This window comes from Medicago sativa, chromosome 4, assembly GCF_051527215.1.
Source record: "Medicago sativa cultivar Bolivia chromosome 4, Bolivia_mono, whole genome shotgun sequence".
Taxonomy (NCBI): domain Eukaryota; kingdom Viridiplantae; phylum Streptophyta; class Magnoliopsida; order Fabales; family Fabaceae; genus Medicago; species Medicago sativa.
Window position 1 is genome coordinate 5,292,782 of NC_140752.1, and position 144,179 is coordinate 5,436,960.

General features: G+C 32.4%; 11 protein-coding genes, 4 long non-coding RNA genes, 1 other non-coding gene and 1 pseudogene across 22 annotated transcripts; 9 read left to right on the top strand and 8 right to left on the bottom strand.

Moving 5' to 3' along the window:
* Window positions 1–1,556: 1,556 nt before the first annotated feature.
* On the bottom strand, window positions 1,557–2,839 carry LOC146925703 (zinc finger protein 1-like). Its single transcript, XM_085758106.1, has one exon. The coding sequence runs from the start codon at window positions 2,591–2,593 to the stop codon at window positions 1,916–1,918; it is 678 nt and encodes a 225-aa protein (XP_085614232.1). The 5' UTR covers window positions 2,594–2,839; the 3' UTR covers window positions 1,557–1,915.
* An 18,387-nt stretch (window positions 2,840–21,226) lies between these two features.
* TRNAK-UUU (transfer RNA lysine (anticodon UUU)) lies at window positions 21,227–21,299 on the top strand. The gene has a single exon. It is a non-coding gene; the product is annotated as a tRNA-Lys (tRNA).
* Window positions 21,300–22,421: 1,122 nt separating this feature from the next.
* LOC146925705 (Golgi SNAP receptor complex member 1-1-like) lies at window positions 22,422–26,109 on the bottom strand. Its single transcript, XM_085758107.1, has 6 exons — window positions 26,008–26,109; window positions 25,871–25,914; window positions 24,183–24,422; window positions 23,665–23,832; window positions 23,239–23,352; window positions 22,422–22,760 (listed from the first exon to the last, which is right to left on the bottom strand). The coding sequence occupies exons 2-6, from the start codon at window positions 25,910–25,912 to the stop codon at window positions 22,647–22,649; spliced, it is 678 nt and encodes a 225-aa protein (XP_085614233.1). The 5' UTR covers window positions 25,913–25,914; window positions 26,008–26,109; the 3' UTR covers window positions 22,422–22,646.
* Window positions 26,110–27,504: 1,395 nt separating this feature from the next.
* Window positions 27,505–38,152, bottom strand: LOC146925706 (aquaporin NIP6-1-like). 2 transcript variants are annotated; one of them, XM_085758110.1, is made up of 5 exons: window positions 37,809–38,152; window positions 37,159–37,383; window positions 36,883–37,077; window positions 35,375–35,436; window positions 27,505–27,996 (listed from the first exon to the last, which is right to left on the bottom strand). In XM_085758110.1, exons 1-5 carry the CDS (start codon window positions 38,034–38,036, stop codon window positions 27,789–27,791), a joined length of 918 nt encoding a protein of 305 aa, XP_085614236.1. In that variant the 5' UTR covers window positions 38,037–38,152; the 3' UTR covers window positions 27,505–27,788. The 2 variants fall into 2 exon arrangements, with proteins under 2 accessions (XP_085614236.1, XP_085614235.1); XM_085758109.1 differs by having other exon boundaries at window positions 35,375–35,432; window positions 36,879–37,077.
* A 4,525-nt stretch (window positions 38,153–42,677) lies between these two features.
* On the top strand, window positions 42,678–44,989 carry LOC146925707 (uncharacterized). The gene is made up of 2 exons (XR_015033912.1): window positions 42,678–44,105; window positions 44,491–44,989. It is a non-coding gene; the product is annotated as an uncharacterized LOC146925707 (long non-coding RNA).
* Window positions 44,990–46,201: 1,212 nt separating this feature from the next.
* On the top strand, window positions 46,202–50,395 carry LOC146925708 (uncharacterized). 3 transcript variants are annotated; one of them, XR_015033913.1, is made up of 9 exons: window positions 46,202–46,341; window positions 46,847–47,065; window positions 47,787–47,869; window positions 48,017–48,129; window positions 48,309–48,481; window positions 48,834–48,983; window positions 49,071–49,191; window positions 49,891–49,968; window positions 50,263–50,395. It is a non-coding gene; the product is annotated as an uncharacterized LOC146925708 (long non-coding RNA). The 3 variants fall into 3 exon arrangements; XR_015033914.1 differs by lacking the exon at window positions 49,071–49,191; XR_015033915.1 differs by lacking the exons at window positions 49,071–49,191; window positions 50,263–50,395 and adding an exon at window positions 50,123–50,164.
* A 111-nt stretch (window positions 50,396–50,506) lies between these two features.
* On the top strand, window positions 50,507–53,981 carry LOC146925709 (uncharacterized). The gene is made up of 11 exons (XM_085701377.1): window positions 50,507–50,512; window positions 50,816–50,924; window positions 51,024–51,076; window positions 51,289–51,369; window positions 51,462–51,540; window positions 51,644–51,773; window positions 51,931–52,882; window positions 53,002–53,095; window positions 53,181–53,231; window positions 53,358–53,518; window positions 53,704–53,981. The coding sequence occupies exons 1-7, from the start codon at window positions 50,507–50,509 to the stop codon at window positions 52,376–52,378; spliced, it is 906 nt and encodes a 301-aa protein (XP_085557503.1). The 3' UTR covers window positions 52,379–52,882; window positions 53,002–53,095; window positions 53,181–53,231; window positions 53,358–53,518; window positions 53,704–53,981.
* LOC146925710 (glucan endo-1,3-beta-glucosidase 8 pseudogene) lies at window positions 53,416–54,528 on the bottom strand (annotated as a pseudogene).
* Window positions 54,529–77,766: 23,238 nt separating this feature from the next.
* LOC146925711 (factor of DNA methylation 1-like) lies at window positions 77,767–82,845 on the top strand. The gene is made up of 8 exons (XM_085758111.1): window positions 77,767–77,842; window positions 78,522–79,397; window positions 79,506–79,687; window positions 80,317–80,406; window positions 80,528–80,815; window positions 81,104–81,319; window positions 81,420–81,660; window positions 82,610–82,845. Exons 2-7 carry the CDS (start codon window positions 78,527–78,529, stop codon window positions 81,651–81,653), a joined length of 1,881 nt encoding a protein of 626 aa, XP_085614237.1. The 5' UTR covers window positions 77,767–77,842; window positions 78,522–78,526; the 3' UTR covers window positions 81,654–81,660; window positions 82,610–82,845.
* A 722-nt stretch (window positions 82,846–83,567) lies between these two features.
* Window positions 83,568–87,940, bottom strand: LOC146925712 (uncharacterized). Of its 2 annotated transcripts, XR_015033918.1 has the most exons (5): window positions 86,842–87,940; window positions 86,660–86,717; window positions 85,522–85,577; window positions 85,314–85,396; window positions 83,568–85,219 (listed from the first exon to the last, which is right to left on the bottom strand). It is a non-coding gene; the product is annotated as an uncharacterized LOC146925712 (long non-coding RNA). The 2 variants fall into 2 exon arrangements; XR_015033916.1 differs by having other exon boundaries at window positions 83,568–85,396.
* Window positions 87,941–88,076: 136 nt separating this feature from the next.
* On the bottom strand, window positions 88,077–89,504 carry LOC146925713 (putative CCR4-associated factor 1 homolog 7). The gene is made up of 2 exons (XM_085758112.1): window positions 89,233–89,504; window positions 88,077–89,118 (listed from the first exon to the last, which is right to left on the bottom strand). The coding sequence occupies exon 2, from the start codon at window positions 89,074–89,076 to the stop codon at window positions 88,243–88,245; it is 834 nt and encodes a 277-aa protein (XP_085614238.1). The 5' UTR covers window positions 89,077–89,118; window positions 89,233–89,504; the 3' UTR covers window positions 88,077–88,242.
* Window positions 89,505–98,038: 8,534 nt separating this feature from the next.
* LOC146925714 (small ribosomal subunit protein eS12-like) lies at window positions 98,039–100,730 on the top strand. Of its 2 annotated transcripts, XM_085758115.1 has the most exons (5): window positions 98,039–98,132; window positions 98,225–98,271; window positions 99,688–99,988; window positions 100,376–100,441; window positions 100,530–100,730. In XM_085758115.1, exons 2-5 carry the CDS (start codon window positions 98,264–98,266, stop codon window positions 100,587–100,589), a joined length of 435 nt encoding a protein of 144 aa, XP_085614241.1. In that variant the 5' UTR covers window positions 98,039–98,132; window positions 98,225–98,263; the 3' UTR covers window positions 100,590–100,730. The 2 variants fall into 2 exon arrangements, with proteins under 2 accessions (XP_085614241.1, XP_085614240.1); XM_085758114.1 differs by lacking the exons at window positions 98,039–98,132; window positions 98,225–98,271 and having other exon boundaries at window positions 99,638–99,988.
* A 4,969-nt stretch (window positions 100,731–105,699) lies between these two features.
* On the top strand, window positions 105,700–107,917 carry LOC146925715 (F-box/kelch-repeat protein At3g23880-like). The gene is made up of 2 exons (XM_085758113.1): window positions 105,700–106,793; window positions 107,744–107,917. Exon 1 carries the CDS (start codon window positions 105,700–105,702, stop codon window positions 106,789–106,791), a length of 1,092 nt encoding a protein of 363 aa, XP_085614239.1. The 3' UTR covers window positions 106,792–106,793; window positions 107,744–107,917.
* Window positions 107,918–113,914: 5,997 nt separating this feature from the next.
* On the top strand, window positions 113,915–116,274 carry LOC146925716 (putative F-box protein At1g14315). The gene is made up of 2 exons (XM_085701401.1): window positions 113,915–114,237; window positions 115,623–116,274. Exons 1-2 carry the CDS (start codon window positions 113,915–113,917, stop codon window positions 116,272–116,274), a joined length of 975 nt encoding a protein of 324 aa, XP_085557527.1.
* A 6,012-nt stretch (window positions 116,275–122,286) lies between these two features.
* LOC146925717 (FBD-associated F-box protein At5g60610-like) lies at window positions 122,287–124,310 on the bottom strand. Its single transcript, XM_085758116.1, has 3 exons — window positions 123,096–124,310; window positions 122,824–123,018; window positions 122,287–122,481 (listed from the first exon to the last, which is right to left on the bottom strand). Exons 1-3 carry the CDS (start codon window positions 124,308–124,310, stop codon window positions 122,287–122,289), a joined length of 1,605 nt encoding a protein of 534 aa, XP_085614242.1.
* Window positions 124,311–127,189: 2,879 nt separating this feature from the next.
* On the bottom strand, window positions 127,190–130,480 carry LOC146925718 (uncharacterized). 2 transcript variants are annotated; one of them, XR_015008083.1, is made up of 5 exons: window positions 130,150–130,480; window positions 128,857–129,240; window positions 128,237–128,504; window positions 127,633–127,758; window positions 127,190–127,528 (listed from the first exon to the last, which is right to left on the bottom strand). It is a non-coding gene; the product is annotated as an uncharacterized LOC146925718 (long non-coding RNA). The 2 variants fall into 2 exon arrangements; XR_015008084.1 differs by having other exon boundaries at window positions 128,237–128,512.
* A 2,643-nt stretch (window positions 130,481–133,123) lies between these two features.
* Window positions 133,124–134,417, top strand: LOC146925719 (F-box/kelch-repeat protein At3g23880-like). Its single transcript, XM_085701427.1, has one exon. It carries the CDS (start codon window positions 133,338–133,340, stop codon window positions 134,415–134,417), a length of 1,080 nt encoding a protein of 359 aa, XP_085557553.1. The 5' UTR covers window positions 133,124–133,337.
* The last annotated feature ends 9,762 nt before the right edge of the window (window positions 134,418–144,179 follow it).

Below are 144,179 nucleotides of genomic sequence, written 5' to 3' on the forward strand. Positions count from 1 at the left end.
CACAATAATGTATACCTATTTGCAACAACAACAAAAAAAGTCTTAAAATAACTACCGCTTTCAATTTTCAAGATGATATTAATTATGTTTTCTCATCAGTACCTTCTGCTCAAATTATACGTCGTTTTGAGCATTTCACGCGTATTAAAAAATGTAATTAATTTTGTATGAGAAAGAAATATTATGAGTTGTTTTACAAAATTTATAGGAAAGATAAATTTAAGAATTGAAAGATGAGAGTAATAAATAGTTAATGTTATAATAGAAAAAAGAAACATTAGTGTTTTATTGATATTGTAAAGCGCCAAATAATTTGGGACAATATTTTTTCTAAAAAGACTTATAATTTAAGACGGATGGAGTGCTACCTATGTCACTTCAAATTCAATATTTTCATTTTACATTTATGAAAATGATAAATACATTGATAAGTGATAAGGGTAATGTAGTTAAAGTACTATTCTAATTTTTACACTATGTGAAATGATAGAAACGGTTGATTAATGTGGGACTTAGGGAGTACTGTATGTTGTTTTGAAATGATGTGATATCATAGCTGAGTGTCATTTTGGCTTACTTTCACATGGCTTGCCCACCAACTTATTTGATCCCAATAGAGATGGTCCATTTCTCCAACAACAGGTGGGTCAAAGTGACACAATTGCAACCATTGAAACGTGCATTTTGGTGGACCAATTTTTTCAATAAGAACTCAAAAATGTGACACTCACTAGCTTCCAAATTTCTACAGTGGATCTTTGTCACCCAATATGTGTGACAAATACATCTTCATTCAAATAGTCCCAAGGTTGACATTTAGTTCATTGTCAAATATAATTAATCCTTTTTCTTTATTCCCTTGCTCATACATTTCAGATTTTTCTTATCTATTAAGGATAAAATAAACAATCTCAACCTTTGATGAGGAAAATCAAGATGATGAATAAATTTGATGAATAGATTACTGATTTGTTGAAGCATATTTTTGGATTGGCGACGTGCTTGAGAAAATTATAATGCATCATCGTAATTTTGACAAAAACAATATGTTGGAATTTCAATAAAATTATGTCGTCACTAAGATTTGTCGAACTCGCGGTAATTCTAAACATGCACGAAATAATATCTACTGATATTTTTATTTTTTATTTTTGCTAATAACTATTGATATTTTAATCAACAGTTGAGATTACTTACTATATCTCTAAACTGAGCTCACATTACATGATTAATAAGTAAAGGCATGACTAAAATATATTAATTCTCTCTCCCTCTCCCTCCCTCCCTCTCTCTCTCTCTCTCTCTCTATATATATATATATATATATATATATATATATATATATATATTCTAATTCAATAGATCAAAGACACATGCAGAACCATCAATCTTTATTAGCTTCAAATCAAGTCATTAAACTCCTAAGAGCATTGTGCAGTTAACTAATAAAGTTTGGCAACAAATAAATTTCTAAATTCACGTAACTTCTCTACCAAGTTCATAAGCTCGTCTCATTAAACTAAGTTAGAAGTACATTATTAAATGCAGAAAGCCAATTAAAGCAATATGGAAGTTTTAACTTCAAAATAAATCCATGGAAAGAACATTTATTTTTATGACAAAACATAAAGCATATAGTAGCAAAACATAAAACTCTGGTATGTACCCAAGATGCATTTAGACCTGGTGGAACAAAAGATACATGAGAACAAAATAAAAAAGGAAGAAAAAAACAAGTTCAAAGATCTTTGGCTAATGAGAAAATAAACTGTGTTATTTTTTTGGTATTAATCCTCTGGCTCTTAGGGTACATGCCCTGGTAATTCAGAGCTCAATCGAAAAGTAAGTAAAGTTTGACCAATAATTCTTCCGGTCAAATTCAAACAAATGACATGCTGGTAGAAGGAGGCTACACTTAGAGCTTAAGAGATAAGTCAAGTTTTTGCAACTTCTCTTGTTTAGACTGCAAATGAGAAGTGTTACTATCCAATAAGTAACCTCCAAGTCCTTCATTTGCAAGCCTTTTAGGAAACATGGCTACCCTTGAAATGCTACCACCAAAGGATGATTCAACTTCATCCCTCACATGAAAATTTCCTAATGGAAGCTTTCCAATTGCTGGTTGTGCATCAAAGTTTTGTCTTCTCCATCCATTTTGTCCATTTGAACAAAATCCAAAAACGGGTGTTTGATAAGAAGGTTTGTTAATCATAGAATGCACTTGAATGCCAAGTGATTTGTTACACAAGCCATAAGAAGGTAGTGAAGAAGAAGCCATGCTAGCTGTATAGCCTCTTCTCGCCAAAGTTCTTTCGCGCTTGTGTGCATTCTGGTGTCCTCCAAGTGCTTGAGAACTATAAAACTTTCTTTGGCAGTAGTTGCATGAAAAAACTCTCGGATCAAGTTCATTCTCATGACTAGATTCCGAGGAGCTTTCCGATAAATTTGCATGGAAACAATTGAGGAGGTTAAGTTCTGACTTTGAATCACTACATGGATCCTTGCTAGAGAGACTTAGATCAAGTACAAGTTGAGAAGATGAATCATTTTTGTGTTTTCTATCCATAGAAGGTTTTAGGCATTGAAGATTCATGTGCAAAGAAATATAATGCCAAGTATAAGCTTAGTATTGGTTATCTAAGTTTGGTTTAACTGCAAGAAAGATGGAGTTTGTTGTAAATGTTGTAACAACTATGAAGGCTTTATGCTATGTATAGCAATAGATAGCACTATTTTACAGTTACAAGGTCTTAATATAGAGAGACCTAAAAATTAAGACATCCATTTGTGTGAGTGTGAGAGTGGGAGATAGAGAGAGAAAGAATTGTATTGCATACTTGTTTGATTGGTACTTATGTAGAGCACCAATGCACAACTTCCTAGTGTATGGACCTAGATTCTCTACCGTACTACAACATGGCATTTGGATTTGCTACAGTCAAAAATTCAGGTAGTTAGCATATTAGTGACTATTGAATCAAGATCGAACAATGCAGAAAGTAAGTAGTTTTTTTAACTCTAAAATATTGAGCTTGAAATATGGACCGTCCGAACTCAGGTCTTAATCTAACCGTCGTCGATGTACTAATTACGTGAATGCATGGAATGTGTGATTACAACAAATCCTACTTAACATCATCTAATCTAATATCAGAAGCCAAGAGATTATTCTATTAGTTTAGTTATTAGATTAATCAAACAACTACATTCAATGTTAATGTTTTTTTTGATGACTTTATTATTGTCATCTCACTTGTCACTCTACATTTTTGGTATTTGTATCTACTTTTTATTGGTATATTCATGTCTATAGGTTATGACTTATGTATGCTAGATAAGATCAAAAGCCTACCTTTTCAATTTCAGAATAATGTATTCTTGTAGAATGGACTTGTCTTAAAAAGGTGTGGTATTCTGAATTTCTTAACCCTGTTGGTGGATTTGTATTATCTTTGGGAAAACTCTTCCATCCTTGTCCTGCTGCACTATTTCTGTTTATGTGATAGGGGTATAGACTTGTCCACATTGTCAAATTATTTAATTAGCAAGAGGATGATATTGGAATATTTATATTCTCTACAATCACAAAGTTGTAGATCTCTGCTGTTAGGTGAAGCATCAGCAATGTATTTTAATGCTGATTTGATGATGTCAGAATACGAGTTATCTGATCTTCATTCAACAAACGAGATTCTTTGACTACGTGACTGCGTACTTTTCTTAAGTGCAGAGAATTTGGACCACGACTCGTGGATAATTGCATGCTAGCTTAGTAGCTTTATAATTATTAAATGGTCATGCTAACTGGTATTTCCGGGATACTGATTAAGAAAACTAAAAAATGACGTTCTCAATTGAAAAAGACACCTTTTTTTTACTTTTGATGAATTGATCACACAATTTCTGATGCAATACCTACTATATTTGTTTCATTAACTAATGTCTTTGGAACACTGGTTAGGATTTCTCATTATTAAAACTACATATGCGAGTTGTGTGTGACAATTAATCTCTAGTAAAAAAATAATGCAAGGAAAAAATAATGTAAAAATTAGAATTCTCTATTTTAATGTCTTATATGCGACTATGTGAGAGATTATTATTTTAAAAAAGTTGAAATTATCATAGGTATCTTGATAATTAGCTTTTAATCTAAACTCTTTTGTCTTTTGTGTATTTTATTATTATTGTGATAGACAAACCATTCCACAAAATCAAGTTGGTGAGGGCATAAGCTGCAGTTAAAATCACTTGCATTAATCATGGAGGTTTGATGTCATGTCATATTGTCAATTACTCAAAGAGTTTAAACATAGAATAATTTTGTTTCTCTCACACATGAACACATAATAAACTTTATCTTTACTTTTCTTTTCATCATTCTTGTGATGAAACCTTTACACACACAAACAATATGAAACAAACAACTACAGAAGATTTAAGATTCGAAATGGCTTAAAGTAGTGCAAGAAGAATATGCATCCCTCGTTGCCATTAAGTAGTCATGGAGATATATTGGCCTCACCACTTCCCAATGTCAAACGTGTATAGTAGGAAACTGTGGAAATGCCTAAAGCTCGTTTGGTTACTCAGCATTAAGCTCTTGCAAAGAATTGTTTTTGGATAAACTCATTGGAAGCCTCTCCAAAATGATTTATTATAAGTAAAAGAAGGTTCATATATTTTAGAATGAAATACTCCCTCCGTTTTATTTTAACGGTCACTTTAGCATTTTTTATCAGTCTCAAAATAATTGTCGCTTTAGAGTACAAATGTAACATTTATTATTTTTTTCTCCATTAATATCCTCTTATTTATTGAGTTTCACTTTACTTAACTAATCCACTGACTACCGTTAATAAGGGTGCTTTAATAAATGACATTAATTTTATCATTAAAATCAACTCAACTAATCATTTTTTTAAGAACTGCGCACAAGTCTAAAATGACAATTAAAATGAGACAGTTGGAGTATAAACTAAAGTCAATATTATCGGACTATTTAATGATACTCCCTCCGTCTCAATTGTTTTATGAAAACTATTGCATCATTTAATGATGCTCATTAGTTTAAAAAAAATAATAATAAATATACGGGTTCAATTCCATCATCGACTTGCAAGGGCTTCATTTACATAGGTATTTAATTGTCAATGGTAAAACTCTCATATTTGAATTATGCGTGGTTCTTAAGAAAATGATTTGATTGATATATTTCAATGGTAAAATTAGTATCATTTATAAAATAACAAATGGTACATTGATATTCTAAAATGACAATTTTTTAATAGAGAAAGAAGTACTAATGTGACAATTATTATGAGACGAAGAGAATGATATCTTTAACAAGTCGCTCATTTAATTCAACTTTTGTTTTACTGAGCTAATATTTACTATTTTGAGGGTAATTTAGGTAATGTAAATAACTTTTTCTTGTTGACTAATGTAAATAACTTTTTAGATGTGATTATGTGATTAATTATTATTACGCTTAATATGATCGTGATTTAAATCAAGTGATTGAGTTTAAGTGGTTGATATAATGACTCGTTTGAGTTTGAAGCATGCCTTAAACAATCTTTGACTAGACTTTACTAACCTCTCAACTGAACTTCAAATCATCAAAGCTACATTGCTATGAGAATCAAATGGTTAAAAAAAAATAAGTGATTCACGCAACTGTTACTTTTAAATCACTTGGAGGAATAATCTACAATCAGAGACAAACCTAACAACTATGGGTAAAGCAAATACATAATCAAAGCAAGAACAATAAGATAAAGCGAGTAGAGGAACAATTACACGAGAGATTTATTTATCCATTTATGTTCAAATTCACCAATGTCTAGGGGAGAGAGTGGTTTACCAATTCACTATCAACGAGTCTTTACAAGAGATAAAAAAAATTAGCTTCAAGAGGTCACCAAAACTAACCCTAATTTCTACTATTTTCCAATCTCTTTCCATGAACAAGAGAGTTGCAAATCCTACCCAATTGCTCAAAGAAATCGTACTCAATTGCTCAAGAGCAATCCCTAATTTCTCAATTTTCTCTTAGCTCACTCAAAGATAATCCTTCCCAACATGTTTATAATGTGTTTTCCAACCTTAGATCATCACCACAAAGCTCTCAACTCAAAACCATTTTGAGTTTCATCTTTGATGGTGTTGGCTCTCACCCCAAGAGTCTCACAAGAAGCACTATACACAATATTTATGAATCTCTCTGTGTTTCCTCTCCTTGCCTCTCATTCTTGACACCAAGAATCTCTCAGCAAAATACAACAACTTTTTTCTTAGAGTCATCTCCTTTTGTTCTCCAAGATTAAGTTAAAAATCTACCAAAAAATCGCATCTAGAGTGTTTGGTGCAAAGCTAGAATGCTAAATAAGCTTCTGAGTCTAACATGGGTGCATGGCGTAAATCAACACCCTAGAACTCTCCTCTACAACTTATATGGACGATTGACCTGTTGGAATACTTTAATATTTAATTATATTCCAATGATATTATGTGGGCAAATATCTTTATAATAATTATATTAGCTATTTATCAATTTGGAACCTTAATTGATTAGTGATCAAATTAAGTAATAAGGCTTATTAGATTTCTATTTAGAATATTAATTAATTAATGGATATGGACTCAATATGAGTGGATGTCCGGATAACCCATTAACGGAATAATGGGAAACCCTAATGGTCATCCAATATAAAAGAGGCTATGGTCCTCAATACACCGTACACGTCAAACTCTCTCTTCTCCCTATCTGAAGAGAACTTAAGGCATAAAGGTACCGGTTGAGGAAGAACCAAATCAGTCGTCGCTAACCGTGTTGATGTTGATGTTTGTTTCAGATCACCTCCTCTTTGTTTATCGTTGTTGTTGAGAGGATTGTCATGAAAGCTTCATTCAGGTATTCCTAATACCCTAATTCTAAATATACTTGATAAATCAAACATGTCGTAGATCTGATCATAACCATGTTCAATCTTTTGTTTGCTTCCGCTGTTGATTCATGATTGTTGAACATGTTTTATGAAATCTGTTTTCTATTAAGACCTAAATTTCCAACATGACCCGTATCAAAAAATCCTCTACAATCCTCTAAAATCCTGCGATTTTGAACGGATTTCACGATTTTGGACGATTTTGATAGGATTTTGCCTGTTTTTGGGATTCTACCATGGATTTGAGTCATTGAAGCTAAGTAAAGTCGCAAAATCCTGGATTTTAGGACTTACGTCGTGATTTTGACAACAATGGTTTTAATAGTATATTATTTGTTGGAGAATCAAGTTTGGCCAAGTAGTCCTATATCAAATGAAAAATAATATATTGAAAAACTTATAATAAGATGACCTATATATTCATTGTCCAAAGATTATGCGCGGAGATACAATGCCGAAATCGCTTGTATGTTTGGCTCCCATTGCAACCGAACAGTAGTAACATCTTCAATGTTTATTAAAGGTGACTTCTTATTTTAAAAGTCTTCGTAAAAATATGGTGGTCTGACGTCATTACTCTTTCTATGAACCCTAGCTATACAATATACATATATAGATTGTTGGTTGAAGGTTTTCAAAGTATCTTAACACGCGCTTTGGAGTTCCCAGAATCCCAAGTGTTGTCTTCATCGATTTCTTCATTGTTGAAGTGTTGCGGCATCTTCCTTTCCTCCCAACAATAGTTTTATAACATTCATCGGTAGTGTTTCTACGTGGTTTCTTTCCTATACTCATTTACAATTGTCAAATTCTTCATAAAAGTGATGTAATCATCCGTCGTGATAAGTAGAGGTTGTTTAAGTTATTAGAATTTTGATAAGATTAGACTTTAAAATTACATTAACATTACAAAATTGTACTTATATAGCTTTCACCACGTTTAAAGACGATGATCCATGTGATAAGAGTCTCATATAAGATATGTTTAAAAATGAGTTTATAAATAATTGAGTTAGATCAAATGCAAATTCTAATATCAACCCAGAATTGTCCTTTATAATGTCACTTACTAATAACTATGCCATTCATATATATATATATATATATATATATATATATATATATATATATATATATATATATATATATATATATATATATATATACACCAAAGTGTCACTTAATGTAACTAATGTAATTATGAGTTACAGACTCCCTTTATGATATTCCCACTGAAAATAGATTCAAGTGTACTTGTGAGGATTAAGTGTCCCATATTACAGTGTCTTTTACATACATAAATATCATAGTTGATATGACATCACAAACTAATGTCTATAGTTTTTTTCGAAACAATTCCCTTTTCATAGTTGGCCATGTGTCCTTCCTTTCTTTTGCTTTTTTCCTTTGTATATTTGTTAAGATGATAATGCTACATCTTAACACTTAATAATTGAAGCCTAGTTTAGGAATTTCATTTTTTATATATTTTCTTACACTAGTTAAGCTTGACACAAACAATGGCTATCTAGGGGAATCTAATTTTGGTCGTTTATGTTTCCATTCATCATTTAATTCTCTTTTATCATAATACTAGTACCATTTTGCTTCTTTTCTTCCATACAACATTTGATTGTACCATTGTCAAAAAAAAAAAAAACATTTGATTGTACCACGGTTGGTTCAACCTTTTCCTTCATCTTCTTTTTACATTTTTTTTCATTTTTTCCTTTACTTTTCTTAAATATTTTTTTATTAATTTTTCTTTATCCAGATCAACTGTGGTTGAATCAATGGAAACATGATTCAAATGTGTCGTCGCTTCGATCTAATTTTTAAAATTGAAATTGTCACAAAATGTTTATGTTTGTTCTTAAGCATTAGGTGACATATGAAGTTGTCATGGAAAATGTTAGGTAAGCTTCCAAGACTAAATAATAGCATAAAGCTAGACTACTGTTGATTATATGAAGTCTAAAACCAAGTAAGATTGCAAATTATATGATCGAATATCTTAAATGCTAGGAGTAAAGTAACCATTTCCTTTTCCTTTCATGAGGGTAGCAGCCTTTTTTGCTTGCAAACTCATTTTATTTTGATTGAGACAATGGTGAATTGACACAATCAAAGTGTTGGACACAAGCAACTGAGGCTGCATGTATGATTGTATGTACTGTTGCTTTGCAAAAACACATGTTAGCAAAAAAAAATGACATTTGATGTATAAGTAAAAGCTTTTTGAGATTATTCATTTAACTCCTCTGCATCTTCTTATGCTCACGTTGGGTTGGAATCAAATCCTTGACAAGAAAGGATAGGATAACTTGCATGTCTGCCTACAAATGGTAAAAAAAAAAAAAAAACCTAGCTTGGAAGTGGTACGGAACCATTAACATCATAGTGGTGCATTCATGTAGAGATTAAGGGTGTGTTTGGGAAGAGAGTTTAGGAGGGGAAGGGAGGGGAGGGCTCACTTTTATTTTTTAAAGGGTTAATTAAGTTTTTGGTCCCTATAAATATATGCAGTTTTGTTTTTAGTCCCTATAAAAATAAATCACACTTTTTAGTCCCTATAAAATTTTCTGTTATAGCTTTTAGTCCCTGCTGTTAAGTGAGCTTTAACGGTGCTGACGTGGCACTGACATGTCATTATTATATATTTTTTTATTTAAAAAAAAAACTTCAGAATTTTTGTTTAATGGATTTTTCCAAAAAATTAATGGGAAGTTATGAAATTACTAAAGTACCCTTATTTAATTAAAAGACAATCATTTCTCTCTTCTCTTCTTCACCTGCGATGCCTTCTTCTTCCATTCCAGATTTCTTCTTCATCGTCAACTTCTTCTCCCCCCACCTTCTTCTTCTTTCCATCAAAACAAAACCTCAAATTCCATTTATCATGTTCTTCTTCTTCTTCTTCTCTAGAATTAATTACTCTTGGTTCCATTGGTAAACAGAATTACACGACAAAATTAATTACTCTTGGTGATGTTGAAATGATATCAACATGTTTTGTTGTTAATGAAAATAGCCATGAATACGAACTCAGCCGCAAAGTACTACTTCGTCCTCTTCGATTTGTTCTTTCTGATTCTGCTTCGTCGTCTTCGTTCGTGTTCATATTGATTCGTTCCTCTTCGTTTTCGATTTCCCACCATAACCGTTTCAGATTTCGATTTCATCTTCTACTTCGATTTCAGATTCAGACTTTGTTTGATTTCAGATTCAGACTTCGTTCGATTTCGGCGTTCCTGCGTTTTGACTTGTTCGATTCCCCCAAATCTGGATTTTTAGTGTTTCTGTTTTAAGTTTTAATTTTATGTTATTTTATTTCTTATAATTTAACTTTATCTCTTAATTTAATTACTGTAATTTAAATGTTTAATAATCAAACAATTCCAACGTTTTTTAAACAGAAATGCAGAATTTTTTTTCCCTAAAAAAATAAAAAAATCCTGATTTTTTTTTTAAAAAAATTAAAAAAATATAATAATAATGACATGTCAGTGCCACGTCAGCACCGTTAAAACTCACTTAACAGCAGGGACTAAAAGCTATAACAGAAAATTTTATAGGGACTAAAAAGTGTGATTTATTTTTATAGGGACTAAAAACAAAACTGCAGATATTTATAGGGACCAAAAACTTAATTAACCCTTTTTTAAATTACAAACAATGTAAAATGTCTTTTTAAGATAAATTAAGTGTTTTTGAAGTATTATATGATCATTTATCATGTTGTTAATTCAATTTTTTAAAAATCATTTTATAATGTCTTTAAATTAAAAAAGGAATGTAAGCCCTCCCCTCCCTTCCCCTCCTAAACCCTCTTCCCAAACACACCCTAAGACAATAATTTTTTCTTGAGCTATAGTTAGAAAAGAGATGTTTGATCTCTTACAATAACAACTAAATTATCTCTTTTTAATTATTGTAAATAATTAAATTTACAATTTTTAACGATTGTTATAGATCTAAATATCCATTTTCTAGTGGTTGTTCATGTAGAGATTAAGTTATTCCGGTTTTTTCTTCTCAAGGACTAAAAACTAGTTTTATTTTTGTTAGAGAAATATTAAGATTCATAGTTTATCTCAAAACTAATATGGGTCTTCATTATTAACATTGTTGATTAGGGGTGTTCAATCAAAATATCTATAAATTATGGAGAGTCAACTACAAATTTGCTTTATTATTATTTTGATGACATGAATTTGTTTACACCTATGAGCTTAATTCTTGAATTAAATGTCCTTTAACAGGAGCCCTAAATAAGTTCTTCTGAATGATGAATATAATATATATTATTGTAGTGGACTTAGAAACAAAAAAATATTTCTATAATTAAAATATAGGTATTTTCTTAATAATGGTAGTAAAGTTTTCTTAATAATGGTAGTAAAGTTTTTTTTATTTTAAGGGAATGATTTTTTTTTTACAAGAATTAAGGGAATGATGGTAAAGCTTTTAGTAACTAAGATAATATAGTGTCATTACTATACTTTTGTGTTTAAATGTCTAATTAATGTTGCTAATTTTTTTTAAATGTGTTCGTATCTTTAATTCACTCTTAAACTATAATACTTGTGATGTCCATTTATTTTAAGAAATAAAGAGGACTCTGATTTCAGCAACAACAACCCTTCTCTAATTACCCATCCAAAAGATCTAATAATCTTGTAGATCCACTAGAAAACCAAATATCACAATGATGGGTGAGTTCCTACTAAAAAAAGAGTATATGATTTATGTGAAAAAATAATGTAGTCGATAGAGTTGAAGGAAACATCAAAATATACAATATTGATATGGTTGGCAAAAAAGTGTAATAGGTTATAGGATAGTACTGAGTTGCTTTTGAGGTTCATTGCTTTTGTACTATTTTGTTTGCTGGGCAGAATTTGAATCAAAATCCCTTTTATGATAACCTTGCTTGTACAAAAGTAAAATAGGTAGGGATTCAAGAATTGGACCATTACAAATTCATCGTACCAACATGAGAACATCAAAGGATAACTCAAACATGGACCATTTATTTCCACTTACACTCCAATGCAAGTCACATCACCATGTGCCCTAAGTCTCCAAGGAAGTGTTCATATGAATATGACAATTGGGAGACAGATATACACGTGTCTATGGTTCATTAGTTGTTGTGTTACTATATATCTATGAAGCTCGGATATATAGTTGGCGTGTTACTATATTTTTCTTTTTGAAGAAAGATTTTTCTTTTTTAATTATAAAAGAAAAATACTAACATTCATTCTTTCTAATTTTCTTAGTTGATTAAAATGGATATATAACTTACTAAATCTATATGGAACACACATTTTAGTGAGATCTATTTAAGTTTCAACAAATAAAAATAAATGTAAGAATATTGAATGTATTGTTAGCTCTCGTAATAAAAAAAAAATGATAGAAAACTAGTTTGAATGAGTTTTTAACTCTTCAACAAGGTATATTAAAATAAATGCAATATTTATGAACTTTTTAAACGATATATTCTCGTATATAAGATGAAAGTGATAGATAAAAATAAAAAGATAAAAGTGCTTACATGTCTCATTGTCTCAATGCTTTCTAAACTTTTCCCATTTAACTTCTTAAAAACATTGTTGAAAACATAAGCGAAAATATTGAAGGGAAAATATTGAAGGAAATTGCAAATTCAATTCTTCTATTATATAACATACTTTTTGTTAACCTTCAGTTTTTAAGAAAAATATAGTTCTGATAATTCGAAGTTTCATCGAGAGATAAATAAAGTCTTGTCAAAAATTATTTTACCTAACGATCGAATTCAGGTCTATAACAAACCTAAACATTGCTAATGAATTTGTCAACCAAGTCTTTAGGAACCAAGTCTTTAGGAGGTACTTAGTTCTGGTTTCTTATATTTGATACTAGCATCATTATACATACAGCGAATATGCTTGTAATTATAAGTAAATAAGTAAAATTGGGCCAAAAAATATACTATATTTGATCTAGAATGTGAACCAAATATATCAACTTTAACTCATTCTTGTTTATGAGCTCAGTATAATGATATTATAATGAACCAAATGTATTGGACATCGATGCTTTTGGAATTGTGAGTTTCACAAATATAAAAAAGGGTTAAATATGTTTTTGGTCCCTATAAATATGTCAACTTTTTGTTTTAGTCCCTCTAAAATTTTCCTTCAACTTTTAGTCCCTATAAAATTTTCAATCTTCACTTTTGGTCCCTCTTTTAAAGTAAACTCATATGTAGAATTCATATTTTTTAATAAAATTTTCCAGAAAAATTCAAAATATTATAAGAATCACTCCAAAAAAAATTTATAATTTTTTAACAAAACATGAATTTAATATGAATTTTTTATATTTTTTACGGTTAAAAATTCATATTTAATTTGTGTTTTGTTAAAAAATTCTAATTTTTTTCAGGAAATTGTTTTAGAATATTTTACACATTTCTGCACAATTTCATTAAAAAATACATAAATTAATTTGAAAATAGGGACCAAAAGTAGTGATTGAAAATTTTATAGGGACCAAAAGTTGAAGGAAAATTTTAGAGGGACTAAAACAAAAAGTTGACATATTTATAGGGACCAAAAACATATTTAACCCTATAAAAAATAATTATACAATATTAATTAAGGATATGTCATTGGATCTACCATAAATACCTTGTAAAAGTGAGGTATATTGGAACACACTGAGAGCATTCTATTTTTTAAACTTATTTTAAAGATCTTTTTGACACATTTTTTATTGATTAAAAAACTTTTTACATTTTCGACAGAAAATAAATTTTATCCCTCCATAAACAAAGAGAAGCTCAAATCATGTGTAATGTTCTAATTAGAAATGTAGGATTGATAAAAACCGGTGTCTTCATATAGACTTTGGATCTTTCGAAAGATAATTGTTAAGGTTTTCTATGCCACCAAAACAACTTACCATGTCTCAAATAAAAATCACAATGAAAGAAATACTAGAAGAAAATTACTTTTCTGACATTGAATACTTCCTATTGACACATGTAAATTACCTAATAGCCCCAGCGGCAGGTAACTGCCGTTCACACCAGTAAACAGAACCAGTGCAGTCTGCAATGCTTTTTCCAACCATTTTGGCATGTTTGTACCTGTAATTTTTCCGCATGAAATCAAACCGAAACAACAACATCCAGCAATCAAAAACATCAACATTTCATAGTTTATCAATTATTCGGTAACATTACACAAAACCGATAATGCGTTAACGTTTCACAATTGTTTGAAATTCGTCAAGTTTTCCACATTATGCAACACATTACACATAAAGTACATTAATTTATAATAAATGCGAAACTCAAATATATTGATATATATATATATATATATATATATATATATATATATATATATATATATGGGGTTGTTAAGTTGCACCCACCTAAAAACACTAACGGTGTGTTTGTTTCAAGTTTACCAAATTTATTCCTAGGAATAATATTCCTTGGAACATAAAGATGTGAATATTATTCCAAGGTATTTAGAAAAAAGATGTTTGCTTAACATTATAATATTCCTGGGAACCATAAAAATAGGAGTTATAATAGGAAATTACTCATGAATTTATTCCCATCTCCATGGGAACTTTATTCCCACCCTTTTCTTTGGGAAAATTTTTCTATTCCCAGGAATGTTTTATTCCCGGGAATAAAATTTAGTAAACTTGTAACAAACATAGGCATGTGTATTCCTATCGTTTTATTCCCGGGAATCTACGAAGATAACTTGAAACAAACGCTCCCTAAGGTGCAAGTTAACAAGTTACACCCACTTATGTTTTACTAAAACACCCTTTCGTTTCTATTCAAATTAATTATATATAAAAGGGCAGTTTTGTAACTATCTTAAAACATGTAAATGTTTTCCTACTTATTCGGCAGAATTTCCGTGACATTTGCAACAATTGCAAGCATTTTATTATTTTCGATTACCTAGCTTGAAACATTAATGTTTTCCTACTTTTTCGGATGAATAATGGATTACTTCCGATTACCCATTTTATTATTTCGGTGGACATTTGCAACAATTGCAAGCATAAACAGACCTCCAGAACATTAACTAGTGACAAAAAAAAATAGTTGATAGTTAATGGCTTTGTCATTTGTCAAGAAAAAAAAAGTGTGTAGTGTATGGCTTTGTCAAGAAAAAAAAGAAAAATAGGAATCCAAAAAAAGCATGGAAAGTAATTTAGTTTCCGTCAAACACGGAACTGATTGTAGAATAAGTTTTTTTTTATTTTTAAATCAAGTGAAATTGACAAAATTATCCTTTAATTTTAAGTAACTTAAAATTGTGATGAGTGGGACATTTTGGTAAATAACTAGTAGGTGTAGCTTGTTAACTTGCACCTTAGTGTTTTTAGGTGGGTGCAAGTTAACAGCCCCCTATATATAATCTTTCTTGTTAGGAATAGGATACCTAATCCATTTTAAAACCTTATTAAGAGGTTTATAATTAATAACAAGCCAAACCTTATTAAGAGGTTTATAATTAATAACAAGCCTAGGAACACCACGTTCCTTTTCAGCTGCATTATCAACGTAAAACGCAGTACAACTCCAAGGAGATTTAGATTTTCTAATTAATCCTTTGTCAAGAAGAGATTGAATCTCTTTTCTACATAAATCTTGATAGGCATTATTCATTTGAGCCGGTCTAGCCTTAGTAGGAATTTGACTTTCATTAAAGTCATCAATATAGGGTAAAGAAACAATATGTTTCTTTCTATTCCAAAAAGCATTAGGAAAATCGTTACAGACTTCATTATTGAATTGAAGCTCTAAAGACTTAATCTGTCTTTGTATCTCAACTTTCTTAAGTTGATTATCAATATTGCGAAGACTAATTTCTTCTTTAAGAAAACATATTTGTTTTTCTTTTTTGTTAAGAATATCCTTAACTTCATTAAGCATCCTAGAATGAGGATTAGTGATAAATTCAAAAGTAATTTCTTGATTATCAATTAAAGTAGTAATTCCTCTTTGATCAATATTTTTGATGGGCATAATATTATGCAAAAAAGGGGTTCCTAATATAACTCTATGAGTTAAATTTTTTACCAAAATAAAATTAGTTGGTAAACAAATATTTTGATTGCAAATATAAGTATTAGAAAGTTTATAGTTAACTTGAAGTTTATCTCCTCCCGCTTGGGTTAGAGATTGAGTAGTTTTAGAAAAATATTTTGTAGGAATAATTCCTTCCTGAATGCAGTTCAAATCTGCACCACTATCAACTAAAGCAATTTCATTTTTTAGAACATACTCTTTGTTAATAACTAAAGTAATTTTTATAAACCACTTTTGAGAAGTAACTCTTTGAAGAGTAGTTAAAAAGGTATTTTCAGATTTTTCTTCGGAAGTATTAGGATTTTCAATTTTGGGAATGTCCTGAATAATTTCCTCAATTTTTAAAGTTTCTAATTTAGAAACTCGCTGAGATAATATATTATTATCTCTTTTTATCTGAGATATTTCTCCTTTTAGAAGATTAATTTCTCTTCTCAAATCATTAGTAGAGATAGGTGTTTCCTTAATATTAGTTTCGCGAAATCTAGATAAGACTTCACTAATATTATAGGGTGCCTCAATAATTTGAGGTCCTTTATCCTTATTAGAACCATCTTTGATAAGAAATTCTAGCATTTTTCTCTTCAGATTATTATCTGAAATATTATCAATGGCCTTTAAAGCTTCATCATGTTCTTCAGTTAGAACATTTAAACCATTCATTTCGACTATATTTTTCCAATAGTCTATCTCCTCATTGCAGGGACAATCTGATTCTGAACTATTATCAGAATCGTTATCAGTGGTGGAATCATTAATTTGATTTATAACTTCATTGTTATCTTCTGATTCATTATCAGAATATTTAAATAGGACTTTCTCTAATTGAGAACGAAGGTTATCATCTTCAATATCATTAAGTTGTTTCTTAGTCCAGCATTGAGTGGCATAATGACCATTTTTGCCACATTTATGGCAAGTAATATTTTTTGAAAACTTATCAGCTTTCCTTTTATTTTTAGTGCTGGGAAAACTTTCCCTAGTCTTTCCTTTAGAGAAATTTTCTCTATGTTTTTTCTTATTAGAAAACTTATGGGATTTCCTTCTCTTAATTTGAGAAGTATTATTAGGAGAACTAATTTTCTTCTTATTCTTATTATCCACAGTAGGTTTTCCTAGATCAAAGGCAAATTGTTCACAAAATTCCCCTAGTTGGTGTTTTTCGGTTAATTTTTGTTTTTTAAGTTGATTTTTTAATTTTATGTCATTACACAAAGAAAGACCTTCTTGAATACAAGTATTAGAAATTTGACCATAAGTAAGATTTGGGTAATTTATATTTATCCCATCATTTTTATTTCTCAAAGATTGCCTAACTTTTTCGGCAAAAAGATGAGGTAAACCATCAACAAATTTGGCTTTCCAATGATTACTATTGGGGTCTTCAATCATGAAAACTCTGGATAAAAAGGTATCTTTATACCATCTAAAATGTGTTAAAGAAGGACAACGCAAATTTTGTAAAAGAGTGCAAATACGCTCTCCAACAGGTATTCTGGTACCAACAAAATTATTTATTATAGAAAGACTTAAAGTATAAACTGCGTCTTCTTCGTTAGTATTAGTCACAGATCCTGTGGCTTCATCTTTAACAATTTTTTTATGAGAAAGAATTTCTTCTCTTTGGGCAGCTGTGAGATACGCATCCCACCATCCTCTAAGTTGACCGACAAATCCCACGGTTATAAAACTAGCAATATTTCTATCGGTATTACCTTGTTGCTTACAAATAGTAGAATACATGAGCATTTTTTGAATGACAGTAACAATTTGTCTATCATTAAGACCGTCAATATTCCATTCGTAAATGGATCTACCCGAATAAGAGGTTTGAATAATATCATCATTTTCTTCAAAAAGCAAGTCATGTGGCGAGGGTCTATCGTAATAGATTTTATCAACTCCTCTTTTAGTATAAACAGTATTAATTTCAGTTTTTTCATTAAGACTAGAGTCATTGAACATATTAGCAAGTTCATCAACATCTTTACTCTCTGATTCGCTATCAGAATCTTCATTTTTGGAAATAACATTAAGATTTAATTTCTTAAGTTTTTCTTGCAACGTATTCAAAAATTCATTCGAATTATCATCAATTTTGAAATCCTCAATTTTAGTGGGAGGCTGAACAATGGGAGATTCACTAATTTGGTCATAAAAACCTTTTGACTCCGATGTTGAAGTTGAAGGAATATCCTTCTTTTTTAAATGGTTAATAATAACTTCTTGATTGTGTATATTTTTCTCAACCAAAAATTTCAAAAAAGCGATATCTCTATCTAAAGATAAAAGCTGGTCTCCTATCCGAGTTAGATAAGCATTAGAAAAATTTTGAGCTTTGATTATGGAGTTTAACTCATTAAGGCTGTTAAGGGTATTCCCAACCTTAGATCCTATGTTAGTGTGCGAATACGCAACAGCTTCAACGTTAGTTCCCAACGTTAAACTTTCTTCCGGAGGAAAAGGGGATTGAATGGGATCGTTACGTCCAATAATATTCCAAGATCTGGATTTTAGAGTACAAATTTCTTTTTCAGTTTGACTGAGAAAATATGTTATAAACCATTCAACAAATCTGATGAACTCTTGAGTTATGCCAAGATGTTTATAGTAATCATTTTTAATTTTTTCTCTCTCCCAATCTGGGATTTCTCTGAAAAACCATTTTCGAAAATCAGAGTATTTTTCCATCATAAATTCATCATTTATGAAATTTCTCCAAAGACTATTAGGCGTAAGGTCCATTAAAAGTCTGACGGAGTTGGGGAAGTTTTACCTTCTTTTTGACTATTATTAGCCTCATAAACTCCAAAAGGAATTTTGTTGTCGCTCATAATTATGTGTTCGACAGTTTCAGATTCATCTTTAGTTTTAGATGTTGAAGCTTCTGAGAAAGATTTCCTAGAAATATTACTGGGAACAGAATAAAAGTTGTTGGAAGAATATCTAGAAGATATACTTCTTGGTATTTTACAAATTCTCTGAGGATTAAAACGAATTTCAACATCTCCATCAGTAGTTTGAACAATTTGTTCAACATTTCTATTCATGATAGGTTCCGGGTCAACGATATGAGGAAGATTCCAATTATCAGGGAAATCTAATTCGTCCCATCTTATAAGTCTGTTGGTGGCTACTTTAGAGGTCAATAAATTAGTATTAACCAAAGTAGTGGTTCCAGGATGACTTATTTGTCTAGCCTTAGGATTAAGGGTATTTAACACCTTAAAATATATCCTATAACAAACAGTCATAATTTGACTTCCAGTTTTAAAGTCATAACCGTTAGTATGAATATTCATTTGTAAAGCTTTGAATAAATGTTTATCAGACAAGGATAAACTTAAATTAGGTGCTATATCAAAATAGACTGGTCCATGACATAAACTGGACTCAATAACAGCGGCTAAAGATTCTTTAAAATTATTGCATCTGCCATCTCTAACATATGCCATTATACTGGTATTTAAGCCAAGCAGAGTTAAAGGTCTAATAGCAATTTGTATTAACCCAACATGTATATATTTATACTCTTTAAAGGATTCTAAATCCTTTTTACATAACATAAATATATCTTGGGAATCTTTTGAGATTCTAACATTTTGTTCAATGGTCTTAACAGCCATTCTAGACTTAAAGTCAAACATCCCAAAATTATAAATTTCTTTTTTAGGAACAGAGGGTATTACCCATTTGTTTAAGTTTTCCAAATTGTTTGGGAATTCGACCAATTCTTGATTGGTGGTAAGATCATTTTGATCTGGTTCTTCCATAACGAAAACAAAGGGCGAACAGTGTTATGACATAGTTAAATAACAAAGTAAAGCAAAGTATCCTAACTTTCTCATGATCATAGTACCAGATAGTTTGAACTTAAAAAACTTTTATAAAAGTCTCTAAACCTATCAACCCGCAGGGATAGAAGAGCAAAGCTCTCAACGAGACATCGAACGTAGTAATCTGGCAACAATTCTCATCAAAACAGACATCAAATATCTCTCACTCCCTCCCCGGGAAAAAAAACGAGATTTTTGTCTGAAACAAGAATCACCAGATCCGTCCCAAAATTCTTTTATGTTTAAAATAAAAGTTATTATGATCATGACAATGTTTTAATACTTATAAATACTAAGTAAAAAACTAAGTCATAACAACAGTTTAGCCTCTAATTGTCATTCAATTAGAGTTAGGTAGAAGAGGTACCTGGATCCAAAACGGAAAGGCGATGATACCAAAAGTTGTCAATTAGATGCTCAAAAGTATTAACAAGAAATATTAACAAAGATTTTATATAAACTGAGAAAAGATTCGGCGCGTATCGAAAAAAAAACGGATTAACACCGACCAAAAAATGTCATATTTCATCTAATAAAAGTAAATCATCTAAATGTTCTAGAACATCTTCAAATTCGGTGTTTGCTTTGACTGAAGTGTCATCAAACATAATGCAACGATGTGTCCCATATCCAGCAATGTCAACCATTTGTCGGGTGGTGCAAAACTACTAGGATTTTTGGGAGGATGCAATCCATCAAAGATGTAGTTTTAGGTATGGTAATGGTGAGGTAAGGTCATGAGTGAATAGGAGAGGTAGGAGTTTTCTGGTTTTGGGGGGAAAAAAGCAACAGTAGTTAACTACCGCTGGCTCCAGCGGCAGTTAACTGCCGGCGCTTTACCCAATGGTAGTTAACTACCGCGGGGGGTTATCATTTACTTGTGTCAATAGGAAGTATTCAATGTCAAAAAAGCAATTTTCATACTAGAGAGGCAGAAACAAAGCATGTAAACTTGTGAGCAAACCATCTCCATGGCTTGTAGGTAAAACAAGTAAATATTGAAGTCTTGTTAAGCCAAAATAAGCATGAGAAAAAAAAAAATACTCCATAAATTTTACATGGAAGATTGTAAAAGTAACGACACAACAATTAATCTAGTTGGGAAAGATAATACATGAATCTTTCCTAAAAAGGAAAAAAGGGATAATACATGAATCCAATTGGTTTGCTCAAAACAAAAACAAAAATACATGAATCTAATTGGTTCATTGATGTATCTTGTTACACTAGTTGACCATGCATAACAATTGTTGTAAGTTGGTCTTAAGATGCATTCATTAAACATAGTCTAATTTGTGAATCTTAAAATATCATTGTATGCCGTCTTAGCTCAGCTGGTAGAGCGCATAGCTTTTAACCATGTGGTCATGGGTTTGATTCCCACAGACGGCGTTTCACTTGTTAATTTTTTTGTATTTCACTTGTTAATTTTTTTTTATCAAATTTGCTACAATAAAAACTCTCTCCGGCACTAGAAATTTCAACCGTGCACAATAAAACTTTCATGCGTAGCTATCACGTGTCATCAAATGATCGGAGTGTTCAAATTTCAAATTCAATTTTGTGCAGTAAGACAATCTCAACCATTGTTGATATAGGATCGGACGGTCCCGATCTATTACAACATCTTGGGACATGAAATCCAAGTCGGTCTTTTGAGCCATGAAAATAGGTGGTTATTTTCTCCACCTCGCATCAGTTCCAAGCATGCATTTGAGAGGAGAAAAAACCACCAAAATTTGCCTGTCTAGATGTGTAATTTCGGACAATTTATGCAGTAAAAATGTGCACTTTGAAAACATGGATATTTTAAGTAGCAGTCATAGTGAAAAGACCCTTCAAACTACACAAATTCTGACTAGTGAAAAGACCCTTCAAACTACACAAATTCTGACCCTGACATCGTATAGACTATGTATGGTTCGCATACACTTTCGAATTTTTTTCAAAACAGACTAGCTTGGGAGTGTCTTGTGTACGACGTTGACATACGGTGTCACGATTCTATGTCGAAATAACAGCACTCTTCAAAATATTATGTTTTTTTTTTCTAGGTTTTATAGAGAGCAACAAATAGTTTGATTTGCTTTCCTCATAAAAGAACCCTTAAGCCAAATGCAACATGTTGGTTGGAGTAATGAATTTACTAAAGGCATAGGAATATGAAGAAACCAATTCTAAACCAACAATATAGACAGAGTTCGATAACCCATTCCATTTTACACCTACATCTAATCAAAATTGTATTACATCATAGCATCACTTCTTAACATGCATTGCCTTTTTTTATCGGTAAGAATCGAACTCGATACTTTAGAATTTACAACACACGCACACTCTACACAACAATCACTTGCACTAGACCCTAGCAGTCTTAATATGTGTATATCCTAAGACACGATAATAAAATACTATTTATATCGTTGGTACATAATTATTAAACTGATATTTAAAAGTTTTTTCTGTCTAATATATGCCACTTGCTCTAAAAGATATGATATCGGAGCGAAGAAATAGAACCCCAAATTCACAAAATCGTTTCATATTTTTTGGGGGAGTGTTAATATATGGATCTTTAATCAGTGTTGCTTTTGTTACAAGGATAAACAATCAAATGAACAAATACAATACACTACCATGAAAATAATTCGTTTCAACATGGCTCAAGTTATTTAGCCCAATAGACAAGGAACACAAAAAGGGTTTACACAAGTTAAGCACCAACCAAAATATACAGCCTCATTTGGTTATCCAGTAGATCAAAATGAGAAATGTGCATACAGATGCCACAAGGGAAAGTATTAAGGTATCCATTGACTTTTTTCGCTTTATTGCTGAGAGTATGTTATTTACCTGAAATTTTATTCAAAGCAGAACATTAAACAAACTAGAGGACCTGAATTACCTATGCTCAAGCAATCCTACAATCGGTGCATTGGAGGTTGTTTGATAGAAAACAAACTGTCCAAATTTGAAGCGCGTACATAAATAAATAAAAACTTTTATAAATTACTGATCAAAATTGAATGGATGAAATCTGTGACTGCAGGAAATCCTTTTCCTGAATTCCAAACATCAAGATCTGGATTCCCTGCAGTCGGAAAATGCAGGAAATTCGTGCAGTCGGTCTGAAGTCTGAACCATTTAATCAAGACCACACAGCTCATATTTCGAGTTTATTTTTTTTAAATCCAATTTACTGTGCTTAAAATTTATTTCGAGTTTATTCAATGCCTTTTTTTTAGTAGTAGTCATCATTCAGTCTCGCATATGTGAATGGCGAAAAGGGAAATGATTAAAATGCCAAAATCGACGATGATAAGAGACATACCGTAGGGAGGCGACTGCTAACGTTGCTTAGCTTTGAATTGATGCCACCAAATGTTGAACGCTGGAAGACAAGTGCCCCTAGTGTTGCTTGTGCTTGTGATATTACACCGTCCATCTGCAGCACAGGAATAACCAGAATAAGACCACCCAAATTGAAGATTGTATCGAATTTCAAAGAAAAACAAAGGAATTCTTCGAAAAGCAGGATATAGAAGTTACCAAGAACAATGATAGTTTTAAAAATATAATTTAATTGCCATTCCGAAAGTTCTAACATAACAAGTAGACAATATACAAGAGTTTGAAAAAAAGTTCCTAGCTAACATAACAATGTGGCTAAAGCATTCCACTGGGAATATATGGATTAAAAAGGAATAATACAACATATTATATTAGAAGAGCGAAATAAATGTTTTGCATCACTGACATGTCCGGTATTCCGGCTGATAGATGCATTCTCTTTCAGGAGTGTATGCTGTTCAGATTCTCCACCCTCTTCCAAGTCGAATCTTGTCCGGTCAAATTCTTTAAAATCGTCTAAAAGTGAAGCGTGTTCTTGCTTTGCTCGAAGACTTGAGCGAAGACGATAAAACTCCTGCAATTTAATTACATTTAAGCTTAGTGCAAAGTAATAATTAGAAAAACATATAAGACATTAGAAAGCAAAAAGAGAAGTGCATTTGATCTCAAAGATCTAAGAGCAACTTGAAAGAATAAATAATAAGACGTAGACAATGAACAAAATTAGGTGTATTTCCTTATGTTCTTTCTGTGTTGTTCTTCACTTAAAATACACTTTCTCCACTAGCTTACAATATCACTAAGTTTTGAAAAAAAAAATTGGGATTACAAATTTCAGGAAGATCATAGAATTGAACAATATAGTTTAATCACAAGGTAATGTCAAGAAAAAATAAAAGCATCTGAACCATTAACATTGAATACCTGAGTGATATCTTGAAGAATCTCTTGGTGTCTAGTCAAAGTATGAGAAACCATATCTGAGCCGCCAGATGATACCCAAGCTTGCATCTGTGAGTTTACTTGTTGGAGTTGTTTTATTAACCGCTCAATCCAAGACTCTACATCACTCTGTGCAGCATCACCTTTTGTTGAAAGATTGGTAGAAACTAATTTACGATAAGCATTCATCTGCTCATCCAATTGAGCTTCAAGTTTTCTTGCCTGCAAAAGATTGTGGGAAAAACAACTCTGCTATCAATCATTTGCTCGCCTTGTCTAAGAAACGGAAAGTTTTCTTGCCAGAAAGGAAGATAAAAACAACTTGCATGAGTGCACCTTCTTCAAGCCAATAAAAAATATCCAATTCCACCTAGTCTTTTATGATCATTATTATTGCGATGATCATGCTATTATCATTAGGGAACATAAATCAAGATATATAAATATGGCCAAAGAAAAAAACAACGCCTAATTAGAAATCAAGATTGTTTAATATATCACCGGTATTCCATTACACCGGGACTCGGCATCCAAAAAAACTATATTAAAAAATGTTACATGAATTGCATGCTTGAAGAATGTAAAAGTCTATTGAGAGTCAAAAACCAGAATTGCATGCTTTCCATTGCAACTCTAGTAACTACTCATGCTTAAACAATCCTATAAAGTTTCTATCTAATGCATGAAAGTTGTCTACAGACTATATTATTTTGAGTGACAATTTACAACTTATAATTATAGGCACTTAAAATCACGTCTTAGTTTCTAAAGAGATTCTACTCATCATTTTATGTTTACATCTTGTATACCAAAAAACCAAATTCCTACACCATCCATGATAACTAGATTATCGTACATCTAATTACAATAACCCTGATCATGTACTTTTAAACAATATTAGTCTGACTCAAATTAACTCTCTGTAGGTACACAATGCAAAGAACCTTATTTATTTCGCAGACAAAAATTAGGTATACTTCTAACCTGGCATTTCTACATCAAATCAAATGAACCTAAACCTAGCAACAGATTCTCATCCAAAACATTTCAAATATTTAAAATTCAACGCCTTAAGAAATGAGTGTAAGTTTAATTTCACTCTAGGAGGAGGTAAAATTGATTCTAAAAGCATACAATTGATTTCAACATGTCTGAGTTTTCTTGAGAATAATTGATTTTGCATCCATGATGAATTCTAACTTAAACTAGAATTTTAAGATTTTGCCGTGAAATTAAGTCTGAAATGTTTGGTGCCACTCACTATTACGTAAGAGAAAGTATGTATCCACCATAAAATCACTTTACAAGTTACATTTTGTTCAATTTCAATTCATTCAAAACCAATTTTTGCAAGACCTCATCAAACTTTCCTAATATTCATATAATTGATTTTAACTTGAATATAGGATTTGTAATCAATGAGTCTAAACTTGATTTTTATCACCCCGAAACCAAACATGCACTAAGTTATGATAGGATCACAGAAAGCAAAAAAGAGGAAGCTCATCCAATGATGAATTCATCATTCTCCATCCATCAAAGATAAATTGAGAAAATCCCAGAAAGAAAAATCGAAACTTTAACACACGGGTCATTCAAATTATGCATATTGATATGAATTAGTACAATTTACAACATAAAAACATGAGAAAGGGGATAATAATTGGAACCTGTTTGCGAAGGGAATCCCATGAAGTAGTTGGTACCTCCATGGCTGAAAAACAAAAAAAACAAAGATCAAAGATTGAAACTTTGAATCTGATGATGATTGTTGGTTGGGTTGGGTTGTTTGACGATGAAGACAGACCGTCTGCTCCCGCGGGGACAATTTTGCTTCTTCCCTCCTCCTTTTTCACTTTTCTTATGTTTTTCTTTTGTTATCAACAAAAATATTCAATTCAATAGGTAGAGTTTGCTTACTTTCTAATGCACAAATTTAGATCTAATCAATTTTTTTATTTTTTACTTTTAAGAAAGTTTAGATGAATTGATGGTCGGATATTTACGGAGAAAACGCTAAAAATGATATAGTTTACAAAGTTTTGCAAATGAATCAACTTTTTATCAACTTGATATATTGTTATCTAACTTACTTCTATTTCTTTGAAAAAGACGTGCGTACTTACTTTTATCAACTTGATGTATATTAAAAAAACAACCTACCTAAATTGAATTATATCAACTAATACACCTCATTAATTCAAGTTAGGGACATTTATTATCCTGATTCTCCTCTAAGCTTTACAAGGTACTCCCTCCGGTCACATTTAAAAGCAAAAACCCATGTTTTAAGTTCATTGAATACTTAATATATTTGGTATATATTATAGACCAAATACATTAGGTGTTGAATGAACCTAAAAAGTGGTTTTTTGCTTATAAATGTGACCGGATGGAATATTATTTTTAAAGGTCTTGTTAACAAGTGTCTCAATAAGTACTTATTTTTAAGGGTTTTGTTAACCAGTGTCTCAATAGCATTGTTTAAGATATCAATAAAAAGAAATTTTATTTTGAAAACATAAGTCAAACACATGTGAATGTGAAAGTCATAACTACACGATTTTCAATATAAAAGTGACTAATTTTGGATGTAAACAATGGTGTAAAGGCACTTGTTAGTATTTTCCTATTTTTAATGTCTTCATTAACAAATCAACCACTCGCATTTCAGCTCTGTAATACTGAAAATCAAGCTTTTCTTTCTTCTCTTGATCTTTAAGAAAGTGAAATCTTGTCTCAATGTATTTGCAGTTATTGGATGCTTAGCTAAATCAATTGTTGTTTTGCTATCAACTAGAAGTCTCATCCATCTTTCCTTAGATTTAGTTCCTCCTTTAGCATACTGATATCAGTGCAAATGCACGGTTTTACCGTCGTAATAAAATATCGATCTCACAGACTTGTGATCATCAAGGTAAGTCTTTTTCTCCCTAGTATGCAAAATAAAGCTTTTTTATTTTTAAATATAAATAAATAAATAAATGCAAGATGGTTAAAAGACAAGATAATATTTGTTTTTGAATTATGCAAAAATAAAAAGAAGCCTCGGAATTATTGGATTTCATTGTTATGACAAACACATCAACTCATATTCCTTCCCTTTTGTCTCGGAAATACATGACTAAATATGATGTATTCTTCTTATTTGTATTGTTTACTTACGCTATCTCTAGTAATAAACAATGGCCTCACTAACACAAAATTATATTCTCATGGCAATTCATGTTAACTTGACCTATTAAACCCAAATACACAGAGGCCACATGCTAGAGAACTAATGTCACGAGTGTAGTGATGCATGTACAAAAAACAGCACTGATTTTTTTTGGAATAATGTTACACAACTAATTAAACAAGAACGTATATGTACAAAAAACAGCACCGACTTATGTTTATCAAAGTGGTGTATTTATTACAATGTTTGCATATGTAGCTAGCTAGGGATCGATGCATCAATGCAGTACTCACTCATTCTTTCTTAATTACAAACTATAATGTAATTATATATTATCATACAAAGATTCTAATTAAGAGGTATATATCTTAGATCTTATATTTGCATTTGCAACCTTGTGGATGAGTCATTCATCTTCTGAAACTTCCAGGGGCAGAAGAGGCTTTTACCTCAGAGTTAAACTCTTCATCAGGAAGCTTGACAGCAGTGTAGGCACCTGCCCCACCAAGAGCACCAAGAATAGGGGCTATGAGATATAGCCATATGCCTTTGTAGTTGTTTGCTGCAATTGCTGGACCTAGTGTTCTTACTGGATTCATTGAAGCTCCAGTTGCAGGCCTGTGGTATATTTAGTGTCAAAACAATAAGATTGCTTATTTTCCAACCCGACGCTTCTCGGAGGTTTTTGGTTTGTTCGGATTTTAAAATGCATGCGTGTAAAAAACAGGTCTTTGTACCTTTTTTACACGTCTGAATTTCAAAATCTGGACAAACCAAAACATCCGAGAAGTGTGAGATAGGAAAAGAAATTCGCAAACAATAAGGTCATGTTAGGAAACAAGGCCTAAATGAAATATTGGATCTTTCTCGCTCTTTGTCAAGTTTATATCATTTGCTTTGTCGGGTATGCACACGTTTTTTTCCTCTAAATATTTTAGTGGTTAGAAATTTTGCTGTGTTATGACTCAAAAATTGAAGATTTGGAAAAGTGAAGAAACGTGACACGATTTGGCAACCGTGTCACGATTTCTGAGGGCCGAATGCATGTTTGTCTTGGAGGGAAAACGTGACACGATTTTGGGAAAACGTGACACGATTTTCGGCTTGCTGGCACGTTTTCAGGATAAGGTTGGTCGTACCTTGGGTCGTACGTATCAATCGTGGCACGATTTGGACAAACGTGACACAATTTTGACAGATCTGAAACACGTTATAAGCATTCTTTGACCCATTTTGTTGTGGAAGCTTGGTGAATCTCATGGAAACCAAAGGAGGGAACTTTTAGGGTTTTAGATACTAAAGGTTGAGGGTCTTTGGGTGAGGTTCAAAGCTTCAAGATGTGAATCTTGGAGAACCAAAAGAAGGGACTCTTGGGAAAAGGGTTGGTGCCTTTTGGGGAAGATTCATGGGGTTGGGAAACACATGAGTGAAGAGTCTTTTGTAAGCAACATGGGTGAGTCTTGTGAAACCAAAAGAGAAGATCCTTAGTGAAATCAAAGGCTAAAGGTTGGTTCTCTTTTGGGGGTTAGATTCTAGTGTTGGGAAACAATTGTAAACACCTTGGGTGAGTGAAAATTCATGAGTGTCTTGTTCATTGGTGAGATTGGGAAAATGGGTAGAAATTAGGGTTGTTCTTTGTGAGCTTGTTGAAGCTAATTTCTTGTAACCCATTTGTATCTCTTTGTAAGAACTCATTGATAGTGGATTGGAGAGATCAATCTCTCCCCCAGAGTAGGTTAAGTTGGACCGAACTGGGTGAACATTTCTTGGTGTTGTTATCTTTTTCTTTACTCTCTTTATCTTGTTTATTCCTTGGTTGGATTGTGGTTTTGCTATGCACTTGGTTTATAGACTAGGTTTATATTGTTGTTGTTGCTTGTGGTTAATTTTGGTTGTTGGTTGCCATTGATACTTGCTCCACACATCATAGTTTGTATTGGTGTGAAATTTGAGTACGGAATTCACAACAATTGGCGCCCACCGTGGGGCAAGGGGAGAAGTTTGTCAAGTGTGCACCATGGGTACCAAAGGTTACATCTTGGAGATGGAAGCAAGCATGGTTCAATGAAAGTGTATGAAAGCATTGAAGGTTGAGGTTTCGAAGCCGGTCATCCTAGCACAATCGAAGAAGGAAAAGTATGAAGAGAGGAGGTCATGATGGTGATGTCGTGGCGGTGATATGTGTGTTCCCAATTATCAAGTTCGGCTTGGAGAGGCGGTGTGAAGAATACTCGCGATCAACCTTTGAGGTGGAGTGGCAAGGTGGAAGCATAGTGTGAGTACGCATTTGGAAGTTGAGGTAGAGAAAGCTCAACTTGAGGTGGAGTTGATGACACCGGGAATGGTACGACTATGGAGGCCTTGGGTGCTATGCTCTAGTTGGGAGCATGTGAATTCTTCAAGAGGACGGAAGGCATTCCGGGGTTTGAAGAATGTTTGGCATGGCTTGTGGAATTACCGGAAAAGGCCAATGGTAATTGGAGGCAAGTGAATCTTCGGGAGGACGGATTTGATCACTCCGGGGGCCGAAGAGGTTATGGTGTAGGCTTGTGGAACTACCTAAAAATCCTAGTGTAGTTGGATGCAAGGAACTTCAAGAGGGCGGAAGGCATTCCGAGGTTTGAAGAGGTAAAGGTGAAATCTTGTGGAACTACAAAGTGTAGTTGGATGCAAGGTGAAGAATCAGACTTGGAAGCTTGTGGAACTATCAAGGATGGTTGGATGCAAGTGGAGGTCGGTGTGTGGATCAAGGTTCAAGCGGGGATTTGGACTTGATTGGTGTTGTGTCTTGAGGAATAGTTCAAGGCATGGTTAAGGAGAATGGTGGTCGATGGTTAAAGTGGCATCATCATCATTTTAGAGTCAAGGTGGAGAATGCTGTGTTATGACTCAAAAATTGAAGATTTGGAAAAGTGAAGAAACGTGACACGATTTGGCAACCGTGTCACGATTTCTGAGGGCCGAATGCATGTTTGTCTTGGAGGGAAAACGTGACACGATTTTGGGAAAACGTGACACGATTTTCGGCTTGCTGGCACGTTTTCAGGATAAGGTTGGTCGTACCTTGGGTCGTACGTATCAATCGTGGCACGATTTGGACAAACGTGACACGATTTTGACAGATCTGAAACACGTTATAAGCATTCTTTGACCCATTTTGTTGTGGAAGCTTGGTGAATCTCATGGAAACCAAAGGAGGGAACTTTTAGGGTTTTAGATACTAAAGGTTGAGGGTCTTTGGGTGAGGTTCAAAGCTTCAAGATGTGAATCTTGGAGAACCAAAAGAAGGGACTCTTGGGAAAAGGGTTGGTGCCTTTTGGGGAAGATTCATGGGGTTGGGAAACACATGAGTGAAGAGTCTTTTGTAAGCAACATGGGTGAGTCTTGTGAAACCAAAAGAGAAGATCCTTAGTGAAATCAAAGGCTAAAGGTTGGTTCTCTTTTGGGGGTTAGATTCTAGTGTTGGGAAACAATTGTAAACACCTTGGGTGAGTGAAAATTCATGAGTGTCTTGTTCATTGGTGAGATTGGGAAAATGGGTAGAAATTAGGGTTGTTCTTTGTGAGCTTGTTGAAGCTAATTTCTTGTAACCCATTTGTATCTCTTTGTAAGAACTCATTGATAGTGGATTGGAGAGATCAATCTCTCCCCCAGAGTAGGTTAAGTTGGACCGAACTGGGTGAACATTTCTTGGTGTTGTTATCTTTTTCTTTACTCTCTTTATCTTGTTTATTCCTTGGTTGGATTGTGGTTTTGCTATGCACTTGGTTTATAGACTAGGTTTATATTGTTGTTGTTGCTTGTGGTTAATTTTGGTTGTTGGTTGCCATTGATACTTGCTCCACACATCATAGTTTGTATTGGTGTGAAATTTGAGTACGGAATTCACAACAATTGGCGCCCACCGTGGGGCAAGGGGAGAAGTTTGTCAAGTGTGCACCATGGGTACCAAAGGTTACATCTTGGAGATGGAAGCAAGCATGGTTCAATGAAAGTGTATGAAAGCATTGAAGGTTGAGGTTTCGAAGCCGGTCATCCTAGCACAATCGAAGAAGGAAAAGTATGAAGAGAGGAGGTCATGATGGTGATGTCGTGGCGGTGATATGTGTGTTCCCAATTATCAAGTTCGGCTTGGAGAGGCGGTGTGAAGAATACTCGCGATCAACCTTTGAGGTGGAGTGGCAAGGTGGAAGCATAGTGTGAGTACGCATTTGGAAGTTGAGGTAGAGAAAGCTCAACTTGAGGTGGAGTTGATGACACCGGGAATGGTACGACTATGGAGGCCTTGGGTGCTATGCTCTAGTTGGGAGCATGTGAATTCTTCAAGAGGACGGAAGGCATTCCGGGGTTTGAAGAATGTTTGGCATGGCTTGTGGAATTACCGGAAAAGGCCAATGGTAATTGGAGGCAAGTGAATCTTCGGGAGGACGGATTTGATCACTCCGGGGGCCGAAGAGGTTATGGTGTAGGCTTGTGGAACTACCTAAAAATCCTAGTGTAGTTGGATGCAAGGAACTTCAAGAGGGCGGAAGGCATTCCGAGGTTTGAAGAGGTAAAGGTGAAATCTTGTGGAACTACAAAGTGTAGTTGGATGCAAGGTGAAGAATCAGACTTGGAAGCTTGTGGAACTATCAAGGATGGTTGGATGCAAGTGGAGGTCGGTGTGTGGATCAAGGTTCAAGCGGGGATTTGGACTTGATTGGTGTTGTGTCTTGAGGAATAGTTCAAGGCATGGTTAAGGAGAATGGTGGTCGATGGTTAAAGTGGCATCATCATCATTTTAGAGTCAAGGTGGAGAATGCTGTGTTATGACTCAAAAATTGAAGATTTGGAAAAGTGAAGAAACGTGACACGATTTGGCAACCGTGTCACGATTTCTGAGGGCCGAATGCATGTTTGTCTTGGAGGGAAAACGTGACACGATTTTGGGAAAACGTGACACGATTTTCGGCTTGCTGGCACGTTTTCAGGATAAGGTTGGTCGTACCTTGGGTCGTACGTATCAATCGTGGCACGATTTGGACAAACGTGACACGATTTTGACAGATCTGAAACACGTTATAAGCATTCTTTGACCCATTTTGTTGTGGAAGCTTGGTGAATCTCATGGAAACCAAAGGAGGGAACTTTTAGGGTTTTAGATACTAAAGGTTGAGGGTCTTTGGGTGAGGTTCAAAGCTTCAAGATGTGAATCTTGGAGAACCAAAAGAAGGGACTCTTGGGAAAAGGGTTGGTGCCTTTTGGGGAAGATTCATGGGGTTGGGAAACACATGAGTGAAGAGTCTTTTGTAAGCAACATGGGTGAGTCTTGTGAAACCAAAAGAGAAGATCCTTAGTGAAATCAAAGGCTAAAGGTTGGTTCTCTTTTGGGGGTTAGATTCTAGTGTTGGGAAACAATTGTAAACACCTTGGGTGAGTGAAAATTCATGAGTGTCTTGTTCATTGGTGAGATTGGGAAAATGGGTAGAAATTAGGGTTGTTCTTTGTGAGCTTGTTGAAGCTAATTTCTTGTAACCCATTTGTATCTCTTTGTAAGAACTCATTGATAGTGGATTGGAGAGATCAATCTCTCCCCCAGAGTAGGTTAAGTTGGACCGAACTGGGTGAACATTTCTTGGTGTTGTTATCTTTTTCTTTACTCTCTTTATCTTGTTTATTCCTTGGTTGGATTGTGGTTTTGCTATGCACTTGGTTTATAGACTAGGTTTATATTGTTGTTGTTGCTTGTGGTTAATTTTGGTTGTTGGTTGCCATTGATACTTGCTCCACACATCATAGTTTGTATTGGTGTGAAATTTGAGTACGGAATTCACAACAATTGGCGCCCACCGTGGGGCAAGGGGAGAAGTTTGTCAAGTGTGCACCATGGGTACCAAAGGTTACATCTTGGAGATGGAAGCAAGCATGGTTCAATGAAAGTGTATGAAAGCATTGAAGGTTGAGGTTTCGAAGCCGGTCATCCTAGCACAATCGAAGAAGGAAAAGTATGAAGAGAGGAGGTCATGATGGTGATGTCGTGGCGGTGATATGTGTGTTCCCAATTATCAAGTTCGGCTTGGAGAGGCGGTGTGAAGAATACTCGCGATCAACCTTTGAGGTGGAGTGGCAAGGTGGAAGCATAGTGTGAGTACGCATTTGGAAGTTGAGGTAGAGAAAGCTCAACTTGAGGTGGAGTTGATGACACCGGGAATGGTACGACTATGGAGGCCTTGGGTGCTATGCTCTAGTTGGGAGCATGTGAATTCTTCAAGAGGACGGAAGGCATTCCGGGGTTTGAAGAATGTTTGGCATGGCTTGTGGAATTACCGGAAAAGGCCAATGGTAATTGGAGGCAAGTGAATCTTCGGGAGGACGGATTTGATCACTCCGGGGGCCGAAGAGGTTATGGTGTAGGCTTGTGGAACTACCTAAAAATCCTAGTGTAGTTGGATGCAAGGAACTTCAAGAGGGCGGAAGGCATTCCGAGGTTTGAAGAGGTAAAGGTGAAATCTTGTGGAACTACAAAGTGTAGTTGGATGCAAGGTGAAGAATCAGACTTGGAAGCTTGTGGAACTATCAAGGATGGTTGGATGCAAGTGGAGGTCGGTGTGTGGATCAAGGTTCAAGCGGGGATTTGGACTTGATTGGTGTTGTGTCTTGAGGAATAGTTCAAGGCATGGTTAAGGAGAATGGTGGTCGATGGTTAAAGTGGCATCATCATCATTTTAGAGTCAAGGTGGAGAATGCTGTGTTATGACTCAAAAATTGAAGATTTGGAAAAGTGAAGAAACGTGACACGATTTGGCAACCGTGTCACGATTTCTGAGGGCCGAATGCATGTTTGTCTTGGAGGGAAAACGTGACACGATTTTGGGAAAACGTGACACGATTTTCGGCTTGCTGGCACGTTTTCAGGATAAGGTTGGTCGTACCTTGGGTCGTACGTATCAATCGTGGCACGATTTGGACAAACGTGACACGATTTTGACAGATCTGAAACACGTTATAAGCATTCTTTGACCCATTTTGTTGTGGAAGCTTGGTGAATCTCATGGAAACCAAAGGAGGGAACTTTTAGGGTTTTAGATACTAAAGGTTGAGGGTCTTTGGGTGAGGTTCAAAGCTTCAAGATGTGAATCTTGGAGAACCAAAAGAAGGGACTCTTGGGAAAAGGGTTGGTGCCTTTTGGGGAAGATTCATGGGGTTGGGAAACACATGAGTGAAGAGTCTTTTGTAAGCAACATGGGTGAGTCTTGTGAAACCAAAAGAGAAGATCCTTAGTGAAATCAAAGGCTAAAGGTTGGTTCTCTTTTGGGGGTTAGATTCTAGTGTTGGGAAACAATTGTAAACACCTTGGGTGAGTGAAAATTCATGAGTGTCTTGTTCATTGGTGAGATTGGGAAAATGGGTAGAAATTAGGGTTGTTCTTTGTGAGCTTGTTGAAGCTAATTTCTTGTAACCCATTTGTATCTCTTTGTAAGAACTCATTGATAGTGGATTGGAGAGATCAATCTCTCCCCCAGAGTAGGTTAAGTTGGACCGAACTGGGTGAACATTTCTTGGTGTTGTTATCTTTTTCTTTACTCTCTTTATCTTGTTTATTCCTTGGTTGGATTGTGGTTTTGCTATGCACTTGGTTTATAGACTAGGTTTATATTGTTGTTGTTGCTTGTGGTTAATTTTGGTTGTTGGTTGCCATTGATACTTGCTCCACACATCATAGTTTGTATTGGTGTGAAATTTGAGTACGGAATTCACAACAAATTTAACTCTTAAAATAAATAAGAAATACGAAGTGAGCTCTAAATCCTAAATCCTACATATTGCAACGTGTCTGTCAATTAAACTACATCATGAAAACGGTAAACCCACATTTTGATTGATAATAAAAAAAAATTTAATGATCTAGTAATGATTGATTATATAAAAAAAAATCCATTCACAATACATACTAATTAGATCAATTGTATAAACACGAATGTGATTAAAATAATGAGGAGTGAAAGTTGGAACATACCCAGCAATGAGTATGTTGAGCATGACAGTGGCTCCCACCGCGATTCCCGCGAGTTCTCCTACCTGCATCATGTTAGCACAAGTCATTATCGACATTAATTAATTCATAAAGAGATCCTTGTCAAAAAAAACAATAACATGGAGATTCATCTATCTATATCTATACATTTAATTTCATCTAACTTTATCAAAAAATTCATTTCTTAAAGATGACTAAATGAGACGTTTAGAGTTCGAACATCGACCCTACACTACATATATCATGTAAAATCTTTGTCAGCTAAGCCAAATTCACAGAACTAAAATTATAACTTTAAAATTAACTAAAGAGTGTTTCAAAGACATTATCATTCAATTAGTAGAATTTATTTAAGATTTAGTGTTTTATTATATTAAATCTCCCAATTAAATTTCTTTTGTTTATATATGAGACATATGGAGTATGTGTTTCACTAAGGATATGCTATATTTTGAATAAACTATTTTCAGTATTTATGCATAGTTATTATTTGATGCAACAAGCAAAGATTCCAAAATCCCACATGCCTTCAACTATTAATCAGTATAGAGTCAAATATCTCACTGCAAAACATGGATGCAGTATGCATGTTCATTGATACAATTAGTGGTCACAAAAAACGAATTTTATATATCCATTTAGTGAGGACAAAAGCTGCTGACATATCTTTTCCATTGACTCTCATCTTAGCCTTTTGGATTTATGTGCCTCAATCTTCCTGTGCCCTGCTTGTCTTCTTGGTCGACTCTTTTTGGATTGAATTTTAAGGTCATGCTAACTTATAAATTACAATCATGTTTAGAAAAAAGCAATTTTAATTTTTTGAGAAATAAAAAATCTTAAATTACAATATAAATTTTTTATTTTAAGTACACTAACAAATACCCTAAGACACATGTTAGCATTTTTCTTAATTTTATTATGAAAAAATAATCGTATTTTTATTATGTCGATATAACATTGTACCTTTAGTATTTGTAATTTTTTTTTTGTGAAAATCAATTTCTGATGGAGTAAACTAATAAATTTTCTTTTATAATTATTTTTTTGTTGTTTTTGTATTTTATTTAATTAGTTATACTACTTGATTGAACAAAGCTATGCTAGTGGCTTGAATCATAAGATATCAAAAGTAATGATTGGTGCTGAAAGGGTGCTAGTAATAGCAAATCATAAACTGCATGCTTGCATACATTTTTGTAGCCTCTTTATTTGTTTCTAATTATATATGCTGATTTTGCTAGCTAGCTCATTTTGTTTAATTTTAATATTTTGCACAAATTTCATCTTGTTTATTTGCATTTCCTTCTTTGATTAAACAAGGTATAGACTATTGTCCTACACCAATCCTCAAGCACATGATCGGTTCTAACATATTTTACTAGGGTATATACATATACATATAACATTAAATTCAAACCAAAAAAATATATGCAAGACTAAAGTTCTTATAATAGAATATAGATATATATTATATATAATATACTCACAGCTCTTGTGTCGGTGGCCACTGCAGTGACAACAAACATGAGATTAAAGCTGATAATAAACTCTAAAGCAAAAGCTTGGCCATATTCAACTGAAGGAACCGTGACACCACCACTCATAAATGGATGAAAAACCCCTTTGAGAGTAAAAGAAGCACATATTGATGCCAAAACTTGTGCAGCAATATACAAAGGCACCTAAAATTAAATCAAAATAAACACTTTTTAATTAACATGTAAAAATTGAATTAGAAGATGAATTTAAGGTTTTTTGTTTACATTTTTCCAGGGGAAATGTTTTAATGCAGCAAATGAAATCGTGACGGCCGGATTAAGATGAGCACCAGAAATGTGACCAGTTGATAAAATTATGATCATAACAGCAAGTCCAGTAGCTCCAGCACATCCAATTAGTGTTTCTGAGTTATGTATCTTTTGGTTCACAATTGCAGTGGCTATTCCAGCAAACATTAGAATGTATGTGCCTATAAACTCAGCTCCAACCTGGTAAATGATTACATTAATCAACCCAACTACATTATTTAACACATCAATATATCAAAAATAGGACCCCTATTAACTTTTTTACCATGTATGAAACTATACAAGGTTATAAAATTTAAAATAAATCCACAACTACTATTTGAACCGCGACATCAAGTTTTAGTACATGTTAAAATTAGGGTGAATTTGGCAGAATCACAGTATGTCACCAGATTTTAAAAAAATTACACTTTGAAACCTTTACAAAAATCATATTAGTATGATTTCGTTAAACTCATAGTGATTCTAAACACGCACTTAATGTATTATTGACCGTAATTCTCTATAACATTTAAAATTAAGATGTGAATGTGATTTAAATCATTGCACATGTGTGTATGCATGATTTATTATATATGATATGATATGATAATTAAAATATGTACCTTTTTGGCAAGAGGGACAGGAGGGGGAGGCAAAGAGCAAGTGACTTTAGGTAAGGCTCCATCTTCCAAAGTCCAATCTTCAACACTAAAACATTTTAAATTCTTGAGGAGTGAGTTCTTTCTACCATTTCCAGTTCTCTCAGATTTGAAGCCACCAAAAAGAGGAGCACCAGGAGTACCTGGTGTTGCAGGGGTTGAAGGTACTGATGGGATTTCCTCATTGTCCATACTCTAATCACTCTAATTAAGTACTAATGATAAACCAAAGCAAAGTGTAGAGTTGATTAGAGAGTGAGAGGCATGATGCTACAATTGTTTGTTTTGATATATATGTTAATTGGAATGAGAGTGCAAAACTAGGTAATGCATATATATAGGAGGAATAGGATAGGTGGGGTAGCAATTCATGCCTTCTTAGGAAGGTGCGTATGTACATAGAAGTATTTTTTATATTTATTCATGCAACCTTTTTTCAATCTACTAACCTAGATAGAAAAATGAATGGATGTATTTTTTACGATTTTGCCCTTGGAGGGGTATTTTCGTAAATTGGTTAATAACCATCTCCCCCATATATATATGTTTGGTACGGTTTCAATTCATTCATTCCCACTATTTCATTCATTCCTACCCACTACCTCATTCATGTCTCTCATCACTTGAGTCCGGTTCTTCTTCTTCCTTGGTGTGTTTTAGTGATTGATCAAGAAAAAGGTTGGTATTCTATCTTTGATTCCCATGCATGTTTATGTTTTGTGAAGCTTTTGTGGTTTCTATGTGTTTATTGTTTTTTTGGGTGATTTTCTTTTTGTATTGAATTTTAGATGTTGATTTTTTTTAATAAGGTTGTTTGAATTTGTTTTTTAATTGATTTTGGTTTTTTTTTTTACTGATTTCGGTTGCATGTTTGAGGAAACCATCTTTTATTTTGAATTGAAATATGCTGGGAACCCAGAATTTGAATGGCTTTGTGATAGTAGGTAACAAGAATGTGAAATGATGTTTTTCTTCTGTTATATGTTGATTTTTTGTTTCTCGGTTGTTTTTTTCATTTGGTTGTTTGATTGTTTGAGTTTGTTTGTGTTGGTGGGTTTTGTTTTTTGCATGTTTTGTTTTACTTTACTGGATTTTGTTTTCATGTATGCATGTTTGTTTTGGTTGTCAAATGCTTATGATGAACAAACTGCGTTGGATAGAGGAAATTGGTTACTTTTCTCATTGTTACACTTCAATTGGGCTTATGTGACTGGTGGAAAACTGGGTTGAATATAGGAAATTGATTTCTCTCTTTGAATTTGATTCACACATCTGTGATGTTATGTTAGATTTTTTTTATAAAATGCAATAAATTTTTGTACAAGAATTTTTATACATGCTTAAAAATTGGATACAACTAATGCATGCTTGCTGTCTCATTTGGTGTTAACAAATTGCGTTGAAGTAGCAAACTCAGTTGGAAAAAGTCATGTATAATCTCAAGTTTTTGGTGGAAAAGGTTCTATTTGAGAATTGAGTTTGAAAGAATTTGAGAATCTCAATTTTGTGAATAAAATGATACTGGGCTTGATTTGAAATGTTTGTAATACAAACAGGTTTGTTTCTCTGAAGCAAAATGATACTGAATTTTGTGTAGTTCATAAATTAGAAATCTCGGATATTGCTTCATTTTTTTTTGATATCGATGGTATTTTGCGCGAGAATCATGATCATTTCGCTGCACTCTCTGAACTAATCACATTAGTATTTGTTCTGAAATTTGAGAATGAAGATATTGATTTTCTAATGGAATCAATGAATCTTCATTTTGTTTATTTCATTTTGTTTTCCTTTCACTGGATATGTCATTTTCTTAATGACTGAATTATCAAATTATGTTGTCTGCAATATTGGTTTCTTTGCTTTTCTTTGTGATTTTGGGTCTGTGTTTGAGTAGTGAAACAATCTGTTGAAAAGCTTAAGTAATTGTGATGTGGTTGGTGACTTTGAGACCAAGTAACCTTAAGGCTTTTCTTTGTGATTTGTTGTTTTCAATTTTTGGTTCCGTAACTGATATAGTTTGTTCATACGAGATTTGGGTGAAAGATGATGTTTGGATAAATCATTGGTGTATAAGGACTGTCTTAGAATGAGATTATGATGGTAGTGTTTGGTACAAAATTTGGGATCAGCTTTGCTTCAAAAGTATTGAAAACAAGTTTGCTGCATAAATTTAACTATAAATAAGTTAACTATGATGATGGCATTGGTCCCTACAAATATCCGACTTCCTTTGATTATATAAGACAGATTAAGTAGTATGGGCAATATGTTGTAACATTTGACTGTTGCTTTGTCTGAATGCATCGTTTCTATTAGTTGTTGATCTTTGTTATAGTGCTAAGCTTTGCATTGAAGATATTCACTTTCTAGCAGTTGTTTAGGTTGTGTTCTATTGGCAATGAACTTATTTTCTTTTCTTTGAAAAAACATTATAGCTTGAATTGGTTTAAATTTAGTAGAGTTGAAGTTCTCTAATTGAGTAATTGAATGATGATTTTAGGAATCCCAATAGATTTAATGATTAAACTATGTCTATTACCTTTGAATACTATCCTTGATTCTAAATTGATGATTAAACTGATTTGGGCTGTTTGGGAACTGTTTTTGGATGAATTTTGACATGTTTCATGCAGGAGAATTGGGTCAGATCTGCAGAATTGTAGATGGCCTTGCTGTTTGTGAGGCAATTATGACATGGTGATTTTCTTTTTCTTTTTTGGGTTACTTTTATTTTTATTTTTGCGGATGTGTGATTGGTATTTACTACTATCATGATTATATTTATGAGTGCTATTTTTGTTGAAGGGTTATTGCTTTATACTGTTATTATTATAGCCTTTGTGGTTGCAATATAAACTTTCATGATGACTTTTGGATTAGCCCATGAAAAAAAGATGCCTTTTTTTTTTGCTGTGATCTTCTTCCTCTATTTACACTTCATTGGGTTTACCATATTCTAGGGAAATTAGTATATTGTGTTAAAATTTGAAAGAGTGTATGATTTTGCCTGTCAACCGTTTCTTTTATTAACTCATGGTTGTTAATTGAACCAATAATTATGTTTTGTGCATATTTTTGGTATTCACTTTCCTGGTTTGAAATGGAACAATACCTTATTACAAATTAAGCTTATTCTGTAGAAGATGGGCACATAAAAATAAATTAAATTTCTATCTAAATGCTGCAAGTTTGTAAACTTGGTATATGATTGTAAATCAGTCTTCATTACTGTAATTAACACCGCGACTTAACGCCGCAATCTACCTTTGCTTGATGTGCTATTCTATCTGATAACAAGTCTCACATAATATTCACAAAGAGAGAAAGAATATGACTGCTGATATAATGTGGTTTGAAATTTTAACGATTTGAGAAGAAATGTAACTGACGTATTCATTCCACCATTGATGCCGCGATTTGATGCAGCACTCTACCTTTAACTTGATGTGCAGGCTATCCTTTTTTTTTTATGAAATCATTGTAACTTGGTCTGTTATATGCTTCAACTCTTTTTCAATCTTTTTTACTTGATTCTTCAGCAATATTAATTGATTCAAATGTACTGTTCGACATAGATTCTCTATTAGACTGGTGCCATTCTCTTGGTATGTTTTTTTTCCTTCTTTTAAATTGAACTTGGTAGTGCTCAAATCTTCATTTTTTACTCTTTTACATTCACATATTTTTCAAGCTGGTCTTTTTGTATATGACATTTTCTGGGTTTTCTTCACTCCTGTGATGGTTAGCGTTGCGAAATCATTTGATGCTCCAATCAAGGTTAAAATCTTTGCCGAGTGCAATGGAAATATTTGTTTCTAATTTTTGTATACGTTCGTGTTAATTTTTGTAGTCTACTGGCCATGATAACCATCTCATAAAAAAAAAAACTTATGAAGTTCTTTCTAATTATGTTAATTAAATTGTTTTGCAGCTTTTGTTCCCCACAACAGATTCTGCAAGGCCATTTTCAATGTTTGGACTTGGTGATATTGTTATCCCAGGTAAGATTACTCTGTTGATGCATTGATGTCTTTATTTTGTGAAATTGGATCTAAAAATACAGTTTAGTTCTTAGTATAAATTTGGTGTTAGATTTTTTCCAACTGTGCTGGGTAGATTGAGACAATGGAGAAGGGACAAATAATTTTGACTTATTTACAGTGTGCATTTCTCCTTGCTGTCACAGCATGACTTCAAGTTTTTGGGACTTAAAATTGCCATGAATTTGCTAGAAATGGTTTGTTAAAATGCCTGCTCTAACCGGTCCTATGGGGAACTGTAATATTAATGAAAAATGTATAAGGGAATGGATGGAATGGAAAGGATATGTATCCCTTCTTCTCCCTGTTTGGATGATTAATTGATGGAACAAAGTGGAAGGGTCACAAATGTAAAGTTTCTTTATAGGTTCTACAACCTGCAATTTGAAAGGGAACAAAAAAAAATTAGGGTTCGAAAAGGGAATGGCTACTCTCTGTTTCTTCCCTTTTATAAGTCTGTAAACTTCCAAACAATGAGATTTTTCATTAACCCTTTTCATTATTTATACATATATAAATATAGTGATAGAGTTTGAAAAACTGTTTTGACAATTTGCAAGAATAGTTCGTCATGCATTTGGAGACTGATATACATTGCAGGGAGGTACATTTATGGTGTCCTCTTTATTAGCTGCATTTGTTGTTTCTCATAATGATCATCTCCCTGCCTTTGCTTCTACATGAGCAGCTGAGAGGAGGGTCATTCCAGGTTCAGGTGGTGAAGAATTCAAGTTTGCTTCCTTCATGGTCGTGACCCTCAGTTGTGATCATCGTGTTATAGATGGTAATTATTCTTAATCTGATGTTGTTACTTATGCTATATAATTTATTGATCATTGACATATATTACTTTACTGTTTAGTGGAGCTAAATCCCTTTTGTGACTTAAATTTAGCCTTATTTTTGTGATCATGGGTTGAATCACCATTTGTCCTTGATATTTTGATTGTCTGAGTCTGACAATTTAGTCCCTCAAATATAGGAAATGACAATTTAGTCCATTGAATTAAAAAACGTCTATTAATAGTAATTTTCTCAAATTTAACACCACAATTTTAAATGTTCTATATTGTCCAACCCACATGCATGCAAGAGAGAAGCTAATATGGAGACATTTCATAAGTTTTGATGGATGTTTTTTAAAGTGATATTTTGTTGGAGGGACTAAATTGATTGAAGTTCTCCAATTTAAGAGCTAAATCATCTGATTCCCACAATTTTAATAACCAAAATGGTGATCCGCGCAGAGAAACGGGCGATTGGTGCCGAATGGTTGAAAGCATTCAAAGGCTGTATTGAGAATCCATAAACCATGTTGTTGTGATAGTAAATAGAAGGCTCCGATGAAGTACTCAATTCCTTTTTTCGAGTGATAGTTGTATGCGGGAGATAAGATTTGATCACCTGGTATTAACCCATTTGGGTTTGGTTGATTGTATCCCTGACCAATTTTTTATTTAAGTATTTACTCTCTTACAATAAATTTTGCAAATTTGTAATTTTTTAATAAGTGAGGGTAGATAAGGCATTGAATTTTGGTGTGAATGATTGAACACTAATTTTATTTTATTGGCATCTCACCTTGTGTTGATCGAGTATGCATTTCGGTCAAGTGTCGAACATGCGAACTTGAAATCATCAACTCAATTTATTCAAACCTTAATTATAGTTTGATAGTCTAAATATTTGATATATGAGTATGAGCAGTTAAAACATCTGTGTTTGTCGAAACACATTGTGTGCTTTTCTTTGCTCATATGAATAGTGTTTGTTTCAGTGACTTGCATCATAAGTTATTTAATGTTGTGCATGTTTGTTTGCTTTTTTCTTTTTCAAGCTGAGATCAAGGGAATAATATCAGCTTCTGTAACTGTCAGAATAAGTGTTTCTTAGTTAAGTTTTTTTTTTCTTTTTTCTTCCTCACTAGACTAGCATTAGACAACGAAGAACCAAAATTCTTATTATGCGACCTTCGTTCTCAAATTTACGAAGAATGGCAATGTTCTGTAGTTTGAAATAAGCATAAGGAATGCAACGAAAGAAGCAATTGAGGAAATAGATAGATCAAAGTTAGAGTATAGTTGCAGTAGACAGAGTCGTGCAGCCAGATCATGTCCAAACTGTTTTATGAGACAAGTCTCTAGCCGGCTTCAAAATGCTGGTTTTAACAGTGCCATTTGTAATACTGAATGGACAAGTTCACATAATCTTCCATCAGGTAATTTGATTTAATTAGTAATTTTTACACCTTAAACAATCATTCAACTTATAATATGATATAATATTTCTTACAAATGCATGCATCTTTTTCTCTTTTTTTGAAACTGTAACACTTTTTCTTTTAGTAGTTAACAAACTTGTCCCATATGATCTCTTTTGACTTTAAGTCCCTTTTAAATCACTAAAATATTTTACCTTTATTTGTAGCACTATTATTAATCAGGACCATTAGCTATATTGACAAGAATGTATTAGGTGTTAGGTGTGTGTGTTTTTGAAAAGCAACAGGATTTCCAATTAAAAAAATAAGAAGAATAAGCTTCAAGAAATTATTATGTAGTGATCAAAATCTAACAATTATGTATGCCATTACAACTATGCAGGGGAACATACATTTTTGGATGTGATGTATAGTACAAGCAAAGAGAAAACAGATATTAGGGCGATAATAGAACTAAACTTTCGAGCACAATTTGAGATGGGAAAAGCAAGCGAGGACTATAACCGTCTTGTGAGGAAACTCCTTGAGGTTTATGTAGGAAAAGCAGAGAGATTAAGCAACATAATCAGTATGGCAGCTAAAAGTTGGGGAGAGTGATACCTTTATTGCTTGTGCTACAATTGATGGTATGGTTGAGGGGCAGGAATGATGGTACCCTTTTTGTAAGTGTCACCACAGTGTGACTCCTGATTCTGGTGCATATTATTGTAAAGCATGTGTTTCAGATTGTGCCTAGGTTGGATTTCAATATATATCAGCTGGCACAGATGCTGCAATTAGAGGGAATGAGCAGCTATTAGAAGCAACTCACATTCCTTAAAAATATTGACTTTGTAGCTTTAAAATTATTTTTTAATAATGAATGATGATTGCTTATAAAATGTTGAATACCATAAACATATGCAGCTGTTCTGCCCATCTGCATACCTTCTGAAAGTATTTTAAGTTGAGACTTCATAAAAATATTGCATTGAGGTTTAGGGAAGAAAAATTCTAAATATGCGAGTGTCCATACTCCTACATTATTATCTTTTTGAGATGAAGGACACCACTATATCATTGAGTTATAACTAAAATGAAGGTTCAAATTATAGTTCTTGCACCCATAAATGAGTTAATAAAAATAAGAAGGAAACAAATCAATTTATGATTTTTGAAACAAAAGAATGTTGGAGTACTACCTCGACAATCCATACTCCTAGATCAACAATATTTTTCAACAAAATTGTATAATGCAACTTCAAATACTATTCAAAAGGAAGGAAATCTTTGTAGCAATTTTTTTAAGGGTGGCTGATTTTTTACTCTGTAAAATTCGATTGTCTTTAGATCTCTTCAATGTCGTTAATGTATATACACGGGTCTATTTTAGCTATTTGAGATAATTAGTGTTGTATCTAAATAGATAGACCTGACTACTATCTCGAATGTTGATTGTAGTATATGCTGTTTTGATGCTTTGATAAATATTTTAAAAAGGTGCAGATTTCTAATGTCTGTGCAATATGCTTACTTAATTCTCACATTTATAATTAACAGCAATCTCTTAGAAAAATGCAACTATCTTCCTTAATTTGCTCATTTTTCCTCTAGAACAATTTTTTTACAAAATACGTTATTCAACCCGTTATATTTTCTAATTTTAGATTTTTGTTTGTTTTCCATCAAACACAACTACTTTAGAATCTATGTTGTATAACTTCTGTTTTGGTTTCGTTTATGGTAGACGTATCTAGGATTTGATATGTTATGGATCATGGTTTTTTATATTTATATGCATGTAATATATAAATTTCAAATCAATTTACTTTTAAGCGTATTAACAAATATATGTTTGCCAACAAAATTATCCGAAAAAAAGCAATCCACCCCGTGCGAAGCACGGGTTTGTAACTAGTTTAGGCCAAAAAACAATGCACAAAAAGATACAAGTGTTGTATGATGTATAAGTTTGTTTTTAGTATCTACTAAACTAGTTAGGAAAATGAATGTCTGTGCCAATTACCATTTTACCCTTATTGGGGGTATTTTGGTAAAATAATTATTTGTCTTGCTTGCCCTATATATATGTGTAAAGAGAAAGAAAAAAAAACAGAAAAAAGGGAAAAGAGAGAGAGGGTCGGGAAGCAGAGAAAGAAAGGGGATGAGAGAAAGAGAGAAACGATTTCTCTCCCTAAAACTCATGTTCTTCCTTCTTCTTCCTTCTTCCGTTTTCATTTCTGCTTCATCAAAGGTAGTAACAACCCTTCTTCTTTTGTTTTTCATTTTCATTTTCTTCTTCATCAAAGTTAATTTCTGGGGTTGATTAATTTATTTAGTTTTTCAGCAATCTAATGCCATGCATGTCTCAGATAGAATGAATTTTGTGTGTAATCTGTTTTATTTTTGTTTTAGCTTTTGTGTTTTGGTGATTCTGGGTTTTTTTTGTTGTTGATTCTGTTTTTGGTGTGATTATGTTTTTGTTTTTGTTGTTTTTGGTTTCCTTTCCCTCATGCATGTAGAAATTTGATGAATTTAGAGTTAGATTTTCATTTGGGGGAAAAGGGAATTTTTATGGTTTTATGAAATTGAGTAATAAACAGTAAAGTAATATATGTCCCAAAACATGAATTCATGATTATGCTTCTTTTTTCATTGTATAGGTGATTATGCTTAAATTCATCAATGTAATATTCTCTGGTTTGAGTGCTGAATCTAATTCTAATCTTGCATGTGGGTTTGATTGAAAATTTGTGAAGGATTTGTGAGAAGAATGTTAAGTTTGGGTAAGAGGGGTCTGAGGTCGAGAGTGAGGCAGAGGGAGAAGAGTAGAAGAAATGGAATTAGGGTTCTGAGAAAGAAGAAGTAACTAAAGAAAAATTAGGGGTTCTTCAAGACTGAGTAATTGGAGATGGAAGCTAGGAACTTAAGGAAACAAGAGCACCAGAGCTTGCTGCCATCACCATAAAGAATTAAAGGTGGGTTTTCCTTTCCCTCATCCCTCATGCATAATCTAAATCAACTAATTTAGGGGTTATGAGACATGAAATTGATTGATGAAAAGTAAACTGTTCATTATGCATGTTTGATTTTAAGAATTGAAGTTATTGCGTTGATTTGTTTGTGTATTTTTACTAAATTGATTTTGTGTGAATGATAGCATGATTGAAAGGTTTATTGATTTAGCCACTGGAATAATTTGATTGAATGGGTTTTATGGTGAAGTGATTCTTATTGTATATGAAAAAGGAGATTATAAAAATGAGCTAGGTTTTTCTTAAAATTACTGCAGAAAATAGCTTCAGTGCAGGATTTTTAATAATTTATTGATTTTGAATTTTTAGACGGGACCAGTTGCATAAGTTGCAGTTATAAGCTGGCTGCATACAGTAAAATAATCAGAAATGTTTGATTTCATATGAATGATTCAATCATAGGTTTTATGGACTGCTGTGCTGGAATTGGTTTCTACAGATCAGTTTTAGTGTTAGATTTTTCTGAAATTGATTACTTTGAATTTGGATATGGGACCAAATTCATTGTCTTCATGTGAGTATTGGTCATGTATAGAAAAATTTACAAAAATTTATAACTTCAATTTATATGTCTTTGTGGCTTTGAATGACAGATGATTAACTCATTTTTTTTTTTATGTTTCACATATATTGCTTCTACTAATTGAGTGAATTATATGTTCAGGTTCCTCCAGAACTGCAAGTTTCTTTTATTGCAGCAGTTGATAAAGGAAACATAAGAAGCATGCCAACATAGTGAATAAAAAGGTTCTAAAATATTTATCTAAGATTTGATATGTTATGGATCATGTTATTTTATAATTATATGCATGTAATATCTAAATATTTCCTAATGATATGATCCCTGTTGCTTTTTTTTTTTATTTTGACAAAATGTTTTCTGTTACTTGACAGGGATGTTGGCAGTAATATCGCATTGAAAATTCTGAAGCGTGTAGAAAAAGGTTGGGGTCAAGGAAGTATATCGAGTTTGCTGCCTCAAAAGAATGATTTTCTTGATTACTAAGGTAGCAGTTTATGTTGGTTTGAGGTTAGGAGATGGTTATTGGTTTGTTTTGTTGTTTGATTGTGGTTTTGGATACACTTTGATCATGTCTATGCGAACTGCGTGCTGCAATTTAGAACTATATGATTTGTACTAAACTTTTATTTTATTAATATGTTTTATTTGGTATGATGATTAAAGGAAACTGATAAGGTTGGTGAAGCAATATGGTGAAAGAAAATGGGCTCAAATAGCTGAGAAGTTAGAAGGAAGGGTTGGCAAGCAGTGTAGAGAGCGATGGCATAATCATTTGCGTCCTCAGCTGCTTTAACAAGATCATTCAAGCAGTATCTGACTGAGGATCAAATTTTCAGGTTTTCTAACTACACTTTGACTGTGTTTGGATATATTAAGCGCTTATACCATTCACACTTATCATATAAGTGCTTATATATAAGCTATTTCTATAACAAGATAAAAAAAAAGTCAAATTGTTTTTATATAAACTATAATCTATTTTCATAAGCTATATTGGAGAGCTTATGAAAATAAGCTGAAAACAACTTACAAACATGTCATAAATTGTTTCCATGAGCTCCTTCAGACAATCCTAGAAGTGTTTATGGCAGTGGATAAACTCAAACAATCCAATCCAAACATGGTCTAATTATCTGTAGATTTTAATGATTGTAAAGTGCTTTATTTAAAATGGAAAATATTATATAGGATCGATCACTATCTTGGAAAAGAGCTTGTGGAAAATCTTTTTGTTCTCCGATTCTCAAATCTAATTTTTGAACCTTTGTGGTCGAGGAAATACATAAAAAATGTACAGTTGATATTCTCAGAAGATTTTGGTACTGAAGGACGTGGCAGGTAACTTCTCTTCCTTTGCAGCATTTACACTTTTTATGATCTTAAAATGGTGATTCTCATATATTTTCATATCTGTTCCATGTGTAGGTACTTTGACAATTATGGTATAATTAGACATATTATGCAGAATCATCTACTTCAAATACTAGCCCTCTTTGCAATGGAAACCCCTGTTAGTTTGGATGTAGAAGACATTAGAAATGAAAAGGTCTCATATGGTTATATACTTTTTTTATAGGCAAATATTAATTTTTAGTATATTACTCCCTCCGACCTTAAATATAAGTAGAAAGGTTCATCTATTTGATACAAATACATGTACCTTTTTCGGTTAAATATAAGGTCGGAGGATGTATATGCTAGAAGCCAGAGTTTAAAACCTGGACTTTCTTCTCAAAATCATTTGGGTGGTTTAGTTCAACCACTTGAGCTACGCCTCAGAGACTCATGGTTATGGACCTTTAATTCATCTGTTTTAAATAATTGTGATTTTTCATGACTTTCAATTGCTTAATGGATGTCAGGTCAAGGTTCATCCTACTCAGTCGATTCGTCGATCTTTGCTGCAAAAACATGGAACGTTTGTCCATTATATTTGTTAATAACTTTCTGTCATAACTTAGTTGTGTTATGGTAGTCCATTGTTGTAGCATTTATTGTCTAGAGGCATGTTTGGATTGATTTATTTGAGGTTATCTACTAACATAAACATTTGTGAGACTATTTGGGAGAATTTATATTTCCTGGTCAGTTGAAGTTTCTGAATTTTATTTCTTGTGTTGTGCTGTTATCTCTGTAAAACCATTGGATCAAATTTGTTTTATAGTATGCCTGCTTCTTAATCAGTAAACTTCTCTGGTCTTAAGGAAAATGGTTTTCTTACTTCATGTATGCTTTTTGTATGCAGTAATTGATATTACAAGGATGGTAGTTCTTCACCCAAACGGGGCTATTGCACTTCAGAAGCATTTTGAATCTGAAAAAGGTATCAGCATTTCCATCATTTTGTTGGAACACAATATTATGACAATAATATGTTTAATTCCGTCTTTGCAATATGAGACACTCTTTTTACTTTGAAACTTATATTTCTTCATGCGCATTGTTTGATATCATTGGCAATGTTGTATGAGATGAAGTGTTAGCCATAAAAATCAACACGAAGGTAAATCAATGTAGCGGAGATCGGAATGTTGTGCTAGAGGAGTGCTAATACTAGACGAGATACAATTAGGAATGATAGTATTGGCTTCTTCAAAAAAAAAAAAAGGAATGATAGTATTGTTATTGTAGAAAAGATAGTTGCATCTCAACCTGCCTTCTCCGGTGAAGGTGATTCCTGGACAACAAATGGACTTTTGGAGCAGCTCAGTCAGACTTGGGATAAGTCAGATTATTTGTGTTACATGACAGAGTAAGTATCTTTCAATTTCTTAAACGCAATGAGTAAATGGAATGCTAATCTATTGAGTATTTATTGATACCTAATTTTTTTATCCTTTTCAGTGTCAACATCAATCCTAATGAAGGTCTTATAAAGAATGGTCAAAATCTTATACTCGCACTTAGATAATTTAATTTAAAAGGGTAATCTTTCATGTTGCACTAATTTAATATCTCCTCTACTTATTGTTGTTTACCTGGCGAATTTGTGCTTGCATCATTGATATCCTTTCATTCATATCAGTGATATTCTTTTTGATGACTTTTTAATAATGTCCCCTCATGACTCTTCTTTCATTTACCAAGATGAAACTCAGCCATTCTTGTGAAATAACTTTTTCAATTGACTGGATATCCATTGATACGATGTCAGAAATTTATACGTGCAGATCTTTGATCTATTTGATGTCAAGAGAAAGGGTGTTGTTGATTTTGATGACTTCGTTAGATCTCTCAATGTCTTCCACCCGAACGCAGCGCTAGAAGACAATATAGAATGTGAGTTAAAAATTGAATCCTCCACTTATTGTTGTTTACCTTAAATTCCTCACTTTGATCTGTCTGTCCTGATATATTATGTTTGGGATTTTCCTGCAGTCTCATTTAGGCTCTATGATTTGCACATTACTGGCTTTATAGAGCGTCCAGAGGTGAGATGATTATTATTTGTTCATATACCCTCAATGAAAATGACACGTTTGTTAATCCACTGAATTTTATGATTTTATTCCCAAGTGAAAACTTTTTTTCTGGTCTTGGTTTTTGACATTATTCTTTGCTGCTATGACATTTATCCTCTTCTCATTGATATCATTTTAATTTGAATTTGCTTTTCTTTCCCTTATTTGGTGATGTCTGACAGGTCAAGCAAATGTTAATTGCACTTCTTTTCGAGTTTGAAATGAAGTTGGCGGATGATGTGATAGAAACAATTCTAGACAAGGTATGTTAGCAAAATTCATAGTTACAATAGAATATTAGATACATGTTAGCAAAATTCGTAGATACCATAGAATATTAGATATGAAATGAAAGTCCACCTGCAGAATAAATATTGTTGCTGATAGAACAACGTATGGTCATGGATGTTGGAGTTCAGTACCTAAGCAAGCAGGTAAATTAATTATCCAATTTTATCTCCATTAGCATATAATAATATAATGTCAAAATTGTTATTAATCATCTTTTAGTTTTGAATTTTTGTTTAATATTATCAGGTTTGCAAAGATGTGGTAAGAGCTGCAGGCTTAGGTGGATCAATTACTTAAGACCTGATTTAAAAAGAGGAACATTCTCACAAGAGGAAGAAAATCACATTGTTGAACTTCATGCAGTACTAGGAAATAGGTAAATTTCAACTACTAACTTAGTCCCTATTTTTATCTTCTCCTATGGTTAAGCAAGAGTGATAAGGAGGTCGAGGGCTCGATCTCACTCTCGGTATAATACTAACAATACTAATATTGTCCGTTTTAAAAAATTATGTTCATTTTCTTCTTATCAGATGGTCTCAAATTGCGGCGCAATTGCCGGGAAGGACAGACAATGAAATGAATCTATGGAACTCATGTTTGAAGAAGAGACTGAGGCAAAAAGGTATAGATCCTGTGACTCATAAACCATTGTCTGAGGTTGAGAATAATGGAGAGGAAAATGCTAATAAGAGTCAAGAGAAAGCACCAGAGATATTATTATCCAATGAATTGAACCTTTTGAAATCAGAGAGTTCAAAATCAGATGCAGCTTCTAGCTATGAGCAAAGAACATCTTCAATTTCACCAAAAGCATATGCAATGGAAATGGAAGGTTCTTGCAACAAAGAGTTTTTCATAGATAGGTTCATTCAACCCTCAGATTTGATGGGAAATTTTCCACTTCAGATGAGTTATACAAACACTGAAAATGAACTCTGTTATATTTCTAAATTTAATATTTTTCTAACTGGAACATAGGGGAAAATATATGTATTCTTATATATCTATGTTAAAATAGATATGTAATGTTCCAAGATATAAGTGAAAGATTATTTCAACAATAGAACCTATATAGTCCATTTCATAAAATCACTTGGGTAAAACCCTTTGGAAGCATTCTTTAATTTCTATTTCAGCCTTGAATCTATACCTATGTAAGATAATTGATTTTGGTTTTCTATAGAAAGATTTTGTGAAACAATTTAACTTTATAACTTATTTGTGAAAGATTGTACATTCACTTAACCATTCAATTTCTTTTGTTCTGACACTTCTTTGTTATATAGTGCAATGGGCATAGGATATTCAGATAGTGAAATGTTTATGGTTAATTTATTATTATGTACTCAGAGTTAGTTTCGAAACTTTTGTTTTGACTGTTTGTGCCTTGCAGTTGAAGTCTCCTTCAGTTTCAAGGAAACCATTGAAACCTGATAACAAGAAACATTTTAACGAGGACGATTCATGTTCAGTTGCTTCTGGGTAATGCTCTTATAAACCTTATAGTCAAAGGGTGTCAAAATCTCATCTCAAGTTTTCCTTATTCTAGCAATGATATTTTTTTTACTTTATCTTATAATTTTCTCCGTGACCATGTAAAGAACTGCAATTTCTGTGAGGTCGTTCAAATCCAGGGCGACTGTTGCTTCTGCTCCAAGCTTTTGGTCAGCTGAACGTGCACAAAGAAGAAAGGAGGTAAAATTTGTTGATTAATTAGTTTTGTTTCAATAGGGTTTTCATCTCAAATTGATCGGAGCATCCCCTTTTATTTGTGTCATAGTTCTATTCAAAATCAAGCAATGGAAGCTGAGAAGAATAAAAAAGAAGCAAGGTAAAAAGGGATTTATTTATTATCTCAAAAAAAACCATGAATTACATTGTCATTCTGTTACTTCTTTTCTTCTTATAGATATAAATTTATGTTAGTTTTCTCACTCTAATTTGTTCAACGATTAAGGATGAGAAATAAGAAGCCATCAAACAGTTGAGGAGAAGTTTAAAATTTAAAGCAAGCTCTATGCCAAGCTTTTACCATGAGGGGCCTCCACCTAAGTTCATATTTTCACACAGTCAGTTTAGTCATATAGTCCGAGACAGATATGGGAAGAAAGAATGATTGTAGGTGTTGAGAATCAAGTTCTGTATATTTTACTTATTGCTCTTTATGACCTCTACTTTATAATTAATTCTATGAGATTGTTTCTTTACATTTTAAGAAGTTTCATTTTGAAATTTTGATCAATAAGATATCTTATTCAATAAATCATTTTCTAATATTAACCTAAACTTATTATTTGATTTAGGATTATGCTCTAGATTTGAGTCTGGTGAATAATATACATCAGCATTGAATGGAACTGTGGCTTTGATGCTTGAACCAAGTCCTGCATTGTTGAGAGATGTTTGTATATTCTTAAGAGCTGGTAGAGTGTACATTAGATATGTTCCATTATATTCCTTGAGGAAAGGTTCATTGCCAAGTGCAATGTATCTGCAATATTTGTATCATAAATGTAGAGTTAAGATATAATCAACTAAACACTGTCAGTTCAAGAAGCTAAATAGATGAAGATTATAGACAGAATATGGCATTAGAAAAAGTACAATATCAACTCCTGCAGCCTTCAGAAATATGAGCAGAAAAGGTACAAAAAACCATTGCTACAAACTGGTAATCTACAATGTCTTTTTTTTTGAACAAGAATTAGACCAAGAAAAATGAAAGACATGGTAAAAGCACAGTGAGTAAAGGAAAAATTAAAGAAAATGCAAGATATAATGTGCATGTAATGTGATGAATGAATGTTGAATATGGTTATAGGATTAAAAAAAATGCTTAACTTGATGTTTAATCCACCAGGGTACAAGTAGCTGGTGACATTTTCATAAACCCAAGAATCAGCAACTTTAGGATCCTTGCTTATTTCTTCCAACATATTATTAGGAATTGCTAACATAACCTCAATATCAGTCCCTAACAAAGCTGTCATAACCCATTCATCAGCATCAAACAGTTTGAGTTTATCAAAGCCATTTTCTTGAAGCATTTTAACGACGTTGTTTGGAGGAAGTTGGTGAGTGGCCATGGTTCCCCACTTGACTCCAACTCCATAACCACATGAAGCCATACTTAAGAAGAAAATAATGATGAAGAGTAATGTCATTAGATAATGATGAGTTGCATTTTCTTGTGCCAATTTTTTTTCTTCTGAGTTTCAAGAATAATGAAAGAACAGAATCCAAAGAAATGGGAGTGAAAAAAGAAAAGGGAACGTGTGATTCAAGGAACGAGAATTTATAGATGTTCAGAGTTAGTTATTTTTTCTCAGTGCTTGTGTTTCATTGCATGTCTTCACAAATAAGGTACATAAAATAAAACAAGGACTTAAAATTGCAACTTTTTTCTCTCTCTTTCTTACTTTTAACAATAATACCAAAAAAAGAATTTCTTGAATGGAATATTTATATATATATATAGGGCAATGCTACAACACACCCACTCATTTTTGTGAAGGTGTGTTTTAGCATTGAACACCTTCTTTGTTTGGACAAAAAACTCCAATTTTCTTTTATTAAAACAAGTCAAACTAAAGGGTAAATATGTAAAACACAATTTATAATTAATATTTTTTTATTTCAGCTCTTCTTTCCCTTCTCGTAAGAACAAAAAAACCTTTCCTTCCCAATCAAAGACATTATGCAGGTACTGGGAGAGGAAAATTGGGGTTTCTAACCCATACCCTTTAGCAATGTATTTCCACTTTTCTAATTAACACAAAGTTCTCTTCTTCAATTTCAATTTCAATTGTCTCTATGATTTCGTTAAACAATTTCCTTTAAACAAGCAACTTTTTTTTGTTTATATGGAACAAACCCCAACCAAACATAAGAAACAATATAACAATATTGAACAGTTAAAAACCAAATTAATATCATATTTACAGGTACAAACAAAACACCACCATAGGAGATTGTAATTGGACGACGAATTGTGGTGGTCATGTTTTGAAGATAGAACATAAGGAACGGTGGTCATCGAATTGAAACAAAAACACATCGCAAATTTCATTGTTGACAGCGGTTGATGAAGGACTGAGTTGAAGATTCTGGCGATGGAGAATCCGATGGTGGTAGTTGGAGGGATAGAACTGAAAGAGTGCGGTGTGATTACCTGGGAGAGCTAGAATAAAAAATTTATGTTAATTATAATTTGTGTTTTACATATTTGCCCTTCAACTTGACTTGTTTTGATAAAGGAAAGTTGGAGTGTTTTGTCCAAACAAAGAAGGTGTTCAATGCTAAAACACACCTTCACAAAAATGGGTGGGTGTGTTGTAGCATTGCCCATATATATATATATATATATATATATATATATATATATATATATATATATATATATATATATACATATATATATATATATATATATATACATACATATATATATATATATACATACATATATATATATATATATATATACATACATATATATATATATATACATACATATATATATATACATACATATATATATATATACATATATATATATATATACACACACACACACACAGAGATTCGTTCCTTAGTTCAGTTATAATGCCAGGCACTACCAGCATGTTTTGCATTAGTGTTAAGCGTATTCATTTATCATCATCACAATCTTAATCTTAATTAGAGTAAAAGAAGTTTTTCCTAGGCCACACATTATTTAACAACTTAATATCTAATGGATTATATGAGATATCCGATACTTACTTTGTAACAGTATTTGTTAGCTGATACTTGAACTATAACGTTAACTTGAACCATAAAAAAAAAAAAAAATTGTGTGAGAACTATAAAGAGTGTTGCAAAGAAACTTCTCTCCATTTCCCTTTATTTCAAGATTCAAATAAATTTAGATATTAAAAAATGGCTATAGTAACTATTATCCATTCTTTGACAATTTTCTTTTATTCTTGATTTTTTCCATCCTTTATATTATTTTTTAAAAAAATCAAATAACCATGCGTTTAAGGACCCTTTTTTTATTGTTATATTAGATTAGATTTTTTTCAAACTTAGATTTTTTTTTATTTTTTTACCTTTTTTTATATATGAATATGAAGTTTGCATTTTCACTCATATTCTGCTCTTTCCTTTAATTTGCTAGAATGAGAAAAATGCAATTGTTTCTTTGAAAAATACAACTACAAGAAAGACAATGCAGTTGATTGATGTGCTTACCGGTCAGGAATACGATTGCCGCCTCATTACCGTTGAGCGTAACAAGGCTGAAAAATCCTTGGGAGAAGGTTGGTTCCAGTTTGTTAGGGACAATCACCTACAAGAGGGCGACAAGCTGCTATTCGATTTGGGTGTTCCTCCTACAATGTTATTTGTTGAGGTGGTTCGTAGAAATAATCTTGCTTGAAGAAAAGTTCTAATCTTTTGGAAGTTGTTGTATGCTGGCATGTATATTTTGTATAATATTTCAATGACAATATGTTTTAAATGTGGTTTAAAACATCTATCCTTTAGATTAAATTTTTTAAAAAAATACGTAATTCAATACCCACGGGTACCCGTATAGTGGGCACCCACGAGGATACGGGGCTGGCAGGGGTATCAAATTTATCCAACGGGGCGGGGACGAGTATCATATTATCCGTACCCATGGCTATCCATTGACATCCCTATCCTTTCCTGTAGATCATGTGAAAAGATTTATATACGTTGAAGCTAAAACACAAAATGATATAAATCAAGTAGAGAAGCTTTCAGCTATCTATCTGATGCAGAAATTTGTTCACCTGAAAGAACTGGATACTAAATCGCAGTTAATATCTGCCTTTGCTGTAGATAATGTGAAAGGATTTATATACGTTGAAGTTGAAAGTCAAAATAATACAAATCAGGTAGCTTTGGTAATATGGTTTTCATTGGTTTATAGATAGATATCAATTATTACTACAAAAGTGTTTCTACCGCTGACTAAATATGTTTTTATTTGTTACTCGTGATCAAGCCATTTTGAAGATTTAATTTTGTAATCCGTAATGCAAGAGTACTCTAAATATTGTATTATGGTTTATAATTATCTGTCATTTCGCAATCTATCCTTTCAATATAATATTTTGTCAAATACGTTACTGAACCCCCGTGCGAAGCACGGGTTTGTAACTAGTTAGATCAGTAAATCTTATCACAAAATTAAGTGAGATAAAACATGCATATGGTGCAACACTATTTTACCGGAGCATGTTAGACAAAATATATTTTTAATGTATTTTTTCTTATTCTTTCTATTTATTTTCGTTGGTTTTTAAAAGAGAGTTTATGTGAATTCGATCCTAAGACTTAATAAATTCATGGTAGGCTTATAGATGTGATAAGCTATGAGCTAGACTCACGTCCTTGCATGTATGAGTCAATTTTTTATCAATTGGACTAATCTCTATTAGATTTATATATAAACCAACCCTTTCAACTATAAGATAAATCAATCGGTCAATCAACCTCTAATCGTAAAAGCGACAGAAGATTCATATTTCTAATTTTTTTTTCTACACCTTTTATTATCCTCATGTATCTGTCATTGAATTAATCTTTTCAAAAAAATTGTTGAAAATTAATTTCTTAAATATTGAAATGGCATCTTATCAATTTTTTGATTTTTTTTTAAATCAAGTTAACTCCTTAGAGACACAACTATCACCAATTCATTCATTCACAACTAATAAAAAAAAACTTCTAATTGCATTCCAAAATAAAATAAAAAATAAGACTTCTCATTGGACCAATCTTAGTTAACTTGGGACCAAGTCCAATAACATGAAAGACTCGACCCATTTTCCACTCCAAACTCACAGGCAAAGCAAAGCAAAGCAAAGGGAAGAGCTGCCACATATGTATCATGCATTCATGCTAAGGGAGTATTTTATCTTTAAATATTATCACCGATTCTCGTGAGAATAACTCAGTTGATAAAGATAATACATAGTGATATGCAATGGACAACTTTCAAATCGGACGACATTCCTACTTATTCGTCTTAAAAGTGAATATTTTAACCACTAAAGTATTTGACCAAAAAATATGGCCAAATACCACTTTTGGTCCTTTTAGTTTGACAGAATTCTCAAGTTAGTCCTTTAAATTTCAAAAGTTTCAAATAGGTCTTTTTAGTTGATAAACTATTTCACCGTTACCCCTGTTATCAGTCTCCGTTTAACTGATGTTGATGTAGCTGTTAAGTTGTCGACTTGGATCAAAACGCTGCCTTTTAAAAGCCTAGGGTATCAAAATGTTATGTTTAATTGTCACAAATGATTATTTATAGTGCTAGAAAGGCATTTTTTGTTGTAAATAGTTGTCTTTCTAGCCCTATAAATGATCTTTTGTGACCCTTAAACGCAATGTTTTAACTACCTGAAGCCTTTGAAACGCATTGGAGAGAATATATATATATATATATATATATATATATATTAGAAAAAGGAATTAAATTAGAGAAAGCATAACTTTAAAAATCAAATTGATGATTTATTTTAAAAGGGAAATGTTAACTTGTGCCCTTAAGGCACAAGTTTAGAAGCTAAATGTAGAAACTTATTTTAGGAAATTGTGCATTCAATATCTTGAAAAGTTAAAAACTTATTTTTTCAATACAAAACTTTTGTTTTAATTCTTTTTTTAGATCATTAACTTGTGCCCTTAGAGCACAAGTTAACATGACCCATTTTAAAATTATATCTTGGGAGGGTGGGATTTAGCATGGGAAAGCAAAGTTTTTTCCCACCATGGAAAAGTTGAATTTTTAGCACTAGATTAAAAGAACATGTTATTATCATGCACTCTCTACACTGGATTTTTTACACTATCTTCCCTAACCATTCTCTCTCATCTCTCACCCACCACAACATCAAGCTCACGGTCCCAACTCTCCTCCATACTTTTCTCATTCTTCTGAATAAGCAACATCGACATAAAGATCCTTAAAGAAAATGTTGTAAGAACTAAGAACATCTTAACAAAATAAAACCACTACCAACTTCCTGATTCAATTTGTAGAATAAAAAAAAAAATTGAGGTCAAATTTCATGTTATTAATACCCAGACTTAGCTATTTTTGCATTAAGATGGAAACAAATGCATCAAGTTTACCATACTTTGTTACACTCTAAAATGCGGCAAAATACTTCCATTCTGTGATAATCAATATGAACTAATTGAGTAAGATCTGGAACCTCGGTGATAGCATAGTCAAAACCACTGAAGTTATTCTCTTGCCAGAGTGAATTCAACACAAGAACAGACAGGTTTCACTCGTCATACTTGATGATAGTACACAAAGAAAAGAAGGGGTTGTCCCTAGTACACAAAGAAATTCAGAAGAATGAGAAGAGTATGGAGGAGAGTTGGGACCGTGACCTTGATGTTGTGGTGGGTGAGAGATGAGAGAGAATGGTTAGGGAAGATAGTATAAAAAATCCAGTGTAGAGAGTGCATGATAATAGCATGTTCTTCTTTTAATCTAGTGGTAAAAAATTCAACTTTCCTATGGTGGGAAAAAACTATGCTTTCCCATGCTAAATCCCACAGAGTTACAGAATCCCAATAGAAAAAGAGAAAATGAAATTAGTGGTTGACAATGAGAAAAGAAAACATGTCACCTTTGGAAGTGGGGATGGAATACTCATATTGTAAGGAGCTTTTTGAGTATAACATGGGACTTATGAAAGAGGCATTGAATTTGGAGCACTCTAAAGTGCACTCACTTTAAAATTCATAAAATCCATTCTTCATGATAAAGGACCAAAATCATCAAATGTCATACATCAATCAAAGCCAATCCTATATCAACCATTAACCGTGCCTTAGGGCTTCAACAGTTTATTCTCCACTACCATTTTTATTTCTTGGTTGTTCCATTTTTGTGCCTTTCCTTAGCTTATGGGCATTCTCACCCTATTAATGATTTCAGGACTGAGTGGGGATTGAAACAAATATTAATATAAATTTTGTTTTTTGGCTTTTATAAGTTTGAGAGATGTAGGTGGATTATAGGACCAAATTTCATTCTAAAAATCAGTAAATGATAAAAACATATGTGTTGTAAAGTATAGGTGTACAACTCATGTGTAAAATAAAGTGTATCTCATATGGTAAAATGACGCGGATAAGTTTGAGATGTTATGATATAGGTTAAAACTTTTGTCAAAAAAAAAAAAAATGATATAGGTTAAAACTTCAATCTAAATTTTTCAACATTTGGTGTGTGTAATTTTTCGTAGACGTACGCACGTCCATCGCTGTAGAAGTGAAACTAAACACACTATATATCAAATTTGTTGTCTATAGGTTTTATGTCCATAGTGACACGATTTGTATACAAGATTTAGTGTGTTTTTTTTATAAGAAAGGGGATTATCAAAAAAAAAAAAAAAGTTGCATGTTTTTGTTAGTAATTAAATAAAAACGTTATTTCCGGGGATAAAAGTGAAATGACAAGGAATGTTATAAGACAATCAAGTAATCAAATAACTAAAAACAAAATATAATGTATTTATTTTTTAAATTTCATTTTTCAAAGGTTTTTTAAGTTTACTCTTGAAAAATTGTGGCTAGTTTACCCAACAACCAATAAAAGTGAGTTATATATAACATTTGGAAAATTGCTCTTCTCCCTTTAAAAATTGTTTATTCTCTTAATTATGTCAAAACATGAGTTAACTCACGTTCAGCTTTTTCAACGTGAGCTAACTCAACGTCAGCTAACTCACGTAGGCACAAAAACAAAAAGGAGAAGAGCAATTTCCTAACATTTGTGCTTTAGTAAGGGTTATAGCTAATTGAAGTTATGTGTTGATTCATATATAGTGGTTAACACCTTTAAAAGAGTTGTAGCGATTTGTTTTACTTGTTGAAGTTTGATTATGCGAATTTAGAATTTTTTTTTAGCTGAATTAGAAGATGAAAATTTGTCATTCTTATTGTGAAGCAGATTTTTGTGCTGACAGATTAGCTAACTTAGGATGTGATCTTGATGATACTTGTATTTTCTACGAGACTTGTCAAGTTCACATTGTATAATTAATTCTTGCTGATTTTTTTATTTTTTTTAAGAGTTTCTACTTCTCGTTTAATTTTCTTGTATTCATCTTATATATATATATATGCTTCGACACTCTTATCTTCTCGGGAAAAAAAAATGCCACAATCAAGTTGTGTATAGGCAGCAAGGATGCTAATTATAGCTTTACTGGTGAAGAATCAGCATATATAGTAAGTTGATATTAATGTCTGAACTACGTTTCTCTAAGTGGAACATCATAATCAAATCATATAGGGCTAGAGAGGAGGAGACCCTAAAAGTGTCATCTAAGAGACCATGTCACATACTATATGGAAGAAATTCTCTTGTGACTAAAACATTTGTGGTTGTGTTTTTGCCTCACTTTTGACTCTCAATTTTGTTTTAACCAAAACATTGATGGTATAGAGACTTCCAACATAGCACAATTGTATGAACATTGAACATAACCAAACATGATGACAAGATGGAATGAGTGAGATATAACAATGAAAACTATTATCATTGTAAAATTCTTTGATCATTGTCTTATTTGTAACTTTCAAAATCCAATAAAAATAGACACTCAGGGGAGATAGTGTGTGGGTCGAGAAGGACTAAACTGTAGTCATTCTATACAACTGTTGTGTTACATGCTAAACTTTATCATGAAAAGGACAATTGTCACATACCTTGGTTTTTTTAGTGTGTATTTAGTATTGAAAAAATTGATTTTAGTTAAAAGTGAGTTCAATGTAAAATGATTTATATTTAAATAGATTCACGTAAAAATGATTTAGTTTTTTATCATCTTATGATTCATGCGACATGTAGAGGCCTGATTAGGCCACTCAAATTGACATTGGGAGAATCGAACTTGAAACCTTAAGGAGGAGTACGTTCTTAGGTCCTAAGTCAATATCATCAGATCAACTCAAACGAGTCGAATAACTTTAACCTATTATATTGAGTCAAATGTGACATGAAGTAATTTATTGATCTAATTATTAAAAAAAATAAAAAAATAAAAACAAGTTTGTGAATGGTGTAAGATTAATTTGCTTGTGCATGTTAATCAATACTTGCATGTAAGAAGTGGAACTATTTCAAGCAAATAATGAAATCAAAAGGGTCAAAGTTAGCTGGCATTTTGTATCATTTTGTCCTCCACTTAGTTCACTCAGCATCAATTGGTCAACTTATGTCAAAGAGCAATGATATATGAACAACCATTAATAGACAACTTTCATGACAACTTCACTTTCCTCTATTTTGGTTGAAAATAAAAGAGAGAGAGAGAGAGAGAGAGAGAGAAAGTAAGAGAGAGAATAAAAACATATTGTAAGTATGAGAGAGAAAGTTGTCAAAAAGTTGTTGGCAAATGGTTGTCAAAATATCATTTCTCTATGTCAAATACTATAGAATTTTGCTTGCACAAATTTTGTGCCATTGATTTTCTTATATTTCTCTTGTCATGGCTTCAATCATGTACTCACTTTAAATAAGAGTTAGCTCGTTATAATTTGCATCAAAAGCATGCTGGGTCCATAGAACCGTCCAGGAATATAAATATTAGCATTGTGGATATTATGGTACATTATACTATACTTAAAGAAAGAATATATAGATACTAGGATGTTCAATAGTGATGATAAAATTCCTTTGGAAAGACATTGCAGAACATTTTACGTAGTGATGATAAAGTTAAAATCAGAAACCAACAATAAATTATATTCTAGGCGGGGGTTTAAAATATACAAGCAAGTGGTTAATGGTTCGATTTTGCCTCTTATGTTTTGAGATCATTCAATTGATCATATGTTTGGATTCAATTTTGAAGAATAAAAAATGATTTTAGAGGTGGTAGAATTGTTTTTATCGTCTTTCAAATATAAATTCAATATCCAACAATAGTTGTTAGGTTTGTTTTGGTTAGGTTTGAAACTGTGTATAAAATATTAATCAAATTTAGTTATTTTGATTTTTTTTTGGATTGAATGTTTTTGGTACAAAATTCCACCGTGTTAAGTGATGATTAAACTTCATTAAAAAAAATTATAGGACACATAATGTGGATTCTTCTCTTTCAACTGAATTTTTTTCATACGCAAGATTCAGAGTTCAAACATCTGATTTATATATATTAACGTAAACATACATTGAACATGATGCCTCATCTAACTTGTAGTTCAGCCAAATTCTTTTCTTTTATATTTTATTTCTTTTATAATACTTTTTACTCCATCAAATGCAAGCCATCTATTTTAACCATAAAGTGCTTGTACCATAACATAAATATTTCACTTCTTCGATCTCATGTCGGATTTTGAAAACATTATTATATCCTTTACCTTATGAATGAACAAATGAATTGAAGAACCTACATTATTTAACTCAGAGAATACTTTGCTTTTTGTTGTATACTGTGTTTTCTATCGTTGATTAGTATATAAAATAACAAGCAACATATTGATCATTTTGTGTATTAATGAATAAATTAATTACAGGATCCTTGTTCCTAGCCGATGTCAGCCACAACTTTATATTGCATCTTTAAGCATACTAATTATAAAGGAATCAGTGATCTCCTAATGATTTGTTATTGTCACTCAAATTCAAAGGAACCGTGGCTTTTTCTTTCCTTTTGTATTGGAAAATTAGAAGGTTCCAGATAAAGGGAAGGATAGTATGTGTTGGCAAAATCAACTAAGTTATAGTACTAAATAAGTAAAAGCAATACAAAGGGGAAGGGAATGCAAATAATGTCGATATAAAAGATCTTCCATAAATGGAGAGTATGATTTACCAAAAAAATAATTGAAACTAGGAGTGGTGAGCATAATTATGTTTATAATTTTTTTTTTTAAGAAACTAACTATCTTTTACGCGCAGTTGTCAAGATTAATCTCTCAAGCTACACAAAACAAATAAAATACATCATCGAATGATATCTTCTGATAAATTTAGGGGGCCTCACAACAACACAGATGACCTAAAGAGCAATTCACATCTCATTGTTCACTAGTATAGACCTAATTGAAGTAAGAGAAAAGCTTTGTAAGGACTAGTCCAACACATAAATTGTTAGTATTTTGATGAATCGAATGAGTATTAAAAGGAGCACATGCACATCTTAAATCCCAACGACAACCCTTGGAATAATACAATTGCATTTTTAGTGCTAAATTTGAACTCATTCGAACTCAAAATCTCTTATTAAGCCGGAAGAAATCTAATTCTAAACCTATGAAACACGGACACTCCTCGGACTAGGAGGCGTGTCTCGGTGCCAGATATGTGTTGTGTCCGACAGCGACACTTGTAATTACACTGAATTATGTGATTTTTTAAAATTATTAACTGTGTCGACGTGTCCGTGTCGTATCCGATGTTCGTGCTTCATAGTTCTAAACCATTTCATTGGTCAAGATTTAGTTAATTAATTGCATTACATATTTGTTTTTGTTAGGGAAAAAAGCGGAGACGCTTGGATACAAATTATGCTATAACACGTTTTGTTAGTTGAAGCCTTGAAGGTGATAAACTTTGAGACAAGAGCTAATGGGTTTTTGTACGTTGAAGCCTTTCCTCTGGATGTATACTGCACTAGGAGAAAGAAATAGGTCCTTAGATATTATAGTTCCCTTGAATAATTGATTGATACAAACGACTATAGATTTAATTTTGATAATAAAAACTAATATATATTATTTATTTATTTTGTAAAATTGAGTCAAATGCTCAAAATAATCTCCTACAATGGAAAAAGACAGAAAATCTGAAATAAATTTAATTTCTTTTAAAAGGACAAAGTAGCTAATGTCAAACTTTGTAAAAGTATCCACCACTTGATTTATTTTTTCGATAGATATGTTGTCAACGAATATGAGAGAACCGATAATTCTTTGTAAGAGTATCCACCATTTGATTAATTTTTAGAAATGGTAATTTGTCAAAAAAAAATGTTTAGAAATGATAAAAAAAAATATTTGAACAACGAACACCATGTTAAATCATCCTATGGTCGAGAGAGAATAACTCAACATTGATGTTCAAAACTATGTTGTCTAGTTAAAAAGAGGCCCCATAACTCATGATGAGATATAAAACACCTAACCAGACTCATGTTTATTTGATAAATTTTGCTTTAATGCATGCAATAACTAGAAAAATTATGAGTTTAACAAACGATCAATTATGTAACACGTTTTGTTAGTTGAAGCCTTGAAGGTGATAAACTTTGAGACAGGAGCTAATGGATTTTTATACATTGAAGCCTTCCCTGGATGTATACTGAACTAGGAAAACAAATAGGTCCTTAGATATTATCTCCTTTGAATAATTGATCGATACAAACGACTATAGATTTAATTTTGATAATAAAAACTAATATATATTATTTATTTATTTTGTACAATTGAAGTCAAATGCTTAAAATAATCTCCTATAATGGAAATTAAAGTGACAGAAAATCTGAAATAATATTTTTTTTTTTAAAGAACAATGTAGCTAATGTCAAACTTTGTAAGAGGATCTACCACTTGAATAATTTTTTCGATAGATATGTTGTCAACCAATATGAGAGAACCAATAATGTTTTGATCTAAGTTTAGAAATGATAATTTGTCAAAAAAAAAAAGTTTAGAAATGATAAAAAAAAAAAAAAAAAATTGAACAACGAACACCATGTTAAATCATCCTAATGGTCGAGATAGAATAACTCAACATTGATGTTCAAAACTATGTTGTCTAACTAAAAAAAAGGCCCCATAGCTCATGATGAAATATAAAACACCTAACGAGACTCATGTTTATTTGCTAGGTTTTTTTAATACATGCAATAACTAGAAAAATTACAAGTATGACAAACGATAATATTTTTTTTTACTTTTCGAAAAACTAATTATATTTATCATAGAATACAAATTTAGAGGCAAGATCATCTAAAGTAAGTAAAGTTTCCTCAAAAAAAAAATATCTAAAGTAAGTAAAGTGTAAATTAAAAAGTAAAGAGTTGTTATAATAACAAACTCATGATTTGTTATATTTTACCTACAATATCTATTTTTAATTTATTATTTAACATTTAATATTGTTTACTTTACACTTTAACTCTAAACTGAGTTGCTTGACTTAGAGAAGCTAAATCAAAATCACTTAATGTTGATTTTATGGTTTCATTTTATGTGTTCTTCTAGAGTATGAAATATGATTCACACCATGCAAATACATGACACCAAAAATAAACTATCTTTCTCCACACACCCTACTCTAATATATGTACATCATAGATAACATCAAACATAAAGTTGTGTCCAATTCAAGGTAATTAGAACCGGACCGGACATCAAACCGGTGAAGGCATGGGTTCGAGGTTTAAAGGTTCAACCGGGGTTGAACCGAGGTCGAACCGTTTTTAAAAAATAATTCATTTATATATAAAAAATTGGTAACATTGTAATAAATAAAATACTGTTTTTTTAATTTAAAAATAAAATCAAGTTTGTAACTATATTAACCAAAATAAAAAATAAAAGTTACTTTTATTTGGCTTGTTAGCAGACTTTATTTGATGTTTAATCACGCCATGCCCACTTTTCTTGAGAGGTAGCCCAAGCCCACTTTTGTAATAAGATGTGGATTGATGTTTAATCACGCCATGCCCACTTTTCTTGAGAGGTAGCCCAAGCCCACTTTTGTAATAAGATGTGGTAATATATAAGTATGTAACCCTAATTTTGTTGCAATTGTCAAATGAAAGCAAACAGCCGCCGCCACCTATTATTGCATCTTCATTCTTTGGTTCTATATTTCAATTACTACAGTTTTTTACATTTTTATTCTTTAAATGTGATCACAGTGTCCAATTCTCTCTTCATATTCTTTCAGTCCTACTTGAATACTTTGAATGAGGTTTCTCCATGTGCTGCCTTTGTGAAGAAATGAAGAAAGAAGAGGAAATTGATACTGAGGCCATCGATCTCGTCTCTTCTGTGTATTTTTTTTTTGAAGAAAAGACCAAGCGCGGTTCAACCTGTCAAACCTCTTGAACCGGCGGTTTTTTCCGGTTTCACCGGTTTTTCACCGGCTTACCGGTTTGTTTTCCGGTTTTATGACAAAACGGTTTTTATGCCTTCCCGGACCGGACAAAGGCCAGGTTCACGGTTGAACCGGCTGAACCGGTCAGTCCGGTCCGGTTTTAATTATCATGGTCCACTTAGAATTAAGGAAGCACACAAAATGAGACTATTTTTTTCTTCAAAACATTTGAGATGGACGATGTAGACCATGATTTTCAGGTGTCAATCCATTGATTGGTTTTGAACCCTCAATCGTTTGGACTTTCTCGATTTTTCGTGGGAAGGGAAAATGAGTTAAACCCTTATTTGGATTCGGGGGTCGGTTACGATTAGGGAAGGTGTTAGGCACCCGCATCGTCCACGGTACTCCGTGGGAACCTCTTTCTAACTTTATTTTTATTTGAAAATTTATTGCTTAAAGTCTAAGTGAAAGAATGGAGGGAGAAGAAGTAGGAGTTTTTGTTATTTTTATTTGATCGATTTGGAAGGAATAAACCCTCTGCCTACGTACCCTTAAAAGGGATCAAAACCGCCGTAGTTCTCTCTCAAAAATATTTTTTGTGGGTTATGTTGATTTTAATTTTTTTGAAAATGGTTTTAAGAAGGGTTGCGAGACCTCAAGGTATAGAAGAATAAAATAGAAGTGAGGTTGTTTCATTTTATTTAAGAAATTTGGTCTAAGTTCAATTAAGATTCATTTAGGAATTTGATTAAGAAAATAAATGAAAAAATCTCTTGGATTTGGATCCAAGGTTTATTAAGAAAATAATTTGACTTTTTGTTTATTTGATTTTTGAGGTAAAAAGGTTTTACTAAACTAACGGTAAACTAACGTAACGATGCGAATAATAAAGCAAGCATAAAGCAATGAACAAAATGGTGTAGTGTCGGTGCTTGTGTCGGTGCGTGCAATTACTACGCTATTACATACCCTTCCTAGATGCAAAGCCCAAAATAAATTACATCATTTCCCTAATTATACACACTAAGTATTATTGGGCTTTGCAATAGGAAAAAACATGAATAGGTATTAAAATTAAAGCAATCATGATATAATGAGATAAAGAGAAAATTAAAAGCATCATATACCAAAATGAAATGCAATAATGTTGAGGAAATTCTAGCAAAGCATGAATTAAAGCGAGATGCGCATATGAAAAATGCACAAGACATTTAAAAAAAATGCATAATATAAAGCTTTAAAGCCAAGGAAAAAAAATGATAAAATATGGAGATTAGTGCTTTAAAAATGGATGAGGCAATGTTAATTGGAAGGAAATTAAAAAAAAAAAAAGAAATACATGCAATTGTCTTTAAAGATTGATAAAAAAAAAAAATTAACCATGCAGAGGGGTGCAAAAATAATACTGGGGGGTATGAAAAGCGAAACAGTAGAGTGAATGGGCCTTCACTTGATCCATTGGCTTGGGATTTGATCCTGGCCATAGGATTGTTTGATCATAAGGCTAAAAAATGAATATGCACACAGCACTGACAAAATTGATGCAACCTGAAACTAAGCAGAGAGCTTCAGTGACCGTCAGATCTATCAGATGATAGATCTGACGGTCCTTAAGCAATAGCACACACAAGAACAGTTAAGGCCTATATGATACCAAACAAACAGGAGCCATCAGATTAAATCCAGGGAGCTGATCTGAAGGGCTTAGAAGGAAAGGGATGAACCAAACAAACCGATTCGGTTTAAGCGAACCGAACCGGTTCACTATGCTTATAAAAGGCTGGTGGATCCGGTTTTGTTCATAATTTCAACCTCTTTCTCTCTCTAAGCTTCCAAGAGCTCTCCCTTCTCTCTAGTTTAGCAAAACGGGGAAGAAGACCGGAGGAGTTCCGGCGCGGTGGCCGGCCACCCTGGGGTGGCGGCGCCGCCACCGGAACTTCATTTTTATTTTATTTTTTAAAAAATTTTCTAAAAAAACCGATTCTCCTTCTTCTTCTCCGTTCAATTTTCGAATAAAAAATTACCAGAAACGAAACATAAACCCTAGATCTATAAACAAAGATTCAGTTATTTTGAAATTAAACGAACAAAGAGCCGGTTAAAACGTCATACCTCTTTGGATCTGTTAAGATCTGGAGGTAAGTCTTCAGATAAAACCCTCGATCTGTTTGAACTGTACCGATTTGTTTTCTTTTTTTGCTCCTTGAGTTGGATTCGACTCTCTTTAGTTCGGATCCGTGCTCACCATTGTTGTCTCTTGCTAAGATGCTTGCGGCTTTCTTTGTTTTTTGCTGAGATTTGAAAACCAGTGGTGTTTTGATTCTGGATCTATTCAGTTTGTGTGTTGTATGAACGAAACTGTGTTGGATGATTCGCGATTTGAAGTGTTTAAGTGTTGTAGTGATGGAATCCGAATTAGTTTGAATGGATGTTGTGGTATTCTGAACAGATTCGAAAATAGACACTAGAAAAGAAAGGTTTAAGTCATTTCTGGGTTTTGAACATTCATGGTGTTCTTCATATTGTTCATATTTTCTGGTGATTTTTAGTGTTTGATTCGATGGAAAAGAAAGAGAAATGGAATTGGTGTTTGTAATAATTGCTACTGTTGATTCTGACTGATTGGACAGATACCATAAATGCAGGCTTTAAATACTGCTAAAATTAGGGTTTCTGACTCTGAGAACAATGACCAAAATGCCCTTAATTGACTCTGATGAAAAATGCCAGCACACCAAAAATGAAGATTGGGGACCAAGTTTCCCATAGGACCAATAAGGACAGGACACATGGACAACTAGATGGACCCAAAGACTTAAACAAAAATTAAAAGAAATAATAATAAATAAAAAAGGAAATAAAACAAGTGTGAGTTTTAACTCACGTGACCTTTAATAAAAATAAAAAAAAAATTAAATAATAATAATAATAATAAAATTAATAATAATAATAAAAGGATAATAAGACCAAAAACTTTATCTTAAATGAGGTATTTTAAAATACCTCTCTGCCGAAATTTTGACTGAAATGTCTAAAATAACGCGGCGTTTTAAAGCGCGAACAAAATTCTTTTAAAGCGGTTTAAAAACGGACAAAGAGGAAATTTTGAATTAAAAGCTTTTTAAAGGAAATTAAAATAAAAATAGGACGCTAAATACTTAAAAAGAGCGCGTAAAATATTTTAAAAAGCTGACGCACAAAAGAAATGATTTAAATTATACGAAGCTTGGAAAATTATGAACTTCACTTCAAACTGTAAAATAAAGCTTGAAAAACAAACTTAAAAGACGAATAAATGACTTTAAATAGTTAAAGCGAAAAAGAGTTTGAGACGTCTAGAAAAAGAAATAACTGGTCCAAAATTGGGGTATGACAGACGAAATAGTGGAAGCCATCAAAGTATATTGGAGATGGATTCTTGTTAGGAAAAGAGGGTGGTCTTATACAAATTTTGATTGATATTTTAATACTCTTCTATGTCTTAATGTTTGATGTAAGGTGTTTATTTTTTTTGGGTTAAGTACTCTTTGTATTTATCTCATTATTTAAAAAATTTAATGTTTAAGAAAATAAAAAAGTTTAGAATACATATGTCTTAAGTACTATTTGTGTTATGTTTGATTAAGTGATTTTAGTAAAAAATATGTTTAAGTTGGATTTTTCACTGTTGATAATGATGAAAATAGATGTTGATTTTTCAAATACAGTGTTTGTTTTTGCTTTTGTGACTTGTTGAAGAATTGCATGTATTAGGAAATTTGTAGTTGGTGATTTTAGTTGTTTATAAGCTAAGTTAAGTTCATGTTGTGTTTGATTAAGTGATTTTTGCAAATGTAGTTTGTGATTTTGGTAGAAAATATGTTTAAGTTCCATTTTTCTCCATTAAAAATGGTGAAAATAGATGTTGATTTTTCAAATACAGTGTTTATTTTTGTTCTTGAGATTTGTTAAAGAATTGCATGTATTATAGAATTTGTAGTCGGTGATTTTAGTTGTTTATAAGCTATGTTAAGTTATTTTTATGTTTGATTAAGTGATTTGTACAAACGTGGTTTGTGATATTAGTAGGAAATCTGTATAAATTAGTAATTAGTAAGGGTTAGTTAAGAGATTAGGGTTAAAAGTGGTTGTTGAACTGTACGGATTTGAAATATAGCTTTTAAAGAAATGTTGCATTGTTTAGGAAAAGTAACAAGCTTTTTGTTCTTTTAGATCTTTTGTTGTGTATTATTTGTGATTTGTGATATTTACTTTCATTTTATGTCACTCGTTATGTTAATTTTGGGATATGTGATTTGTTGAAGAATTGCATGTATTATAAAATTTGTAGTTGATGATTTTAGTTGTTTTTTAGCTAAGTTAAGTTGATGTTGTGTTTGATTAAGTGATTTTAGTAGAAAATCCATTTAAGTTGGATTTTTCTCTTTTGAAAATGATGAAAATCAATGTGATTTTTCAAATATAGTGTTTGTTTTTTGTTTTTAAGCTTTGTTGAAGAATTGCATGTATTAAGAATTTGTAGTTTGTGATTTTAGTTGTTTATAAGCTAAGTTAAGTTATTATTATGTTTGATTAAGTGATTTTTGCAAATGTTGTTTCTTTTGTTGGTAGAAAATCTGTGTCAGTTAGTAGTTAGTGAGAGTTAGTTAAGAGATTAGGGTTAAAAGTGGTTGCTGAACTGTATGGATTTGAAATATAGCTTTTAAAGAAATGTTGCATTGTTTATGAAAAGTAACAATCTTTTTGTTCTTTTAGATCTTTTGTTGTGTATTATTTGTGTTTTGTGATATTTACTTTCATTTTATGTCACTTGTTATGTTAGTTTTGGGATAAGTGATTTTGATCTTAATATTTATGTCTGAAGTATTCATTTGAGCTAAATTATATGCAACTCTTCATTGTTAATTAATGTTCCTCATCAAATTGTATGCAACTTTATACTTCTAATTGACATTTGTAATTTTAATTACACCGAACTCTGTTGATTATTGTTTTTGTCTTCTTCTAAATTATATGCAACTGTTTGTTGTTGATTTATGTTCCTCATCAAATTGTGTGCAACTTTATACTTCTAAGTTCTAACTGACATTTTGTAATTTTACGGAGAGCTTCAATGGATTGCAGCTCTCTTTCAAAGGTTGATTTTCCATCCCTCCCCTTGTTGAAAGAACTACAAGACGGATACGGACTTGAATTTGTACCATTAATAAACTAACATCAGTTTACATTACTTAGTTCTCTAACAACAAAAAAATAAAGAAACTGAAAACACGCATACATTACCAAAATGCAAAACACGCATACTGACTACATATTTTTATTATTTAGATCCAGATTCCAGGACTGGTCTACGAAGGCAATACTGTTGCATCCATCATGAAGGACGCAAGTTTAATGCTGGGACAAGAGTACTTCAAAGGCGAACATATAACAGACACAGAAAAAAAAGAGATTGCAAATCAAATTGCTGTAAGTATTTTTCTTCAAATAAATTGCACATCCCATCTTAATAAATAGATTTATACTAATATTAGTTTTGATAAAATGGCAGAAAAAGCTCAAGGATAAAATGAATACAACCGGAATACTTGTTTATCGCATTCGTTTTGGTAAGTATGTTGTAAATAGTTTATTTTAATTATTATTAGTGATTAGTTGTTTTGGGCCCATTAGTTTATTAGTCTTGCCCATCAAATTACATTAGCCTATATAAACACATTAGTGCTTAAAAAAGGTCTCATGACTCAGCATGAGATATAAAACACCTAACCAAACTCATGTTTATTTGCTAGATTTTATTTTAATACATGCAATAACTTGAAAATTTACGAGTATAATAAACGATAATATGTTTTTTTTTTACTTTTCGAAAAACTAATATATTTATCATAAAATACAAAGTTAGAGGCAAGGATCCTCTAGAGGAAGTAAAGTGTAAAGTAAGAATATAAAGATGTCATTTTAACAAACTCATGATTTGTTATATTCTATTTATTAACTTGAAAAATTACGAGTATAATAAACGATAATATGTTTTTTTACTATTAACTTGAAAAATTACAAGTATAATAAACGATAATATGTTTTTTTTACTTTTCGAAAAACTAATATATTTATCACAAAATACAAAGTTAGCGGCAAGGATCCTCTAGAGGAAGTAAAGTGTAAAGTAAAAATATACAGATGTTATTTTAACAAACTCATGATTTGTTATATTCTATTTATAAATTTTTTTAATTTATTAATTAATGGTTAATATTGTTGACTTTAAACTCCAAAGTGAGTAGCTTACATTAGAGAATAGAGAAGCTGAATTCAAAACACCTGGTGTTAATTTGACGTGCTCTTCTAGAGTATGAAATATGATTCACGCGATGCAAATACATGCAACCAAAATCAAATTATCTTTCTCCACACACCCTAGTCTAATATATGTACCTGTCCGTCATAGATAACATGACACATATAGTTGTGCCCAATTAGACTTAAGGAAACGTGGAATGAGACTATTTTTTTATTCAAAACATTTGGGGTGGAAGAAATAGTGGAAGCCATCAAAGTAATATATTGGTGACAGATTCTTGTTAGGAAAAGAGGGAGGCTTTGTACATATTTTGAGTGATATTTTACTACGCTTTTTATGTCTTAATGTTTGATATAAGGTGTTTGTTGTTTGTTGGACAAGTATCCCTTATATTTTTTCCGCTTTTACTATGAAGGTAAGAATATTACAAATGATAATTCTAGTTACTTCATTTGTATTATCTGATTTGTATTATCTGAATTTAAATCATTAAGGGGGCGTTTGTTTCCGATGTATTATCTGATTTGTATTATCTGTATTTAAAACCTTCTGATTTGTATTATCCTGGGATTATTATTTCATACCGTGAAACAAACGCCCCCTAAGATCTTAAGTCTAACATCAGTTTCACAGTAAATAGATTAACAACACCATTTTCTCAAATTAGTGCCTATTTCCTTATACCTAGTTTTTAAGAAACTAATTATATCTGCAATTAACACAATACAATCCTTCAAAAAAAACACAATACAAAAAGTTTTACAAAGAGGAGATAGAGAGATATCATTGGCAGGATCAACATGCTGTCTTTAAATTAATTACAATTATTTCTCCAACCTTTTGTGGATATCCATTTGTAGTTCTGGGGACTGGAGACATGATTAACAGATAATTAAGTAGAACAGAATATTAAACTTTACATAAGTCTTGCTGAATATTGAAAGAACAGAATCTGAATCAGTAAACAAAAAAGCAAACCATTAAGCAAACACCGATCCCTGCATTCTTCCTTACTTTGAAGGTAAGAATATTACAAATCATTAAGATCTTAAGTCTAACATCAGTATCAGAATATATGAATATCACTGATCCATTTTTTTTATTAAAGTAGGAATTGTAACCTTAAAGATCAAAGAAAGAAGTAAAATGTTTGAAGGCACAAACCAAGAATGCATTAACTATATCACTATATGTATATATGTGTGTGTGAAAATCAACTTTTATTGGTATAAATCTGGCAAATTTGAATCTGTCGCCCTTGTCAAGTTAAATGAAACCTTTGTACAAATAGTTTTTAAGTTTTTTCGTCCACTTGCACTATTATCTTTTTCTGTTAATGTGCCTCATTTCAATTCCTTAGCTCTTACTCCAAATCAAGTGAAATATAGGACCTAAAGTAGTTCTTGTTGGATATGTAGTAAGTAGATGAGGGAAATGTAAAGTAAAGTAAGGATTGCATTGTAAGATAGTTTCAAGTTCACCTTCTTTGGTATAACAAGTTTTTGGGTTCTTTTGCAAACTTGAAATTTCTCACAAAATTTCCACAAATATGTGCCATTAATAAACTAACATCAGTTTACATTACTTAGTTCTCTAACAACAAAAAAATAAAGAAACTGAAAACATGCATACATTACCAAAATGCAAAACACGCATACTGACTACATATTTTTATTATTTAGATCCAGATTCCAGGACTGGTCTACAAAGACAATACCGTTGCATCCATCATGAAGGAAGCAAGTTTAATGCTGGGACAAGAGTACTTCAAAGGAGAACATATAACAGACACAAAAAAAAAGAGATTGCAAATCAAATTGCTGTAAGTATTTTTCTTCAAATAAATTGCATATCCCATCTTAATAAATAGATTTATACTAATATTAGTTTTGATAAAATGGCAGAAAAAGCTCAAGGATAAAGTGAATACAACCGGAATACTTGTTTATCGCATTCGTTTTGGTAAGTATGTTGTAAATAGTTTATTTTAATTATTATTAGTGATTAGTTGTTTTGGGCCCATTAGTTTATTAGTCTTGCCCATCAAGTTACATTAGTCTATATAAACACATTAGTGCTTAAAAAAGGTCTCATGACTCAGCATGAGATATAAAACACCTAACCAAACTCATGTTTATTTGCTAGATTTTATTTTAATACATGCAATAACTTGAAAATTTACGAGTATAATAAACGATAATATGTTTTTTTTTTACTTTTCGAAAAACTAATATATTTATCATAAAATACAAAGTTAGAGGCAAGGATCCTCTAGAGGAAGTAAAGTGTAAAGTAATAATATAAATATGTTATTTTAACAAACTCATGATTTGTTAATTCTATTTATTAACTTGAAAAATTACGAGTATAATAAACGATAATATGTTTTTTTTTACTTTTCGAAAAACTAATATATTTATCATAAAATACAAAGTTAGAGGCAAGGATCCTCTGGAGGAAGTAAAGTGTAAAGTAAGAATATAAAGATGTTATTTTAACAAACTCATGATTTGTTATATTCTATTTATTAACTTGAAAAATTAAGAGTATAATAAACAATAATATGTTTTTTTACTATTAACTTGAAAAATTACAAGTATAATAAACGATAATATGTTTTTTTTTACTTTTCGAAAAACTAATATATTTATCACAAAATACAAAGTTAGCGGCAAGGATCCTCTAGAGGAAGTAAAGTGTAAAGTAAAAATATACAGATGTTATTTTAACAAACTCATGATTTGTTATATTCTATTTATAATATTTTTTAATTTATTAATTAATGGTTAATATTGTTGACTTTAAACTCCAAAGTGAGTAGCTTACATTAGAGAATAGAGAAACTGAATTCAAAACACTTGGTGTTAATTTGACGCGCTCTTCTAGAGTATGAAATATGATTCACGCGATGCAAATACATGACACCAAAATCAAATTATCTTTCTCCACACACCCTAGTCTAATATATGTACCTGTCCGTCATAGATAACATGACACATAAAGTTGTGTCCAATTAGACTTAAGGAAGCGTGGAATGAGACTATTTTTTCTTCAAAACATTTGGGGTGGAAGAAATAGTGGAAGCCATCAAAGTAATATATTGGTGACAGATTCTTGTTAGGAAAAGAGGGAGGCTTTGTACATATTTTGAGTGATATTTTACTACGCTTTTTATGTCTTAATGTTTGATATAAGGTGTTTGTTGTTTGTTGGACAAGTATCCCTTATATTTTTTTCGGTTTGTAGGTTAAGTACTTTTTGTATTTCTCTCATTATTTAATAAACTTTGATGTTAAAAAAATAAAAATGGTTAGAATACAATATTTTAATTAGACAATAATTTTTTCTTTAAAAAAAATAAATCGTAAATTTAGCTTTGGACTCTCAACAAAAGTAAACTATCACTTCGACAAAATGGAGGTTCTACTAGGGTCAATTAAAATGTTACTTACTTCACGATCAAACTTCGCATTATTAGGGTCTCTTGTCGTGAGAATCGGAAGGTTAACATTAAAAGTTAAAAAATTGTGGTTCAACTTAACAGATGGGGGGTGTTGATAGCACTTATCCCTTTAACAAATTCTTCAACCCATTTGTTGAACTTTTTAATAATGGCCCAAAATTCTTACAATTTAGAATGGTCAATAAATAGTATAAGAAATTCAGAAAAACGGTCATATCAGTCTTGTCGTATTGCGTTGCGTTCCGACCACTCAGACTCAGCGTTGTAATTGTAAAAAAAATCTCAAATTCACCACCAACTAATAATCCCATGCACGCGCATACACTCTTCCACATTATTATACCTCATCATCAAACCAATAATTCATCCACATCACTACTATCTTATCATCACACAAGCAGAAAACACACATCCACGTTGAACTCCATAGAGCACCGTCACATAGGATAATTCCCAAAACCTTTTATTAAAACTCACTCCTCCTAGGGTTTCGTGCATTCAATTCTTCATTTCCATTTTCACGTTCCTTTTCTCAGCTGAGCTTCCATTTTCCTCTGCAATTTCATCGCTGTAAGTCAAAATCTCTCTCTCTTTTTCCGTTTTTTTCTTTGAATTCTTCTTCTCTGAAGCTCACATTGTTGTTGCTGAGTTTTTTCTTCGGTGAAAATGATGAAAATCGATGTCTCATTTTTCCAATACACTATTTGTTTTTGTTTTTGCGTTTTCTTGCTGATTTTAGTTGCTTATAAGCTAATTTAGGTTATTGTTGTGTTTGATTAAGTGATTATTGCAATTTTAGTAGAGAATCTGTTGAAGTTAGATTTTTTCACTGTTGAAAATGATGAAAATCGATGTTGATTTTTCAAATACAATGAGAGTTAATCAAGAAATTAGTGAGAGTTAATCGAAGTTGAATCTAAGTTACATTTTAAAATGCAGGAATGGTTAGATTCTGTGTTTTTCATACTATTTGTGATATTAAATTTCATTTTAGGTCATGGTTTATGTGATTTTGGGGATATGTGTGAAAGTTTGACTATTATTTTCTATCTGTTCTTTCCATTCTTAGCTATGCTTTTTTTGTGATGGGATTAAGGGTATTGACTTAGATTCAAAGACTTTCTTCCATTTAGTAGCAGACTGCATTTTAACATTTTTCAGTTATTTAGTTGTATTGTATGCCCTTTTTCTTTTGGGAGAGTGCATATACTGATATACATGTATGATTGAATCTACATTTTTCGCACAGCTTCAATGGACTACAGCTCTGAAGAAGAGTCAGAGATCAGTGAGTCTGAGATCGAGGAATACTCTGAGAAACCATATGAAGAGTTAAGGGCTGGTAAATACAAAGTGAAGAACAATAATGGGACACTTAGGTGTCCGTATTGCTCGGGAAAGAAAAAGCAGGAATTCAAATATAAGGATCTGTTGCAGCATGCATCTGGAGTAGGCAAAGGTTCGGCAAACAGAAGCACAAAACAGAAGGCAAACCATCTGGCTCTTGCAAAGTTTTTGAGGACTGACTTAGCAAATGAAGCAGACCAAGTACCTCGCCCGGCTTTGACCTTAGCTGTCGTCCAACCTGTCCAAGTTGAGAACTACGTTTGGCCGTGGACAGGCATACTTGTCAATATAAGCAAATCACATGATTCTGGATACTTGCAAAAGGAATTTGCTAAGTACAAACCATTGGCTGTTCATACGTTCTTGATGGATGGTAACTGCGTGGCTGTTATAGACTTCAACAATGACTGGAATGGGTTTATGAATGCAAGTGAGCTTGAGAAATGGTTTGAGACTAAACGTTGTGGAAAAAAGGATTGGAATTCCATGGACTTGCAGGACAGTTCAGAGATTTACGGTTGGGTTGCACGTGAAGATGATTATAATTGTCCAGGGTCGATTGGGGAGTACCTTCGCAACAAAGGAAGGCTGAGGACAATTTCAGATATAGTTCAAGAAGCATCTCAAAGCAGAAATAGCATTGTGGAAAACCTGGCAAATGAGATTGATATTACTAATGAAAATCTCAACAAGATGCAGTATAGGTATAATGAGAAGACTATGTCCTTGAGTAGGATGCTGGAGGAGAAAGACAAACTTCACAATGCTTTTGTTGAAGGTTTGTATAATTTCTGTTATAATCTGATTTTGCCTTATTGTATAGAAATGGGGAAAAAAGCACTTGCATTGGTTTTAATGCCACAAAAATGTCTCATTTTTTTGTCAGAGTCAAGGAGCATGCAGCGTAAAGCTCGTGAGGAGGTACGAAGGATATTGGAAGAACAAGAAAAGTTGAGTAATGAATTGGATGAAAAAATGAGGAAGCTTGATACCTGGAGCAGAGACCTAAACAAGCGTGAGGTACTAACCGATCAAGAGAGGCAGAAACTGGAAGAGGACAAGAAGAAGGTAATGTATAATACACTTTTAGCAATCAGTATATGCCCATTTCAAATATTTTTAACTGCTAACTGCTAATCTTACGCTCTTATCTACCATTGTCCTTGCAAAAAATTTGATCTGTCTTTCTCTGTGGTCTCCTACTAATGTTCTTGGTTGATCTTGATTTGACTAACAATGTCGTTGGTTGCTCTTGATTTGAATAACAATGTCCTTGGTTGCCCTTGATTTGAATAAAAAAGTGCTTTATTTTGATCCTACTGACTCTCTTTAAATGAATCCCAACTTTAATTGGCCTTCCACAGCCCGCTAATTTGTCCCAGAGTCTATATGCTAAAAGCTTTTGATTATTGTGAGGAAATATCAATGTAATATATATGGTTTTAGTTTAAATACCTCATTTATGTAGAGTTGAAATTTTGTTATAAAGATTTGTATTTTCATATAGCATTTTATATATTAGTGCGTGGATTTTTTCATTTAAAAAAAAAACTTTTAAAATCCATAAAAAAAACCAGATGTGCTTTCTGATATCCCACTTTCTAACCTTTACATGCTTGAGGAGCCTTAAGACTTTGAATCATCAGTTTTTACATGTGCTTTCACAAAATTCTAATAGTACGTCTTTGTCCTTCCAGAAAGACTCCAGGAATCAATCACTCCAGTTGGCCTCAAAGGAGCAGAAGATAGCTGATGAGAATGTCTTCAGGCTTGTTGAAGAGCAAAAGGTTTGCCCTACTCACTTGGTTATGAAAAGACAATACTACAGTAGTGTATGTTGTTTATCACTTATCAATGTTACCATCCATTGTGAATGTCTTCAACTGATGTGGATTTCCAAACTACCAGAGAGAAAAGGAGGAGGCCTTAAACAAGATCCTTCAGTTGGAAAAGCAACTAGATGCCAAACAAAAATTGGAAATGGAAATTGAAGAACTAAAAGGGAAACTGCAAGTCATGAAACATCTTGGAGATCAAGATGATGCGGCTATTAAGAAAAAAATGGAAGAGATGAATTCAGAGTTGGAAGACAAAATAGAAAGTTTGGAAGATATGGAGTCTATGAATTTAACGCTTATTGTCAAGGAGCGCCAAAGCAATGATGAACTACAGGAAGCTCGGAAAGAATTAATAGAAGTACGATCTCATTTATTTTCTCTCAATTGTTTTTTATCCTATATAAAAAGAAATGTTACTCATACTTGTTGCATCCTTCTAACCTTTATCTTCGTGTATTCTTCAAGATAACCAACTAACAAGGTGCATAGATTTCTTCATGCTATGCTGTAAAAGTACCTGCATGAAGATTATCTCCACCTCTCTTTAGGAAATAAGATTTTTGATATTTTGTTGTTCTGCTGTGAATATATTGTGGAGACTAAAGTTGATACCCCTCTCATTTTTTTCAAATTTCTATTGTTTTAGGGGTTAAATGAAATGCTGACTGGTGCCAAAACTAATATTGGCACCAAGAGGATGGGAGACCTTGACCAGAAGGTTTTTGTGAATGCCTGCAAGAAAAGATTTTCTTCTGATGAAGCTGGGATAAAGGCTGTCGAGCTTTGCTCTTTATGGCAGGAAAATGTGAAGAACTCAGCTTGGCACCCTTTTAAAGTGGTTACAGAGAATGATAACCATGTGGTATGTACCATAAAGCCATGCTCTGTGTTTTTTGCGTAGCTAAGCCTCAATAGAGAAATAGTGTAATAATTAACATGGTAATATTGTTGTATTGGCACAGTCAGTTATAGATGAGAAAGATGAGAAACTACAAAAGCTGAAGAAGGAATGGGGAGACGAGATATATTCAGCTGTTGTAACAGCCTTAAAAGAAGTTAACGAGTACAACCCCAGTGGTGGGTATACTGTTTGGGAGCTGTGGAACTTCAAAGAAAATAGGAAGGCAACACTGAAAGAAGTGATCACTTATATTGTGGATCACATGAAGCAACTTAAGCGCAAGAGAGGAGGATAGGCAAAAGGTATGTTTCAGACTTTCAGTTGAGCTCCTGTTTAGCACTGCATTGATATTCCATTGATAGTTTCACCGACTAAAATAGTAATTTGGAAAGAGAAATAATAACCCAGTTGCAGTCATATGCACATGTAACAACTTTTAGACTCTTGTCGGGTGCAGTATTAAATAATTAAATAATATATTAATTTAGGTTTATACTGAATGTTGTCTAATATCTATAATGAGATAATTAATTATTCCATATCTTAAAAGAGCATTTTGATTCAGTATATTAATCTATTCTACAATTTGTTTATGAACGATGAAATGATTGGTTTCCATAATTGAGTTATGGGTGTGACTTGGGTCAAGTTATTCACATTCTATTTGGCAATAGTTTAAGTAGTTTATAAGTTAACTAATAGCTACTAGGTTATAGTTGAAAGTTTATAAATGAAAAGCTGGTTGATTGCAATTGAAGTGGTTGTTAGAATTAATTGGCGAACTAACTGATAAATATAAAATGACATGAAAGATATGTTCATATGGTTTTTTTAAATACATTATTTACTCTAAAATACTTACTAAAAGCTTTACCAAAAGGAATGACAAAAGTTTACAAGTTTGTCAAATATGCTAACAAGTCTTGGTCAAACAAACTCAAGCTTTGCACCTCACATATATTGGTGCTCCTGTGTTATTAAATCGCTGCATTGACGGGTATTTGATTTGTTAGAACTTGAGCCTTTCAATTGCTCCTGTCTGTCATGGATAATTTTGAAAAGCAAAAGATGGAAATGAAATGTTGACTGATAGAAATCAATGCACCAGTTTTTTTTTCTCTTTTGTTTCTTACTCATAATGGAAAAGTTTCTGATATTTGGACAGCTACATATATCATTGCACAAATGCACATTTCAATTCACTTACTACGCCTGTTAAATTCTAAACAAGTTTATCTTGAGGCTTTGCAGGGAAGAAGTACATCATATCTCAATCGGGAGGTGGAAACTATGACCATTTTCGTTGGACAGCTATATGATCAATTCAGTAGAAAGATAGAAGTAGGACATTTTCATGGCCTTCAGTTCAGACTTAAATTAGCTTTTTTATCTTTTGTCGATTGGAAAACCTATATTCTGACTAATTATTTCATTTCTAAAATTCCACTTGACTTGTTTATAATGAAGTATGAAACTGTTACTGGTTATCACGGTTATCGCATACGGTCACTGTTTATTTATTTTATTCCAATGGTTGCCTTTTTTTACATGTATGCCAGGGCTTGCTGATTATTAGAATCTACAATTATGGGTATAGTTTACAATATAAAGTGTAATGCAAACTGTGAGTGTTTGAAAAATAATCAATGACTGAGATAATAAATCGATAACAATAGCAATGTTTTAACTGTGAAGTTTGGATAGATAAATTGTAGGTTGCACAATGTTGGTGATTTTTCCTCTAAAACAAAGAACTAGATGCTTTAGATCTTATAACGGGGGAGTGGGCAGAGTGAATATTTTGTAGGGTGAAAACCTAAGAAAAAATCTTTCTTTTTTTCATACCTTTTACTCTATGGATAATGCAAGACTCTGTAAATTGAGAGCATTGGTCCAACTTTATTTTGAATGATAATGATTTTATAAATTTATTGAAAATAAGTTGATTAATGTATGATTGATTGGGTTGATGGAAATGTGATATTTTGTAAAATAATGTTTGGATAGCTCTGAACAAAACTATTTTCACTGTGAAGTTACCTTTTATCAAAATAGGTTTCAGTGTCAATATATACTTTTGGCTTGAATTTACTATTTTGTTTACTTTTCTATGTATGCATAAACAAACTATCCTTATAAACAGCATTAGAGAATATATTTTTTTCAGCATTATGCACACACACACACACACAGTAACTTGTTCTTTCTATGGACAAGAAAAATTTGACGAATCAACATTTGCACATGAAAGACACTTGTTTTAAATCTAAACGATTACATCTCACATGTAGACATCATCTGACAATAACATTCAATACCAACCATGTTATATCCATTGTCTTCAACCTTTGACTAGGGTGCCCGTGAGCCCCTTATCACGGCGGTCACCAACAAGCACCACCATATCCTTCCTCCTACATGATGAAACCTTCTCCATTTTTCTCCCTCGCTTGAATGCAATAGTCTTCTCCGTCTTTCTACCTCTGTCAACTTCTATATCAAGCTGCAGAGGATGAATGATTTTCTTGCAAGTTCTAGATCTTCAAATTAATGTCCTTCTCTGCCTCAAGAACACACATGAATCTTTGAGATCTGGTCGATTTCTTCTTAGATATGAATGGAAAGATACTGAGCAAATCACATTAAAATTAGAAGAAAAATAACCAGAAACAAAAACAAAAATATCATAAAAATGAGCAAAATGAAGAAGATCCTCAATTGTGATTGAGATGGTTGTAGGTTCATGTGGATTGTTCTTTAGGTTTGATGTTTTTGTCGGTGGTCAGTAGCAAAGATATCAAGTGTATGTTTGAATTGACATTGAGTTCAACAAAATCACAGGTGCACCGTGATTTTGTAAGACTCGAAAGTGTAGCTTTTAGCAAAATCACGTTAATTTTGTTAATATCCCTCTCAATCTAAACATGCACTAAATTAGTCGTGTTTTTGTTTGTAGAATAGTTATTAATGTCATTCTCCTTTGCAATGATTGCTTCATCACAAAACAAACAATATATACTCTTAGATAATACCGTGGAGTTTTTTAATAAACGTAAAAGACTATATTGAATTTCAATGTTTTCTTGAAGATTTGACTGTAAAATTAGTGTCCAAACCATCTGTAATAAAAATGACTGATAAAATAAAGGTAATATTTTCTGTGCTCTTATGCAATGCCTGCTTATAAGATTTAAAGCTCTAAACAGAACCACCAACAAAGCTGCAATCTACACACAAAATGAACTCCCTGCAAATTATCAAATGAACTCCCTGCAAATTATCAACTCACTATCAAGCAATAATTAACACATTCTTAGGGAACTTTGTTTTGCTACTCTTTTAGGTTAGGTCGAATAAAGGTAGTTAAAACACCATCAAGTCCTTTCATGATGCGACCAAATTAATAACAGATCTTGCACTTTCAAGCTTCAAGCATATATATGCTTGGACCCAGATTTATTGCCGCTATTGGAGCACACAATGAAGCTATCTTAGCCATTAGATTGACATCAGACAACTCACCTTCCAACCTCACCCAGTCTACTTTTAAATACATCTCAAAATATAAGGCCATCTGGTCTGATAAGAGAAAAAAAAAAACTATAACCGAGTAAATGCGTGGAATCCATTTTCATTATATGCGTTCTTAATCATATTACAGTGAATGTAAACCTAACTCAAGGATATCCAATGTACATATCGGAAAGAAGAAAAAAGGACAACCAATGTAATTTGATCCATGTAGCAAACCCCACTTAGTGGAATAAAGCTTGGTTGTTGTTGTAATGTAACTCCTACAATGTCCAACTTTTGAAGTCCTTGGTTGGAGAATTGATTCCAAGACTGGAGTTCCATTCTGTCCTGAAGCTTAGAAGAACTTGATTTTAATCATGTAATCAAATCAGAAAAGTACTGAACTGCAAAACTAATGAACAGACAAGCATGGGGCACAAACCATCGTTCTTTGACCTGGAAGTATCAATTTTATTAGCATGGTACAAGAGTTTCTCCACAGCCTCCCAAAATTTTGTCAGTTACCTGAAATCAAGCATAAGTATTGACCAATCATCAGTAAAATGATTTTGCTTAGTAATCGTTGTTGCACGTGATGTTATTGTTATCAAAACAACCATTACACAAGGTGATTGAAATTTGTTTCCCACCTTCTGAGCTGCCACGACACCTCTTTCATCTTTTGCAAATTTAACAGAAAACACCCCTAAAACAATGCAAGAATGTTATACATTACAAGCTCAAAAATATACATATCTCGTAAATACCATCAACTCAAATAAAACAAAAAATTGACCACCTAAAGCATTATGAGCAGTTCAGTAATTCATTAGTTGAGGGGAAAGCTATGTCAATGCTCCTCTTATTAATATTTTGTTTCAATTCCACAAAGACAGTGATCCCTGACTCAAGTACAGATTCCTATGGATCCAGATTCTCTAACTTTGTGGCGCCAAAGTTACCCTAACTTTCAACTCATATAAACCATCAGATCTATCTTATGCTTCACACGATACCACAAGTCATTTTTTCTCTCAAAAAAATCGAGCAACAAAAATAACAACACATGTTGCTTTTCCGGCTCCTCTGCTATGCCACCGCCAAAGTTTGCACCAGACCACCATCACTAACTCTGAGCCCCGTCGTCTTCCTCCACTACTGCCGACGTCTTGAATCGACTACCGCCACTGTCTTGAATCGACCACTCCAAATTTTAATTCACTGTGGCTGTAACTCCGACCACTAAAATATGGAATGCAACCAACCATTTAACATCATGTGCTTGGTGGTTACATCACAACAGTGTCATACAAGTTTTGAAGTTTTAGATTTCTCGCTGATAAATATTTTCTTGTGTTGTACAAGACAAAGGCACAAGTCAAAGTATATTGCATAATTCCCATAAAATACTAGCATGTGCAGTAAAGTCAGAAGCTTATATTTATCCTAGCCTATATATACTTGAAGCTCAATAATTAATGAACTATCACTCTGGGAAACCAATGATGATAATATAGGAAAATTGTCTATTGACTATAAAATAAAGGACAAAATCATTTTACTATAATCATTTTACTATAAGATATCAGTAAAAGGATATAAAAGCTTCCCCATTTCAGAAGTTGATTACCAGTTTCAACACAAGGAATAGACATATAGGAACATTGTCTATTCACTATAAAATAAAGGACAAGAGAAAAGTAAGACACCGTTATCATGTATACATGGTTGATTTGAAGCAGAACAAAACGTTGAAGCTGGAATGCAAACAATAACAATGGAAACTACCTTTTATTGATGACAAGAATGGCCTCTTTGTTGTAAACAACCTCTTCTCTGTGGCATTCTGCTCTGAGAGTGGAACAATTGAAGACAGTTATGAGGGGTAAAGCTGAGAAACTACCTGTGGGTTCCACAAATCTCACGATCAATTTTTCAACCTATAAGTAAAAGCTGGGATGTGAAACTACCTCATTAGAACTAGTTGGATGACAAATTGCATTCTCAACACGCAACCAAACATCTTTGCAACCCATTCCAGTCTTTGTTTGACCACTGCAAACTTGTGTTGAATGCTACTCAACTCAGTGTGGAACCAAACACACACATAGTTGTCAATCCACTTGTTCTTGTGAATGGAACATAATCAAAATTAAATTCAGTTTGAAAAGGGGACACTGCCACAAATCTGAAATCACTGGTGCTTTAGCATGAAAAGAAAAAACACAGCTTTCAATTTCAACCCCCTCATCAAAATGGAGGAATTTTACACTGTGCCACCTTAGTAAACCTTGGCTTCTTTTCCTCGTCTTTAACAGAAACATGAAGGCTTTCTATCCTGCAGCTTTCTCTTCCTTCTCGAGTTCAAGGAGAGAAGCCTCAAGACTTGTGAGTTTCCTGCTCGGTAATTTTTTCTTTTGATTTAATTACCTATTTGCATGCTTCAGCAAACAATGTTTCTCACTTCACTAACATTCTTAAGAACAAACAATAATAAACCAAATTTCAATTTTAGCCTAGTTAATTGTGTAAATTGGCATGTCTCCTTTCCATTCCATTTACTTAAGACAACAAATAGATTTAGGTATGCTTTTTATCTCCATAATAAACCAAATTTCAATTTTAGCCTAGTTAATTGTGTGGTATTGTTTTATCATTACTTCAAAATGAGCAGTTCAATTTTCTATGGTTCAATTGTTTTAAGTGATGATCTAATAGAGAAGGCTGAATCATTATTCTCAAGTGTCAACTGATGCTAAAATCAAAATTCCATCACCTTCATTATGGCATGGAATCAAAATGGAAGGGGAGCCGGCAGGGAGAGTTACTAGAGTTCTTACCATCTGCTTAGAGTTACTGTGTTATCAGTCAAATGTGTTTCCATTTCAAACATGATAAAAAACACACACTTAATGAAATGTTTCTTACTGACAGAGTAGCTCCAGGTTAGAACCTATCATCTTAACCTGCTTCAACCCTTCCATAGAATGACAATCTCAGTGTGTACCATTTTGTCAAGTGCTTCATGTCAAATCAAAACAGAATTCTAGTGTGTTCAGAAACCAGTTAGAGAAATCTAAAAGTCACAACAGCTACGTATGAGATCTCACTAATAGTTTTCAAACATGTACTTCATTGGTTTCAAAAATTTAAAGACAGGGTATTCATAAATTAAGACAAAGCTAAGCAAGGCAAACAGCAAAAGTAACAACAAAAGGGCATTCATAAGTTATGACATTTAAAATGTCAAAAGATTTTACATAGAAGTTGGCATTTCACCAGATATACAACAGCTCAAATTGATTGAGATCTACCGATTTTTTTTTTGTTTTTGTAATTTTATTTTCTAATTTTTTTTTTTTCCTCTCAACTTAATGAGTACTCTGTCCATTCTCAACACCTAACCCATACAAGACCCCTGCATATTTCTCCAAAGATCCACTAAAGAAATTCTCTTTCAATTTCCTGAATGCAGAAGATGTGAGTAAACTATCCGAACCCGCTTGATGACAAATCCCAACCCTCTTAACCTCCAACAACTCTGCAAGCTTATTCAACCCACCATGAAGACTATTACAAAACTTCATCAAATGTTTGATATCATACAGCATAGGGAAATACATGTTAATCAAATTAAAGAACCCAACTTGTGTATCAGGTAAATTTTGACAAGTCAACAACTTCAACAAATAACCAAAATCATATCCACTATGAAAAGTTATCCAATGAACATTATCATTCAAAACAATCCCAGATGACATCAAAAGCTCACCGAAACGCCTAGCATCGATACCATGTTCATTATTTTTCTTGAAATCAATTCCACTTTGTCTCAAAAGCTCAATTGAATCATTTGCAAAAACATCCTCATTAACATTAAATTCTCTAAAATTGAATTGCCAGATACAAAACCTATCATCTTCGCCGCAAGTTGGAAGATTTCCATGCTCATCAGAAAAAGTAAGACCCAATTGTATAAGCTTTAACATATCAACATTATCTTTTAGGGTTTGGTAATGATAATCATAATTGCTTTTGAAATTCCCAACAGGTCGAAGAACAATACCGGGGAATTCCGTATCCATAGCAATGAAAGGATAATCATCAACAATTTCTCGAATCACAGCGAATTCTTCTTCAAGGTTATCGCTCCAAACTTCACGGATCTGAATCGAATCGTCGTTTTGAGGTAAAATTAGCGGCATCACAGAAATTTTACCATAAAAATAACGGAAAATTCACCGGATCTGAAACATACCCATTTCAATTAACATCAAAAACAAGCAAATGCACATAAAAAAATCGAAAATTGATGAAAAAATATATGAAGATTGAATTAATTATAGGAATTGGAATTTTACCTTGGAAAATGGGAATTGAAAATTGGGAATGGGAATTGAAGATTTGTTGAGAGAGAATGGGGAGAGAGATAGAAGGAAGAGATTTTTGGGGAATGAAATCTCTCCCGTTCTAGGGTTTTCTTTTTTGTTAGTATCAATTTTTTTTTTATTGGTTATAAAATGAAGAAGATGAGGAAGATATTTTTATTGAAATTTGCGGTGAAATTTGTTTTTATGTTCTTGCTTTATTTTTATTTTTTGTGTGTTTCATGTGAAGAACGTGTTGTCCATTGTATCCATGCGGTTTAGAACTTTAGACAGATTTTAAACGAGTTAATTAATTCATTATGTAACATTAATACATTAATTTTTGATTTGTCAATAATATTCTTACTTATTTGTTGTAAAGAGAAATAATAGAATGAAATAATAAATGGTTTTTGGTATGTGCAAATTTCTCAAAAGCGACAGGTATTATGCAACAGAGTAATAATTAAACATTCTTTTTTGTTTTTAGCGTTTATTTTAAAGATATCTAGGATTTGATAAATAAGATAAATAATTTAAGAGTGATGATAATTTGTCTCCTAAAATATATGTTAAACAACCCAAAAATATAAAAAAAAATCTTAAATTTTGTGCATTTAATTAATCAAAAGTAAAAAATTAAAGTAAAATCGTATCAAAACAATTAATTAAAAGCAAATAAAATGAGGGGAGTTCGCAAGTTTGATTTGATTACACAAAATAGTTGAGTTTATTGTAGAAAATTAAAAGGTTTTGAATGTATATTTTTGTGGTGGTTTCTAATCTTCTCTATTTTCTTATTAGACTAAAACAAACAATTTTCAGTTACGAGACAATATTTAAGTGATGATTGCGTGAGATTGTAATGTCTCTCCGGATGTCAAGTTGCTTTTGTTGATCGCCCTAAGGTTACAGACATGATACAGAGTATAGGGTCGTCAATCCTACAATTCCCCGCATGTCTTCATAAGGTTATTAAGGTGGGGACATACTCTCTCATAAGTAATTGGAACATAAACAAATTTTGTATTCTTAAATTGTCATCTAAAAGATCCACCTACGCCTGTGAATTTTAGAAGTTTAACATATACCCTAACTTGTCCTCAGTAGATGAAATAGATAGGTATAACCTTACTAAAGGGACATAATAAACTATATAGTACAACGTTCGGAAAAGTCAACCAGAAATATCTTATGTAGCCTCATATTTCCATGATTAGACTGAGACTTAGGTATGTCACACTTCCTGAACATCGAAATGAATGAAGAGTTTTTGTAAATCTATATTTGTTAAAACATTATTGAGTGAAATACATCGGTATAATTTGATCTCATCTTATACATGTGTGTGTGAGCGCGCATGTGTTTTCAAAAGCCTGAGGTTTGAATATGAAATAATTAGTAGAAATATTGTTTTATGCATTTAATTTTAAAAAATATATAAAAAATATAAATATTTGTTTTATTAGTAAAAAATAAATAATAATTTTTTTTATAAATAGCGTTCTTTTAAAAAATATAAATATTTACACTTTTAGATCTCAAACCTAACCACCCCTTCAAGCCTCTAGGATTTATGAAAGGTTTGTTATCAAGAGAAATAGTGACAAATCCCTAGAAAATTCTTGCGCATATATTCTTCAAAAGATGGGAGCTAATCATGGAGGACTTCTTGTGAGTTGTGAGGGTGCATGAGCAGCTGCTTTGTCTCTCTTCAACACTTCTAACTGATGTTGCAGGAGCGTCCTTTATTAGGAGGTAGTTGCTTTCTTTTTTTCATTTCTCTCATGTAAGAAAAAAAGAAATTAAAAAAACAACACTTGTAGGTAGAGAAAGAGTGTAGTTTGCAAGTCAATGAACCACTTGACTCGTCTATCTATATACATGAGTAAAAGTAATTTGGCATTCCCTCATCTTAAGGTGATTGATGAGAGAGCAAAGGATGAGTATGAGCGAGAAGGAGGACATCCTCTGTCAACTAGAGAAATTAACACTAGAATTCGACTATATTGAGACCAAGTGATAACCCTATTCCCACGCCATACAAAGTGCTGAGAGAATACCCAAAATTACGTCGTAAGGACCAAACAAGAACCTAAATTAGGACCAAAGACACCAAGTATGCCCCTATAATATCTAGAAATACTCCTCCAACGCAACGCGGTGATTCGAGGTATCGAAAGCTCTATCTATGTTACACTTAATCCTAACCCCATTTGGAGTTTTCCACCCAATGAGAATGTAGATTTTGTTGCTTTGCATATGTGGGTAACTCTATTGATTTCAGACTACATATTGTTTATTTTGTTACACACAACGCCTGCTTCAAAGTCTTTGTTAATAAACACCAAAGAATTTCTACTCTGCTAAATACACCAAAGAGTGAGGCCAAAGATAATATGATTCTTGTAATAACCTGTACAATTTGATGGACAAAGGTTCTGCCACAATCATCTTTTAAAATCCATACCATAATTATGAGTGAAATCAAATTGCATGTTTCACCAAATATTTACAAATTGCACACAATCACACAATATATGCCAAGTGTTTCGACATTTCCCCAAGTACAAAGGACATTAATAATTTGAATCCATGTCACACCTATTTCTTTTCTCATTCGTTTTCAAATCGTCATTCAATAGTATCCAATGATCTGATTCGGTATAAAGTGTCAAACTAAATCCAACCTACCATTACATATATGACTTGAGTTGCAACGTCCTTCAAGATGATATTGTTGGATTAATTATTTAATTAATCAATTATGGATTGACAATAATCAATTATTATAAGTTGATGTCATAATATAAATTATGGTCTATTGTGTTAAGCACTAATTATATGATGAATTTGAGTGATTGGGCTTTTGTTACTAAATGGACCGTGATGGGTTGGACCATTTAGATAAGCCCAATGAGAGGTCCCTGCCCTCAGCCGTTTAGCTATTTAAACGTCATCCCATTAGACGATTAATTATTCGGAAGATTGGTGAGAAAACCTAGAGCAGACGGAATGAGGGTAGTTACCCCTCTCATAGTTGTCGGCGTTGTCTACGGTTATCCTTCATCAACCTAATTCAAAGGTACACAATCTCTTGTTCTTTTTGTTATTGATGATATGTTATAATTTGTATCTAGTGATTCATGGCTAAACCCTAAGAATTTCATCAATTGGTATCAGAGCCAATTAGATACAATTTATGGCTATACTTTTGCAATTTGTTATGCATCGTTTGATCTGTAAGTTGTTGTGCAAATTTCTTTCTCACCCTAATATATGGTTTTAGTTTTCAATCTGAATGCCAAAATTGTTTTAAGGGTTTCATGAATGCAACTGTATTTTTTTGTTCTGTGTACCAAATAGGTTTCGTCGATGTGAACCTTATTTGAATTGAATGAATGAATTCATCATATACAAGTAGAAACGGAACCTATATATACGTCTATTGTTCGTTCAAATTGACGTGTTGAAATTCATGAACCTGATATATTTAACAAATTCTATATACTATTGTTAAAGTTTATGAATCATATATACTGCAAATCCTATTCGAAGAATCACGTTTTGTTGAATAGCATGAATCTAAATTCTAATATGCTAGTATTCCTCATGTTTATAGATCATGGATTTGATATTCTCTACAATCATATTAATTATATATTGTTATGTGATTTGCCCTTAATCAATTGATGAATTCAAGAATTTTCGAATTCTCTCAAATCACTTATGATTTTAAATCCTTTTGGTAAAATTGTTGTCTTACGGCGAGAAGTTACAGGCCGACAGATGCCGATCCGGGTCAAGCCAAATATTCCAAAATTTATTATTATTTTGTGCCTATCAATTATTAATTATTATTTTGATCAATTTGGCATAAATTTTGGAATTATTTTGACAATTATAAATATTTTATATATTATTATTTGGGAAATAATTTGTTTACTAAAATATCATATTCTGTTTTTACATTATTAAGAATGGAGGCAATTTTTGAAATATGTATCATCCTTACATCTGAATTCTTATATAAATCATATTGATTTATAATTAGAGTCTCACATATGCTTATTTATAATTGCTTATTCTCTATTGATGAATATTTTTGAGATGACTATATTATAAGATATTCTCGTTAAGTCATCAAAATTCAATGGCTCTAAGTATAAGGATGAATGTCACACTCTGCGAGGTAAGTTGTTATTTAATTATTTTATCCTCTTGTGACTTATTGCTTATTATTGCACATATGAAGAAATTTAGTTCTTATTCTCTTTTGTTGTGCATTTATGATATCCTATATAGAAGTGAAATTCTTTTTCAGAATATTCTAAACAGAACTCTGTTGTTATTTACTATTTTCTTACTATAATGCTCCATTTTGTATTTGTGTTTTTTCTAATTTATAGTGGGAGTATTGAAAAATTTTATTCTAAGAGTTCTTTTCTGGATAAATTAGAAAACTATTTGACACACTTCTATTCCAAATAACAACTTTTGTTATTATACTACTTCATATAAAAGAAATTCTAAAGTCATATTTATGATGTGCTAATTTAAAATATTGTTAAGCACATTTTTCTATCATTTGAATATGACCGAAGTTGAGTAAATTTAAGTATAATTGTTTATGCATGATATTAATTGTATCATATTCTCTTAAGCATAAAAATTATTTATTTGTATAATTGTAATCTCACCTATCGTGGGTACAATTATGCGAATTTTGTTAAATAGATTAGCATTATATTGGTAACAGTCATACCCTATCGGTGTGTTGTTATTAATATAATTGTTATTATTGAATGTACCTAAAATGTTTATACTTATGTCAATTATAATTAGAATACTCTATCAATGTTTAAATTTTGTAAGACATAAGAATGGTACATTGTGATGATATAGTTCTTACTTATTATCGTTAAGATCCTTGAATGAGATTAATATAAGCAAGTTACTTTGTTAAAAGACATGTAGAAAATTGTATAAATTTTGCAATCCAATATTATTACACTTTGAATTAAATTTCTACCTAAATGTGTTATATATATATATATAAATATATCGGATTGCTACTATCCCTTTGTTATGTGAGTGACGGACATACCCTATCGGTGTGACGTTACTTAACATATCATTTTGTGATAGAGAAATAGTTGAATATTTTATTTAAATATCTTTCAAACCTTTTTAATTCAACTATCATTGTCTATTCTCTATCAAGTGGGAGAATCATTGCTATGTATTCTGTAACGTGATGGACATACCCTATCGGTATGACATTACTTAACATAATCATCCTTTTGTGGGTAAGATAGTTTAACTATCATTCTTCAACAAGTGAGAAAAATTCTACATGTCAACTAACTATATCTCATAAATAAATATATTTATTTGTTTTCATATTTTAGATATGAAATAAAGACTTATATTGAGGATATTAATTATGTTATTGCTATTCTTTAATACTTATGGAAGCTTATGACTATTTTCTCTTATATCCTCAATAATAATAAAATATAAGTCTTGTGTATTTCCGCTGCTTGTAACCTAATTGTTTCTCAAATTTGTGTAAGTATAATTGTAGGGTTTGAGTTTTGAGTGAGTTATTAAAGTTGTGAACAGAGTCTTATATCCTATTTTAGAGACTCATCTCACTCATATGATGATAAATTTTTTATATAATCATCATACTCTGTCATATAACGGTTACTATGTTTATAAAATTCTGTGGAATTTTAATTGTGAAAAGGAGATCTTGTGTTATAAAATTCTTAAATGAAAATTTACTTTCTCCTTAATTGTAAATGCAGAATATGTGGTTAACTACGAAACCCAATTCTTGATAATATCTGCCATTGATAAAATATGTATTTATGGGGTTTCATATTATCTTTGAGTTACCACTTGTGTTAATAATTCTGCTATGTTCATGTGCAAAATATGTGGTTGAGTTCATGAAACTCTATTGGCTAAAATTATATAACCACTTATGTTGATGATCTTGCACTAGTAATTGAGTATCCCACTGTTGAATATTACATTATTATAATATTTTGTATCAGTGATCACTAATGAGAATTCCACTTACTCTTGTTTATATATATGTGGGATCAGTGGGAGTGTGTACACAATATTATATATTATGAGCTCAAATGAGAAATCTCACTCTTGTTTATATATATATATATATATATATATATATATATATATATATATATATATATATATATATATATATGTGAGATCAAGAGAAATGTGTACACAATATTATTGTCGTTATCGCCATATACTCTTGTGCACACTATAAAATATGGCATAGCTTAAGAGACTTTAAACTTTAGTTTCATTCTATTATATTGAGATATATGTTAAAATTCTATCGATCTCAATGAGCATCATAATTGGATGCTTAAGTCAATTTTGTTGGAATATGCACAATAACTTCTTGGCATGCAAATATACATTGTGTTTCTGTTTTACCAACATTCCACATTTTTGAGGTCATAAATAGTAAGTACAATGTATAATATCAATACTCCTATCGAGTATGATATTGTGTTCTTGTGGTACTTATAATTTGAGATAATCATAAATGTTCTTTTGTTATTGACATTCTAGTGGCCACATTAATCCACATATTTTTCTTTAAACTACGTGTCTATGTTAATCCAATTTGGGGATTATTGAATTTCCTATTTTGCTTTTATGGATTTTCATAGTCACATTTTTTTTTTATAAAACTTGGATTAATTGAATGTCATAGAACATTTATCGACTTTGACTAAATGTAATTACTATCTCTTTATATGCTATCCCTATAAGTAATTACTACTCTTATACCTATGTGGATATATGACTTTTATGGAATTGAAAACTCATTGGCAGAACCACTAACCACAGACTTATATATATGAGTATTGTAACTCATAATGATTTGATCAAGTCTATGTTATATTGGGTTAGTGGGAGTTTGTTATTGCATTTTTTAAAATGCTTGGGCTATTCTTTAGTGACACATTCTTTTTAATTCAAACATGTCACTATAAAATCATCATTTGTTAGAAAAATGAATCTTTGATCTGTATGATTTGTTTTCCCTATCAGATTCAATTTTTGCAGCATTAAAGCTTACTTCTCTTTTGAATGATTAGTGCTTTGACCATACATGTAATTTTAAATTTTTAAATTCTTTATGACAAGTGAATTTTTTATTTTTTCAGTAATTGAGTATTGTCATCCAAGTGGGAGATTGTTGGATTAATTATTTAATTAATCAATTATGGATTGACAATAATCAATTATTATAAGTTGATGTCATAATATAAATTATGGTCTATTGTGTTAAGCACTAATTATATGATGAATTTGAGTGATTGGGCTTTTGTTACTAAATGGACCGTGATGGGTTGGACCATTTAGATAAGCCCAATGAGAGGTCCCTGCCCTCAGCCGTTTAGCTATTTAAACGTCATCCCATTAGACGATTAATTATTCGGAAGATTGGTGAGAAAACCTAGAGCAGACGGAATGAGGGTAGTTACCCCTCTCATAGTTGTCGGCGTTGTCTACGGTTATCCTTCATCAACCTAATTCAAAGGTACACAATCTCTTATTCTTTTTGTTATTGATGATATGCTATAATTTGTATCTAGTGATTCATGGCTAAACCCTAAAAATTTCATCAGATATTGCATGGCCACCCAACCAAAATCGAATTCTATTTCCATTACCATTATTCCATTGCAGACCTGAAGAAAAAAAATCCTCTCAAACAACGATAATTCCACGACATGCAGCTGAACAATTGATCTTTTTATCTACTATTGAAATGTTGTTGTTCCCCCACATTTACATTTAGACTTGAGTACCTCCACGCAAAATGCCTATGGGTTTTTTAACAAACACAAAGTTAGTTTCATGATAAGGGATTTATTATACATATTAAACTCCTTTATAAGTGGAACAATTCTTTGCTTAGACTTATCTCAACTTTGGATCATCAAAAGCTTTTTTCCATAAGAGAGTTAACGTAGAAAAAACCCACTAATTATACATATTCTTCTTCTTCTTTTAGAATTGAGATTTAAAAAATAAAAATCAATGGAAGAATAAATGGGATGATACTCCCTTAAAAAACTGGGACCATATCGACAATTCAAAAGGAATTTGTTAAAAAGGCTAAAGAAAAACAAAACACAATTTCAAGTATAAATTCAGAGTGGCAATTGTTTTTTTTTTTTTTTTGAACAAGCCAGAGTGGCAATTGTTAAAAAGACAAGACAAGACAAAACAAAAGGAATTTAACAATTATTTTTAAAAAAGGTTTAGCCCTAATTAAAAGTGGGCTAACATTTATATATATATATATTTAAAAAAATTCAAAATATTTTTTCAATGATTAATTTTTTTTTTTATAAATTAAATTTAAGTTATAGAGAAGGTGCTCCTGTCCAATGCAAAGAATCTTACAATCGAAAAAAATTCAAAATTAATTTACATTTATCTCCGTTTAAGGACACTCACAATGACAATATTTTTCGTATCTTAAGAAAACTCAATTCAAATTTTCAAGAATCATTTTTTTTTTCCGTCAAAAAAAATAATTTTTTATTTACCCAATAATTTAATAAATTTAAAAAATAAAAGTAATATTGTTAAAAAAAGTTTTTTGTTAATAATACGGGGATTATATTAGGAATATAGGTGGGTTGGATAGTAATTATTGTTCTTGTAATAATCCAGGCCCAATATTTTTGAAGAGGCCCTTAAAACAAACAAAACCCTAATATCACAATTCATCATTTTTGCATTCATCACAAACTCGTTGGATTGGAATTTGTAGTCTCACTGAACTCAACGCCGCCGGAGTTCTTCGTCGGCAGCCACAAACAGTAAGAATCTCCATCATCGTTTTCCTTTCAGTTTTTCAATACTTTTTTCTGCTCAAAATTTTGATTTTTTTTTTTTTTTTTTTTTTGTGCAGGAAAAAAGAAAAGCTTGTTTTTTCAAATCTACAAGGAAAATGTCAGGGTAAGATAAGATATTTTTGTTGAATATGAATTTTAATACGGATATGGTTTCTGTAATTATTGTTGTTATTTGTGTTTATGAGATGAGATATATTGTTAACACATTTTTGTTTAGTTTATTTGATTGGTTAAGTAAAGAGACATAATTTTATTGGAGAAACCTACTGCAGAATATTGTTAATTTGATTGGAGTATTAGAGGCCTGTTTGAATTGGACTTATTTGAGCTTATATACTTAGCATAATCATTTGTGAAACTGTTTATGGGACAATTTAATTTTTTTTAAGAAAAATAAATTGAGATTATACATTAATTAGCGCTTATCATGATAAGCACTGATGTTATAAGTTATAACCTGCTAAATAAGCTGTTTAGGGCTTGTTTGGATTGACTTATTTTTGAGCTTATGCAAATAAATGAGCTTTTATCTATTATTCATAAGCCTGTCAAGCTAGTTTATGAAAAAACAGCTTATGAAGATACATTTTTTGTCAGTGATTTTTTTTTTTTTCCAGACTATTTGTTAGTGAAAACTTATGAATTAACATAAAAGCTTAATTTTTTGCTTAAGCTATTCTTCATAAACTCAAAAATAAGCTAATCCATACGGGCCCTTATTCAAACAGAGCCCTTATGTCGTTTTTTTTTTGGTGGTGGCCAGGGTTCAAACCCTGGACCTTGCATATATTATACATTGTCTATACCAACTGAGATAAGCTCACGAGGACAAATGTCATTTAAACTGTCTTATTGTTATGTTGCAATTTTTGATATTTGTGGGTACACGGGATTCATTCTGTAGTTGTGGAGACCCCTAAAACATGACATAATTGTTGCAATTGCGGTTGACCATATTTTTTTTTAGAATCTTGATAATGAATGAAAGTGATTCTTATCTGTGCGTCTTGTGTGGTTTGTTTATTTGGTATGTGCTTGTGTAGTTTGTTTGTCTGGTCTGTTAGACTTGAGTTTCCGTGTCTAAGTTGCAATTCTTACATGGGTTTCTCTGTTCAGGACATTTTTGGTGAAGAAAGAAATTAGTTACGTTTTAATTGTGCCATTTTTATATTGCGATTTGCGATTCTTGATATCGCCAGAAAATGTGGATAAATGGGGGGTTGATGCAGCTGTTGCATGTTGTGGAGACACCAAAAACTTGGATATTATGGTTATTTTTGTGGTTGTGGGATATAATTTAAAATCATGACATTACTTATTATACCTATTTCGTCATTGCATGACAATGATTCTCTATAAGGCTCTTTCGATAAACGTTTCTCCTTCTTTTGTTTGTGTAATTTGTATATATGCCGTGTCTTGTGTTGTTCTGTATGTTTGGTCTGGTAGACATGAGTATCTTTTGTCTAAGTAACAATTCATCTATGGTTCGTCTTTTCATGATATTTTTGCTATGCAGTGAGGACGCTGTTGTTGCAGTTGAGCCTGTTGCCGCCCCTGCTGCTGGAATTCCAGGCGAGCCAATGGATATCATGACTGCCTTGCAACTTGTGCTTAGGAAGTCACTGGCATATGGTGGGCTTGCACGTGGCCTCCATGAAGGTGCAAAAGTAATTGAGAAGAACACAGGACAGCTTTGTGTTCTTGCAGAAGATTGTGACCAGCCTGACTATGTTAAACTCGTCAAGGCTCTTTGTACTGAGCACAATGTTAGTCTTCTGACAGTTCCTAGTGCGAAGACACTTGGAGAATGGGCTGGTGTAAGTGCTATCGACATTTCCATTCTGAAATTTAATGGATATCACATTTATTAGTCAAATGCTGCATATTGATTATTACTTGTTTGTTTATGCATTGGGATACTTATCAGGATTGTTTTTTTATTCTTTTCTTTTTAAATGCCAAACTATATTTGAATTGAACTATTGAAAGCACAAGTTGTGGCAATAATAAAAACGCATTACAAAAAATGAATGGGCAGGAAAAAAATTAACAAGCAAAATTAAAGAATGATGGCGCAAAATAGACTTGCCAACAAGAACCACCACTACACCACAAAATTAATTAGCATATCTGTATTGTTGTTGATTGCTTAGTTCTATTTCATTATTTTGTTGTATTAATTATTGTTGGCCTTCTCCTTGCAGTTGTGTAAGATTGACTCCGAGGGAAAAGCTAGGAAGGTAACTGGCTGCTCCTGTGTGGTGGTCAAGGTATAAACTTTATAAAAATAATGTTTTTCTTTTCTTTTTTCGATTGGTGTTTTGCCTGGTTTTAACTGTTGAATGTGGCCGTGGTCAGGATTTTGGGGAGGAACATGAAGCCTACAATGTTGTTCTGCAGCACGTCAAAGCTCAATGAGTTGCAAGATCCATACATTGTGTTTTTCTTTCATTTTCATTATGTGGTGTTCCTTGAGAATGAATTTTGCTTCTAGTTGGTGTTATCTAAGGATTTGAATTATTCAATATGATTTTGCTACTCTCGGCTGTTTTTGTTTCACCAATTTAGTTAATCACTTTTGTTTTGCTATGGTATTGCAAAGAGTTGTAATCATTAAATCGTTGTTACGTACTGTGCAAAGTTCCTTTGTATGGTACCGTACCGTGACATTATGTCACTGAAATTTTTCCCTAACATTACTCAATTAATATGCATGTATTTTCACCCTCTTCAAAAAAATGCTTAAAAACATGTATAAAAACCAACACATCTAACTTGCGTAAATGGGGAAAAACTTCAGTGACATAATGTCACGGTACCATTGTGCATAGAGCCAATAAAATTTTGACACGTGCAGGGAGGGTTTATGTTTACAAGATCCTACGGACCAAATGCAAAGGCACAAGATCCTATGGACCAAAATTAATGGCACCGTGCCATTAATGGCACCGAAGTGCTACTCGTAATGTTATATGAACATCTAAAAATCAACAACTTTTGGACAACTAGTATAAAAATACATCAATTATAACTATTGATGCAGATGGTCATTATTGCTTCAAGAGCAACCCTTTTAGTATTCTTCACCTTCTCTTCATTTGGCCACTATTTTTTGTTTTTTCGGTACAACGCCTGGAACTATCCATCTATCTTAAGCAGTGCTTTGAATTGTTTTTTTTTTTTTTTGACGCAAGTTCTCTCTGTAATTTGTTGCTTTGGTTGTTCTTATCATATTGCTTCATTTTCCACTCTTTAATGGCTCCCTCGCTTATTAAAAAATGGCTTTATTTGTGCTTCAATCTCACTGCCAGCAACGAACTACCATCACATGCAACCCACAACCATGTTTGCTGTGAAGTCATTGTATACCATAGTCAGTAACCGTAACAGCTGTAACAATGATAGTAGATTTTGGTTGATATTTGAATAGAAAGTTAAGCATCACGCAAAATCTATCATGGTGCAGAACTCGCCTAGTTTGGCATATCAATGGTCTTCTAAATATGTTTATATCATCATGTTATTATTTTTTGAATGACAAATGTTAACGATTATCTTTGGGGCGTGGGCCCATGATTGACCCGATGAAGGGGGATTGGGGATTCTCTCATGATGCCTCTTGTTAATGAGCACTTTCACTTCTGATAGTCATCTTCTTTTCAGTGGTCTGCTTCTTTTTGCTCCACAACTACTATAGACTTCTGGGAAGGAGTCTCGTTTCAATCAGACGACCTCTTCCTTTTTGGTGATTCGCTTTGCTTAGACGAGTTTTGAGGTTAGCATTTGTATTTCTTTCTGTCCTCACGGGAGTTTCAATTTTTGGCGAACCTTCTTAGTTTCCCCTTTTTGATGAGCTCCTCAAGGGTGTCTTTTAGGTGGAAGAAATTTGGGTTTAGCAAGTCTTTGATTCGGATCATTATTGACATTTTTTAATGAATCCGACTAACAATTTTAGTATTTTTATATAAATTACACAGGTCGACCTTTTATAATAGGATGATATTTTCTAAATAAATAAAAAACAATGTATGGATCTTGCAACTCAGTAGAGCAAGACAAAACCTTGAAAACCACATAGCCTTCCTAGCTTGCCCTCTGAATCAATCTAGCACAACAGCAAGGAGAAACTTTGATACAACTCCATACATCACAAATGAAATTAAGAAAAGGAGACAAAATGGTACTCCTAGTTAAGGTATTAACAAATCACCAACTACGAAAGTTACTCACCAAATTCTTCATATTCATTTTAGAGCCAAACATCCAACAATGGTCAATAAATACTCACTTTAACAATATAAACAAGTTAGGCAGATAAGCTATCACACAAAATATTCAGACAATCCTTAGCCTCCGACCAGAATATATTATCATTAATTCCAATTTTCTCTACTCTATTGTCTCTGCAGTTATAAATAAATACTTCGTCAACTTTATTACTATTTGCCAATATCATATCACAATTCTCAGAAAGATACAATGACAACAAATTCAAACCTTTGAACCTTGTTGCTGAAAAGAAATTAGGGTTAATTAAGTTTTTGGTCCCTATAAATATCTGCAGTTTTGTTTTTAGTCCTTATAAAAACAAATCACACCTTTTAGTCCCTATTTACAAAACATGTCAAACTTTTTAGTCCCCATTGTCCCTATTTACAAATCACACTTTGTTTCATATTCAAACTTTTTAGTCCCTTTACTCAAAATTTTATATTTTAAAATGATTTTTAACAAACATGTCAAGAACATTATAATAATCTCTTTTATAAAAAATTAGAATTTTTTTAAGATGTAATTAATTAAATATAATTTTTTTAAAATGCCAAAAATTGAAAATAAAACTAACGAAAATTTGGACCTAAAAATAAAATTTTGAGCTAACTTATTGCGGTGAAAAGTCTTATAATGTTTTTAACAAGTATGTAAAAAATCATTAAAAAATTTAAAATTTTAAGCATAATTAAACAAATTTTAATTTAACAGGGACTAAAAACACGAACGAAAAATTTTGTAGGGACTAAAAAGTGTGATTTATTTTTATAGGGACTAAAAACAAAATTGCAGATATTTATAGGACCAAAAACTTAAATAACCCAAGAAATTATGATTACTAATTTTAAATAATTGAACCTTGACTCTTGAACACCAAAATCCTTCATTTGGCATAATGACAAAAGCAAATACAGTCCATCAAACCCACAAGTGAGGCCGATTGAACAGCTCCTTAACAAAAACTTGAGGCAGCCACAATTTAGTGCATGTCTCAGTGGAAAGATCAAGTGAAAGAATCACATATTTGCTCTGAACCAAAGTGATCGCAAAGGGCCAACCAGTTAATAGTACCACTCAAATACACACCATTGTTATTAAACCTGTAAAGTGGACGCATATGCAAGCCTTCAATATATCTCCATGCATGAATAATCACACAAGCTGAAGACTTTCACCACGCTTCTTGCATGCCAACCGTCGAACTCCTTACCCAACGCTACCACCTTATAAGTTTCAATCAAATTATCATAACCAAAAGAGTACATCAAAATAGTATTTATGTTAATTGTTATTTTAGTACTTTGTTTTTTTTATAAGAAAACAATTTAATTTTTTTTGGACCTTTAACTCTTTTAACTTCTTTAATCTTTTAGCTCAATCAAGTGAGCTATCCACCCCGATATAGGCATAAGAGATAATATTTAGGTTTGATTCTATTGTGCCTTTATAGTATTAATTTTAATAGATTTTTTTACAAAATTGTAAATTGCTTATTGGATATCTAAAAATTGATACAAACTAAAGCGCATAAAATTCGATCAGATCGGATTCTTTTTAGAAGATGTCCAAACCAACTTGAACCACAAATATTTAAATTTTTGGGTCACATGATTTTTGCCTCATAACTGATCCAAATTGCACTGTGAACACCTCTACTATGTACATTTAGCAGTTCTTTCTTAGGGGCTAATACAGTAGGACTTTATTCAATAAAAACTAACTAAAAAATAAACAATATTTATTCTTCTTCTTAAAAAAAAAAACAATATTTATTCATTAAAATTGATATAGTTCATTGATGCAATACAAATTCAAAGTCAAGAAGGAGCCAACAATGGCCTAAAGGAGCCAACAATGGCCTAAAGTATTCCATATTTGAAAATGGACTCCGGACTGACAGAATGTTCACGGAAAAGTTGGAACATACAGAGCACAAAAACATGAGCGACTTGTTTGCGCTAGTGCAGCCCTACATGAATTACAAAGAAACATTATTGGCCGATGAAGCCGAGGGGCACGGCCAAAGGAGGCGACAACAAACACCGAGATGGAGACAAGAAGGGAAAAAAAAAGCAAAATAAAAAAAATTCACGGAGTACACTTCCATAAACACAACTTAGGTTTGAGATTATATAATCTGCAAACCTCAAGAATGGAGTTAAGATTATATAATACAAACATGGGTACTTTTAGAATTTGATCAGGTAGGCGAAAAGAGATTAAGGCAGGAAAAGAACACAACCGACTTTTTATCATCAGATTTTGATTTTGTTTCAATGCTTCGAAAAACTTAATCATTCTTTTCTGCTTCGATACACTTTATTAGGATTGAAATGTTTTATCGTGCCCATCACAATTATATATTATTTTAAATGGTTAATTAAGTAAAGGGAAATGTTAACTTGTGCCCTTCGGGCATAAGTTAAGGAACCAAAAGTAGAAGTTTTTCTTTGAAAATTGTGCGTTCAATGCCTTGAAAGTTTCAAAAGTTATCTTTTCAACATAAAATTTATTACTTAATTCTATTTTAAGTTCCTTAACTTGTGCCCTTAGGGCACAAGTTAACATGACCCGTAAGTAAATGATCCATATAAATATCTAGAATTTCATTTTTGGTCCCTATAAATAAATCCCTATAAATAAATTATTTTTTAGTCCCTGTAAAAAGTTTCCATCAGCATTTTTGGTCCCTAAAATGCTAAAGAAAAATGTTACGGGAATTGAAAATGTTGCTGGGAAAATTTTAGAAGGACTAAAAAAAACGTTGACGGATTCTTTTACTGGGTTTATGGAAAATTATAGATATTTATTGGGACCATACCATAGCGCTTTTTTTTTTGGCGGTGTCGGGGTTCGAACCCTGGACCTTACATATATTATGTATTGTCCTTACCAACTGAGCTAAGCTCATAGGGACCCATAGCGCTTATTTTATCGTAAATGATATCTGATATAATTACGAAAAATGCATAACTATTTTTCGTAAATGATCCCATTATAATAGTGTTTTAGTGCTTTCGAATAAAAATACATAGTATAAATGTTTATGGAAAATACATACCTGGACCTTTGATGTGAGGGTAAACTCGTATGAACGTCAAAAGAAAACAAAAAAAAAACTCGTATGGAAAAATACACAGTTTTTTTTTTTTTTTTTCTCTAAAAAAATAGGTGTTTTTTTTTAGGGTGAAAACGGGCAATAAAAAGTTATAATAAATAGTATCTTCATATTTGGCATAACGTGAGAGACTGCTCGATGGATGTTATCACCGAAATATTGTCGGCGCTCCCAGTGAAATCTCTTCTGCGATTCAGTTGCGTTAACAAATCTTTTGATGCTCTCATCTCTGATCCTTACTTCATTCAAAAGCATCTCAAGAAATCGAAACGAAACCCATGTCTCGCTGCAGTTACATGGATTGATAACGAGAGTAGCGGCGTAGTCTTGCCAAAGATATCTGATTTACTTGATAGTTCATATCGTAATATTGTAAGCAATGGTTTACCGGCGGAACACCTTGATTGGTCGCTTGTTGGTTCATGCAATGGGTTGCTTTGCTTGAATAATAGCGATGATAACTATCTCTATATTTGGAACCCAGCTACAGCATTTGAATGTTGTTTATCCCATCCGTGGTTGAGTTACGATCAGTTCTCTTTTGGTTATGATACTTCAACCGAAACTTATAAGGCGGTAGCATTCGGTGTAAATTATAAGCAAGGTGATTTTAAGAGCAAGGTGAAAGTTAAAAGCTTTGGGGGTCAAGATTCTTGGAGAAAAATTCAACCTTTCCCTGTGATTCCAATTTACAAATTTAATGGTGTGCATTTGAATGGTATTATTAACTGGTTGGCTCTCCGTGATTACTCTAATTCAGGATATTTTCATTTGGATCATAAGTTTATTCCTCACGAGGACTATGTGATTATTTCACTTGATCTCTCCACCGACACATACACTCAGCTGTTGCTACCTCAGGGTTTTGATAAGGCGATGCGTTACAAGCCAATTGAACTTGTGGTTTTGAGGGAAAGTCTTTGTTTTTGTCATGATTTTGAGAAAACCCATCTTATGATATGGCAAATGAAGGATTTTGGAGTTCAGGAGTCTTGGATTCAATTATTTAAAATTAATTATAACAATTTTTTTCCAAGATTTAAATATGATTTGTTGCCATTGTATCTTTCTGATAATGGTGATACACTGCTCTTGGCAAATAGTCAAGAGGACAAATGGACAGTTGTGTATAACTGCACAGGCGATAGAGCAGTGAGAATTGGAAGAAGCAAGGATATGATGTGGTCGGAGGCCCAGTATTACGTTGAAAGTTTGGTGCAGCCTTATTAAAAGTGAGTTTCTCTTCCACATATTACTTGTTTGAATCTATGTTACTTCGTTTATGTTGTTATAATAATAGATTGTGTGATTGCTTTGCTGCTTAATTAGCTTGTCGGTATTGTTGAGTAATTATATATTGACCATTGTCTTGTTATTTATGCTTATTGTAACTTAGATGATAATATTTTCTATGTGTAAATTCCTTGGCTGACCTTATTTGGGACAGCTTCCATCAGAAATGTTGTGGTTTGTAAAATGTAAAACATCAATATTTTCATGTGTTTTAGGTTTTTCAACTTAAGTTTCATTAACTTTGCTCGTATCCTTAGGATTTGACTATACACTACCCTTGCAACTTAAGAAATGTTGTCAATATTGCATTTTTAATACCAAATTCAAGCCAATTGTGATTTTTCCTTTTCAAGCTCACTAGTCTCATGTTATATGTTCTTTTTAATATGTGAACCGGTCTTTATTCTTTTGGTTTTAGGGTTTCTATCAGAGTTCTGCACATAATGAACTATTGACAGTGTAAGGTTATGTGCTTGTTAAATCAGATAAATATTTATAGGAAACAAATAGACGCATATAACACTTTGTTTCCATCATATAGAGATAAAGTCCTGTTATAATTCAAAGGATATAAAATTAGATTTTGAACAGAAATCTTGTTCTGACATTGCATTATTGATTTAAGTCATGGTATTATGAAATTGCAAGTCAAACAACCAATATATGATGAACTTTCCTAACATCGGCATAGGATTAATTTGATTGCTTGTACTTGTGTTTATAAGTTTCCACTTTTGTTTACTTCTGATCATTTCTAGAAATTGTAATATCAAATTATTCTTATGTTCCATTTTCATTGTCTCCTCTTTTTTCTTATCAAATTAAATGATGACATAATTAAATGGATAATGAATTTTAATTTTATTGTCTTGTATGAGAGCTTTTGCAGATATTATTTATTCTACAGAAAGAGAAGAAGGGCAGCTGCAATTGAAGTTTGGAGCAACAAGAGTGTGATTTTTCAATCAGCCATTTTATTAGAATGTGCTATTTTAATAAAAGTTACTGAAGAGCAACTGTATTTGTTACATTTACAATATTTTAACTGGGTTTTGATTTTTTTATAACTTTTTGTCCCTTCAATTGTTACATTTTTTTTATTTTTCGTAATTATTTGTCCCTTCAATTTGTTAAATTTAGAGTATTTGCTGAATAAAAGTAACTGAAGAACAAAATGTATTTGTTACATTTAGAGTATTTTTGCAATTCCTTTCAGTTTGAGAGACCAACCATAGCAACTTAAGCCCCTTCATTTACTTCCCAAACCTAGAGCAACAAGTCCCTTCTTCACCACCGTCGTTAAAGAAGAAGCTGCTACCATTGTCGTGGGTCATCTCCACCCAAAATCCGACTCTTCACCTATCTTTATTTTCAAACTCATGTTGTCTTCTCAGTGTCGTCATCTTCTTTACTGCGTTTAGGTCGTGCCGTCCACAATTTCACTATTGATTTATGCTTTATATACACTATTGTTCCATTAATTTATTGTATATATGTTTTCAAAATGATTGGCTGGTGTGTGTCGGTTACTATTTTTTGGTGGTGGCTGGGGTTTGAACCCCAGACCTTGCATATATTATGCATTGTCCATACAACCTGAGCTAAGCTCACGAAGACATGTGTCGGTTACTATTAATGCAACGTTGTTTGTTTTAATTTTCCATTTAGGTGTAGTGTTTTTTATTTTCAGTCTTGATGATGTGTTCATTGTGTTCAGGTTGAAAGATTAGTTTTGATCTGGTCAAGATTAAATCAGTGACTTTGACATCATCAGTGTAACAAATCTAGACATATTTGTATGTTTAAGCATTTCACAAATTAATGATATTATCATTGACAATGTGAGCGTGTATTACATCAATGTACTCTATCAATTTGAATAAACAAATATTGTTTATTTAGATTTTTTTTTTAATAAAGCTGTACTATATTAGCCCCTAACAAGGAATTGCTTAATGGACATAGTAGAGGTGTTCATGGTGATCAGTTATAAGGACAAAAGTATCATCCAATCCAAAAATTTAAATACTCGCAGGTCGATTTGGATTATCATTAAAAAATTGATCCAGTCCACTTTTATGCGGTTTAATTTGGATCGATTTTTGGATATCCAATTAACAGTTTTGTGAAAAAATCTATTAAAATTACTACTATAAAGTCACGTTAAAATCAAGTTCAAATATTATCTCTTATGCATATACAGGGGATGAGTAGCTCACTTGGTTGAGCTGATTAAAGAAATTAAGGACTTAAATGTCCAGCGTAGCAAGTGAGAAAATACTAACACAATTAACATACTAAAAATTACGAGTTTCAGGTTATTCATCGCGGACTTCTATTAGCTAGAGAGATGAATGTTCAAGATGTTATTTGCTATTTGAACTCTCTCCACTATGTTAATATTAATATTCTCAAGGAGCAAACTTCTTGATACCATGGATATGCTAGTATGATTGAAGACATCAATGATCTTCTAAACTTTGATTGGACCATATCAATTGTTCACACTCTGTGTGTACGCAATAGTTGTGCTAACTTTTTAGTAAAGTTTAGAGCTTCGTCATCCTCATATCTCATGATATATGCTTCTCCACAGCCAAACACATCTAGCATATGATTCTATGGGAACCTCCTTTCATAGAATGTAATTTTCCTTTTTGTGTTCCAATAAAAATAGACCAGGCCCCTAACAAATTCGTACTATTATTTTTTAACAAAAAAAACGAAGTCGTACTATATCAAAAAAAAAAAATCCTACTCTACTAGACCATCCGGGTCTGCTGACTTAAGAGGCAGCACTTCGTATGTCCATAATACTTGTCAATAAAAATAAATTATACCAAAATAAAAGATAGTAACCATATACTTTTTGACCAAAGATAGTAACCATATACTTCGTATCATTAAAATGGATCCACACACTTAAAAAAAATAGATCCACACTAATCATGTCAAGATAACATTCATATTTTTGGAAAATAGTAAAGACAACATTATTTATGATAAGTTACGAATTACTTCTTTGTAGATCACATTTGACGGCACATTAGTATCTTCACTGTCTCCATCGTTTATCAATATCTTCAACCCTTCCCTTGAAGTGACCTTTGATGTTGCGACGTACAACTGACCATGTGAGAACACAGACGTTGGAAGGTATATCCCAACGTGTTTTAGTGATTGACCTTGACTCTTGTTAATGGTCATTGCAATCTTCACTGAAACTTGAAAGGGATTCTTACGTCAGAAGGCATTAGAGATAATCTGGGTTTAAAGACCTTCTTCCCGATGTTACTTCCAGATATCACCTTTCCCTCTAGCACAAATTTTCTCATCCTTGTTATAATCAGTCTTGTTCCATTACATAATCTTAATTGTGTATCTATATTCCTTATGATGGACACTCCTACTTTTAATCTCAGTTTGTGATTTGGAAATCCAGATGTAACAATTGTGCATAAATGACATCGAAAGACAAACAATTTAGGATATCAAAGCGCATAATTGACATTAAAAGACATTGAAAAGTAAGACGAATGGATATAAATGACATTAAAATTGAGAGATCTTCAATCAAGATGCTCATAAATGACTTTAAATTGAAAAAAACTCTATATCGGAAATGCGCTTCGATGACATTGAAACACATATATTTTATAACCGAGCATCAATGCACTTACATGACATTGAAAGACATACAATCTGGGATAGCAAAACGTACAATTAACATTAAAAGGCATAAACGTAAGACGAATAGACATAAATGACATTAAAATTGAGATGTTTTCAATCAAGATGCTCATAAACGACTTTAAATTCAAAAAATTGTAAATGAAATGGGAAAGCATATTATTGAAATTAAAATATACACCCTCCGGTCACAAATATAAGCAAAAATTTACTTTTTAGATTCATTCAATAAATGATGTATGTTGTCTATTTAATAGTCCACATACATCATTTATTGAATGAACCTAAAAAGTGAATTTTTGCTTATATTTGTGACCGGAAGGTGTAGAAATTGTGTAATTGTGAGACATTTAAATGACATTATGCATAACAAAATTATGTGTCGGTATGACATTAAAATGAAAAAATTCACATTAATCTCAAGTACACTCTGATGGTGACCAGAAACTGACATAAGTCTTAACAAAAACAAAAACTGATAAATCAGAACAACAAACAAAGTCGTAAACCAAAATAACCTAAGTGCGTTTGACACGAAAATACAAAGTCTCATTCATTCCTGCGACTGGAACACCAATCACGACTTCCGCGCCCTCATGAATTCTTCTTGCATCAATCTTATGCTTCCACTGTCCTCCAATTTTGAAGTGCTAATATGAAAGTGCTTTAAAAGTTAAAATACAATCCCATTTGTTGCCGCAATCATCAACCATAACCAATGAAATAGTCTTTTTGTTCGATGTCAAATCGTAAAACCCAAGATACTCAAGCACCTACAAAAAAATTTATTTTAGTAAAAATTAAACTTATTGGACATATGTGCAATTTTCATTGATACTTCTAATTAAAATAAAAGACAACCTTTTCTCATAGGAAAACTGAAAGTTAACATGACCATGATGTTATGGCGGTGGAATACCATTAGGCACATAACCATCAACATCATCTCTTTTAACAACAAATCTCATAGGAGGATCAAATTTATGATATCTAATCGTTCGGCCAACCCTATCCTTAAGATTAATTTTAAATTGACTCAAACCCACAAAATTCATCATGACATAAGCACCTAAATGAATACCATAAAAATCAAGAAGAGTTTGCCATCCTTTTTGTTAAAAAAACACTATCCCTGAACCTCTTCACCAACACCTCAAATTCATTGTTGTTTGGATTGACCAATGTTGCATAACGACCAATTTGATCACCAAAATCTCCAACAAACATATTTGGTAGCATTACAGCACCCTGAAGAGAAACGATTTTTTTTTTGTCAAAAACGATTTTAAAAAGAGATAGACAAATATGTGCATCATGCATCGTGTACGTAAAATTTTATATACAAAACATATACTCTCATATGGTGTGCATCAAACTCCACGTAGTATGTTATACATTTGATCCTTAGTTTGTTTATCATCTTGTCCAACTCAGTTACCGGGTGTCGATAAAGAGGTGCTATTACATAAAAAAACAGACAAGATTACACATTAGCGACATCAGAAGGAACTAAAATACGAAGAAAAAAAATCTGAAACAAACAAATACCGTCCAAACAACGATGCAAAAGCAATGTCTTCATATTAAGATGAACCATTATGTAAAAGATAGATGAACAACACAATAGTGTGGATTAAGAAATGAGAGATACCAAAAATAGAAATATGAATTTATAGAGGAAGGGGCAGAAGCGTAATTCATATATGTGGGAGTGAAAAAATAAGTTATGAATTCGTATTTTGTATTCCACTGAATCTTTTGTCATAAAAGCGTTTAAATTTCATTTATATCAAAACTATTCATGACACATTGTTAAACGTCATTTTAAATGTCACTTAATAAAAAACAAAGTTGAAGGACAATATCGTCCCAATTAAAATCTATGAGGGGTAATTGTGACTTTGCAAGTGGGTTGGAAGGAAAAATTTAGGTTTAGAGTTAGCTTGACCTAACACACTTTTATAATAAGAGACTAGCGAAAAGACGGGCTTTTCGCTCTTTTTATTGCGTTAACGTTTGAAAATTATTAACAGTGTTTTTTGTATAAAATTTATTAACAGTGTTTTTTGTATGAAATTTTGAGTTGGATTAAAACTAAAAATATTATTTTTGTTGCTTTCAAGTTATAACAAACCAAAATAATTATGATAATTTATTTTAATGACACCACCAATATAAGAAAAAAATATAATCTAATTTTTTTAATGAAACCAACAACCATCTTTATTATTGAAAAAGTTCTTTAAAAAAAATCTTTTTTTTTTATAGAAAAAGTTGTTTAAGGGTATAATTGGAATAAATTAAAAAGTAAGTATAAATATACTCATCTAGGTTGTTAAACTTTTCAAATAATAAAGAAAAAAATTAGACATATATATCATGTTTGTTACATTTTTTTTAATATTTAATATTATTCTTATCTATTTGTTATTGTATTTAAAATTGAGGACATTTTTGAAAAGAAAAATCAAGCCCAAAAGAGTTGAAAGGGGCTGTTTTCTTTATACATAGTACTAGGGAAAAGACGGGCATTCACGTGTCCGTCTTTCCGTTCTTTTTATTTCACTAATGTTTGAAAATTATGAACGGTATATTTTTTATGAAATTTTGAATTTGATTAAAACTAAAAAAAAAAGTTTGTTGCTTTCAAGTTATAAAAAATCAAACTAACCATGATTATCTATTTCAACGACACCGACAATAATACAATAAAGTAAAAAAAAAAATATAATATAAATTCTTTTTTTAATGACACCAACAACAATTTTATCATAGAAAAAATTGTTTAAGAGTATAATTGGAATGATGAAAAGTAAGTATAAATATACTTATCTAGTTTGTTACACTTTTTAAATGATAAAAATAAATAATATATATTCATATCGTGTTTGTTACATTTGTTTTAATATTCAAATTTATTCTTTTTTTTTTTTGAAGAAGTAATATTCAAATTTATTCTTATCTATTTGTTACATGTGTTATTTGTATTGAAAATTGAGGGTATTTTTGAAAAGAAAAATCCAATCCAAAAGTGTTGAAATAGGTAGTTTTCCTTATATAAAGTATAGATACATAAGCCAAATAGAAAACCTATAAATAGTATCCCATGTACTATAAAAAAATAATATATATTCATATCGTGTCTGTTACATTTGTTTTAATATTTAAATTTATTCTTATCTATTTGTTACATGTGTTATTTGTATTGAAAATTGAGGGTATTTTTGAAAAGAAAAATCCAATCCAAAAGTGTTGAAATGGGTAGTTTTCCTTGTATAAAGAAAGTATAGATACATAAGCCAAGTAGAAAACCTATCCCATGTACTTTTATAGCGTGCTAGGGTTCAATCTGAACAACAGAGACTGTTCGATGGATCTTATCGCCGAAATACTGTCTTTGCTCCCAGTCAAATCTCTCTTGCGGTTCAGGTGCGTTGACAAATCTTTTGATACTCTCATCTCCGATCCTTACTTCCTTCAAATACATCTTAAGAATTCGAAACGAAAGCCACACATTGCGGCAATTTCGTATTCACAATGTCTCTCAATGAATTCTAAGAAAGATTCCAGTCTAGTAACCTTCTCAATATCTTGTTTGCTCGAGAACCCATCGACCAACACCTTTCACTTTTCTCAATTGGAACCTTGGCACCTTGTTGGTTCGTGCAATGGATTGCTATGCTTGATTGATAGGTATACTAGTTCACGGCTCTTGCTCTGGAACCCAGCCACGAGGATGAAATCCGAAAAAAGCTTAATCTCCCTGGATACATGGAACTCAGTCAACTCGCCCCTGAATACTGTTTTGAAGTTCTCTTTTGGTTAAGATAATTTGACTAAAACTGTAACATCCCAGACTGCTTTCAGGATTGCCGACTAACCCCACAAACCAACACGAGTCTTTTCAGCATGCTTTGTCCTCACTCACATGCTTACCGGGAAACTTCCCGGTAGGTCACCCATCCTAGTACTACTCCAAGCGAAGCACGCTTAACTGTGGAGTTCTTATGGAATGAGCTACCGAAAAGAAGATGCATCTTGTTGATATGGGTAGTACCTAACAATTCTTATAAGCCTTCCTTCAACCATGTAGTCCCATACCTACACGGCCTCCGGATCCCTCTCATTCCGATGTGATTCGGTTCCTCTTATTAACGTGGGGTCATCCTTACGGATAGTGCCCGTTCCAACTGGCGGGAACCTTTCGTATCCAACTGGCGGGATATCGAAAGCCACGTTGTGGGTGTTATATGCCCACCAGCTTCCGCCTGGTTCATCCCGAACCACACCGTACTGGGAGAGGTCTGCTCTGATACCATTTGTAACGACCATACTAAACTTATCTAGAATATTTAGCATGTGCGTTAAATTTAGTACTGAATACATTAAAATTACAATAATAAAAATTTCTCTGAACAAATTATAATACTACTCGTCGAATGCCTCTGAAATAGTATCACTGATGTATACAAATTACATACAAATGATAAACATAAACTGATACAGGACGAGTAAATATAATCCTTCAGCCTCTTTTGTTGACTCCTCACGAAGAATCCTGCTTGCGCGCCACCTGTGCCTCTGAAATAAAAAAAAATAAAAGGGATTGGGGTGAGACAGAATGTCTCAGTGAGTTCCACCTATCTTAGGCTGTAAGCAATCTCAGGGAACCTAGGATCGCCATCTGTCTCTAAACTCAACCCATTCTGGGTTTATACAGTTTTATCATGCATAACTGAGCGATCGGGGGATAACTAGGATCGCTATCTGAATTACTAATTCAGCTCTGATACTAATGCTGAAATCATAATCATGATTATATTCATAATGTCTGTCATATTATGTTAGAAATGTTAGCGTTGAACAAACAATATTATCTGAGTTGATTTTACGAATAAACCCAGGTGGAGTAACCCCGGAATTTATTCCTCTGATAACCGGTATATATATAAATATTTCCAACTGACGGGAACCCAACTGACGGGGATACCAGACTCCTCTGATTATTGTGGGGTCATCCTCGCGGATAGTGCCTGTTCCAACTGGCTGGAACCTTTCGTATCCAACTGGCGGGATAGCGAAAGCCATGTTGTGGGTGTTACAAAAACTTATAAGGTGGTAGCATTTGGTGACAAGTTCAACGGTTGGCATGCAAGAAGCGTAGTGATAGTTTTCAGCTTGTGGGATAATTCTTTGAGATATATTGAAGTCTTCCCTATGCGTCCACTTGAGAGGTTTAATAATAATGGTGTTTATTTGAGTGGTACTGTTAACTGGTTGGCCCTTTGCGGGCAATATGTGATTCTTTCAATTGATCTCTCCACCGAGACATACACTCAACTGTTGCTGCCTCGGGTTTTTGTTAAGGAGCGATTCCATCAGCCATCACTTGTGTGTTTAATGGGCTGCATTTGCTTTTGTCATTATTCTGTAGAAACCCATTTTGTTATATGGCAAATGAAGGATTTTGGTGTTCAAGAGTCTTGGATTCAATTATTTAAAATTAGTTATCATAATTTCTTTTCAGAAAGAAGGTTTAAAGGTTTGAATTTGTTGCCATTGTATCTTTCTAAGAACGGTGATACACTGATATTGGCAAATACTAATAAAGTTGACGAGGCATTTATCTATAACTACAGAGACAATAGAGTAGAGGAAATTGGAAGTAATGATAATATATTCTGGTCGAGGGCTAAGGATTACTTTGAAAGTTTGGTTTCGATTCATTGAAAGTGAGTTTCTCTTCCACATATATATTACTTGTTTGAATTTATGTTACATGTATGTTCCTAAAATCCTTATCAGTTTATAATAATATAGATTGTTCAAATATCGTGTGATGGCTTATCCGCTTAATTAAGGTACTTAGATAAGTTGTTTTTGTTTGATATATATGATGCAAGTTGAACTTGACAGTAACAACAAATAGGACTGATAAAAAGTTTTTGCAAGAAATAACAAATGCAGTGATTAGGTAAGTAGGAAGGACACTGATTTTAAAAGTCTGCCCTTGAAGTGAAAAACTTGTAGGAGTATCAAAGTTTGTCTTCACTAGTAGGAGTTTGGTAAAAATACTTGTGTCTCAAACTGGATATAAATTACTTTCAGAAAAACAAAATTTAACGTTGAAGGATGCATGTTTAGTAAGAAGTTTGATAGAATTGAGATCATTCTTCCATTAATGTATAATAATTCAATCTATCTGCCATGACTTTATTGACTGTGTACGGAATTCTGCTAACTATATTTAGGCCGTGAGATGATTGATTGTGAAAAGAATCCCGCATTCGTGATTTATTTTGTGATTTTTTAGCCGATTACCATTGCATTATCGATTTATGTCACGGTATTATGAAATTGAAAGCCAATCTTGATCAAACAAATATATGAATAACGAATTCGCCTAACCATAGGATTAATTTGATTGCTTGTGTTCGTGTTTTATCACTTTCCACTTCTGTTTACCACAAATCATCTCTAAAAAATGTATCTCAAATAATTCCTATGTTCCATTTCCCTTTGCCACCCTGATTGTGTTATCTTCTAGTGTTATCTTCTTGCATTGAGACTAGTTATTAGTATTTAAGGTTGAGCCAACAATTTAAAATTGTCTTCCTTTAACATTGACTGCTTAGTTTTATTTCATTGTTATCTTGTATTAATTATTGTTGCCCCTTCTCCTTGCTGTCGTTGGATGCAGCCATGATTTTGGGGAGGAACATGAAGACTACATTGTTATTAATGCAGCAAGTGAAAGCTCAATGCGTTGCAAGATCCATATATTGTGTTTTTCTTTCGTTTTCATTTTGGGGTTGTACCATGAGAATGAATTTTTCAGTATGAACATTGTACCTCGATCATTCTTCCATTGTACCATAAGCTGTGTTTTTGTTTGATATATAGGATGCAAGTTGAACTTGACACTAACCACAAATAGGACTTCTTTAGTTGATTCCATTCAAAAGATAAAACTTTTTATTGGCAAGAAATAACAAATGCAGTGAAAAACTTGAAAGAAGATTTCTTTTGTGGCTTCTTCTTGGTGGTGCTTGGAAATGTTTTAATTTGGAATTTTACCATATATAGTAATGGTGTTTGTCTATTCAATGATTCCTTCAGCTATATTCATGTTTTTAAACATCATGGTTGCTTTTTCCTCTTGCATTCATATGAAAAATTTATAGTAGTATCAAAGTTTGTCTTCATTTGTGATGTATGCAGTAGAGTTGGGTGAAAATACTTGTGTGTCTTCATTTGTTTACTACTAATCACCTCTGAAAAATGTATCTCAAATAATTCATATGTTCCATTTCTCTTTGCTTTACTGTTATTTAACTGTTGTTGGATGCATTAAGAAATACTATCTTTGCAGCATACTTTTCATGGGAGAGGAACAGATCTACTCCCGTGATCTAGTCGATATTTGAAAGATGACGATGTGCCATTTATCTATAACTGCAGAGGCAATAGAGTAGAGGGAATTGGAAGATGTGGTGGTATAATTTGGTCGGAAGCCCAGGATTATTACGTTGAAAGTTTGGTTTGGCCTAATTGCAAATGAGTTTCTTACATATCACTTCTTTATAAAATCCTTGTCAGTTTATAATAAGAGATCGTACAAATATTGTGTGATGGCTTTGTTGCTTAGCTTGTTGGTATTGTTGAGGGATTATTTATTGACCATATTTACTCTTATTTTAATTTAGATGATGATATTTCTAAACATAATTTTCTAGAAGACAATTAACTTTCTTGGCTCATATCCTTAGGATATGACTATACACTACCCTTGCTGGAAGCAATGCTTCCATGATATGGAAAATTGTTGTCAATATTGAATTTTTGATACATTTCTTAATACCAAAATTGAAGCCAATTGTGATTTTTCCTTTTCAAGCTCACTAGTGTCATTTATGCTCTTTTTGATATGTGAACCACTTTTTATTCTTTTGGTTTTAGGTTTTCTAGCAGATTCTTGCATAGTGAAATCATTGTTACACCCTTAACAAAACAGCAACTTGTATCTTTCATTTCTTTTTTTCCCCTGTTCTGCACATAATGAATTATTCAAAATGTAAGGTTATGTGGTTGTTTAATCCGATAAATATTAATAGGAAAAAAATAGATGTGTACAACTTAGCCAAAGACACCACTTTGTTTCCATCATAGAGATAAAGGCCTGCTAGTGTTATTAGTTTGAGATACAATTATAGGGTTAGTGTTTTGTCTTGCTTTATTCAATCGCGTTGCAGGATTTTCCTAACATCGGCCTAGGATTAATTTGATTGCTTTCTAAAATTTTGTAAAATCAAATTAAAACAAGCCATCTATTTACAGATAACCATCGCCATGTTCTACATTGTGTAAACACATTTTCAACTGTCTCCTTTTTTTTCTTACTCATTGTTAGTACGTATTGATCAATTATTTTGTCTTGTATGAGCTTTTGCAGAAATCATTACTGTTTGGATGAAGATGTTGCGGAAAACGAAGGGGAGCAGCTGCAGTGGAAGGTGTGGAAACAACGAGTCAGAAAACAAAGGGGAGCAGCTGCAGTGGATGGTGCGGAAGCAAGGAGTGTATTTAGATTCCCCTTTAGTTAGATCATTTTAATTTTTCAATCAATCAAAATGTGCTATTGTCTAGCAAATATTTAGATTCCCCTTTAGTTAAGATAATTTTAATCTTAGTGAGTAGTATGTTTTGAGTTTGCTGAATTTGTTACAAGTATTTCAATTGTGCAGAACCATTTAACTCTTCGATCTTATTATTTCTGTCCCATTCGTCCTTCTTATCTTTTGAATTTATGGTGTATTTTTTATTTATTTTTTGATTATATATAATATTTTACAATGCCATCTCCACCCTTCTTTTTGTTACTGATTCTCACAGAGCTTGTAAACAATTTACTAGTTTTACTAAATGAATGCTGTGCGTGCAGAACAGTGTTCATTTCAGAGCTATGTGCGCAATACAAACACCTTTGTAACCGTTCAACTCAGAGGTCTGCAAAACAAGGTCATACTAGAAGGAAGTTTTGTATCCAAAACATTAATTGCATTAGTTGTTCTACCTTTGATACAAGGATACTAGAAAGATGTATGAAGGGAACTAGGGAGGATAATGCAAATAAGCCATCTCCAACCCAGTTTTGAAAGATGTATTCATACGAAAAACTGGTATGATGTATGAAATGGAATTGGGTTGAAAATACTTGTGTTACAAACTTAGGTGCAACTCTTTAATGACACATGTAATAAGATCTTACCATTATTTTCACAAAAATGAGTTTCAACTTTGAAACATAGATGTTAAGTAAAATGGTTTGGTAGAACTAAGATGATAATTATCACACTATATAACTATCAAGTAGATTACTTGCGCAACAAGTAACTAACTGACAGTTAATATAGTTACTTAGAGTTTGTTATGTACTAGTAATCACATGTAGTATGCTCACAATATATAAGCTAGTGTAGAACTCCTTGTGTTTATATAAACACTTTTTACTTCATTGATTTAAGTAATAAGAATCATTTTCTTCTTCTATTTTGTTTGTTCATAATATGATATCAGTAGCTTTCTCCTTGAGAAATTTTGTTACGATTCAGTTACAAGCTTCTGCCATTGTTGCATGTGCTTGAAGCTTCGTTTTCATCTTGTTTCTTGTTGAAGATTCATCTTCTTCAATTCGATTCTTCTTTGTTTCAACTGCGTCTTCATTTTTGCGCAGTTTTCTTGTTCTTCTCTTTTTTGACGAATTCTTCTGAATTCTTCTCTTTTTCTTCCAACTTTTATGCAATTCATCCATGGCTCCTCGCAATGTTCAACATTCCAATTCGGATACTGATTCAGTTTTGTATGTGCATCCAAGTGAAGGTTCAAATTCTGTCATCGTTACTCCAAAGCTTACTGGTTCTAACTACCTTGCATATGGAGCTATAATCTGCAATGCGCTTTGGGAGCCAAGAACAAGCTATCCTTCATTGATGGTACTATACCTATCCCTGATGTTCTTGATCTCAACCGCCATGCATGGGAACGATGTAATCATCTAATTCATTCTTGGATTTTGAATTCTGTTTCTGAGTCAATTGCACAAACACTTGTTTTTCATGATAGTGCTATTTCTGGTTGGGATGATCTCAAAGAAAGGTTTGCTAAGATTGATCGTATTCGCATTGCTGCTTTGAAATCCACCATTAACAACCTGAAACAAAGTTCTAAGTCTGTGTCAGAGTACTTCACTAAGACGAAGACTTTATGGGATGAATTGAACTCTCATAGACCAATTCCTAATTGCACCTGCATTCATCCATGTTGCTGTGAGTCCATGTCGCTTTGAAACATAAATGTTAAGTAGAAAGGATCAGCTTAAGGGATCATTGCATGGAGAAGCTGGAAATGAGTTATGCCCAAAAATATTCAAGTGAGTTGGAAATCGGCAGCAGAAGGTCCTTCTTTGGCAGAACAGTGTTTTTTTAGATGTTAAACCTATATGATTCTGAAACTTCTAATTCATGGTAAAAAGTTAGGTACCCGGTGTTTTTTTATCTGCTAAGTATATGAATTATTGGCACTTAATTTTCCTACTTCCATAACATTTATTATTTATACAGGTTAACACTTCTCAAGTTGTATGCATCAAAGTAGTATCTATATTCAAGACTTCAAATATAATATTTAATGTTATAAGTGCAAAACTTATTAAAAAAGTAATGAAACTCAATGCAGGTGGAAAGATTTCCCTTCCTTGTGGCAACAACATAAGCAATCATTAGATCCATGTCATTAGACTGTCTGAAGGTCTTTTGTATACGCCAATCATTAGACCATTCCCTCCAAATGCCGACAACATCATGACACCATTATAATGTGCTTTCAGTGCAATGAACTTCAGTTCAGGAAGCAAAGATGTTTTAGATCCATGTCTTACCTCAAGTTTTCATTGAAAGGTTCACATCCTTTCTGGTTCATCATCACCCACTACCACATGTCTCACCTCACCATTCACGTAAAGATCTATATCACCTCACTTTGTTAACTAAATGAGACAATCAAATGGTCCTAAAAATCACAACTCATCTTCAGAACTCAATTTAGCCATATTCTACCAAAGTTCATCTACATGACCACTAAGATAAGCCAAGTAATCTCAAGAATTTTATCACCTTATCAATCATTGGAAGATAATAAAGAACTACAAATAAGAAAAGGCAGTAGTTCATCCAAGAGAATGAATGGAGACGAACTTCCTTTGGTTCCAGTGGCACTGACGTTTTGGTCATTGCCAGATCACAACTCGAGTGTTAAATACCACTTAAGCGTAATTAAAAAGAAAGGAAACTTTTGTGACTAGTTCATATGAAAATAGATAACCCTCACATACTTGTTCCTATTTGTAAATATTTCACTGAGAAAAATAAAATACACACATTGATTGAGTTATGATATTCATCAATTTTTTTCAAAGTAACTCACGGCTAACTTCCTAATTTGAAATTAATCAGTAAAGATTGCAGAACATAATGGCCATAACATGTTGTAATTGTCATTGATGGGATATTAGAACAAACTTAGAGTACTAACTCTATAATACCATTCAAAATTTTCCATAATGTATATAAAAAATAATGGCATGTCATTATGCAACAATAAAAGGAAGAGCTTCACTTCAAATGCATTATGAGGTAACATCAAACTTCAAAGTAAAAACATGTCTATGAGTTGATGACAGCAACATTAATATTCTAACATAAAGTTAATTTTTTCTCCAATTGACAACAATTCTAGCTTGGTCTTGAAATCAATATTCTCGTCAATCTTCATTGAGCTTATGACTTTCACATTCTTCAAGCCATGCCACCAACACTTGGTATCACTAGAACTGCAAAAGCAGTCATCCCCCTTTCTTTCCATTAGCGTCTCATATAAAAACTGCAAATTTAGATGATTAACAAATAGAGTTAGAAGCTCCACAAAACAATTATGTTTTATATATTGATAAAAAGTAAAATCTTTTAAGCATAAATGCATGTGCTTGACATAAAACGGAAACACGGCAATACAATTTGTTGCCAATTCAAAAGTTTCTTAGACAAGTATCTATTTAAATGGTTCTGAGATGAGTTATTCCAATTTTATTTATTCTAGTTAAAATCAAACTATTTTTACCTTCTTTTTATATAGTACAGTCACAGATTCACAATATAATATGTAAGTATTTCAATGCTGGAAGCACACTTTGAAATTAAAGGTATATGAGAGAGAATTACATACCTCAATGAATGCTTTACTGCATAAATAACGATGCAGGGTAAAAGATATAAATGCAGGGCAGCAAATTGAAAGTAAAACATTTACAATAGAGGAAAACAAAGTTTCAATATTTGGAACAAAGTGAAGGTGCAAGTGTTTGATACTTGGTGGAGGGGATAACACTTGAAATACCACCGGCGCCGGGTGTAATACATCCTACATAATCCAGACACAAATACAATAAGTAGTTATGAAGATCGAACTTACGAATTAAGTAGCTAATTAATACTCACCGCAATTTGCTGATAGATGAATAGGGATAGAGATGACAAAACATTTTGAGGTTTGATGTTTTGCACAAATTCCCTCAAGTTACAAAGATGATAATAATCAGTGAGAAACTCCATATCAACTTTTAGCTGGCTAGAACTTCTTAGAAAAGATATAATAGGCTCTGAACTACCACCACCGCTATATAGACATGATAATAGATTTGGAGCATCAATGTTAACCTCCTTCCAGTTAGAACAATCAAATAACTTCAACACCTTAAGTTGCACACTTGAAATATTAATCCTCTCGGCCATGGTACATTTGTGCAATTTCAAACTCTCAAGGAAAGGAAATTTTGAAAACAGTTCAAGAAACCATTTGTTTGTGATAATACCATTCTTCAGAGACAAGTCTAAATATTTCAAATTTTGGCATCTATCAAAATCAATCTTAAATGGTACGTCAAATTCACCAGGAAGATAACAAAATTTCTCAAGACATGGGGCATCAATATAAAACTCCTGTATTCCTACAACATGAGCTGTCTTCAACTTAAGTAGACGATGCAAACTCAAAGACTTCATAACCCCACTAGAGCTCAGCAACGAAATCCACCTCAAAGTTATATGTTCAATCAAAGGACAACAAGAAATGAATTGCTCAATTGCATGTTCGTCTCTAGAAAGGACACAAAATAATGACAATACTCTCAATGAGAAAAATTGAATTGAATGATTCATGAATGCGGTATCAACTCTGATTTCCCCCATCAACACCAACTCAGTAAGCGATTTGACTTCAATTACACCCTTCGGTAAGACATAGCATTCACTGCAACCTTCTTTATCCAGTTGGTGACGATAAGGCAAATAAAGCTCTATTCCTTCAACACCACTTTCACTTGCCAACTTCAACCAAAGATCAATATCCTTTAAAATGTAACTAAATAGCTTAACATTGTTCACAGCAAGCTTAAACTTTTTGATAGCCAATCCATTATCACTGAATCTCAACAACCTCCTCTTCACATAATTATTGAAATTATCCATTAATTCGGGAAACATCCCTGTGATTTGAGTATCAGAAAAAGACAATATAGGAAAAGTATACCATGTGTCTAACCAAGATTTGGACAAAACACTTGCCCTAGCAGCATCTTTTTCTGGCAGCCTTGACAGAATGTTATGAAGAATGACTTTCGGTAGATTCGACAATTGGTCCTCATCGTGCTCCATATTTTTGTTCTGCAAGCGTAAGAGTGAGTGAGATTAATAACGAAATTCAATCAACAATTTTCAGTGTATATAGTTAGGGTTTAGGCGAGAGAGATACCAGAGAGAGCTACACGTTTATATATTTTTTTGTTTCGATTTTTTTATGTATATAAGGAACAAAAATACAACTAATTAAAATAAAAATAAAATTTAAATCTATCCTAGATTCTAGCCTAAAATAAAACTGAAAAATATTTTTGTTATTTTTAAATAAGATAAATATGAAACGAAAATATAACTAACCGAAAAACAAGGAAAATAAAAACTAATCTAATCAAAAAATAAAAAACAAACAGTAAAAAGCAAAAAAAATTTATCCTAAGAAATAGGAGCAATAAATACTAACCTAATCTAAAAAACATTCTATTATTGCCTAAAAGATCAAACAAACTAAACAAACATTCTATTATTGCTAAAACAAAAAGATAAAACAAATTATAAGAAATTTTTTTGCTACTCCTAAAAAATAATTTAAAGATAAAATTTTAAAACTATAAAAACTATAAACAATAGAAGAAAAACTTTAATAGACTTACATAGACCCAATCTTAATTTTAAAATAAATTTCACTGATTGCCTTGTCGAAATATCAACAATCTCCGGCAGCGGTGCCAACAACTTGTTGAACGAAATTGACGAGTGCACCAAATCCTGACAAATAATAAAGTAGTAAGTTTATCGTTATTCACAGGGATTGTCGTTCAACTAAGCAATTAGTAAAACTTATTCAAAAGAGTGAAAATTAAAGGAATTGAATAGTATTGCAGGGTTTAATTGTCCTGCCCAATGCGAGATTATGTTTGTGATTTAGATTAATAATTGTGATTAGGGAATCCTTGAATCCTTCTTCTGGAATTAACTCAGAAAACAATCAGTTATGTGGTGTTTACTTATGATTTAAGAAACTAATTATTATTTATTAACCTATTTAAGCCTAACGATAACATGCGCAGCAAAATAACTTTTCTCAAAAATAAGCTTTTCCACTGAGACATACACTCAGCTGTTTCCACTGATAACATGCGCAGCAAAATACTTGTGGTTTTGATGGACTGTCGTTGTTTTTGTCATGATTTGGAGGAAACCGATTTAGTTATATGGCAGATGAAGGATTTTGGAGTTCAAGAGTCTTGGATTCAGTTATTTAAAATTAGTTACCAGATTTTCTATTCATGCTACAAATATCGTGGAACAGGGTATATCTTTCAATGGTTGAAATTGGTTCCATTGTGTCTTTCTAAGAATGGTGATACCCTAATATTGGCAAATCATGAAGACAAGAAGGCATTTATCTATAACTGCAGAGACAATAAAGCAGAGCAAATTCGACTTGCTAATGAAACATGGTGGCTAGATGCCATGTCTTACGTGGAAAGTTTGGTTTCGACTCATTAAAAGTAAGTTTCTCTTCCAAGTATTACTTGTTTGAATTTATGTTATATCATGTATGTTAAAAGTGAATTTACCAATGAATTTAACTCCTTGTCCTTGCTCTGTGAGGTTTTACCAAGATATTGGGTGTTAGTGAAAAGATACTTGATTTACTTTTGTAGCTAATGATTTGTCGAGAAATACTATAATTTGTAAGAGGCAACGGATCATTATTTCATCTATTTTAGGTTTAGCAACTCTTATGTTTCATGAACTTTGCTCATATTCTCAAATATTTTAGGTAGCAGTGTTTTCGTTAGACGGAAAACCGCTATCAGTATTGCTGTTTTGATACATTTCCTATTGCCAAATTCAAAGCCACCTGTGTTTTTTTTCCTTTTGATACATTGTTTTACCTTCTCTGCGTAGAATGAATCATTGACAGTTTAAGGATATGTGCTTGTTAAATGCTTTTGTATTTGTATCTTTTACTGCTGCACTCTCATAGTGTGTGCAGTTTGGTGCTCTTTTGGCCAAACAAAGAACTTATTAAGGGCCATTAATTTTAGGATTCATAGATATAATGAAGAATAATTTCACTTTTCCACCGAGGCCATCAACGTTTTATGGTTAGCTGGGTTTTCCCTTTGTAGATCATATTGAAAGTCAATAACCCTAAACTGATTGATTTAACTTATGGACATGGTATTATGAAATTGAAAGTCAAACATGTTCAAACAAATATATGATGTATTTCCCTAATATCGATACATGATTAATTTGATTGCTTGTGCTTGTGTTTGATACTTATGTTCTATAATCTATTTCAAAATTTTTAGACTAATATGAATCTTGCATATCACATGAACTTTTGCAGATATTACTTCTTATACGGACAAGGACAGGACACTACGGAAAGAGAAATATAGATTGAAATGTGATTTTGTCTAGCAAATATTTAAAATTATTTTTGTTAGAACCATTTAAGTCTTAGTTATTAGTTTCTTTTGAATTTGCTAAAAACATGTTCAACTCTGTCGTTTTTTTTCAAAAAAAAAATTTGTCTTATCCTTTCTTGCATTTGCAAATTACAATGCCATCTCCAGACTTCTTTTTGATACTGCTTCTCACAATGAGCCCAGCCATCACAATCACTACAAGAAAATATGTGATTTGCTATGGCCAATTTCGTAGCTAACCCGTAGCTAATTTATAGTAAACCAGTTTGGCTAGAGATATACTACGGAATAACTATTGAATCAGCCGTAGCATGGATTGAGAGACAAATTTGCTAGGGAATTTGTTCCTAATAAATCCGTAGCTAGTAAAACAAAAATCCTAGCAAATATTTAGTTAGTCCGCAGCAAAAAAGCATTCAAAATAAATTTTCCGCAGCAACATAACTATGACTTCTCAAAGCAAATTCGCAACAAATCTATAGCAATAAAACTGAGGACATTTCGAAGCAATTTCGCAGCAAATCGATAGCAAAATTTTAAAAACAAATTTTGCAAAATTTAATGCCTATCCGTAACCAATCATAAACAAATACATAAATTTGAAACTATCGATCACCTTTTGCGGCTATTTTAAATTAATTTCAGTAAACATGTTTTAGTAAAGTGAGAGAGGTAAAACACAAATAAAAACTATTATTAATGCTCTAATACATAGTAACCTCGAGAAGACATTGCCATTATCTACTTCCATGCAGGGCACTTTCTTAAGCCAGAATTTGACCATAGCATCAGTCCTATTGACCTTAGTCTCAAGATATTATTCGTTGGAAACAAGACTAGGGAACTTCCCTGAAAATTCATGCAGAATATCCAAATCAGTCCTATTTATTATAGGGACAAGTGACATATCAAAATAGATACTGTGTATTCAGGCACCACTTAAATATTAATACCTGGTGGCTTGCCCAGTATAATTGTCATAGTTGACTAGTATTAGGCTTATCATTTAGGAAGGCACTAGCTGACAACAATTCTACTCTTAATTCTGCCCAAAATTCTGCTGCCTTTTTATACATGTCCTGAGCAGTTTCATACAAACAATAAGGTTAGCAAACAATATTTGCATCTATGAAAAACTCAACCACAAGTAATAGATCATAGAAAAGTAGCAAGAAAATATCAAGTTCAACAATACTTTAGTAACTCGTGCATGAATCTTAATACTTTGACATCACTACTAGTTCAACAATACTTTAATAATTCGTGCATGAATCAAGTTTAATTTCAATGTATTTGAAGTTCAGTACTACAACTCCAAACATGCAATAGTAAAATATTTACACTAATAAAGAAGAATTATTTAATCAACAATCACTAATACTACAGTATGGTATATCTAACTATCAATCAATAGTAAAATAAAGAACTATTTACACTAAACAACAATCAATAATAATACAGCATTGCATCTAACTATCAATCAATAATATTAAGATATACACCTAATTATTATAACACACACATATATATGATGTTAATATAACTTTAGTTAATTACCTCCATCTTATCATAGTTTACTAAGTCACATTTCCTTCCTCTGCTACACAAGCTTCACACACCAAGTTGTTTTTGCATACACGTACTTTAGGTGACCCCAAACCAAACTCTGTACTCTTCCTAACAGTAACTCTGACTCCAATCTCATTCAAAGCTGAAAGTATGGTCCATCTATTACTAGCTGATGCACTTATGCTTGCACAGAAATTAGTTACCATCCTTTGTGCTAGCTTCATTATGCTGCTCTTTCCCTCAGGTGAGGGAATCGCTGAAAAACTCCAATAACCATGACTTTCATATCACAAGCCAAGAAAATTAAATATGACTGAAATTCATACATTGATACATATGTACATGGTTCTAAATTAGAGCTGCAGTTATGCTGCAAAACTTGGAGTAAAATGCTAACAAATTCAATGAATGCAACCGCGATTGCAGTTGCTTAGACTTCTAAAACAGTTATATTGTGTCCACAATCATGTTGCCGATGTCTCTAAAATTGTTATATTGTAGCCACAATCGCGATTGGAGATTGCAATATTTAAAACTATAATATTCATATATATATATATATATATATATATATATATATATATATATATATATATATATATATATACCTCCACCGAGATCACGGGTGGCTGAAACCATAGAACAAGCAAGCCTTTCACACATCCTCTGAAGTGAAGTGAGCCATCTTTCAGCTCCAAATGCAGCTCCACTCTAGATAACATTTCTGTAGAGCTTGTGAACTGGATTTTTGTCTTCAATCTCCAAATGTTCAATCCAAGTGACCTATAAAATATACATGTTGATGGGATTTGCCTCTGCATAAGTTGCCAGGTAAGGCCACACATCAAACCTTGAGTCCATTTACATAGAGTTCCTTTTTCTTATTTGAATACAACGCGTACACTATGTGTGTCATCATTGTTGCCAACCCTTTCTAAATGTAGCTGCTGGATGCATGTTGTGCCCTTCACATTATGTATTAATCAGGTAACCTTCAAGAAACAGAGAAGTTTTAATTTTAACTAAAAAGAAACTCAATTTAAAATTAACTTTATGAACCATGTAACTAAATGAAGCAAATTTCAATGATTGAGCAATCAACAAATCAAAAAATTTGGAACAAAATTTTCTCTGTTTTATAATAGTATTTTCAAATATGCTGTGTTTTATACTAGTATTTTCTAGTTTTCTTAATTATATACATGAAATGGCTCTCACACAATCAGGAACATAAACAACACACCAACACAACAGTACCACCTATACCAGCCATAATAATAAAAACCTCAACTCAGCAATTCAACAAATTATAACATGACCTAATAAGACAAGTCTGACACCAACGCATGTAATTAAATCAAATTAAATCGTATTTCAAATTATTAGGCGACAACGTATGAATATAGTGATTCACTTACCTTTCAACACAACTCAGCAAGCTAACACGACTAATCAGCATATCATACTATGCAGTTAAATCATGACAAAATCATGAGCTGATAGTTTCAGATGCATATCAATACCTTATGACCACAAACGATTAATAAATTTTGAAAACAGCTTATTTTCATAAGTTCTCTGAGATAAACGACGAAAATAGCTTATAGCATATACAAAATGAATTTAAATTTATTTCATCATTTGCTATAAAAATAGCTTATGTAACTTTACACATAAGCGCTAAACAAGATAAGCTATTTGATGCAGGCCCTAAATAAGCTGCTTGTGCTATAAGCTCTAAATAAGCTGTTTATCCAAATAATCCCTAAATGAATATTTCTTTATAATTTGATGCATCATACCAACAACTTTGACTACTAGCTTGATTACAGGTTTAAAGTTCGAAAAAAGTCACATAAAAGATGAAATTGAGGTGAAATTACAAAAATTAGGGTTCTTACCGAAAAACACAAATCCGAAAATTTGAGAACAGATAATGTGAATCGGAAATGCCAATAAGGTGGTGGTAAACTCGCTGGATTGAACATCAACAAAGAATTTTGAGGTTCACGGCCATGGAATCGACAAGAACGAAAACTCTGGTTTCTACAAGAGATAGAGCGTAGTAGATTGGAGAGACGGTGGTGATCGGAGTGAGCAACGGCGACGGTGGTGATCGGAGCGAGCAACGGCGACGGTGGTGATCGGTGCTACCGTGGAGATGGATATCACCATTCGCGATTGTGCGTTTCTAAAGAGAATGGGTTTGTTTTTTTTTTCTAAACCAAAATATTTTTTGACCCCTTTTTTCTTACCCCTTAAAAAAAGGATTTTTGACACTAATTTATTTAAACATAAAAAAATTAAAAATAAAGCTAATATCTCTCAAATGGTAGCAAATTATTTAGATATTTACTACCATTATATTACCTAGCATAGTTACGGTAGCATATCATGGATTTTCTTGTAGTGAATTAACAAGTGTTACTCAATAAATATTGTGCACAACAGTGTTTATTTGATAGCTATGCCTCAGCAATTTAATACAATTTAGTCCCTAAATTATCACACTTTCTTCAATCTAACCGTTTTAATCTATATAAATAAATATACTAAACTATATAAAACCTGTCAATTTAATCATTAAATTGTACAAAATAGAGCGTGCTCAAAGTACGTTGTTAGAATATATTAACAAATAGTATTGAACATAAAAATCACGTTAAAACCATGCTTGATTATTTGACCCTGAAATTGGGTATCCATAGGTCTTCTAAATACACGTTTGATATCATCGTGCTTGATTTTTTGAATGACAAATGTTAATAATTATCTTTGGGGCGTGATAATTCGCCCATGATTGACCCTATGAAGGAATTGGGAAATCTGTCCATGATGATCCGATGAAGGAGGATCAGGAAATCCTCTCATGATGGCTGCTACGAATGATTACTTTCCCTTCAGAGAGTCTTCTTCTTTTACGTGGTCTGCTTCTTTTCGCTCCAAAACTACTAGACTTCCGGAAAGGAGTGTCGTCCGTCTCAGTCGGCGACCTATTCCTTTTTGGTGATTTGATTCGCCTAGACTACTTTCGAGGCGAGCCTTTGTATTTATTTCTGTCCTCACGCGAGTTTTTATATTTGGTGAACCTTCTTAGTTTCCCCTTTTTGATGAGCTCCTCAATGGTGTCTTTTAGGTGGAAGCACTTGTTCATATTGTGTTTGGGAGACTTATGAAACCTGCAAAATTGAGACATTCTGTCCTCACCCCTTCTTTTATAGGAAGTGGATTTGTGATACATGCCTCTCGAAATTCTGCTTTAGTACATTTTTAGTAGATCCTCTCCAGGGGAGTATACTCCGTGTATTTGTTTATGGTCGTTTTGCTTTTTTTCTTCTCGTTCCCATCTCAGCGTTTGTTGTCGCCTCCTTTGGCCTTGTCCTTCTTGGCTTTATCGACCAACAACTTTTATTTGTAATTCATGTAGGGTTGCGCCAAAGCTAACAAGTCGATCAAATTTTTGAGCTCTTAATGTTCCAACTTTTCTTTGAACATGTTGTCGGCCCGAAGTGATCCCTTTTCATAGATGAATCACTTTAGGCCGTCGTTGGCTCCTTTGACTTCGACAGCTTGTCTGGTGAATCTTCCAATTTACTCCCTCAAGGTCTCTTTGACTTTGAATTTGTATTGCATAAATGTACTATATCAATTTGAATGGATAAATATTGTTTATTTTTTAGTTAATTTTTTTATAAATAATTTGTACTATATTAGCCCATAAGAAAGGACTGCTAAATGTACACAATAGAGGTGTTCAGACTGCATTGTGGATCGATTATGAGGCTAAAATCATTTGATCCAAAAATTTAAATATTTGCGGTTGGATCATTCAATAGTATTCTTGTATTGTAGAATAAATATAGGTTTATCTCCCATTGAATCTCATCAAGGATAAGTGGAAGAATGTATCCAAATTTGCCTACAGAACAACTATAATCTCAACAAGGATCCTATCATCAAATCTAGGCTTACGTGAAAATGTGTACTCAACAATGATAGTGATTCTGTAGGCAATTTTTTTCGGTAATTATCATTAACTAGATATTTGACCCATGCGAGCACGTACTATTATTTTTTGTTAGAGGTAAGAGAATCAGAGAGTATCAAGTATGAAATGAAATATATATATATATATATATATATATATATATATATATATATATATATATATATATATATATATATATATATATATATAGGAGGGATATTTTGACTCCAAGAGTAAGTTTGTTTACTTACTCCAAATCTCGACCTTTAACTCTATTATCAATTACTGGCTTAGATTGATTAAGAATAAATGATACAATAGACTTTAATTTTCTTCTCTATTGAAGTTAAGACTCCTCACCTCAAAATGGCAAAACAATTAATGACTTTTAATTGTTTTTTTTTTTATTCTGCATCTAGGAAGAAAATAATATTTGCATGCAATAAAACTATTCACCTATTTTTCCTGGAACAATAAGAATATATTTACTAAAACACCCTTTTGTCTCTATTAAACTTTATTTTATTTAAAAGGACATTTTTGTAAATAGCATAAATAATATTTGTTTATAATAGAAAAACACAGGTGTTTTGGTAAATAACTAGTAGGTGCAGCTTGTTAACTTGCACCTTAGTGTTTTTAGGTGGGTGCAAGTTAACAGCCCCCATATATATATATGATTTTTCTAGAAGCCACCTATGAAGGTGTCTTTTAGCAATCCACACCTCAAGGTGTGATTTCCACTTTTTAGTTATAATTTTGCTAAAAGACACCTTCATAAAATGTGTTTTCTAGCAAAACCCATATATATATATATATATATTTGTCAAAAAAATTAATAGTTTTACTGTATAAGCTCCTAACAATTAACCAAATCCTCTAAAAAAAATAAAAAAAAAAATAAACAGGGACTGCTACGTAAGTCCAATAAAAAAAGTGTAACAAAAAAAAAAGTCCAATAAAAAAAAGCCCATGAGAAGCAGCTAAATAAGCGCCCCCTAACAAGTCGTAGTAAAAAAACCCTACAATTTTTTCTTTAGAAAAAGTATCTTCGTATTGGTATAACGTGCTAGGGTTTAATCTGAATAACAAGATTGCTCAATGGATGTTATCACCGAAATACTTTCTTTGCTCCCCGTGAAATCTCTGATGCGATTCAGTTGCATTAACAAATCTTTCTATACTCTCATATCTGATCCTTACTTTGTTCAATTGCATCTCAAAAAATCGAAACGAAACCCTCAGCTCTCGGCAATTACAGGGAATTATACCAGTGTCGTAACCTTCACAAAAATATCTAGTTTGCTCCAGAATTCATGGACCACTATTCAATACGATAATTTACCTTCAAATCACAATCGTTGGTCGCTTGTTGGTTCATGCAATGGATTGCTTTGCTTGAATGATAAGAATGGTGAACGGCTCTATTTTTGGAACCCTGCGACAAAATCTGAATTTTTTTTAACCTATTCGTTGAATTATTCTCAGTTCTCTTTTGGTTATGATGTTTCAACCAAAACGTATAAGGTGGTAGCATATTGTAAAGAGCGTAGTAATATGAGAAGCCAAGTGAAAGTTTTCAGCTTGGGGGGTCATTCTTGGAAAAATATTCAACATTTCCCTGTGATTCCTCTTTACAAGTTTAATGGTGTGTATTTGAATGGTGTTATTAACTGGTTGGCTCATCGCGATAACTCTACTAGTTCAGGTTATTTTGGTTTGAATCATAGTATTACTATTCAGCAGCATGTGATTCTTTCACTTGATCTCTCCACAGAGACATACATTCAGATATTGCTGCCTCGGGGTTTTGATAAGCTGCCGCTTTATAAGCCGACACTCGTGGTTTTGAGGGAAAGTCTTTGTTTTTGTTATGATTTTGTGAAAACCCATTTTATTATATGGCAAATGAAGGATTTTGGAATTCAGGAGTCTTGGATTCAGTTATTTAAAATTAGTTATAACAATTTTTTTTCACGCTTTAAATGGTTGGATTTGTTGCCATTGTATCTTTCTGAGAATGGTTATACACTGATATTAGCAAATAATGGAGTGGGCGAGGCATTTATATATAACTGCAGAGGCTTTAATAAAGTAGAGCGAATTGAAGTTACTGATAATATATTTTGGTCGGAGGCCCAGGATTACGTTGAAAGTTTGGTTTGGCCTCATTGCAAGTGAGTTTCTCTTCCGCATATTACTTGTTTGGATTTATGTTGCTATAAAATCCTTGTCGATTTATAATAGTAGATTTTGTGAATAATGTGTGATGGCTTTGCTGCTTAGCTTGTTGGTATTGTTTAGTGAATATTTACGCTTATTGTAACTTAGATGATGATATTTTCTAATTTCCTAGAAGACAATTAACTTCCTTGGCTGAACTCCTTTGTCGAAGCTTCCATCAGAAATGTTCTGATTTGTAAAATGTAAAGCATTGGTATTTTCATGTGTTTTAGGTTTTGCAACTTAAGTTTCATTAACTTTGCTCATATCCTTATGATTTGACCATATACTACCTTTGCTGGAAGCGGTGTTTCCATGAGATGGAAAATTGTTGTCAATATTCAAATTTTGATGCATTTCCTAATACTCTTGCAGGAGCCACTTGTGAACTGGTCTTTATTCTTTTGGTTTTAGGGTTTCTATCCGAGTCTTGCCTAGAGAAATCATTGTTTCACCCTTAACAAAACATCAACTTGTATTTTTCGATGCTTTTTCCCCCCTGCTCTGCACACAATGAATTAGTGACAGTGTAATGTAACAGGCTTGTTAAATCTGTAACAAAGAATTACTAACAGTATTGTTAGCTTCTATGCTTATTTTCGAAGATGCAAATCTTCTATGTTTTTTTTATCACCTTCTGTGATCTGCTATTCTTCTTGTCTCGACACCTCTATAGGATGATGCTTCATGTAATATTAGCACAGTGTATGCCCCTAAAATATATATACCCTCTTACTAATAACTTAGTAACTATAAATTTTAACACTGTACAATGCTTTAGATCCTATTTTTTGGCCAATTGCCATTGCATTATTGATTAAAGTCATGGTATTGTGAAATTGAAAATCAGATGAACTTTCCTAATATCGGCATAGGATTAATTTGATTGCTTTCTAAAAATTGTAATATCAAATTATTCTTATGTTACATTTTCCTTTTCGACCCAAATAGTTTTATCTTCAAAAAATTGTGCAATATCAAATTAAAACGAATCAACAATTTGAAGATGACTATCACCATGATCATTTTTGCAGATATTACTTTGTGCGGAGATGTGGACAATGTGGCAGGAGAAATATAGAAGAGGACAGCTGCAATTGAAGGTGTAATTTCTCAATCAGTTAGAATGTGCTATTGTCTAGCAAAAATTTAGATTCCATGTTAGTTACGATGATTTTATTCTTAGTGAGTAGTCTGTTTTGAGTTTTCTGAAAAAACTAACTGAAGAACAATCAACATGCTGTATTTGTTACATTTAGAGTATTTAAACGATGCAGAATCATTTAACTCTTTGATTTTTTGATTATTTTCATCCCTCTCATCTCTCTCATATTTGGAAATTATAGTGTATTTGTGATTGATTTTCAATTACATATAATGTTTTACAATGCCATCTCCACCTTGTTTTTGTTACTGCTTCTCACACTGAGCTTGTCCACCCTTGATTTGCAATGATTCTTGATGAAGCATTAAAACATCTTCTACGCTGTTTTTCTTCTTCTTTGAACATCAAGAATCCCCCAAACAAAAAACACTCTACCAAGGCCACCTCCCAAAACACAAAAACGATCAGTCACACTCCTAAAAAAAATAATCCCCCAAACAAAAGCCAAGCACCGCGTCAATTTTGATTTCAATGGATCAGAACTATTTTCCAGAAATGCAAATAGACAATAGAGACAATTAACTTCCTTGGCTGACCTCGTTTGGGACAGCTTCCATAAAAAATGTTATGACTTGTAAAATGCAAAGCATCAATATTTTCATTGGTTTTAGGTTTTGCAACTTTATGTTTCATTAACTTTGCTTATATCCTTAGGATTTGACTATACACTACCCTTGCTGGAAACAATGTTCCATGAGATGAAAAATTGCTTATATCCTTATCAAATTCCATTTTTGATACATTTTTTAATACGAATTCGAGCCAATTGTGATTTTTCCTTTGCAAGCTCACTAGTGTCATGGATATATATATATATATATGTGTGTGTGTGTGTGTGTGTGTGTGTGTGTGTGTGTGTGTATTATTTTTTATATGTGAACCGGTCTAAATTCTTTTGGTTTTAGGCTTTCTAGCAGAGTCTTGCATAGAGAAATCATTGTTACACCCTTAACAAAACAGCAACTTGTATCTTTCAATTCTTAGAGAATTATTCAAAGTGTAAGGTTATGTGCTTGTTTAATCAGATAAGTATTAACTAGCTAGTATACTACCACAAAGGTTAATCAGATATCATATCATGTACCAACTTGTATCTTGAAGATTTGGAGGCAGCGCTTCAATCATTCAATTCCATCAATGATGACCTTAAAAGGAGTTTTATTCCATTGCATAAGTCAAAATGAACTTTCCATCTTTGAGATACTAGTTGTTGCATACATCAATGGTGATTTACATGAGTCAGATGCTTCGTACAGAGGATCTCACTATAGAGGAATGTACATCAACATTGACTTCCATAGTTGACCTTAATATTGAGTATTGCTGTGTATTGTCGTCTGCAGATTGATGCAGATGGACGCGTTCAGTTCACTCAAATGAAGTTCTAGAACGACGTCAACGTCAGAAGCATGTTCTCTATATTTGGTGAGTATAGTTCAAAGGGACCAATTGAGTTAGATGTTTCATTAATGAGATCTTTTTCATATATTCAAGAAAGTTTCGTTCGGATCATGACATATGAAGAAATCAGAGCGTGCATGGATAAACTCGATTAAGAACTTAGTTTTATTCGTCCGTGATCTTGTTTGTGTTTAATTATATTGTTGCAATAATAATTTTTGTTTTACGTTGTTGTCATCAACATGATTTTATAATTTATGTTGAAAGTGAGTTTCTCTTCCACATATTACTTGTTTGAATTTATGTTGCATGTATGTTCCTGAAATCCTTATCAGTTGATAATAATATAGATTGTTCAAATATTGTGTGATGGCTTATCCGCTTAATTAAGGTACTTATCAGCTCTATTCATGTTTTTAAACATCGTTTTTTTTGTTTTTTGAGGGGAATGTTTTTAAACATCTTGGTTGCTTTCTCCTCTTGCTTCAATGTTTTTATCATAGTAATGGTATCAAACTTTGTTTTGATTTGTGATGTATGAAGTGGAGTTGGGTAAAAAATATATTTGTGTCTCAAACTGGATATAATTAAATTACTTTCACAAAAACGAAATTTAACTTTGAAGCATACATGTTAAGTAAGATTGTTTGATAGAATTGAGAACATCTTCCATTAATGTTCTATCTAGCTGCCATGACTTGGTTGATTGTTGTCACGACCCAAAAACAATCATCGTGACCGGCGCACGAACTAGATCATTCTAGCCGGCAAGCCTATTAAACAAACTTGACAACTAAATAAATAAATAAAAATTCACTGAAATTTCGACAGAGTTTCCTCTGTATTTTCAACATTTCCAAGATGTAAATCTTGTTTTAAAAACCTGTTCAATCAGCCAGAATCTCCAAATAACATCTTTATTTTCATACTACTTGTACAACTCAAAATAAAACATCCTAGACATCCAATAGCTGCAGATACATCAACTAACACTAGAATATACATAAATAAAAGAATCGGCCATCATTCACTTAATAATCATCATCTTAAAGTCACAATCAACCTTAGTTACAACTCAACTTATAGAATCCAAAAGTTAAGATACTTAATCACAATTACAATTCACATCAATACTAACTATATTCTCCAATCCTATTTCAACCTCAATGATATTGATTCAAAATTCGATTTGAAATCATAAAAAAAAAAAACACTTCAAAGGAAAAATTAAACTAAAGGCATCAACACCATAATAATTCCAAAAGTTCTTACTTGATCTAGAACATCATCAGCAACACTAAGACAATCATTCAAGGAAATAAGATAAATCAACCGACTCATAATATATCATATCAAAGTTAAGTCCTAATTTTGATTATCATCCCTTAGTCTCTAATCCTTCTCACTATTTAAATATCTTTAGTCACAAATCATATCCGCGCTATTTGATCACATCAAATCTCTAAACTTAAACCTTAATAAGAATTTTACATGGCCTTATGCATATAGATTCTATCTTATCGAGAAATTAACATAAATTTAGTACGCTATTCCTCATTTCCAACTATTGGTAAAATGCCCCTGAAATATTTCTTCGTAGCTAACTCATTCTAAACATAATTTTTATGTTAATATGCATATGCTATGTTAGTATTCATGTTGGAGGGTCCTTAGAATTTTTCCTTGGTTCCATAATTTTATTTTTGTTCTCTTTCAAATATTATTTGAATAATTCTTGACTTAAAATTTCATATCATTAATTATACATTTCATTCGAAACTTTCTTCCTTAAAGGGATCCAAATCTTTAAGGAAGTTAAGTACGATGTTGCAAAGGGAATTAAGCTTTCACCAAATCTTTTCCTTTTGTGAAGTGTCGCAGGAGAGAAATGAGAAAATTCCTATTAAAACAAATATAGTCTGTAATTCTTCTACCTTTTGGATCTAGTATTGTCCATTGGATGTGCCAATTATACAAATTAACCTTCACTTTATGTCATTCAACAGACTGGTCTACTGAGTAACCCTTTGAATTTTGTTTTGTCCAATGAATCCGCCAACTGCAGGAAGTAGAGCAGAATGAGGAAGGCACATCTGGCGTTTCAAGCACTGAATCTACTGGTATTTGCACATCCTGTTTTTTTTTTTTTAATTACTTTTCTTTGTGGCGTTGAGGTGCAGATTTTGTTATTAACCTTATAAGTTTCCATAATTTTATTTTTGTTCTCTTTCAAATATTATTTGAATAATTCTTGACTTAAAATTTCATATCATTAATTATACATTTCATTCGTTACTATGAGCCGTACCTCATAGGCTACATTATCTCTTCGTTGTAGCAAACGGAATTTTCATATTCGTTACTATGACCCGTACGTCATAGGCTACATTATCTCTTCGTTGTAGCAAACGGAATATACCACATTATCTCTTCGTTGTGGCGAACGGAAATATACCACATTATCTCTTCGTTGTGGGGAACGGAATATACCACATTATCTCTTCGTTGTGGCGAACGGAATATACCACATTATCTCTTCGTTGTGGCGAACGGAAATTTCATAAAATATCTATGAGCTTGTTACTCATAGGCTGCATTATCTCTTCGTTGCAGCAAACAGAGTTTTTCTCAATAGTCTCATTTCTTTCTTTCTTTCTTTCTTTTTCTATGAGCATGTTACTCATTTCAATTTTTCTCATCATTTCCATTTTCTGTGATTTTCTATGATTCACTGTGAGCATATTACTCATAGGTTGCATTTCAAATTTTCTTTCAAATCATTTCTATAAGTATATATACATCAATTGTCTTGATAGACTTTCCCTCCAACATTTATACTAGCATAAACATACTTATTAACATAAAAGAGATTTTAGGATACACTAATACAGAAATAATCATTCCACTATCTCATATTTATTCTGTTTCAAATGTACCATTCATATGACATAATAGTCATGCTATAATTATGCCAGCTTATTCTAATAATTCATAGACATTCCATCAATCACCATCTTAATCAAATTCCAAATAAGTTCTTAAATTATCTATACACATATCGTATAACTTTATATGTTCTTCTTATTACTAATCATCCATATACTTCTTTAAATCCACGAACTATCAATGTCAAAACACAAGTAACGATATCATTACTAATAAACTATAATAAATCATCTAATCTACCCATTAATGCTCACATAGGACATTATACACATTTCGGCTACAAATTCGATAACATGAGTGTTAAAATTCTTAACCAAGCTAAAGCCATTTATTTCCATAAAAGCTTCATTTACACTATCAAAGAATTGTGTCAAAGCTATAAAATCTAACAAATTTACTTTCCAGAGTTCTAACCGAAATGGGGCAGACATACACTAAAACTTATTAAATTATCCTTCCTCCAATTTCAACACCACCATAAACATCTTTAACATCATAAGAGCTATATTTAGAGTACACTAGCAAGTGGAATTAACCTAATGTTATATCATCACTAATTATGTTCTAATGTATCAAAATCATATATTATCATTCTAAAGGCATAATTAAACTACCCAAAAGGGAAAGTTTACTAACTAAAGGAACTCACACTCCTATGTTGGTTCATTTGGTGAACTTTGTGGCAAAATTTCAAACTCCAAGCCACTAGCTAAACTCCTCTTTTCTCCAATAAGTCCAATGGCTCAAAACTTTATGGTTACATCTAACATCAAGCTTTAAGCAACTTCCAATGAATTAGTAAGAAAAATGGTGATTTTTTGGAAAATTTATGGAAGGGGCGGTTTGAACAATTAATAGGGAGGGAAGAATTTTGAAGCTTGCTTGATGTAAACACACCTCTAGGAACTCATATGCATGACTTTGATGATGATTATTAATGGTTTGGTTGATTTGAAAATGATGATGAATAGTGAAGGGAACGAGAAGGACGATTACATGAAGAGAGAAGGAGGAAAATTTTTTTTTTGTGAAGTTTTTGTAGAGAGAGGAAGAAAAGAGAATTGTGTGGAAAATTCTAAAATTTTCCTTTTAAAAATCTTTTAGTTTGCAATACCCATTTTGCCCATGCTTTAAAAAATCTCATAGGATATTACATTCTACCCCCCTTAAAGAAATTTCGTCCTCGAAATTTTAGAAATTTAATTGCTAATAAGCATAAACAATTTCTCCATAATTTCAACTTTAGATTCCAACATACGTCCATTACGAACTGATTCTTTCTGACTGACTAATTTAAACTATATAGGTACCAGCCACCACGCTTCCGCTGCGCCACTCTGATTTATTTCTTCACACCTTACATCATACTCCTTATACTGCGTCTTCTGTTAAGGTTTCATTCATCTCTCAGACATTTGTTCTAACTGTCATATACTAGTCTGAGTTGATCAGGCTCAGCCAGACATGACATTTGGAATAAATATCTGGAACCCAATAGTCACACTACATCTTATTGAATTCCATTGACCCAAGGCACGATCTGAATCGACCTGCTCTGATACCAACTTTGTCACGACCCAAAAACAATCATCGTGACCGGCGCACGAACTAGATCATTCTAGCCGGCAAGCCTATTAAACAAACTTGACAACTAAATAAATAAATAAAAATTCACTGAAATTTCGACAGAGTTTCCTCTGTATTTTCAACATTTCCAAGATGTAAATCTTGTTTTAAAAACTTGTTCAATCAGCCAGAATCTCCAAATAACATCTTTATTTTCATACTACTTGTACAACTCAAAATAAAACATCCTAGACATCCAATAGCTGCAGATACGTCAACTGACACTAGAATATACATAAATAAAAGAATCGGCCATCATTCACTTAATAATCATCATCTTAAAGTCACAATCAACCTTAGTTACAACTCAACTTATAGAATCCAAAAGTTAAGATACTTAATCACAATTACAATTCACATCAATACTAACTATATTCTCCAATCCTATTTCAACCTCAATGATATTGATTCAAAATTCGATTTGAAATCATAAAAAAAAAACACTTCAAAGGAAAAATTAAACTAAAGGCATCAACACCATAATAATTCCAAAAGTTCTTACTTGATCTAGAACATCATCAGCAACACTAAGACAATCATTCAAGGAAATAAGATAAATCAACCGACTCATAATATATCATATCAAAGTTAAGTCCTAATTTTGATTATCATCCCTTAGTCTCTAATCATTTTCACTATTTAAATATCTTTAGTCACAAATCATATCCGCGCTATTTGATCACATCAAATCTCTAAACTTAAACCTTAATAAGAATTTTACATGGCCTTATGCATATAGATTCTATCTTATCGAGAAATTAACATAAATTTAGTACGCTATTCCTCATTTCCAACTATTGGTAAAATGCCCCTGAAATATTTCTTCGTAGCTAACTCATTCTAAACATAATTTTTATGTTAATATGCATATGCTATGTTAGTATTCATGTTGGAGGGTCCTTAGAATTTTTCCTTGGTTCCATAATTTTATTTTTGTTCTCTTTCAAATATTATTTGAATAATTCTTGACTTAAAATTTCATATCATTAATTATACATTTCATTCGTTACTATGAGTCGTACCTCATAGGCTACATTATCTCTTCGTTGTAGCAAACGGAATTTTCATATTCGCTACTATGACCCGTACGTCATAGGCTACATTATCTCTTCATTGTAGCAAACAGAATATACCACATTATCTCTTCGTTGTGGCGAACGGAAATATACCACATTATCTCTTCGTTGTGGCGAACGGAATATACCACATTATCTCTTCGTTGTGGCGAACGGAAATTTCATAAAATATCTATGAGCTTGTTACTCATAGGCTGCATTATCTCTTCGTTGCAGCAAACTGAGTTTTTCTCAATAGTCTCATTTCTTTCTTTCTTTCTTTCTTTTTCTATGAGCATGTTACTCATTTCAATTTTTCTCATCATTTCCATTTTCTGTGATTTTCTATGATTCACTGTGAGCATATTACTCATAGGTTGCATTTCAAATTTTCTTTCAAATCATTTCTATAAGTATATATACATCAATTGTCTTGATAGACTTTCCCTCCAACATTTATACTAGCATAAACATACTTATTAACATAAAAGAGATTTTAGGATACACTAATACAGAAATAATCATTCCACTATCTCATATTTATTCTGTTTCAAATGTACCATTCATATGGCATAATAGTCATGCTATAATTATGCCAGCTTATTCTAATAATTCATAGACATTCCATCAATCACCATCTTAATCAAATTCCAAATAAGTTCTTAAATTATCTATACACATATCGTATAACTTTATATGTTCTTCTTATTACTAATCATCCATATACTTCTTTAAATCCACGAACTATCAATGTCAAAACACAAGTAACGATATCATTACTAATAAACTATAATAAATCATCTAATCTACCCATTAATGCTCACATAGGACATTATACACATTTCGGCTACAAATTCGATAACATGAGTGTTAAAATTCTTAACCAAGCTAAAGCCATTTATTTCCATAAAAGCTTCATTTACACTATCAAAGAATTGTGTCAAAGCTATAAAATCTAACAAATTTACTTTCCAGAGTTCTAACCGAAATGGGGCAGACATACACTAAAACTTATTAAATTATCCTTCCTCCAATTTCAACACCACCATAAACATCTTTAACATCATAAGAGCTATATTTAGAGTACACTAGCAAGTGGAATTAACCTAATGTTATATCATCACTAATTATGTCCTAATGTATCAAAATCATATATTATCATTCTAAAGGCATAATTAAACTACCCAAAAGGGAAAGTTTACTAACTAAAGGAACTCACACTCTTGTGTTGGTTCATTTGGTGAACTTTGTGGCAAAATTTCAAACTCCAAGCCACTAGCTAAACTCCTCTTTTCTCCAATAAGTCCAATGACTCAAAACTTTATGGTTACATCTAACATCAAGCTTTAAGCAACTTCCAATGAATTAGTAAGAAAAATGGTGATTTTTTGGAAAATTTATGGAAGGGGCGGTTTGAACAATTAATAGGGAGGGAAGAATTTTGAAGCTTGCTTGATGTAAACACACCTCTAGGAACTCATATGCATGACTTTGATGATGATTATTAATGGTTTGGTTGATTTGAAA

What these genes read in the sequence shown, in the direction of transcription:
- LOC146925706 (XM_085758110.1), bottom strand. Translation starts at nt 38,036, where the DNA reads ATGGACAATGAGGAAATCCCATCAGTACCTTCAACCCCTGCAACACCA. An exon ending in CTGTCCCTCTTGCCAAAAAG is followed by an intron (nt 37,384 to 37,808) that starts GTACATATTTTA and finishes ATCATTTACCAG; the next exon opens with GTTGGAGCTGAGTTTATAGG. An exon ending in CTCAACATACTCATTGCTGG is followed by an intron (nt 27,997 to 35,374) that starts GTATGTTCCAAC and finishes AATATACCACAG; the next exon opens with GCCTGCAACTGGAGCTTCAA.
- LOC146925713 (XM_085758112.1), bottom strand. Translation starts at nt 89,076, where the DNA reads ATGCCGCTAATTTTACCTCAAAACGACGATTCGATTCAGATCCGTGAA.
- LOC146925716 (XM_085701401.1), top strand. Translation starts at nt 113,915, where the DNA reads ATGGATCTTATCGCCGAAATACTGTCTTTGCTCCCAGTCAAATCTCTC. An exon ending in TTGCTATGCTTGATTGATAG is followed by an intron (nt 114,238 to 115,622) that starts GTATACTAGTTC and finishes CTGGCGGGATAG; the next exon opens with CGAAAGCCATGTTGTGGGTG.
- LOC146925719 (XM_085701427.1), top strand. Translation starts at nt 133,338, where the DNA reads ATGGATGTTATCACCGAAATACTTTCTTTGCTCCCCGTGAAATCTCTG.
- LOC146925717 (XM_085758116.1), bottom strand. Translation starts at nt 124,310, where the DNA reads ATGGAGCACGATGAGGACCAATTGTCGAATCTACCGAAAGTCATTCTT. An exon ending in TCATCTATCAGCAAATTGCG is followed by an intron (nt 123,019 to 123,095) that starts GTGAGTATTAAT and finishes TGGATTATGTAG; the next exon opens with GATGTATTACACCCGGCGCC. An exon ending in GCAGTAAAGCATTCATTGAG is followed by an intron (nt 122,482 to 122,823) that starts GTATGTAATTCT and finishes CTAAATTTGCAG; the next exon opens with TTTTTATATGAGACGCTAAT.
- LOC146925709 (XM_085701377.1), top strand. An exon ending in GCTAGAAGACAATATAGAAT is followed by an intron (nt 50,925 to 51,023) that starts GTGAGTTAAAAA and finishes ATTTTCCTGCAG; the next exon opens with TCTCATTTAGGCTCTATGAT. An exon ending in TAGAAACAATTCTAGACAAG is followed by an intron (nt 51,370 to 51,461) that starts GTATGTTAGCAA and finishes ATGAAATGAAAG; the next exon opens with TCCACCTGCAGAATAAATAT.
- LOC146925715 (XM_085758113.1), top strand. Translation starts at nt 105,700, where the DNA reads ATGGATGTTATCACCGAAATATTGTCGGCGCTCCCAGTGAAATCTCTT.
- LOC146925711 (XM_085758111.1), top strand. Translation starts at nt 78,527, where the DNA reads ATGGACTACAGCTCTGAAGAAGAGTCAGAGATCAGTGAGTCTGAGATC. An exon ending in TCACAATGCTTTTGTTGAAG is followed by an intron (nt 79,398 to 79,505) that starts GTTTGTATAATT and finishes TTTTTTTGTCAG; the next exon opens with AGTCAAGGAGCATGCAGCGT. An exon ending in CTCGGAAAGAATTAATAGAA is followed by an intron (nt 80,816 to 81,103) that starts GTACGATCTCAT and finishes CTATTGTTTTAG; the next exon opens with GGGTTAAATGAAATGCTGAC.
- LOC146925703 (XM_085758106.1), bottom strand. Translation starts at nt 2,593, where the DNA reads ATGAATCTTCAATGCCTAAAACCTTCTATGGATAGAAAACACAAAAAT.
- LOC146925705 (XM_085758107.1), bottom strand. Translation starts at nt 25,912, where the DNA reads ATGGAGGTACCAACTACTTCATGGGATTCCCTTCGCAAACAG. An exon ending in GGGATTCCCTTCGCAAACAG is followed by an intron (nt 24,423 to 25,870) that starts GTTCCAATTATT and finishes AATCTTTTGCAG; the next exon opens with GCAAGAAAACTTGAAGCTCA. An exon ending in TTAGCAGTCGCCTCCCTACG is followed by an intron (nt 22,761 to 23,238) that starts GTATGTCTCTTA and finishes ATAAAATTTCAG; the next exon opens with GTAAATAACATACTCTCAGC.
- LOC146925714 (XM_085758114.1), top strand. Translation starts at nt 99,653, where the DNA reads ATGGTTCGTCTTTTCATGATATTTTTGCTATGCAGTGAGGACGCTGTT. An exon ending in CACTTGGAGAATGGGCTGGT is followed by an intron (nt 99,989 to 100,375) that starts GTAAGTGCTATC and finishes TTCTCCTTGCAG; the next exon opens with TTGTGTAAGATTGACTCCGA. An exon ending in GCTCCTGTGTGGTGGTCAAG is followed by an intron (nt 100,442 to 100,529) that starts GTATAAACTTTA and finishes GGCCGTGGTCAG; the next exon opens with GATTTTGGGGAGGAACATGA.